Here is a 121,971-nt window from a genome sequence, read left to right on the forward strand (position 1 = left end):
GTTCAACACTTTGTGAAGGGTGACAATATCCTCTGTGGACAGGTTTGCTCTGTAAGCAAAATGGTAGGGGTCGAGAGAGGGATGTAAGCAGTCTCTGATGTGCTGTGATACCATCTGTTTAAAACACTTCAGGATTACAGACGTGAGGCCTATGGGTATGTAGTCATTGAGGCTGTCTATATCAGTCTTTTTGAGGATGGGGATGATGGTGGAGACCTTCAGACAGTTGGGAACGGTGGCATTAGTCAGGCAGAGGTTGAAAGACCTGGTGAGGATCCCTGACAGTTGATGTGCGCAGGGTTGACCACAGACCCTTGGACCCAAACCAAGCAAAGGTGTTGAGCGCTTCTCCTAGCTTGTAACAGTATCAATAGCTCATCAGACACAGGTGGGTGACAATTCTCAGGACTCGGAATGAGTGCCACCCATGACATGAACACAGAGTGAGCAAGTGAGGGACCCTGGCAGCACTCAGGGAAGGCTGGGGGACAGTTTGTGTCTTTGTGTCTGTCTGCTTCCCATTTTATTTCGGTGGTCTCTCGTCTTGTGTGCTTGTGCTTGTGCACTTGTGTCTGGGTCAACTTTGCTAGCAAGAGATAGAGAAGCGTTGAAAGGCTGCTCCAACAGAACAGCGGAGAAAAACACGAACACAGTGTACAGTCGAGTCTTATTTCTTCACGTCATTAGGCCACAAATAGAGGTGACATGAGCCACATGATTGAGACACAGGCATTAGAGCCTCTTATTGCGTGTTTCGTTTGGGTTTCCAGCGATGCGTGGAATTACCAAAGATAGAGTGGGCATTGCCTAACATATGAAACAGCAAAAGACCGCTGTGTAATCCATTTATTGCAAGAAAGTAACCATATTCTGAATACCACCTTTTTTTAAATAGTAACTGTAACGGAATACAGTTACTCATGTTTTGTATTTTAAATATGTAACACCGTTACATGTATTCTGTCACTCCCCAACACTGGTTACCTCACCCTTCAGTACTCCTGTTTCCAAGAGTTATTTCTCCAGTTTCAGTTTCAGTTATGATTTTTTTCATCTGTTATCTTCTGCATTTTGAGTGAGTTGGGAATAAGGCAACCATCCATCAGAGCCGTGCCAGGGACCAAGTGGCTCCTCCATAGTTAGAAAGGCTCATGTCCTGGGCACTTCAAACCCGCCAGTTATTGATCCTGAAGAAACAGAGGGTCACAGACCGATTCCACTTCAAGCTAGGGAAACAGATTACATCTGTTTTAGAAAAAAAAAAAAAAAAAAAAAAAAAAAAAAGAGCTTTAGTAAGGTCTTCAGATGCAGTTTAAAGGACAGATTTTATCACGGCAACCAGCATCAAACTCAAGGGGTGGATGAAGGTGATAGACAGGTCTGGTCTCCCTGGGCAGTTCAAGCCATGGGTTTAGCAGCAGATTCTCTCATGAATTATCTGGCCCTCGCTCGTATATGAGGTGCCCATGACTATAGTCCCATTTCTTGCTTGCTTGGACAGCAAGACTGGGAGGAGTTGGAAGGAAGAAGAGGCAGTGCTGGGATTGGGAGCATTCCTTCAGTCCTGGTCAACAAGAAGGAAAGACGTTAACTAGTTCTTGAGGAGGAAGGACACTTATTCTGATAAAGTGGGAGCAGGCAATGAAGCAAAATGTCAGCTGGCAAGATATCTGCTCATGTAACCCCCAGAGGATTAAATTCTTCATCCAGGAAGTTTGACTTGCTTCCCAAATGTTCTCATGGTACAAGGTTGAGTAGCCAGCCTGTCACCTTTGTTCAGGGACAGGGACCCTCGAGCACATCTTGAACACTTGCTGTATTGGACCGAGCTAAGGACTAGATCCTAGAGTCTATTGCAGAGGCAATCAGCAAGAGGAGTAAAGATAACAGGTGCAGCACTGTCGTAACCAGAACCATCAGGATAGTCACTGCTGGATAGCAACCAGAGAATCAACCCAAAAGCTCAAAGGGGGGCTTGATTGCAACCGCACAAGACTGGCAGTTCAACAGGTATATTTTAATTTGGCCTTTTTAGGTCCCACAGTAACTCTATCCTCCTGCCTTCTGAAGGGAAATATTCTGAGCTGTGGCTGCTTGACTGACACCTATATATCTACTTATATGACTGCATTATTTCAAAGAATTCTACTGTGCATATTCATCTCTGTCTCAACAAATGAAAGAAATGTGGTCACTGGTAAAATAAGGATACCAGCCAAACTATCTATTTCACAACTTGGAGTCATGGAGACCGACAGAAGCCCACATGCTGAACACTGGAAGGAATTCAAAAGGTTTATTTACAGGTTTGTTTGAGGAAAAAAATAATGTAATCAGTGAGGCATTTTAAGGTCCCTAAGTGGCAGCGAAGGTATTATGGGTTTCCAAGGCACACACACACACACTCTGAAGTATAAAGCTCACAGGCCTCATGCAAACATGGAAAGGTCTCCACAGAGACACAGAAAGAGTTATGTACCCACCTGACGCAAAGATCTGGCAATGACTGAGTGTCTGCTCCAACATTAAGTAGCCGGCCTGATTGTTCAACTAGCTGCAGGTGATTCAGATCAACTGAGCAACCACTGAGGAAAGGTAAACACTATACACACAAAACACATGCACAGACTGACAGGGGAGAAAGAAAGAGAGAGAAAAAGAGTGACGGAAAGCCAGCATGATGCCGAGAACCCACTGCTAAGTAACACACAACAGGAAGTTAAAGGCAACGGTTATGTGTGTATATAAGTAACACTTCTGATTACATTTTTGTGTGTATGTCATATTGTTATTCAAAAAGGTTTATGCTCAATTTCTTCTTTGCTGATGTGATTCTTGCTCATGGGAACTGTTTTCCTGATTGAATGTGAAATGTTCTGTTACAAAAATATATTCCAGCATCAGGTTGTTTGCATTGTTGTTTAATCTCTGGAGCTATGGAAGTGTATGTTTTTGTTAAATACATTTGCACAAATTTGTTTCTAATGCTCTGAATTCAAAAAAGTTCTTTAATTGCTATAGGGTCAAATATTTAGCAGGTATTATCTAACAAGAATAAAGATAAAACTCTCAAATGTGAAGGAAGCTATAACCAGAAGTGGCTGTTAGCAGGGCTAAATTATTTTTAAAAAAATATAAGCTCTCATTGCTTCCAGCTGAGGGCATGGAAATATTTGCTCAATAATAATAATAAAAAATAGTGGCATCCCACACGCTCTGCTTACATCTTCAGCATATCCTGTTTTCCACCTCTATCACTGTAAAGTGGACGTGGTGTAGATAAGATGAGAGTTGGATCTCAATATATTATTTAATAATATTTGGGTATTGTTATAAGATATGTAAGATATTTAGCAGATGCTATGTAGATCACCATCTAATATCTCTGAAATATCTCTTAATGCTTTATGTTTTGTTGAGAAATCAGTTTTACCCCGGTTCTTTTTATTCCTCGAGCATCCAGAGATGGCACCGGACTCAGTAGTCATTTTCACAAAATCTTTTATTCATCTGTATTCATCTTCATTCTTCTTCATTTAAGCATGCACTTCTAGAAGGGAAGATGAGGCCGGTGTCCCTCTGCAAAAATCTTCACCCCTTTGTTAGTTACAGCCAGCTTTATAGAAGTGACCCCATCATAAAAAAAACCCCTACGGTGTGCTGCAAACTCTGTCTGTGTCTATGTGCACGAGCACGTGAATGCCTGCATGTGCACGTTCCCACGTGTCTATGTGAGTGCTCGTGTGTGACTGTGTACGCATACCTGTGTGTATGTGTGAGTGCACATGAGTGAGTGTGTGTGTGGATGTGTGTGCGTCAGTTAAAACACTGTGGGTGAAGATATCTTTCTACAGGTCATAAAACCCCCACAGTTATAAATGTTAACACCCCCACCTTAAAACATCCTCTGGGGAATTTCCACTCAGGAGAAGCCTTCTAAAATCTACTCCTAAATTCACAACACTATAAGGCCTTTATTACTTTACAAACAGTGTCTCTACAATAATTCTACATTCTATGATAACATATTTCTAAACTCTAAAATAAGCTAAACATTCCTACAGTTTCTACTCTAGAAACATGAGTTTTTGTTTCACAGAAAACTGTTGTGTAGAAAATGTGTTTTCTGATGGCAACAAATGATGTTAGTATTTGAAATGTTTGAGATTTGTTTGAAATTGGTAGACAATTAATTAGTTCTACTTAGGGTTGGGCGATATGTAAAAATTTATGTATGTATGATGTAAAAACAATCGTAAGCCCAATAATCGACGATGGGCAATATATTGGCACATATGCAGACTTTTAAAGGGCGGAGCAATGTAATCATGCAAAGACTGATTTGCGCGTTTACCAAACAGAACATGGACGAACTAAATGCCAAAAAATATAAAGTCGCCAATTTGGGATTTCTTTGGCTTTAAACCGGATGAACGAGGTAAATCTAAGGATGTAACCAAAGCGGTGTGCCACTTCCGCGAGAATTTGCTCGCGGATGAAAGACAGTGCTGTTAAAACATCGCAAATATTATTTTTTCTTTTGACTACTTCTATTAGCTCCATCATTATGAGCAGATTTACACATGGACAAATAAATAAATCAATCGCCCTTGTAAAAACGATAGTCCATATATTTGTCCAATCGCCCAGCCCTAGTTCTGTTGTAATTTTGGAATATTTGACTACAGGTTTTCCTTATTATTGATACAGTCCAGTCACTTGGCAGTGTTCATTCTCATAAAGAAACCTAAAACTGCCATAAAAATGAATGTAGTACATTTAACCAAAAGAAACAATAGGCAACCAAAACAGCAAGTGAAAATGAAGCAAGCTCCTTAACTTCGGGATCTACTGTTTTGTTATCAATTTTGACATGTACATACAAGCGTCTTAATGTTTCTGTGAAACTGGAAAAGGAAGTTGTGGTGGAGGGTTGCAGCATTGGTGTGTCGCTAACAGTAACCTCCTACACTGATTCAGAAAGCCATTGAACCAGAGAAGAATAAATTCAGCTGAGAGTAAAAGATTTCCTTCAGCAACACCACATACTTCTCTTAGGTTGAAATACAGCCAGCGATAAGTGTACAGTCATTTTCGTAACTGGCCATTACTGTTTCAAGTATAAAACGCATGAAGAGCATGAATCAGACTGAAAGTCAATATAGACTCTTACAAACAGAACTACATTTCCTGAATTACAGTAACTGTATCTCTTTTTTTTCTATTGCTGATGCACTGGACTTTTAACCCCTACAGGGTGTGCATTGAAACATTTTTTAAACTACTGACATGAGGACATTTGTTTTGAGTGGTAAATGGACTGGTTCTTTTATATCACCTTTTTACTCTACCTAAGAACTTAAAGCGCTTTATACAACATGCCCCATTGCCCCATCCACACACACATTCATACTCCAGTGGATGCCACAAAGAGCAACTTGGAGTTTGAGTCTAGCCCAGGGATATTTGTCATGCAGACTAGAGATGCCGGGGACAAAAGCACCAACTTTGCAATTAATAGATGGCCTGCTCTCCCTTCCACGCTATGGCCAGCCCTTTACATTGTAGGTTCCACACAGTTGTTCCCATTTCAGTTGCATATACTGCTGAAGTTATTCTACTTAAGCATGAGCACCGATACATTTTTAAAAATTAGCATAGATTGCAAAAGGACCAGTGATATTTTTAAGATACTTGACACCATAGTTATTTCCTGTTGCAAGAGATGTCAATTTTGGGAAAAGGAAGTCATTGACAAACTGTTCCTAAGCAACAGATAACAGAACTATAGAGGTTAAAGCCTACATGTTATTTTCCCCTGCGCTGCTGGAATCACAAATATCTTAAAACACTATGAATTAATTGTGTACTTGGGGAAAAAAATGTATGTATAAAATGATTATTTCTTCCCTGAGTTTTGTTGTAGGTGTAACTATATCATTTTTAATTCTAATTATAAGTTCATAAATGATTACAGGAGAGTAAAACATAGGAAGAGGTCCTTTATTAACCCATCTAAGACAAACTGTTTACATGCTGCAGTTTTCCATCGTAGTTAATATTAACTACTGGTATTAGTCATACTGAAGTCACATGTGACTTCAGCGTGACTGTTTCCGGCTTCTAACATTTTATATCAGTTCATCTTTGAACTCACGAGTTACAACCTGAAAGTCTTTGATGAAAGTTGCAGAATGGAATTTTAGTTGTTGTTAAGTCTGGAAACTTTCTTCTGCTTGGTGAGTAAATACATTTACCTTATCACACCAAATACAGAAGATTCTACAGTTGGTGAAGTTCTACGGCTGATGCAGAAAGTCGACTGCCTCATTTCTTTGACACTGATCAGTGATCAAAGTGAATAAAAGACATTTTATTCACCACAATGTAAAATGCAAATATCAAAAGTATCAACTGAGCAATATTTAAGGTGCTTATTTTACTTCTTTATTTATGCATTTAACTATTTCCATAGACAGGTTGGACATAAAACTGTTCAGTATTGTTCAATACTGTTCAATGTGATTGATCAGTGAACGTTTGAACAGGCAGCTGTCTTTTACTCTGTGTTTAAATTGTCAGAAAAAAGCTAAATATTTTATTATTATGGGGTATATTTTTTCTAAACTGTGATTGGTTTGTGTTCTTTTTTCTTTTTCTTTTTTTGGTTTAGGTCCATAATGGAATCTACCGTGAACAGTGGAGTGATTCTTTCAGTTTACATCATTTCATTCCTGATTGGCTTCCCCTGTAATCTCTTGGCTCTCTATGCATTTAGTACTAAGATTCACTCCAAGCCACTTCCAACAGACATCCTGCTGCTCAACCTGACTGTCTCTGACCTGATGTTTTTGATCATTCTGCCTCTCAAGATGCACGAGGCAGCATCTGATATGGAATGGAATCTGCCCAACTTCATGTGCTCCATCACCTCCTTCACATTTTTCTCCACAATCTACACCAGCTCCTTGCTGCTGATGGCAGTCAGCGTGGTTCGCTACATAGGAGCAGCATTTCCTATCACCTATCAGAAGCTGCACAAACCCATGTATGCAATTGTTATTAGTGCTGTTATTTGGCTGATCTCGACAGCACACTGCAGCATTGTTTTCGTCATCCAGCATCACCCATCTTTGGCCAGCAATAATTCCAGTACTTGGTGCTATGAGCGTTTTACAGACGAGCAGAAGCAGATCCTCCTCCCAGTACGTCTGGAGTTTTTCTTTGTACTCTGCCTCATACCTCTTCTTATTTGTGTTTACTGCTACTTGCGCTGCATCTTGATTCTGTACAGCCGGCCTAGGATATCCCAGATGCAGAAACAGAAGGCCATTGGCATGGCCTCAGGGACTCTTGCTGTGTTCCTCATTTGTGTTCTGCCATACAATTTATCTCATTTAGTGGGTTACATCCAGGGACAAAGCCCAGAGTGGAGGTACTACAGCTTGCTGCTTAGTTGTTTCAACACCTGTATTGATCCAATCATTTTCTACTTTTCCTCCTCCATCTTCCGCTTGTCAAGTGAAAAGTTCATTTTCAGGAATTGTATGCTCAGTCCTTCACGGTTCCAAGGACATGTCAACAGCTCTAGCTAGACTAACATTTCCTTTCATTAGTAATTGTTCATATTTAGTTTGATTATATTTGTTTGAGTGCACATTACAGAGATAAAAATAATATGCAGTATGTAATCTCTCACAAGTTTTCTGCTCCCCACTCACACAAACTATTTTTGGTGATTAAAAAGACAAAAAAAAAAACATTGTTGCGTAACACTGGTGCCGCACAGTGGAAAAGTGAGGTCATTTTGATATAAACTGATGCATCATTACCTGATCTAGTCACTTTGCATGTGTTTAGAAAATGTGTTTACTGATAGCGAGACATAAGATTTTTTTTTTTTTTTTTTGAAATAGCTGTACAGGGTTTATCTGAACTTCCTCATAACTGTTCAATGACTCAAAATAAAATGTTAATGAAAATAGAAGTGTTTATAAAACTGAAATGTATTTTTGATTTTATTTTTTTAAAGCAAAGATGGCATTTTTCTTATTCTGTAATGCTATCTATTGATTTGTTTTACTATTAGCAGAATACCTTAATATTACATATCTTGAAAACACTCATTTACATTAACAATCCTGCGCAGAAGGTCATAAACAGGGCCAATCAGCCTCAAACGCTTGCCTGGAAACTTGCCTGTCACAGCACTGTAAATGGCCACTGCACGCAGTTCAAAGAGAATTGGTCTGGTATGCAGAGAGGTGCACATAATATAATTTATCATTCTATAGGTAGTGCTCAATTCAGTTGCTGTGAACTTTTTGAGAACTTTATTTTTGCATCATATGGAAATTCACTAGATTAATTATTAATTTGGTTTGTGTAGCCATGACTCGCTGAAAACAAAGAACATGGACACAAAAACAAACAAAAACAATAATAATAATAATAATAATGTTAATGATGATGATAATAATGATAATGATAATAATAATAATAATAATAAAGGACAGAAGAACATCATATTAAGTCAAACCGACAGTCTTCTTCTATAATTTACTTCTTATTGAAGATACTTGAAAGGTGAAATTAGTAATAAGCAGATGTTCAATAGTTTTGATTAAATTTGGTCTATTCAGATCCCCCAGTTATCCTTTCCCAGTCTACCTGTCTCTTGAAACAAGATGTTCCGAGAGCTGTCAGCCAAGTAGACACAATACGTTTGACACCCATTCATCCATTCTCTTCCAATTCAGGGCCCCAGCTGTCAGAGGACAAGAGGTAGGGTACACCGTGGACAGTGTTGGGAAGGTTACTTTTGAAATGTATTCCATTACAGAATACAGAATACATGCCCTAAAATGTATTCTGTACCGTATTCCGTTATGTTACTCAATGAGAGTAACGTATTCTGAATACTTTGGATTACTTAACTTAAATTATCATGCATTTTACAACTACGTGAATGTACTATTGCTGTGTGATTTATTACTATTACTGAAGGTCCGCGGCTCCGAACCGTAGTAAAGGGACCTCTGGCTAATACGGGTTCCTTGTCGGGCTTGTAGCCGAAAAATGGCTTTACTTTGTTGTCTGGGTCAACTCTGCTTGCGAGAGACAGAGAGAAGCTTGAAAGGCTGCTCCAACAGAACTTATTGTTTCGGAGGAAAACACAAACACAGCGTCCAGTCGAGTCTTAATAGCTTACTTACAACTGGGCTTGGCTGCAGTGGTTATTATTATATTTACATGCTTCCAGCTCCCGTTTTTGCTCGATGACAACTCGTACTTTTCGACTCTCCTTTTTCTTCCACCTCGCGCTCACAGACACATAACGAGTATGGCAGTCCATTCTCCCTGCAGCACGGACTATACTGCCCATGAGGCTACATTCTTTAGGGCTATGCCTGTAGTATTCTGCCTATTAGCTTAGCACAACAACAACAACAAAAAGGCGCTCTCTCACCCAGGAAACACGCAGAGCGTCCCCCTGTAACCATGGCAACCGCAACGCTGCCGCCTGGAACTACAGAACATAGCTGTCAAACAAAACCGAAACACTCCTGACCTGCGACAATATGAAACAGGAAAGTACCGCAGTGTAATCCATTTATTTCAACAAAGTAACTGTATTCTGAATACCACCTTTTTAAACGGTAACTGTAACGGAATACTCATATTTTGTATTTTAAATGCGTAACATGTATTCCGTTACTCACCAACACTGACCGTGGACAGGTCGCAAGTCTCTCAAGGGCTAACACAAAGACATAGACAGACAACCATTCACACTCACATTCACACCTATGGGCAATTTAGAATCACCAGTTAACCTAACCCCACTAACTGCATGTCTTTGGTTTGCGGGAGGAAGCCAGAGTACCCAGAGAGAACCCACAGAAAAATGGAGAGACCACGCAAACTCCACACAGAGAGACCCTGGCCTGACGGTGGAATTGAACTCAGGACCTTCGTGCTGTGTGACAACATGATACCTCTATATTATTTCAAGTGATTCTTTAGTGCTCATTCAACTCTGTCTCGACAAATGAATACAAAAATTTGGTCTCTGGTAAAATAAGGATCCCAGCTAAACTATGAACAGTGCAACCTGGATAACACTCAGAAATAACACCAGACAGCTGTCTGAAGGCAATGTGTGTATGTCAGTAATATTTCTGATTAAAAGTTATTGACTGTGTGTCATATTGTTACTCAAAAAGCTTTATTCTCGGTGGCCTCTTTGCTAATGTGGTCGTGCTTGGACCGCATTAGTATTAAAAGTTGGAACTGTTATCCTGATTGACTGTGAAATGTTCTATAATAAAAATATATTCCACCATCAGATTGTTTTGTATTGTTTAATCTTTGAAACTATAAAACTGGATATTTTGTTGAATAATTTACACAAATGTATTTCTAATGGTCTAAATTTAAAAGAGACCTTTAATTGCTTGGTTAAGGTCACATATTATTCTTGACTAACAAGAATAAAGATACAAGTCTGAAAGGTAAAGAAAGTCAGCAGATGTACTTTGGCTTTGAGCAAAGGGTTAAACTGGGCAAGAAGAATCTGGTAAGGCATTCAGTATTTTCAGTAAATGAGAAATTAAATCTGAGGTGCTGATTAATGCATAATATCGAGTGCATGGTGATATTTACTCAAAAACTAAGAAAAAATCACTTCCCACAGTCCTCCTTGCATCCTTAACACATCCTGTTGTCCTGCTCATCACTGTGATGTGGGCACAGTGCAGATAAGATAAATTTACAGCCTGTACATAACAAAAAATCTAGTAGAGCTAGCAGTAGAAACTACAGTAACTTGTTTTTAAATTACTTGTTTTCCACACATTAAACCACTATGTTATGTATCTTTTTCTCGTCTGTCAAACCCCACTTTAACCCCTGGTGGTCAGTGTTAGTGTTTTGATATAACAAGGAGTATATGGGATAAACTCAGGATATAGAGCAGACCGTCAATCTTCAGCTCTTTCAGTCTATGTGCTGTAAAGTCCTTAGGCATGACATAAACCACAAATCGCCCCTGATGCATCCAGTGACTTGAAAACTGTTTTTATACTGAAGGCTACATGTATAGGTAATCTCCACAGTGCTCCTAAAATCACAAATTTCTCATGGAGCAATGGAAAATATCTTGAATTCTAATAAATGCAGGCTTCTGGACTTACGAAATCCAAATCAGAATCAATCAGAATCAGAATAATTTATTAATCCCGAAGGAAATTACTATGATAATAATTTATTTTGGTGACAGGAGGTCCTTTGTTAACATATCTAAGATGAAAGTCAACATGAGCTGCGGTTATTTATTTTAGTTAATATTAACCTACTGGTGTCTGCTGTTAGTCATTGTAGTGTGCCCCAGTGTGTCGCATGGAGTTTTAAGCTTCTAACACTTTATATCAACTCATCTTTAAACCTGGATTAGAAACTGGAGGTCTTTGATGAAAAGAACAGAACGGAGTGTTAATTGTGAAGTTTTGACATCGGAGATATATTATACCACTTGGTAAGTAAAAATATACCAAGATCCTATTTGCTACTGAAAATCATCTACTGATGACAGCTGACTGCCTCGTTTGTTTTAGCACCTTTAAGTGATTGAAGTAATGAAACACATTTTCCTAAATAACTGTATCTATACTAACGGAAAATGTTAATTGTTTAGCAAGCAACACTGATGCTTTAGTATTATCTATTGAACATAACTGCAAGACATTGATTTTCCTTTATTGTTTAACTAGAGACATTCACTTTCTGAAGTTTGAAAATTCCTACATTACTTGCCAATTAACATCTATAAATTTATTGTATTCATTACTGTTTGGTTTGATATATTAGATTTAATAATACTGTATATCAGAGGTGTGGACTCGAGTCACATGACTTGGACTCGAGTCAGACTCGAGTCATTAATTTTATGACTTTAGACTTGACTTGAAAAAATGTTCTAAGACTTGTGACTTGACTTGGACTTTTACACCAATGACTTGGGACTTGAATTGGACTTGAACCGGTTTACTTGAAAAGACTTGATATTTTACCCCAAATATAAAATTTAACATGCATATTATATAGAGATTGAAAATGTGACGTCATTCACGGGTAGAACCGCAAATGATTCTGGGAACTCGTGGCAAGCGGTACTAGCGCACGCAGGCTTTCAATTAAAATCAGTTATACAGCGATAAAAAGAAACACAAAAATGTCAAGAAGCTGTTGTATTATTAACTGCAATAGCCGGTCGCACGACAGCCACGGGAAGCCGACGGGTAAAGAGATCGGTTGTTATCGGATTACGTCGTTGAAGAGAAATTGTTCATGTTTCCGAAGTAACAAAGATGCGACGGATGGCCTGGATTGCAGCCATTCAAAGATCAAATATAACGTCCCAGAACACTCCAGCTCACAGGTTAGTCTGCTCCAAGCATTTACACAAAGGTCAGTGTTTTTTAGTAGTTAATACGTCATTTTCATAACATAATTGGTGATATAGGTTACAAGCAAGAACAGAAATTGTCGCGCTATGCTCCTTTATTTATTGTGCATAAATAGTGAATTGTCCTGACACAATATTGCGTTTCGCTTCTGTTATTATGGTACATTGACAAAAACATATACTTTTATTCACAGGATAAAACAGTTTTTTTGTATCACTAATTGCCCAGTACGATTACAGCATACAATATTGTTGTCACTGCTACATTTCTGTGATGGGTACCAGAAATTATTTCCACTACTAATTAATTACCGTTGAGCTCAAAGGTCCTATTAATAAACGGTTAAGGAATGTGTATTTATGACGACAATTTGTGAGACTGGTAAACTTATGATACTGTAACGTTCACAAGAACCAGACGGTTGGGGTCTCAGTTTGTCCATTTATTCGGCACATAAGCCAGCGGGTTGTTAACTCAGGGGGAAGCGCTCTCGAACTACACCTCTCTTCAGCCTGGCACACACACAGAACAACCAGGTCCCCCCACCCCTTCCTGTACACCACCCTCACTACTTCCTGCAGCCCAACCAAACATGAATCTTAAAGGAACAACAACAGTGTGCAGAGAAAACCAACATGTCACTGTCCAGTAACACTTAACCATCGTTACACTGCCCCCCCAGCAATAAGTTCCTCGTCCCCGAGGGAACGACACAGTCTCTGAGGCGGGGCGGTAGCCTACGTTCCCTCCTTGACCTCCTGAGCCCCTGAGGAGGACGCGGAGCTTCGGGGCTTTGGGGTGAAGAGTCCGAGGGGGGGGAACGCAGCCCCGGTCGGGGGCCCCTCTGAGCAGGGTCATGGAAAGGAGGGGAGGGACTGTCCTCTGTAGGGGGCCATCCGGTCTCTGTGCAGCGCTACTATCCTCCCCCTAGGAGGCAACTGCACCCTGTAAACAACCTCCCCCACTCGCTCTAGGACGCTGCAAGGCCCCACCCAGCTGCTATCCAGTTTAGGACACCGTCCCTTCTTCCTCTTTGGGCTGTAGACCCACACCAGCTCCCCAGCACGGAAGTGCCTCCCTTTAGTGGTGATGTCGTAATTCCTCTTTTGGCGCAGGCCTGCCTTCGCCAGCTGCTCTCGGGCGTAGGAATGTGCAGAATCCAGCCGGTCCTGCAGCTTCCTTGCGTAGTCCCGGCCCGGTGGTGCCTCTGGCGCGTCCGGGGGTTTCCCAAAAGCCAACTCTGCAGGAGTTCTCAGCTCTCTCCCTAACATGAGCAGGGCAGGCGTACATTGGGTGGAGTCCTGCACTGCCGACCTGTAGGCCATGAGGGTAAGGGGAAGATGGTAATCCCAGTCCCGTTGGTGTTCTGAGGTAAGGATGGCTAGCTGCTGGGCCAGCGTCCTGTTAAACCTTTCCACCAGCCCATCGCTTTGGGGGTGAAGTGGGGTGGTGCGGGTTTTCTTAGTCCCAAGGCGTTCACACATGGCAGCAAATACCTTGGACTCAAAGTTACGCCCCTGGTCACTGTGGAGGGTCTCTGCTGTTCCAAAGCGGCTGAACATCCCCTCCACTAATACATCAGCGACCGTCTCAGCCTCCTGATCTGGGATGGCGTATGCTTCCGGCCACTTGGTAAAATAGTCCATGGCCACAAGAACATAGCGGTTTCCTCTGTCTGTGCGAGGAAATGGGCCCATGACGTCCACAGCTACTCGCTCCATTGGGGCTCCTGCTGGTTGCTGCTGAAGCTGAGCCCGGGACTGGTCTTGTGGCCCTTTGTGTGAGGAACATGCATCACAGCTGCGGCAAAAGTCCTCCACATCCCTCCGCTGTTGACCCCAGTAATAGCCCTGGCGGAGGCGGCGAAGAGTCTTGGAGACCCCAAAGTGGCCAGAGCCAGTGCTCCCATGGCAGGCTCCCAGCACAGCTGACCACAACCTGCCACCTCTCCTCCCCCGTGGCAGGATCCTTCCAGGCACGCTCCAACACCCCCTCCTTCAGCCTGAGAGCTGCAAACTTGGCCCACAGCCCCCTGGTACAGATGGAAAACCCAGTGACCTCATCCCAAAGGGGTTGCTCCCCCTTCTCCAGCCACTTGTGATATTATTCTGTTATTATATGTTACCTTATATATGTAATCAAAGTAGTTGAATTAGAATACTGCTGTAGATCATATTATACCCTTTAATATAGAGTGTGTGAGCTGTATGTAGTTTAGTTCTCATTATACTTTTGAGTTAACAGAACATATTCACATATTAGTTCATTAGATAAATGTGCATCACTCTGTATCCTTGATCTGCTGGGAATGTGTTACACTGTTTTCTTGACATGCTTAATTGTTGAATCATGAAGAGAAGGTTGTAAGCAGGAGACTCTGTGTCTAAAGACAGGGGAGATAGACAGACCACATTCCACACCCCCACCTTACAGAAAGCAGAGAAACAACTGCCGAGGTCATAACTTAGGCGCTGTAACAGAGAAAAAATGTGATGTTTTGGCTTTTACGACTAGCTGGGGGCCACTAGAGACTATAAAAAGCTGAGCAACCCGTCACCATTTTGAGACATGTGCCTGACCCTCTGGTAGCATCTCTCCCGTCCGGACGTTGTAATGCTCTAACTGTTGAATTGTCTGGAAATAAATGATTGTTGATTGAGCATTGATACACCGAGTATTGTCCTTCCTTCAGCCCAAAGATTCAAAGAACTGCGTGTTTTCAACAACTTGGTGCCGTGACCCGGATCTTTGGTGTGCTGAGGAGGTGCAGATTTGACCTTTGGTGAGATCGTGAGGCGAGGTGAACAGAGGACCGGTCCAAAAATAAAAAGGTAAGCACAGCCTGTTGTATTATAAATACCAAATGTGCATATTGGGCTTTCCAAATTAATCTGTTCGCTGAGTCACATGTATTTTCACAGTAAATTTGTCGGTGTCTGGTTTTTGGCGCAAGATACTAACAACATAAGTTGAGGCTGAATTCCAGTGTGTTAAATAAACTGCTTCTACCGAGATACTAATAACATACTACGTTGGTCTAGTCGCAGTAATCTGCTTCTACCGAGATACTAATAACATACTACGTTGGACTAGTTGCAGCCACTTTACCTTCCACATTTAATTTTGTCTAATACTGGCTTCTGTAGCAATAATACATTAGAATTTATTCTGAAGACGCGGCCATTAGTTCAGTACATTGAAGTCGAGGTTTGAAGTTTGTTTATGGTGTCGGTTACGTCCTGGCTCTTGCCGGCTATGAAATAGAAGTTGATTTAAGGAAAAGCAGATGCTGGCTTCACGGTGCGGTTGAACACTGGCAACGCGAGAGCGAAACACGTCCGTAGGTTTGGTTTATGATACGGCCGTGTTCCGGTGGTGCGGCCGTGAAGTGCAGTAGTGGTTGGTGCTAATTTTAGTACATTGAACAGAGGTTTGACGGTGGTTTGTGGTGTCAGTCGAGTTTTTTTTTTAAGGGCTGCGGTCATAAAACAAAGTAAAATTTTACTTGCCAAGAAGTACATAGAGCAAAACCTGGTTTATGATGTCTGGTATAACTTCGGGGATGCAAGCATCACTTTTATGATGCGACTTTGCTCCGTTGTGGCGGTCATAATCGCAGAGAAAGGGGTATTTTGGTCTATGGTGCAGTGTGCTTTCAGAAGATCTAATAGTTGAGCTCAGAGGTTTCTGTGTAAAATTCCCGCTGAGGAAAAGTGTTGTGTGTGTGTGAGTGTGAAAGCGCGCTCTGGGTGAGAGAGTGTGTGTGAAGCTGCGAGGCGCGCTCTGGGTGCTGTCTTGTGGGTAAAGCGCGCACTGAGTGAGAGTGTGAGTGAAGCGCGCTCTGAGTGTGTTTTTGTGTGGAGTGTGAAGCGTGAACACAGTGACAGTGACGGTTGATGTGTTTGATTAGGAGGACATTAGAGCAAATACACATTTTAGGATCAAAGGTTGATGCCTAGTGTACCTGTGGAACATTTGCCTATGGAGTAGCGACCCTCCTGTCCGTGGACGCGTGGCCAGGACCGGCGTTGTCCGGGTGCTGAGGTGGTGACTTGGGGAGGTGAGGGCCCCCGCATAGCCACGGAAATAACACTGGAACGGCCGTGTAATCACGGGTTCACATTTATTCCGGACTAGAACAAGACACATTTTGCGAACAAACGTTGAGTCTAGATTAGTAAAGAAATATAAAAAGGTTGAATTCCTCGTTTCAGTGGTTGAAATTGTTGTGTGCCTGTCCCCTGACGAGTGTGAAATTAAAATAAAGAGGGAATTTGGAGCCACATAGAGATAGACGGGCATAATTGGGTGTATTACTCTGTGGTGTAATAAAAATAAAAAGGAGAGATAGTAAGAGGTGTGCAGTGGAGAATTATGGAGGAGTAGAGAGAGGAATGTGTTGGGAGACTGGCGTACAGTTTACGCTGTCAAGGTAGGCGTGTTGCCTGCTTATCTGTTTAACATGTGATGAAAATGAAATTAAATAAATCTCTTAGTGTGTTAATACAGGAAGCTGCGGACCTGGACCAACTGCCCCCACAAGCACAGCGGCCGAAGCAAAATTATAGGTAATGGGAACCACACCCAGCACGAATCAGCAGCTGTGAAAAAGACAGCAGCGAGGAGAGAATTAGAGGAGAAATTAAGAGAAGTTTTAACACATAAAATTGGGGCCAACGGACTTGTGGAGGTTGGGAAGGCGTCCGGAGCATCACAACAGAAAGGTGAAACAAAAACACACACAAGCAGAGAAATCTGAGAGAAAGGCTCCTTTTAAGGTAACGCCTAGTTTGAGAAAAGATAAAATTAACCTGCTTTTATACAAATGCACATACACGCAATGAAGAAACAGCTTACACTCATGAACACGTGAAGATTTTCCAGCAAGGTTAAAGAAAAATTAACATACTTAAATGATGAAGTCTATACATTACTGACAAAGAAACCCTCTGGGTTGCAGGACAACAATTTAACTAAAAAAAAAAAAAAAAGGAACACTGGTCTAACCAACCAGGCAAGACACAACAAATTTAGTGGTTAAAAGATTCAAATTGTGACATGTTTTCTGTTGATTGATTAATAAAAGTGATTACTGAATGAAAGAAAGTTCCTTTTTGGGCTTTTAAACATGATCTTAAGAATTTTAACATATACCGGTGTTGTCCTGTCAACTTGGTGGGTTAGGAGTTGATTATATCGGGAGAGAAAAAACAAAAAAAGGGGGAGAGAAGGCTGACACAGGGCCTGGCCCCATTGTCTCCCCTCTGAATAACACAGCCAACCCAACAACATTTTCCTGTTCGTTTGTTTTTGTTTTTAGTTTGTTTTTGTTTTGTTTTGTTTTTGTTTTTTCTATACATATTTAATTACAGGCTGCTTTGCCGGCCCTGAAAGCCGAGGCTGACTGGACTCCTGCTCTCCCCCATACGTGACACTGACCAAATGCTGCAACAGCTGGACCCACAACAACGACCTGAGAATGTCAACAGACCTGCAGGAATGTGATCTCAGGCAGCCGAGACGGAGAGCACTAAACCTAAGGCCCGTTTCACTACACGGGGGAAAATTCCCAGACTGCGTCAGCTGACAGAGCTGTGACGAGACGCCCGCCAAGCCCGAATGAAAAGTAAGGCCGAGCGAAAGAATGCTGACCTTGATAACTTTGCATTCACACTGTGCAGGACAGTGATGGACCAACACGGATGATCGGGTGGCGAAAAAGGGCGTGACCGAGACAAGAGGAGTAACTGAGGACAGAAGGCACCTCAGAATGGACAAAAACACAGAAGAAGATGCAGGTTTCACCTGCGGTGAACATCGACACTGGAGAAAGGACTGCCCCAATTGGGGTCAGAACCAGGATGGACTGAATTTTGAGCAGCAGCAGCAGCAATGGTCGCAAACAAACTGAAAAAGGAGGGGGGCAGGACCCCAGGGCATGCTTCAGGCCGTGGTTTACCCAGAACACCAGAACAGGAAAGTGATGAACACACACACACACACACGTCTCCAAACACACAGATTCAGAATGAAGTGAAATACACACATGAACACGCGCACTCGTTGAGTGAGTGAGAAATGACACACACACACATATACACACACACACACACACACACACACACACACACACACACACACGCTGATGCAATGAAGAATGCTTTGCTTATGCTGATATGCAAAATGCTGCACACAAACATCCCAATGCATAATTTTTATGAGGAGCCATTGATTACTTAGAATGTGTTATATGTCACCCAGAGGGCATTTATGTAGATTTTAGGAATAAGGTCTAAAAAGTTTGGTTATGAAAACAATGTCTGTGCGTGATGTCTGTTTATGGCTCAAGGCCTTGACTGAGTTCTTTGCTGTGCTTCACACAGCCCTGATGAGGAACAGTGGCACAGAGTGAAATTGATGAATTAATAGTGTAAGTTTAGGTTGGAGTACGGCATTTTCTGTGATTGAGTTTTAATTCAAGGAGGAACAAAAGGTGTTACGGCACCTGAGGTTCTCATTCCCACACAATATTGTCCCGGCAGGAAGCAAAATGTTCCTGTGAATTTCTGGTTGATTGTTTGGTTTTGTTTAGCGCTAGCTTGATTTTATCAGTGAGCTTTGGCTTGTGTTCTTTCTCGTAAGCGAGAGAGGGATAGTTTTATGCTTGGACATGTCTGCAACGGGCCCTAGTTTGTGTTATTTTAGTAGTATTTTGTTGGTTATGTCTGTTTTCGTTTTTGTTACAGTGCACTGGAGAAAAAACATCTGAGAGGTGTGATCCACCAGTGGTGATATGTTGATATTTTGTGAGTTCATGATTTAACAATCAGCTCTTTAAACAAGGCCTGAAAGATTGAAATTTAAAGCGCTATAAAATATTATTACTGTAAACAGTTGCAAAGTGTGCTTCTCCATGATTGTAATTGGCTGGGGAGAAATTCACTTATAGGGAACACTGATCTAAAAGGATTGCACCGAGTCAATCCGGCCCAAAAAACAACAAGGAATTGTTTTCCTTTAAAATGATGACGTCATCTTGCTGGTGATGGAGGCTCGAATAGGTTGCGCGGGAGACTCCATTATCAGCAACATCTGGTATGAATGTGTATGGAGGTATGCATGTGAATGGACTGTGATGGACTGACGACTAAAAGTTTTGACTGACTTGATACTGAGACAATGACTGCACCAACTTTAGGATTAGTAAATGCCAATAAACAATTCATAAACAATTCACCCAGCCGACAAGAGAAGGGTGGATGCTTCGCTTTGTTTTGTTTTGTTTTTTCAGGAGCAGGAGGATAAGAGAGACTGGAGGAGGAGACTCTAGCTTCACATAAGTATGAACTGCAGACTTAACACTTTGGTTGCTGATTTTGAGTTACCGATGTTTGCATTAAGAAAACTGTGCTATATTAGCTGTGTTTTGAGTAAGGTATCATGTTATATTATTGGGAATGCCAAATGCTACAGTGGAGAAGACTTTTGATGCCACTCATGACTGGAACATGTTATTATTAACCATAGCAGGCCACTGTAAAAAGTCAATTAAATTTTATAGAGGAAAATCGCCAAAATTGAACAATACCTATGAATGACTGGCCACATTCAGAATAGAGATATGCAAGAATAAACATTGGTCCACATGATTTAGGTTCTCACTTGAAATAGTAAGTTATTAAATGTAGAATATAATCGACAGGGACATTTGATAGGGTGTGGTACTGAAAAAGAACAAGAGCAAAGTAAATAAAGAAAATATTGTGTTTAGTTTGGATAAATTCAAATTAAAATGTACCATTACACTCAGAGGATCAATATGGAATAAAACATATGCAAAATTTGTAGGAAGTACATGACTGATAACTGTTCTGTCCTGAGCGTTTGTTTCCAGAGCACCCACTTGACCACACCAACAGTTTCTCGCCACCGAGGAGGGGTACTTGCAAAAAGAATAAAATAAAAATCTGAGTTTAACAAAACATTTTAAATGTAAATATCAAGCTTACCTTTCTTTTTCCATGACATGTGCTTGTGGGCACGCCAGCCATTTTGAAAAGGTGGGCAAAACAATTGGCAAGGCCACACCCCCACACGTGTGATATAATTTTAAAGGTACTGTTGCCCTCTCTAAGAAACATCAGGACTTAGAGGAGTGGCAAGTAGAGTATGCGAGCTACAAGCAAAAACTAAAATGTGTACTACAGTGTGCAAAAATGAAATACTGGGTCATCAGGGGGTCATGAGGGACATTTATAAAACTAAAAGTCCCACTAACCTTAAAGTGCACTTGAAAAGCTCACACAAGAAGGTTAACCTAGCTTACCTAGAAGACCTCATCAGGGGGAGCACACTCCCCCTCCTTGAAGAGCTCACCCACTCAACCCGCATCCCTAGAAAACAGCTAACCCCAGATAAGGCGGCGTGATGTATCCCGAGATAACAGGACTGGGACATCTAAATAAAGGTGTGAAACAATCGCCTTCAAAAGGTTATCAATTCACTTGAACCAAAATTAGGACCACTCGGTGCGGCAAGAGTTAATAGTTATTAGTCTCAACACCCAAGGATAACCAGAAGAGCATGACTGATATGATGGAACTGGGATTTTGTTACACTTAATTTTTGCAAAACACAAATAAAACTAAATTGAAACTAAGGATTTTCAGAAAATAAAAACTAAACTAAACTAGCAAACAATTGGTAAAAACTGATTAAAACTGATGAAAATTGCAAAACTATTACAACCCTGGTCCAGACTAAGATGGTGTTGGACATCTTCAGGGCAGAAAGGGGTTGGTGTGACCAAGGTGTGGTTTGGCTTGTTGTATGTACATTTCAAAATGTTACAGCTCTGGATGGACCAGTTACCAGGGCATGGAAGGATGACAGACTTTATTACATGAGGAGAAGGGACATTTTCGGGATCGAAGATCCTCAGGGATGACAAGGCTGGAGCAACGGTACTCGAGAGAAGAATTTCTGATACTTTCTGAGATATGATGTCACTGACCTTCTCTTTTAATTGTCTAGCTCCAATGAATTGACACATGGGAGTGTGTCAAAAAGGGGGAGTTGAGTCCGAACATCAAACAATGGTTTTATGAACATCTTATGACGTTATTTCTGTGTTTAATAATTTAGCTATGGTAAAACTTAAGCTTATAATGTGTTAGACTTAGAAAGGGTTCACTAATTTTTGATTTCTTTTACACACACATAGATTATGATTAGAATAGGTCCTGAACATAATATTTTAAACCAAATTTGAATCATTAGAACAACAATGGATAACAATATTAGATTATCAAGGCTAGGGAGAGAGGTGTTTTGGTTTTCTGTCTCTTGCAGAGAAAGGAACAGACACCAGACGGGGACACGGAGATGTGAGGACCCTTCACAGCAGAGACAGATGTAGGGACAGCCGAGACAGCAACTGGGGTCAAGTGTCATGACGTTTGGGCTCCTGGAGAAGATGGATCCCACAGACACAGCAATAACCATGAAGGGGTTGGCGAAAACCAGGAACACCAGACCAACGAGGTTCGAGAGGCGCTTGGCAAAAAGGGGGACACGCCGGTGAACCCAAAACACACAGATCTTTGTTTGAAATCGGGGCAGAATAATCCCCAGAACTGTGCAATGACTAAAGGGTGGTCTAACCCCGGAGGTCGAAGAAAGAAGCTGAGAATCACCCAAACTGGAAGACACTGGTAGCTGCAGCAATAAAAATAAAGGTTAAAAGCTCCTTAGACAGAGGTTCTAGTCTAAGTACATTTGAAAGGTATAAGGGGGCATTAAAATGGGGGTGGAAAACTGGAGCACCAAAATAAAGCTGTGGGAAAATGGGGAGTGATGGGAGTGTCATCTGTAACTGCTGTTATGGTTGTAAAGCTAACTTTGCTTGCATCTGAACTGCGTGAACACAGAGGTCATCCCCCATATGGTCCACCCGTTAAAGGGGGACAGAGGGCCTCAGGATCAAGAAAACCTGGACCTTGCAACGCTGAAGTGCTTGTTATTAGTGATCTCTTTAATGAGAGATCAAAATAGGGTATTGTGATATTATTCTGTTATTATATGTTACCTTATATATGTAATCAAAGTAGTTGAATTAGAATACTGCTGTAGATCATATTATACCCTTTAAAATAGAGTGTGTGATCTGTATGTAGTTTAGTTCTCATTATACTTTTGAGTTAACAGAACATATTCACATATTAGTTCATCAGATAAATGTGCATCACTCTGTATCCTTGATCTGCTGGGAATGTGTTACACTGTTTTCTTGACATGCTTAATTGTTGAATCATGAAGAGAAGGTTGTAAGCAGGAGACTCTGTGTCTAAAGACAGGGGAGATAGACAGACCACATTCCACACCCCCACCTTACAGAAAGCAGAGAAACAACTGCCGAGGTCATAACTTAGGCGCTGTAACAGAGAAAAAATGTGATGTTTTGGCTTTTACGACTAGCTGGGGGCCACTAGAGACTATAAAAAGCTGAGCAACCTGTCACCATTTTGAGACATGTGCCTGACCCTCTGGTAGCATCTCTCCCGTCCGGACGTTGTAATGCTCTAACTGTTGAATTGTATGGAAATAAATGATTGTTGATTGAGCATTGATACACCGAGTATTGTCCTTCCTTCAGCCCAAAGATTCAAAGAACTGCGTGTTTTCAACACACTGCAGGACCGGCAGCAGGTCTGTGTCTTGTTCCTGCCGTGCCCTCCACTCCGCTGCATCCACCACCAGAAGAACCCTGCAGGCGAGCTGTGCTGCTCCGTCTATTGTCGTGAGTTCCCGCTCTATTTCCTCTCGCTTCTCACAGTAACGGCAGCCAGCTGCAGCACATGGGCGGCGAGAGAGGGCATCTGCGTTAGAATGGTGCGTCCCTGCTCTGTGCTCCACGGTGAAATTGAAGGCTTGGAGCTCCTCCAGCCAGCGAGCCACCTGTCCCTCTGGCTCCCTGAAAGACATCAGCCACTGAAGGGCAGCATGATCAGTTCGGACAACAAATGCTGTGCCGCACAGGTAGTATTTAAAGTGTCTCACCCCCGCCACCACAGCCAACAGCTCTCGTCGTGTGACACAGTAGCGCCGCTCGCTCCTGTTCAGGACCCGGCTGAAGTACGCCACCACCTTCTCCCCTTCCGGTCCAACCTGCGACAACACCGCTCCCAGCCCCACATTACTTGCGTCAGTGTCCAGGACAAAAGGCAGGGCGGGGTCAGGGGGGGCAAGGACTGGGGACTCTGTCAGCGATCTGCGGAGGGTGTCGAACGCCTGCTGACAGTCCTGGGTCCAGATGAAGTCACGGTCCTTCTGCAGCAGGTGGAAGAGTGGTGCGGCTATGGAGGAAAAGCCCTTCACAAACCTCCTGTAATAAGACGCCAGTCCTAGGAAGCTTTTGAGCTGTTTCTGGTCTGCTGGTGTGGGCCACTCGGTAATGGTGTGAATTTTTTCCTCCAAAGTGCTGATGCCCTCACGACCCAGCTTGTGGCCCAGAAACTCCACCTCCCTCCTCATGAAGTGGCACTTGTCGGGATGCAGCTTCAGGCCTGCAGCCGCCACCCTCTCCAACACTTGTCTCAGGGCATCCAGGGCAGCATCAAAGGAGCTCCCGTGCACTAGAAGATCATCCAGGTAAACCAGACACCGTTGCCGTGGGACGCCAGCCAGCACACTGTCCATGAGCCTCTCGAGGGTCGCAGGAGCGTTGCAAAGGCCAAAACTCAGGACTTTGAACTGCCATAGTCCCCTGTTAGTGCAGAAGGCTGTCTTCGGTCTGGATTCCGGGGACAGTGGCACCTGCCAGTAGCCACTCCGCAGGTCCAGGGTGGAAAACCAGGAGGACCCGGCTACTAAGTCGAGGGACTCATCAATCCTGGGAAGGGGGTAAGAGTCTTTCTTCGTCACTTTGTTGAGTGGTCTGTAGTCCACACAGAAACGCATCCTAGGACTTTTTTTCTTAGGCACCATCACCACCGCGGAGGCCCACGGGCTATCAGATGGTTCTATGATGCCCGCCTTCATCATTTCACACAGCTCCCTGTCTGCAGCCTCCTGATGAGCCAGGGGCAGGCGGCGGGGGCGCACTTTAATAGGCTGGGCATCCCCGGTCTCAATGACGTGCTCTACCAAGTGTGTCAAGCCAACATCACTTTCTTTCAGGGCAAAAATGTCACTAAACTCTTTTAGTACCTGCCATAGACTCTCTTGCTGCTGTGGAGTCAGCCCCTCACAGTTCTTTGACCAGATACTCCTCACTGCTGAGAGCCTCTCCTCCTCCTCCTCCTCCGCTCGCTGTTCTGCTGGCGGGTCTGCAGGGGTCTCTGCGGTGGAGGTGGACGCCGCGGCAGATGCTGTGCAGACCGGGGGAGGAATAAGCGGCACCTTCTTCCCATCAGGGAGTACGAGGAGGCCTTTGCCTAAGTCCAGTACACCACCAATGGCTCGTAAAAAATCCAGCCCAAGGATGCAGGCGTCCTGCACGTCAGCCACCCAGGCAGCATAAGACACACCGAGGTCCCCCACCTTGAACTGGAACACTCCCTTCCCTCTCATTGGGGCCAGATCACCGGTCACAGTCTTAAGTTGCACGTTAGTCGGTTGTACAGCAGCTCCGGTTGGGACAATATCGGGTCGGACCAGCGTTGCATTGGATCCCGTGTCCAGCAGGGCCGTACAGGACACCCCCGCAATCATCACTGGAACATGGCAAAAGCCGCCAACCTGGGTCCAGCCCACAGTGATGGCCGCACCGGGTGGAGGTGGCGGTGGTGTGGGGATGTCGTTCTCCCAGGCCCGTGTACTCCCGCCTACACGGGCCCGTGGGCGTTTCCCTGAACCGCTGCAAGCTTGGGGCACTGCCTGATGAGGTGTCCGACTTGTCCACATCCCCAGCAGCTCTGAGGTCGGCGGTGTGGGCCAGCCCGAGGGGAAGGCGACTGCAGCGAAGCTGTCTGCACCAAACTGCACAGGCCCGCTGGCGTCTCCATCTGTTCCACAGGTGCTGACACAGCCCTCACCACGTGTGCGTCGTCAGCGCCCCCAGAGGATCCTGCAAGCATCTCCCTCTCCAACGCTAGCTCCAGGGCTGCACTGAGTGTGGCCGGCCGAGCAAGCTGAGTTTGCATGCGGAGCTCTTTAGGGCTCAGGGCCTGCAGGAACTGGTCCCGAGCTAACTCCGCCTGCACTGATGGTAGCATGCTGTCATACGCCCTCCGGCAAAGGCACTCGACTTCATGGGCGAAAATGCGGAGGGGCTCACCTGGCAATCTGCGTCTGTTGTGGAACTCCGACCTCAGCAGCACTGGTTGGTTATACTGCCCGAAGCGCCTCTGAAGTGCTCCGACCAGAGCATTATAATCTCCCCTCTGCTCCTCGGTCAGCAGCAGCAGGCATGCAGCTGCATCCTCACACAGACACAAAGCCAGTTGGAGAGCTTTATGTTCCTCAGACCAGCCAGCTGCAACAGCTAACAGCTCGAACTGTGCGATAAACACTTCCCATGGCGTCTTGCCGCTGAACTTAGGCGTTTTTATATTCGCTGCAGCTTGCTGGGCGCCGCCATGTTTGTTTACATCACGTGACGGCGCGCCAAGCGAGGTCGACTCCTTCCCGCCGGAATCGCGGCCGCTGTGCAAACAGTTCCCGAGCCTAGTCAAACCTGGAGAAAATCCAGCCTCGGCAGACAGCCGCAGCGCCGTTTCCCTCACTCCATGGGCGGGCGAGCGCGGACGAACCTCCCTCTCCTCCGTCTCCTTCTTAATCCTGCCCGGCAACATCCTCGTCTCGTAACGGCAAGCGTCGCCGGCAACAGGGTCTCGGGCGTTCTGGGGTTCTTTTTTCTTTCTTCACTTCTGACACCAATGTAACGTTCACAAGAACCAGACGGTTGGGGTCTCAGTTTGTCCGTTTATTCGGCACATAAGCCAGCGGGTTGTTAACTCAGGGGGAAGCGCTCTCGAACTACACCTCTCTTCAGCCTGGCACACACACAGAACAACCAGGTCCCCCCACCCCTTCCTGTACACCATCCTCACTACTTCCTGCAGCCCAACCAAACATGAATCTTAAAGGAACAACAACAGTGTGCAGAGAAAACCAACATGTCACTGTCCAGTAACACTTAACCATCGTTACAATACGTACGATGGTCTTTCGTTCTACACGGTGCATTTCATGGTCCCTGTACCCATCCGTCGGTAAACTGTACCTGGGCTTGTTGCAGTGACCTGAAGTTACTAAACTTCATGAGTGTATGCACTCACTCCAAGAACCGTATGATTATAAATATGCATATAAATATGCTAAGATGAGATAGCTGACTTCATCTAACTAGCAAATGTTGTCCAGGCTACGTTGGTGATACAGTTTTTTTTTAATGTGTATGATATTTTTGTCATGCGATTTTAAAGCTGGTCCTACAACCGCATCCAAGAATAACATGCAGCTTATCTCAGAACTGTCGGTGAAAATTATTCTTGGAGCTAGGTTTAATTGAGCTGCATTTTAAAGAGGTGCAATTTCACAATTTGTGTATATTTTCTAAGTTCACTATTTTGTCATGTGTTGAGAAAAACACAGATTTAAAAATTACATGGTCTAATATTTACATTTAGCATAACTGCAACATTATTTTTTCGTTTGTTTTTTTTAAAGACTCGAAAGGACTTGAAATTCAAAGTTTCAGACTTGTGACTTGACTCGGACTTTTACACCAGTGACTTGAGACTCGACTCTGACTTGCCTGACATTACTTGAGACTTGACTTGAGACTTGAGGATAAAGACTTGAGACTTACTTGAGACTTGCAAAACAATGACTTGGTCCCACCTCTGCTGTATATGTATAAGATGTATGAGAAGCATAGAAGAAGAAGTTAATCTGTGTTGTTTATTTTGGTTTAGGTCCATAATGGAGTCCACTGTGAGCAGTGAGATCATTCTCTTCATTTACATCATTTCATTCCTGATTGGCTTCCCCTGCAATCTCTTGGCTCTCTATGCGTTTAGTGTCAAGATCCACTCCAAGCCACTTCCAACAGACATCCTGCTACTCAACCTGACTGTCTCTGACCTGCTGTTTTTGATCATTCTGCCTCTCAAGATGCACGAGGCAGCATCTGGTATGAAATGGAATTTATCTCATTTCATGTGCTCCATCACTACCTTCACCTTTTTCTCCACAATCTACACCAGCTCCTTGCTGCTGATGGCAGTCAGCGTGGTCCGCTACATAGGAGCAGCATTTCCTATCACTTATCATAAACTGCACAAACCCGTGTATGCAGTTGCTATTAGTGCTGTTATTTGGCTGATCTCGACAGCACACTGCAGTATCGCTTTCATCATCCAGCATCACCCATCTCTGTCTAGCAATAACTCCAGTGTGTGCTATGAACACATCACAAAAAAGCAGCTGGAGATCCTCCTCCCAGTACGTCTGGAGTTTTTCTTTGTACTCTGCCTCATACCTCTTCTTATTTGTGTTTACTGCTACTTGCGCTGCATCTCGATTCTGTACAGCCGGTCCAGAATATCCCAGATGCAGAAACAGAAGGCCATTGGCATGGCCTCAGGGACTCTTGCTGTGTTCCTCATTTGTGTTCTGCCATACAATTTATCTCATTTAGTGGGTTACATCCAGGGACAAAGCCCAGAGTGGAGGTACTACACCTTTCTGCTTAGCTGTTTCAACACTTTCATTGATCCCATTATCTTCTACTTTTCCTCCTCCAACTTCTACTTCTTTAGAGAAAAGATTATTTTTAGGAAGTGTAGGTGCACTGATTCAAGGCTGCAAGCGTAGACCAACAACTCTAGCTAAGATTGAAAATGTAAAAATTACATCATATTTGATATCACATGTACATTTTCATTTTATTATATTAATTTACTATGAATTACAGAAATTATATCAGAATTTGAGCCTTATATTTAACAATTCATACATACAGACCTGTATCTGAAATCTTTTAAAATATTCAAGCTTAAATTTGGATATCTTACTATTGCTTATGATCCTAAGCTGTTTAATGGGATTGTGTTATCCTTGACCATTTTCTTAAAAATAAAAAAATAAAAAAATACACATTTGGTACATATGCAGTTTTCCAAATTTTATTGTTTTCCACCACGGTGCCAATCTTTAAATGTAAACTAATGTCTTCCGCAGCCCTGACACACTTTTTCCTCTTTCCATTAACGTGGGCCAGCCACTCTTCTGCACTCATGCATTCTGTAGGCACACATGTAGAATATACCTGCAAAACATCAACAAAAGTCATCTTTAAAGAGACATAGAGACAATTTCTATAATATAACATGCCAAACAGACTTTGATTTCTGATAGTAAGACATATTTCGTGTATGGAGTAGAAGATTTAGAAAATGTATACATGGCCTGTATTTGGCCTGTATTTGTATAGTGCTTTACTAGTCCCTAAGGACCCCAAAGTGCTTTACACATCCAGTCATCCACCCATTCACACACATATTCACACACTGGTGATAGCAAGCTACATTGTAGCCACAGCCACCCTGGGGCGCACTGACAGAGGCGAGGCTATGATGGATAGTTTGACAAGTAAAGACTGTACTAACTCAGAAATCCAGCAGCTCTAACATATATAAGTATGGATAACATTTTCAGAAAATGAAAGTGTTCATAAAACTCAAATGTATTTGTGTTATTATAATTAAGAAATTAATAAATGAGACCTGCTGTAATTTTGGTTTATTCAATGCTTTTCTGCATTTCCAAAAACTGTTAAATATCACTGTATTGATACTAAGATTCATCTAGATAAACAAACCTGCAAAGAAGGTCATTAGCAGGGCCACCCAGCCTAGTATGTAGGACCAAGAGAAGCGCCAGTCACCAAAGCGCTTGCCCAGGAAGTTCACAGTCACCCCAGTGTAAATGGCCATTGCAAGCAGAACAAAGAGAGCTGGTATAGTGGACACACAGTTAGACATAATATGATACTAATATGATAAAAATAATGATACTATCAGTTTCCAAATAATCACTTTAATAAATGTTAAAATGTTAATTGTTTTCTGCATCAATAACTTACTTGAAACAAAGAACATGATTCCAGCGGCAAATGATCGGTTGAACCGCTCAAAGGCAGAAAAGTGGGCAAAGGAGAGGATTCCTGCGATGATGCCAGCAAAGCATGACATGGCCGACAGGATCATAAAAGCACGAGTGGCATTCCAGTATGCTGAGGAGGAGTAAAACAAGAAAATACTATGAAGATGTATGCTAGAAGAACTACAACATACTAGCACTACCCAGGAAATTACAGATGTATTTATTCTATATTTTAGATGTTAAAAAAAGATAAATTTGAGTTCAGAATAAGATTCTCTCCAAATATAACTCATAAACTTGTAACTTTCTCTATTGTAATGCATAATATAAATAAATAAAAAACAAAAGACAACTTTAATCAACTTGAACTTGCATTGGAATATATTAATAATTTAATATATTTACTAAAAATATTTGAGATCTATTTTGGTGTACTGACTCTTTGATTCCTTGTGCGGTGTATGGTTGTAATTGCAATTAATACAATTTATTCCAATTTCATTTATGACATCAGCAGCAGCTGTTAGGGTAGCCAAACATTAGTATGATGTGATGCTGAAACCAAGGGGCATCATGGGTTATTGCCACCAATACAGGGATCCAAAGTTATTCTTTTTGTTCTCAGAGTGACATAGATTAGTTGGATGAGGCGGAAAGTTCAAGTAGTGGATATAATGATCATTTTAAACTATTATATATTTGAAAAACTGATTTTTCATTGTCTGCAGTTGTCATGTCCAAAACTGCCCACTCTCATTGGTTATCAGACTGTCACCAGATAACCAATGAGAATGGGCCTCAGCAGTCCTTTGTATTATAAACATCGATGGGCCAATTTTAGCATGCAAATAAGTTTATTAAGAATAAAAGGTAAACCATTATATGTGCTAAGCATCAGCAGTGTAACTGTGATCATACTGGCATGCTAACATTAGAGCAAATACCACAGAGGTTGGCTATAAACTTGGTCTTGGACTTTCATTCTAATAGTATAAACGTAATGTCTAATGAAAGTCAAAAAATTCCTGTTGATGCACCTTAAAAGTAAGAAAAGTTGGCTTCTGACCAGATAAACAACTGTCTCCGGGGAGGATCACTGTTCCTTACAAAGTTTTAAATGTAATGAATTTGGGTAGAGGACAATTCCCTACTTACCAATGCTGTCAGTTTGCATGTAGCACTTTCCAGACATGCAGTATCTCCACAAGCCCTGATGGGCGAAGCTGCCAGACAGACGGTACTGCATCCAGTAGTCTGTGGCTGTGGAGACCACCAACAGGATGTTCCCCACAATGGCACAAAAAAGGCCCCCTCCCATGAAGCTGTACATCATGAGTGATCCTATGACTGTGGTTAAGGCTTTATGCACTGTCAAAAGAAAAAAGAAGATAGGAATCAGTGGTGCAAGAGTAAAGCTGCAGGAAAGAAAATAGTAGTTTTCTTTACAGCTTGGTGCTATAATGTTAATGTTTATTAAGTAGGGAATGGTTTTAAGAGACAGTAACACCCTGAAGAAGTAGATGGAAAGAGTAAAAACAAAAACTGCCCACATCTAGTTGCCACCACATGTCTGTCACTATGGCGTTGCATTCATTCAAACTTCATTTATATTAAATCAGAAAGGCTAAATGCATTCTTCTAAAACCACTTCACTTCCAGGAATTAGTGAATATATACCATTGCACTCCCTGAATCCTACCGTGACACATAGTCAGTTTGTGAGTCAATCCAAAACAAAGCTTGCATTATTAATAAAGATATTTTTATCATGTTTTATAAAACATGAAGTTTTATGTGGGTCTTATAGTTAATTGATCTAAATTTATTCATATAATATGTTTTATCGACGCAGTTATCTCTCACAACAAAGCAAAGGACAGCTGCAGACCTGGATAAGCAAATCATGCCACCTGCAATGCAATCAGCTCATAGCAACACGTACTCTCTCGCTCACTCTTTGAATGTGTTTTATGTGCTTACAACTGCAGCAAATAAACTGCCACAAAAAAACAAATAAGGAAATAGACTGTCAATATAATCAGCAAATAACTTCCAATGATGTGAAAGGCAGTGACAGCTGACACAAATAAAATGTAAGGTCATTTTAGGGTAAGGGTATAGTTGCATAAGTAATCAGCACCCATGGATCAGACCAAACCCATCATCATACTCATCCTTTACTTTAATTTCAGCAAAACATTTGTGGAGTTTCACGACTATATCTTGTGTTAACAAACTCTGTCCACGTACAGACAGATATAAACACTCAAAACAGCCTTTGTGGAAATTCCATTTTGCTATTATGGCACACAGACATACACATTGAAAACAGTATCAGCTACAATACCAACTATACACTTGCACTATCAGCCTTGGTAAATATTGAACAACTTTAAAAACATATCAAGCATCTGTTTCAAGACATGTGGGTTCAGTTTTTCTCTGAGCTGTAAGAGCAAAATTCAGACGGCATACATCTGCAACACTGGTGTGTAACATCTGAATGTCATATTCCTGTCAGGATATATAAAACAAACAGACAAATCTATCATCTCAAATCTCAATCTTTATGGGATGAAATCTTTAGAATCATTAGAAATGCTTGATGTATTATTTAAAACTATCTATGAATATACTGAAAATAAAGACCCTGAAACATGAAATATACATACATTATTACGAAATAGTCACAGTGCATGAAAACTGGTTAGCAGCCAGTGTTATCCATTCTAGTTTATAAATTCTACTGCAATTTAACAAATCACCATCACCATCATCTCACCTGAATTCCTCAGGATAGATCAACCCTCTTAAGTATCAGGCTTTCCTTAGGGAAAGAGTGAGAGAGAGTGCAAGCCAGGAGTGAGCGAATGTCAAAGAGGATGGCCTAGGCTGAATTCCAAAAGGTTAACCCCCCACTTTTCTGTTGATGGAGGCAAAATCCTTTAAAACAATCAGCACAGTACAAATGGATATGAGTTGGTGTGCAAAAAGCCATGTGACACGTTCCTGCTGAACTACATGGGAGCATTGGGGGGGGGGGGGGGGTGTCAGGGGATGCTATTGGGGTAAGGGGGAGGGTCTGTGATGCGAGGCCGCTGCAGCACAGTCCTTGTCTGTTGTTCTGTTTGGTGTTCTGGAACTGTGGATGTGCAAAGGCTTGCAGTACTGCTGTGGTCAATGGAACGTGCTGAAGTGCACACTTTCTTTCAGTGTAACTGGGGCGTGGTCATGGGGACACGTTGATGCTTAAAACAGATACGTAAACGTACACCGTTCATGTAGAGTGTGCTCTGCATGTTCACAGTGAATATGTGATGATGTTGACAAGGCAGTTGCCTAACAGTTATAACAGTTAAAGGTTGCCGTTTATTGCATAGTTAAAGAAATATCAGCTAAACCTACCCTACTGGATTTATTCTACTAACACTAGCACACGTAATCTCAACGGCCTTGTCGTTTACACCGTCACTGTTCTATTGCAATCCATTACAACAATTATGATAAATTGTCAGGGGCTGATGTGGTTGGTGTTTGTTGGATAGAAATGGTTTAAATTGAACTGTGTTACACTGAGGAGTTTGTTTGACAGCATCATTTCATAATCTTTTCTGGAAAAATTACAGTGTATAAACAATCTAATATTTGCCAAATATTAGGCAACAGTAACCAGTCACAGATGATATATGATACATCTATATCTCTAAAACTCGTTTCCTGAAATTTGTTCTTGCCCTATGACAGTAAGGGGAGACCACCCACTCATTGTTACCCTGAATGAATTTATCATTAGTAGGAAAAAGATTTCAGCATCTTACTTGCACACTGCACAACACAACACACCCCTCAGTGAAACCTTGTCTCCTAGTTCCTCATTTCTGCAATCATTTTAATGAATGTTACGCCATGGCTGTACTTGGCTGTACTTGGCTAGTTGTAGTCTAGTCTGTAAGCTGTCTATCTGTATCCTCACATATAACTGTAGAGTTTTTTCTTATTTACTAAGCAGAAATTAATAGTATTTCACGATGCCACTTTTTTCAGTTTGTATTTCTAAGTACGTGCTGGTTTGCAGATAATGCTGCTGGCCACACGTCATATAACCTCATTTACTCCTGAACATGTCAACAGACAGAGATAAAGAGATAATAGGATTAATAAATGCAAAAATCCCCAAAAGGGGGAATAACATAATGTGTTGTGACCTTTACTGATCTCTTGTCACAGTGTGTTTTTATGTTTTTATTCACTGTTTATGCATTTAACACATTTTTACTATGAATGCACTGAGGGTCAAGAAGCCAAATAACCCACAAATTCTCTGTAATTTTCACAAGAAGAACTCTGATGATGCAATTGTAGTTCTTCTTCATTTTGATCATGAATGCTGTCAGTCAAACAGATTAGAAAGAAGTTTTAAGTCAGACCCACAGCTGCTGTGGTGTCATGTTTGCTTAAAGACGGTGTTGACAGGTTTGTTCATTTAACCACCATATAAATCTTTCACAAGATCAACTGCACATTTGCAAAACATATGATCAATATGATTGAAAGAAATAGACTGTTGTTAGTTAGGACTGAAGTGATATTAAACTGACTAAATTATAACTATTTTGTTTAGTATTTAAGACTGAGATAAGCAATAAGCACTAAATAAACATCTTTAGGGAGTAATCGCACGCTGTACTAATGGTCCTCACTCTGTGAAAATTAGAAGCTTTTGCCAAGTTTTTCCCCAAAAGTCAATATTGCACCATGTGGCTGAAAACTGTGAGAAATCATGAGAAAGAAGAAGAAAGAAGATAAAATGAAACACCAGACCAGAAAATACAAAAACAGAGGATTGTCAAGTTAAAGCAAAACAACGTTGACCAAACACTAATGAAGCAATTTCAACACAAGTGTGACTGTCGTAATTTTTTGCCACTTATGTTCTCTACTTGGGAAAGCTAAAACCTCAAGAGCACTTCCTCAAAGTGTATAATCGTGTTGAATACTAGCAGCTTAATTTGAAAATCTGCATTATAAGATTTTCAAATGACCAGATTAGTGTGCATCGTTCATTATTTTCATGGATGATGCACATAAAGATTTAAAAAAAATTTTTTTCATTTTTCACTATTGTTATAGGGTTAATTAAATCCTTTTACTAAAATATTTAATATAGCAATGAATAAGAGTGGCAATGAGTTTGTGATCTTATTGCAGATTGGCTTACTTTGACTGTAGTAAACTACAAACTTTTAGGGGACAGAGGAAGCCAAATATTATAAATACAGACTTGTCAAACCATGTTTAACCATATTCTTTCCTCTACTTTCTTCTTTCAAGTTCATGTTACGGCACTAGAGCACCATCTACTGCACAGTTGTATAATATCAGCTCACCACAATGAAAAAAGCATTGCTGAGAGAAGCTGGCACTAACCACCACCCTCACCACTAGCCATGGAAAGTTATTTTTTCTCACAGCGTACCTAATGTGCATGCAATTTACATAGGCATTTAAATTTAATGTTACTCCTTGAGATTTTACTTATCTCACCTTGAGGTGTGTTATTGGTACTTTTACTTAAGTAAAATGTTTTCTTCTTCTACCACACTTCACCACTTCCACATTTATGTGCCTCCCAAAGACAAGATCACTGTTACAACCCGGCTCAAAAGCCGCAACATAAAAAAAAGGAGATGAATAACAGAGTGTGGGTGAGAAGAGGTTTCATCCTAAAATGGAAAACCAGGTTGGCTAAAATGGCTGGTGCCACCAAGGCAAAGACTAGTGCACTGCCGGAAAGCTTGCCTCAGGTATGCTTTTATCCACACCTGACTAGGTGTGGCCAATTAGCACCAGCTGAAAACACTGAGACGATTAGAAGCTGCAGAGGGACGTAACAATCACCTTATTCCGAAGTAAAATCTGCTACATAATTATGTACCACAAAAGAAATTGACTGTCATAAGGGATGTTGAAGGGTCTATAAATGAGCCCCACATGATTTCAAGTAGAAATAAGAATTGATTTTTATACCTTTAAATTTAGTTGCTTATGTTAATCCTTGTCCATTTGTGTTCATCAATTCTTTCCATTATGCTGCAGCGTCTTGTGTGGATGATGCTCAAGATCTTACATTAATGTTTATCGAAACATTAGCACTTCTAGCATTGGGCTAGAAAAGGATAGTTCCCACTAGGTCAATTGACCTTTTGAACAAAAACACTGAGTTGCATCATGAGATTTTTGCATTTAGATGATTTTAAAACAGGGGCTGATCCAAAAGGACCATGTCAAGTCATATTCTTGTCTCAACAGGGGAACTCTCGACTCCGCCACAATGAAAAAATAAAAAGTTAATCGGTCCATAAATATTATGGTGACGATGGGATCTAATGGTGAAACATATGGCTTGAGGATTAGTATATGCAAAACAGCATTTGCTGGGGAAATCAGCTCTTCCAAGGAAGTGATACTTCCTTCTTCACTCTTTTTCTAACTGTAGTGTAATTACTTTAAACATTTATAGAGGTGGTCACACTTGCTGACGATCAGTTAATAGTGCTCTCTTAATTTCTATGAGAGCAGTAAGGGTATAGTTGGCTTTTCACTGGACTGCTTCTGCATTTTGGCCTAATTTTTCCTAAATAAATAACTATACAGTGTAATATGCCATGTTTGTAGTTCATCTCTAACATAATTTTAAGAACTGCTATGAATCTTAAAAGAAAGTTATTTTTCATGACATTAGATTCCCCAGAAAATGTAGGAAACAAACAGTCAAGAAAAACATGAACAAAATCAAGATTTTATTCAAAATTTTAAATTAAAATAATGTTATGCCAATATTTTTAAAACAACAGAAAAACCTGGGCAAAAGCCCATGATGCTGGCCTACGAAAGTGCACTACTACACAGGATATTAACTTGTCCTGTATTTTAAAAATTATCCTTTAATTTTTAAAACAGCTACCTAAAAGAGAGAAATCCCCCTGAATTTAAAAGAGTCAGGTGGAAAGGTCAGGAATAGTGGTCAAACTGCTAACCAAACTAATAAAAACATTAAGAATATATATATATGTGTGTGAATACAGGAGTGCAGAATTATTAGGCAAATGAGTATTTTGTCCACATCATCCTCTTCATGCATGTTGTCTTACTCCAAGCTGTATAGGCTCGAAAGCCTCCTACCAATTAAGCATATTAGGTGATGTGCATCTCTGTAATGAGAAGGGGTGTGGTCTAATGACATCAACACCCTATAGGGCTTTGGAGTTGACGTCACGCCGCAATGCATTGTGGGAGCGCGGCGCCATTTTCGGGGTCTACGATCCAAACAAACTCACTGTTGGAACGGCGACGACGACAAGAAACATGTTTAAAAGCAACTCAAAAGAAAACGGACGGTATAGAGACCGATTGCGTCCAGAGGCGAAGCAGCGGTATTTGAAAAAAAATAGAGTGCATCGCAAATCTGGACCCATACGACATACGGCAGTGGAGTAAAGACCCAGACGACTTACCGCCACTGTCCTACCCCGATATCTTCACCTATCTTGTTTGTGGAGTAAGCGCTTACACTGCGAACCAGTTTCGTAATTACAAGTCACTGGAGGCGCACATCCAATTTACAAATGGCTGGGTGCAAGATTTGGCTATTTTCAAGCCGCCAAACTCTTGAGTACGTCGTCAAAGTAAGTCAGCTGGAGTGCATCGAGTGAAATAGCCATTTTCCACCCCCCACCATAATTAATGTTATACATTTATCAGTAAACTGCTAAAATATCGTTATCATATTATGTGCCCATAATTGTAAAGTAGATGCAAATTAACACATTGATAATCGGGCAAATTATTAACGCCAATTTGTGTCCTCCCTGTCCTCCTGCGAATCTTTACATAGCACACATGTCTGCAAAGTCACTCCATTTGATGTTTGATCGCAATTTCTATAACTTCCGAGACCACCAACGATAATATTATTCAGCTATAAAGTGTGATGTGAACATATTTAGAACTTACCGGAATGAAAATGTCTTGAGCACACCAGCTGATATCTGGAGACGTAACAGAACTTGATATCAGCTCGTCTCACGGCTGCTATCCAGGCTAGACGCCTTCGTTTGGTAATATCCAATACATGAGCTACTTCATGTTGCTTCCACGTTGGGAAAGCATAAAAAGACAATCCAAACTTATTCCCGTGCCGGTCGGAAGATCGAACATTGCAGCCGAGCACACAGCAAGTACGAACCATGGCTATGCTTTCGCTCCTTACTTAGACCCCCAAAATGGCGGATCGGGCCAAAATCCTTTCCACGCCCACCCCCGTGACATCACGCTCCAAAGCCCTATATCAGGTGTGCATAATTATTAGGCAACGTCCTTTCCTTTGGCAAAATGGGTCAAAAGAAGGACTTGACAGGCTCAGAAAAGTCAAAAATAGTGAGATATCTTGCAGAGGGATGCAGCAGTCTCAAAATTGCAAAGCTTCTGAAGCGTGATCATCGAACAATCAAGCGTTTCATTCAAAATAGTCAACAGCGTCGCAAGAAGCGTGTGGAAAAACCAAGGCGCAAAATACCTGCCCATGAACTGAGAAAAGTCAAGCGTGCAGCTGCCAAGATGCCACTTGCCACCAGTTTGGCCATATTTCAGAGCTGCAACATGACTGGAGTGCCCAAAAGCACAAGGTGTGCAATACTCAGAGACATGGCCAAGGTAAGAAAGGCTGAAAGACGACCACCACTGAACAAGACACACAAGCTGAAACGTCAAGACTGGGCCAAGAAATATCTCAAGACTGATTTTTCTAAGGTTTTATGGACTGATGAAATGAGAGTGAGTCTTGATGGGCCAGATGGATGGGCCCGTGGCTGGATTGGTAAAGGGCAGAGAGCTCCAGTCCGACTCAGACGCCAGCAAGGTGGAGATGGAGTACTGGTTTGGGCTGTTATCATCAAAGATGAGCTTGTGGGGCCTTTTCGGGTTGAGGATGGAGTCAAGCTCAACTCCCAGTCCTACTGCCAGTTTCTGGAAGACACCTTCTTCAAGCAGTGGTACAGGAAGAAGTCTGCATCCTTCAGAAAAACATGAATTTCATGCAGGACAATGCTCCATCACACGCGTCCAAGTACTCCACAGCGTGGCTGGCAAGAAAGGGTATAAAAGAAGAAAAACTAATGACATGGCCTCCTTGTTCACCTGATCTGAACCCCATTGAGAACCTGTGGTCCATCATCAAATGTGAGATTTACAAGGAGGGAAAACAGTACACCTCTCTGAACAGTGTCTGGGAGGCTGTGGTTGCTGCTGCACGCAATGTTGATGGTGAACAGATCAAAACACTGACAGAATCCATGGATGGCAGGCTTTTGAGTGTCCTTGCAAAGAAAGGTGGCTATATTGGTCGCTGATTTGTTTTTGTTTTGTTTTTGAATGTCAGAAATGTATATTTGTGAATGTGGAGATGTTATATTGGTTTCACTGGTAAAAATAAATAATTGAAATGGGTATATATTTGTTTTTTGTTAAGTTGCCTAATAATTATGCACAGTAATAGTCACCTGCACACACAGATATCCCCCTAAAATAGCTAAAACTAAAAACAAACTAAAAACTACTTCCAAAAACATTCAGCTTTGATATTAATGAGTTTTTTGGGTTCATTGAGAACATGGTTGTTGTTCAATAATAAAATTATTCCTCAAAAATTCAACTTGCCTAATAATTCTGCACTCCCTGTATATATGTATATATATATATGTGTGTGTGTGTGTGTGTGTGTGTACACATGTACACACACACACACACACATCCATCTACAAGTGGAAATCTCAGTTCTCACATATAACAGACACACAGAATGACAGAAGAATAGAGATCCTTATTTTAGATATACAATATACAAAATAAATATACAAAAAGAGTTACCATCCACATCAATACACATGTTTTGGTTTTTTTTAAACTTAGACGGTTGTAGCAACTCTGGTAGGTGGAGGAGGGATAAATGCGGGCAGAGACACTGATTTTTCAGAGAGAGTCTAAAAGAAAAAAGAGAAAACCCTTATTTTCTGTGATAAATGGAAACAGTTACCCACTACATCTATTTATTTGTTATAGTAAGACTACCTTCTGTAACCTGTTGTAGTCAGGGGGGGACCTCAGCACTCCTTTCAGCATGTTATTCGCAGTGATATTTGGTTGGCTGTTTTTTACCTGTGGAGGACATGACATGCACAAAATGTAATCATCAAATATAACAACGATTCATTGTGCAATGTGAATTTTTTTTTTTAATAAACCAGGCTTCAACACAAATGCAATATGAGTACAGTGGGATAAATGTAAGTAGTTAAATGTAACTAGCAGTAAAACTATCCAGATAAATTCCTGCACATTAATTATGCTGTCTAGTGTATTTCAAACCTTATCAACTGCTCTGGGAACTGGATATCTTGGCTGATGACCTATGAAAAGCAAACATAAAAGTCCAAAGAAAAGCATCACAGTAAGTAAAGTAAATAAGTCAGTGTAAATGTGATTTATATTTAGTATTTAAATTCACATTTAAATTCACCTACTTTTGTTCCTGATGCAGTAGACACCAAGGTAGATGAGGCCAGTCAGCAAAAGAAGGAACAGAAGGCTGCAGGGGATGCCTGCTGCAATGCCAGCAATAGCAGGACCACTCAGTCCTTCACCTGCCATCAACACGACAGACTGTAACCAAAAATGTTACTACTGTAGGCTCATCACTAACAATGAGATAAGAGCTGTTTCACACAGACAGCTGTGCTATACCTGGACCAATTCGTTGGCTCTTAGATGGCTCTCCATTGGTCATACGAGCTTTGGGGATGACTTGAAACCAGTAGGTCAGCTTGGGATCAAGGAAAAAGATATCCGTACTCCTGGCAGAACCAGGTTTCTGCTGGATTGTGCGATATACATTTGAGCTGCTTTTAGTCAGAGGGGCATTGCGATTTTTGCTCAGAAGGTCTGGTCCTTTCATTTGGATGTCGAACCCTTAACAAAATCACACACAATTCTGTTTTGTAGCATCACAATTCACAGAGGAAACCAGTTAATTCTAGCAGATCTCTCAAGATTTCAGTGATCAATGTTAGAGCTTACTGAAACGGATAATTGTATATACATAAACTAGCCGATACTAGCCATAACCAAAACTGGCATTTGATTTTCCTAGTAGTTTCATCTTTAAAGTATTTTGCCCAAAACACAGCTCCATGTAGATGGTAGTTTCACAGACAACACATTATTTACACCCCTATCTTCTATTTTGAGTTTCTGTTTTCACACTAGCAGTATTCATTCACATGGGTTATGGAATATCAAAACAAGAAGGGTGTCTCTGTGTTTTTTCTTTAGAGATAATCTTGTGAAGATAAGTCAAACTAGCACATTTAAGACCTTCCCTTAATTTTAGTACCTGTAACAACAGACATAGATGGGACCTCCCAGGTCAACGTGACGATGGTTCCGTTTCGGTTAGGGAACAAACTGGAATCTGAGATGGATGGTCCTGGAAAGAGAGAGGGATTGTGAGAGTAGGGGAGATCAAGGAAGGGCAGAAGAAGGGGGGAGGCGAGGGTACACCAAAACTGAAGAGCTTTGTCTGAAAGGAAATTGCATTCTCAGGTATTACTTAGCTCTGTTTCTGAGGGCCCATTGTGCCTTTGTTTCAAGCAATGCGAGCAGTACTCCAAAGCAGCAGAATCCTTACATTTTAATGGCAAATATTTAACTTTAGAGTCGACACAAAAATGTCAAAATATGTTTAAATATTTTATTTTTAAGTGGATCTGCAAATAACAATTATTTTGATACCACTTTCTCAACTTTGATTTGAAAGCTCAAACTGCTTTCTAAACATTACTGCCTCAGAACTGAGAAAACAAGAAACTGTTGGTTATTTTTGTTAGTTATTTTAATTATAAAACCAGCTGAAGATTTATGTCCTTACAATTTCACTCATCTGACTAATGTTTCCTTTACTGTTTTACATAGGTTTTTCTGAATACAATTTTATACTTTTATCTACCTAGTAGATGTGAATGTCGACTATTACTTTTAATTGCCAGTGTTATTACATAGTCAGACAGGTACATTTAAAGATCTGAGTAATCAACCCTTTTTTTAACAATTTATTTTAACTAGTAACTTCCATCACCTGTTAAACATGGTACTGTAAAAAATATATTTCTCTATAAAATTAAATTGAACAAGTGAGTTATACCTTGTAGCTGAATTTCTCTTTTCTTGCTGCCCAGAGGGTTCCTGCATGTGCAGGTGTAGTTTTGGAGAAGAAAGTTGCTGACATTGTAATGACGAATCATAAGCTGTGAGGTGTTGCTGCTGATCTGGTATGTGGACCCGTTGGTGACAGTCTCATTGCTACTGAACCATGACACAACAGCTTTAGGCGATGCCTCACTGAAACAGCGGACTGTCACCACTATTTTGCCCCCAGAGTCAACTGTGGTTCTCATAATTGGAAGGAATGCTACAGGACCACCTGGAGAACACAAGGTGCCTGTTTAGACTCGACTGCCAAAGTCAATAAAACACATTATGCATACATTATGTGGATTTGTTATGAGTTAAAAATTTAAAACTTGCTTGCAGTGATATTGCACTTATTATGTTCAACCGGGTGTTCTGCCATGCACTGGATTGTTTTCCCATTTAGATTATCTGATGCATTGACGGTTAAGCTGAAGTTCCCTGCTCCACAGCTGGAGTTGCTTAGCTCTGGAAAAGACAGCTGGGCCTGTGGGGTTCCCCCTACCCATTCACAGTGATACTGCAGGTTGATGGCATTCACTGACTGCACCGAGCACTCAGGATTGCCCACTGGCCGCTCTGTCCCAAGATAAAATGAATCTGTTATTAATGTCTGGAAAAATTTCTAAATAAATTCTAAATATAAACAGCATTAGATGAGCACTATGTTCTATGTGCAGCAAACCATGACAAACTAAACTATAATTTTCAATCCAAATTGAGAACAATTTCACAAAAACATGACCTAAAAGATAAAATGTCTACTTTTCCACATACCATAAACAGTTAAGGTCATGTTCTTTTGGCGGCTTTCTTTTGTATCTTCATTGACCAGCCTGCATGTGTAAACACCTCCTTGACTGGTTTGTACATTTGTTAGATTCAGGACTCCTTTTAGGGAAATGATATTCCCACCAAAGACCCACTCAGAGATTGGCTGTGGGAATCCATTAGCCTGACAGGAGAGGTTCAAAGAGTCTCCTGCTAAATAAAAAGTCTGAAGTGGATGGGCCTCAAGTGTAGGCTCATCAGGTCCATCTATAACACACCATAGAGAGTTATGAGAAAACAGGGATATAAATAAAGAAACTTATACGTATATAAATAAAGAAGACTTTAAAACTGTAAAACTTTTAAACTGTTAAACTTACACTGCACAGAGACATTTTGAGATGCCGTTGCATTTCTGAAGGGGTTTGTCAGTAACACAGCGTACTCTCCTGTGTCATTTCGGTTTGGCCTGAGGATCACAAGACTATTTGCCTGTGTCTTCACTAAATAGTGTGAGCTGTTTTTTATTTCAATGCCATTGAAGAACCACATTTGTTGCTCAAACACTCCTTGGAGCATGCTATGCTGCAGGGTGAAGTTCTCAGTTCCCTCTTTGATAAGACCCGGCTGTGAGCTCAGAGTCAAGCTCTGGATGTATTCTGTAAATAAAAACATGAAAGGAAAGAAGAACCACTAGATGAATATATCTACTCTAGTGTACTGCCTTTCCTTTCTAATGCATCAGCCTTATTAAGACGGCAGGTACATATAAAAGATAAACTGCATAACTTCTCAAATGTCAGATTTCATTTTTTAATTTTCATTTATGGTTTGTCTCAAATATTTAAACAGTTGTTTAATATTTAAAGAGTTATATTTAACATTTTATCTAAGCCATCAACAACAGCACGTCTTCCAGCCAGATATGCCCACTCACCAAATATTTTAAGAGTGAAAGTAGTTGAGGCTTTACTCATTCCAGATTTAACCATTTCGATGGTGTAGTCACTGGTGTAGTTAAGTGGAACATTAAAAAAGGTGAGATTTGCACTTTGTTTGTCTATCCTGATTACACTACTGAAAGTTGCAGCTACAGGTGGATCAGCACTGGAGTTTATAGTCCATGTAGCAATATTTAAAACCCCCTTAAACCAACTAACAACTGGGTCAGGGGCACCACTGAAGGACACAGCCAGAGTCACGTTTTCGCCAGCTAAAGCATTCACCAGACTGGGACCAGCAGGAGAAACCAGCAGTTCACAGCGGGCACCTGTGAGGATGTAGCCAAGTAACTGAATTAGAAAGGAAATTGCAAGGTCACGCAATAAGTCTGCTAACATCAAAATAATGCCAATTAAACAGAATTACTGTCGTTTAATCTTACAATCAGGAACAATGCTGTCGTTACAGAAACGCACAACAAAGCCCTCTTTTTCTAACCCTAAAAATGACACAAAAATTTCTAATACTAACAAACAAAATCACACAGATAAGTGTCATAAGGCGTAACTACGCTTTATTCTCACCTTGGAAAGTAAAAAATGATAAAATGGCCAGAAACAACGAGCTTAATCTCTTGAATTCCTTTACACAAGGCATTTTTTTGTAAAACTTTAAGCACGCTTGTTATTAGAAGCAACCGTTTGCATTTCCAGTGTAAAAGCAGAGACGAAAAACAAAAACGTCTTGTAAAGTCCTAAAGCGCTAACTTCTGTATCAGCGGAAGCTCCAGCGGACAACCAGGCGCGTGAGTATCCCACCTGTACCAACTCGGATTGTGCATGTGAGGCCACGCCCCTTACGTAATTACACACAACAGCCCCTTTATTTGTATCTGCTTGCTGATAAAATAACATATCAACATTTCCTTAATACAACTGGTATAAATATACCATGTATATTAACTAAAGAAGAGGTGGAGAGAACGTTTAAGTAACAACTTTACCTGCGTCACCATAGTTCCGGTACCCTCATCTTAGCAGTCAATGACGTATGCTAATATGGGAAAGTCAAGAGGCCTGCCTGTCCATGCCCGTGTTCATACAGTACCCAGTTTTCAATCACATACCTATGTGCTAAAAAAAACACCAGGCTTTTTGTATGGAGACCAAAACATAAAAAAGGTGACATTTGTAGTTTGGAATAAATCAATCAATTGAGTATATCAAAACAATAAATCTGTAATAAAGTACTACAATAACTAGGTTATATTTTGAAATTGTGCTGTAAAGTGTAAAAAAACCAAAAGAAAACACATTTTCAAGGTTTATTTGCAGGTTACTTTTACAATTTCTCAGTTTATTCTTATTTTTGTAAAGGAGGAGGCAGTTTTTGCTGTTTTATTCTAAGCAAACAATGTTGGAACGTCTTCTGAAACCTGGATTCCATTTTTCTTTTCACAGGTGCTCTAATAATACATTACAGATTAAAGACACATGACCTAAGAATCACGCTTTTACTAGTCTTAAAAACACAAAAAAAAAAAAAAAAAAACAAGCATTAGGACCACACTTAAGATTAAACTCGAAACACTAGTTTGAGATTAAACCTGTTGTTTTAAGTCAAAAACCTACACAGGTACTATACCACTATACCCTTTACAAAATGCCTTTTGTAGACAGGTTAGAGGAGAAAAATAAATAAATAAAAATTAAAAAAAAAAAAAAAAAAAAAGAAGAAAAAAAAAATCATACTTAGGAATCAGTTTTGGTAACTTGGAAATTATTTGTCTTTTACCACATAAATACAATATGGTGGTAAATAAGGCACGATAAGAGATCTGAGCAACACATTTTGGACTATAACTAGTAAAACAGTATTTAGCATTAATATTTAGCATTTCAAGTTTAATCTCAAAATTTCAAAACAAACAATATTTTTTGTGTCACTAATACTCTGCGTACAAAATGAACATCAGAATTAAAAATTAAAAAAAAAAACTGCTGCCATTTCACAGGTTTTAAAAAATGCCTTGCAGACTAAATTTAAAGGATAAGATGAAACTACTGTAAACTCAAAGGAAACGCCAAGAGACCAGACACAGCTGTAGATATGAAAAAGACTGGCTGCTTTATTGTTATTGTGATGTCCTGTACAATCAAAAGAGAACTTAGGCGCTTACGGTAAAATTCCAATTTAGGATCACGTTCCCCTGCTCATACTGAGAGACACCGTCTAGTCAATCCTTGAACTCAGTCACAGTAGTCAAGATATTAATGCTAGCAGACATCTTCAAATCAACATGTTGGGTGGTTCTGTATTTACATACGTCATTTACAAAAATTGCACCTCTTAACATGTCTGACTACAGATATAAAAGAATTAACAGATGAGGATGAAGCAGCTGAAATGCATCAAACTGGTGAAGTTTGGGTACAGTTCAATACAAACAGCAACATGAGTGATGGAAAGATTCTGGGTTTAAATTACTGCATAAACACCGCTTTTTATAGCATTGTGATATAATGAAACAAATGAACTACTCTGCAAGTTCAAATGCATACACAAGACAAGATTATTCTTTTGGGCTTGTCTGACTGCAGGACAGTGTGTCTCAATATTTTTCCACTTCTATCAGTACCTCCCTGCATATCCTCAGGAGCCACAGTTTCAAACAGAGGGATTAGACCAACACATAAGCTTGTCCTGTGGTTGGGCTTATGTAGTTCAGTCTCGTTATTCATTAGAGAGTCCTGCAAGGAGAGAAAATAACATAGATAAGTAATTCAAGACAAGAGTAGCAATTAGCATCTTTAATTACTTTTTCTTTAATAGCCACAAGACACACAATATCATTTGCTATAACAAAATAAATGTGACTTTTTTCCCCCTCAAAATGAGATGAGATTGTTATAAAAAAGGATAATAATGGTCTACACAAACAATTTTATCATTCATCACAAGAGTTAATTTTACTGCACTCTTAAAAAGTTGTAATCAAGAGGTAGATATAGGTCTATTGTGGATAATTAATTTGTGGTATGCAATTTTCTTTTACCAATTCATTAATGATGCATTGTTCCTTTTCCCAGAATACCTTAAAATTAAAAATACTCTATTAATCTCTTTTTGTAAAAAAGGCCTGTTATAATTACTTGATATAATAAAAAATTAATACCTTTTTTCAAACAAATATAGTTTAGAGTTTGCACAGAAATATAATTGTGGGATTTTTAAGATATAGATACAGGTGGAAAGGTCATAAATGCATGAAACCTATTAATACTAATACATGGGATCACCAGCCGAGAAGATCTAGCATACGTTGCTGAGGCACACTGGCAAGGGGAAAGAAAATGAAAATAGCAGGTGAGCTAGAAGGTGCTTAGTCATGCCAGAGAAAATGACCCTGATGTCTTTAAAAATGTAACTTTTTGCTCAACTTTCTGATGAAAACTATTAATTCACTGATACTCACCTCTGTTAGGTTCTGCACTCCCAGCTTATATGCTTAAGCCTCTATACCCTCCCTGCCTCTTTCAGTTTGACCACTAGGTCTTCCACTGTCTCCACCTTCATCCCTGCCTGCCTCTGTGGAGGCTCCTCCACTTTCAACACCTCCAACCGTGAAGTCACGTCCACCCCCAAGTCTGCAGGCTTCACAGTAACAATCTTCTTCTTCTTGGCTTTCTGAAACAAGTTATGCACAAAGGGTGAATAAAATAATTACTCTTCTTTTTAACTACTTTATAGCAGGTTAGGTCTTAAAGGTAAACCCAGCAATTACAGTCAGAACCCGTCTCTAATCTTGTCCCAGAAATCAGCAACATGATCTTAATGACTTTTTAGCATCTTTCGTTTCTGAACATCATTTCAGCTGCTTACCATGATATTAGGCAGTGTGGCATATCTGGGGGTGTTGAGTCGAAGGTCTGCAGTGATCACTGCTGGTGTGTTGATCTTAATATGTTCCAGACCACCATCGATTTCTCTGACCAAATTAATCTTGTCTCCTTCCAAGGACACCTCTGATGCAAAGGTACCCTGCAATGTGAAGATACGTATAATTTCACAAAATAAATACATTAAAAAAAAAATCACAGTAGGATCTCCCCTGGGAACTGTTCCTCTATTTTCATCTGCTACCCATTATATGGGACTCAGTTAATACCATCTGCTGGTTTGCTAGTGTAACTACAACTACAAATAATCTTGACTACAGGAGTAATGTATGTAACCCAAATTTATAAACAATTTTTGACATTTACATTACAATGTCTGTCTATCCAAGTGCCCAACCTGGACACTGTAAATAAGATTAAAATGCTCCGTTTTAACCAGCCAAAGGAGAACTTCACTCCATCTATCCAGGCAGCCTTTGACTTTGGATTTGTTGATATGTGCAGGACTACTGTGGATCTTACTGACGCAAACTAGTGTTTACCAACTTTGATAAGGTTAGTGAAGGCTATTGGGAACAGGAACATATCCTCTTATCATTACTGCTATACAACACCCACGAAGAAACAGAAAATCTACAAAAAAAGAAAAGAAAGAAAATAAACTGATACCTACATAATTATGGGGTCAAATATCTCAGTGCTACTATTTAAGGTAGTCTTACCTGAGGCCAGTCCAGTAAAGCTGCTGTCATCTGGCCAGTCTGATTGCAATCATCATCGATGGCCTATGAAATAAACACAAGTCCTTAATTACTTAACAGCAGTGCAAGTATTCTTTAGAGTACGCAAACTAAGAACGCAATTTGAGAGAGTGTGAGGAAAATAAACTGAAATCTTTAACCTGTTTGCCAAGGAGAATAAGCTGAGCATCCTCCTGTTTGGCAAGAGCTGCCAGGATCTTAGAGACCTGAAGGGGTCCCAGGTTTTCATAGTCTTTCCCACTCACATCTACATGAATGCCACGGTCAGCCCCCATGGCAAGGGCAGTACGGATGGTCTCCTGAGTTAGAAAAAACACATGTAAGAGAACTTTTCTTTGGCTTGATGTTTGATGACAACCCTGAAATTATAATCGTTGATAACCTTAAACATATTAAAAGTACATTTATGTTAACATCATAATAATCACTTTCTGCTTACTGTGAGTCTGACAGGTTATATGCATGGGATTTCAAAAGTTCTTTTACATGTAAAATAATACACCTGAAAAAAAAAAGTAGATAGATATCTATCTATCTATTAGGGGTGCAACGATATTCGTATCGATATTGAACCGTTCGATACAGTGCTTTCGGTTCGGTACGCATATGTGTCGAACAATACAAAATTTGTAATTTATTTTATCAACTTTCCTTCTGACGATGCTGTCTGTGTTGAGCGCTCAGTGAATCTGCGTTCGACTGCTCCGCCTAGGGTCGACAGTGCAGCCTAGGCGGAGTAGTCGAACGCAGATTCACTGAGCGCTCAACACAGACAGCATCGTCAGAAGGAAGAGCGCAGGGCAAGCTAGCGAGACAGAAGTTAAGCTCCCCTTACAACATGGACCTCCCCCATGGACCACCCTCATTCAGATCTGGCCTTTGGAATTATTTTGGTTTTCATGTGACGTATGACCCTGAAGGTAAGCGAGTCATGGACTAAAGTAAAACAGTATGTTGGATGTGCCATGCAATGCTCAATTACATGGGTGGGAACTAGTGTGTTAGCGCAGTTAGCTCGTTAACGTGTTGGCCGTCTAGCCCCATGCACGGGGCGATCGGCGGTAGCTCGTTAACGGAGATTTGCCGTGCTGTGGCGTTAAGGTCATTTCAACGAGATTAACCTGAAAGCACTAGTGGGAACACAACGAATATGACTGCACATTTACGCCGACATCATCCTAGTGCAAAGACAAGTGGAAGCAGAAAAAAAACAAGCAAGCATGCTACTAACTTTAGCCGAGTCATTTAGACAGCTGTTTAATATGCTGCTGAGAATATAGCCCAGAAGAAGCGGATAGTATAGCTTTTATTTTGGAAAGAGACATTTCTCTGTAATAAACTCTCTTTTTCAAAGATGAGTGATTCCTCAATCAGATACAGGGCTTGCAATATCGCTAGCCCGACGTACCGGAGCTAGCGATTTTTTTCAGTCGGGCTACCAAAATCTATCTCTTCCCTGCCCGTCGGGCTTTTGTAGGAAGGAAAAATATATGTCAATGCTTCTGCATTCTTTCAGAAATGTAGCTGGGTAATTATGTCATTGGCATCGGTGAGCCACTGTCAATATGTGACGTATTGAAATTGCGTTTGAATTTGCGCTCGTTTTTTTGCTTTCACTTTGCAATCGTGCGAACTGTGTATAGAGAGCGACAGCACTGATCTGTGAGTGATGATAATTTGTGCACCAATTCCTCTGACATCATCTTATTAATTGTTAGCTTACTATGCAAACATGACAAGTGAAATCTCCCGCAGCTTAAACATGTGAGAGGTTGATCGCGCAGAGAATCGCTGAGCTTATGTGAGTGCGTGTGTAAAAGCAGCAGGATATATATTTGACTACGATGACCTGGATGACTGAGAACCTTCACAGACAGATATATATTTTAGTTCTGCTGAGCCAAATAAGACAGGTCAGGGTGAAGAAGTGACAGCCAAAGAAAAGCTTACCACAAAAAGGAGAAGTTATGACAAATCAGACTATAAGGCAAAAAGAAAGTGCAGCTTTATGGTTTCATGGACAAAAGAATTTCTGTGGCTGCAATATGACGAGCTAAATAACCAGGGCTGCACATAAGTGGTCCGCAGGTGCGCATTCGCTGTCAAAATAAAAAACACGCACAAGGGTTAGGGTTAAATTTAAAAACTGTACTTTTGAGTTAAAATATATATTTATAATTTTAATAAATGACAAATTAAAAAGGCATGAACATTTTTTGTATCGAAAAAATATCGAACCGTACCGAACCGTGAATTTTGTGTATCGTTGCACCCCTACTATCTATCTCAACTTGCAGCAGCTCCAAAAAACTCCAAAAAGCAGTTAACTTGCTAAATTACTGTCTCGCCCCAGCTCATTCACCTGCGACTGCTGTGGCCCACAGCTGACAGCCACAACCTCCTTAATAAGCTTCTTCTCCTTCAGCTTGACCGCCTCCTCTACAGCAATCTCACAGAAGGGGTTCATTGAGTGCTTAACGCCATCTGTCACCACGCCAGTGTTGTCTGGCTTCACACGGATCTGTGGAGAAACAAAACAATAACACGGGGTCACTACAGAGGAGCTAAATTAAAGAAACCTGTCAAACACAATGACAGAAGCTTAGAAATGAACCGAACCAATACAAGGTGTTAAAAAGGTAAATACATCTAGTGATGGATATTTAAACAGATTTAATCTAACTGGCAGAAAACCTTTAACTAATCTTATCTTTTTTAAAAATTGGTCTGAAATAACCAATTCTGACACCACTGGCATTGATGTGCTACTATAATCACTTCTACTCTTTTGGAAAGTCACAAAGGTAGCACTGTTGCTGGCACTGGGCAATAAGGCCTTGCTTTGGAGCTGCTGCGACTTCCATGCCAAATTGAGAAAAAGTATATACATCTCAAGGGACTGGGCAGGGTGTTGAGGAAAAGGTCTTCCACAATTGTGGCCAGGATATTTGCAGTATATTAATGATTTTTTATTGTCATTGTATGACAATAAAAAACATTAAATTAAATTAAAATTAAAATAAAAACATTAATAAAAAAATAAGAAAAACCTAGTGGCTTTAACATTTCTGTGAATGGACCCTGCCATAAAGTCAATATAATGCAACTTCACTTATACAGAACACTTACCAGTTAAAAATTCAATTCTTGCAGTAATCAGTCAGTCATATAAAACACGAGTGATAAAATATAAAATAACATCAGAACACTTACACTGACATTGTGGAGGACTATAAATACCTTGGAGTACACATTGACAATAAACTGGACTGGGCTAAAAACACCACAGCACTTTACAGGAAGGGCCAGAGTCGTCTCTATTTTTTGAGGCGACTGAGGTCCTTCAACATCTGCCAGAAAATGCTGAGGATTTTCTATGAGTCTGTGGTGGCCAGTGCGATCCTCTATGCTGTTGCATGCTGGGGGAGCAGGCTGAGGGTCGCAGATGCCAACAGACTTAATAAACTGATCCGTAAGGCCAGCAATGTTGTGGGGATGGAGCTGGACTCCCTCAAGGTGGTGTCGGAGAGGCGGATGCTGTCCAAGATAAAGACAATGTTGGATAACACCTCCCACCCACTCCATGACATGCTGGTCAGTCACAGGAGCACGTTCAGTGAGAGACTGAGATTACCGAAAAGCACCACTGAACGACATAGGAAATCATTCCTGCCTGTGGCCATCTCCCTGTACAACGCATCCACTTAACACACTGTTTGCTGCTACAACTACACATGTTTCTTTTCCAACTATTTATTTATGAGTGACTTATGTATGTATGTATGTATGTATGTATGTATGTATGTATGTATATATATGTATATATTGTACTATTCTTAGTTAGTGTATTGTCTGTCTTGTCTTAATGTTGGTTTAAAATGGAGCACTGTAACAAAAAATAATTTCCCCCAGGGATCAATAAAGTATTCTGATTCTGATTCTGATTAATCTGACATTGCAAGCACGCGTGGGCATTTCCCTAAACTGCACACAATTTAAAATGGGAAAAAAATAAATAAAGCCAATGCTCTGAAAGTACTGACCTCTTCCTATCAGACCGCTGAAGATATAGTAATCATAGTCGCTTTAACACTGTGCGGATCCTGCTGAGAGCAGCTCAGGCAGGACTGTTCTTGCTGCAACATACACCAGCTAGTATTGCTTATTGATTATGGTGCTGTACCTCAACTGAAGGGTAATGTTAAACAGTCAAAAATATTCCCATTTGAATAACTGTTCCTGCAACATACACGCCTGGCTTACAAACTACTTTAAAATTTGGGAAAGTCACTGCCCAGTTTGCATGGAAGTTATGCCAGAGGTTCAAACAGACATGTTATACAACTTGCAAGAAGTCGTTTGCTGCCCTGCTAAACACAAACTCAGCTTCTCAGTATTGTGCATTAAATAAATGAATACATGAATTTGGCTAGAGACAAACAACTTATCTGTCAAAATAATATGACCGGTCAGTGGTGTGGTGTTGCTCTTGTTTCCACAACCAACTGACGATTTTAGGCTAACATTAACTAGCAGAGCACAGAATGTCAAATAAGTGAGCAAAGAAAAATACCTTTAAAATCGCGAAAGAAAATAGGTAATTTGACCTAAGATATTACCTTAACTGCATAGTCAATGACACGCTTAACTCCGACGAGAACACGGCCAGACATTGTAGCTGAAACGTTTAAATATAACAGACAGCTAGCGTTACACAGTCACCGCAATGAACCTTCACTGAAGAAGCAGTCGGAATTATTTCAGGGTGAAACCAGAGGAGAGACTAAAGTGACCGCCCCCCACTCTAGCCAATGAAATGTTGGCATTATCCAGCGTTGTAGGTTACGATTGGCTGTCGTGTGTAAATTGGTTGCTAAACTCAACAAAAAGTCGCCGGTCGCCGCAATTTCGTTGATTGAATAACAGTTCGAACTTACTGCGATTGTTGCTGAATGACACTTATATCACTTCCATTACTATCGTAATGAATATCTTATTGATCAACTTGGTTAAAATGAGTGAATTACGATGAACCACATACTAATCACACGGTGCCCCACATATCTATGTAATAAACAAAACCCAGAGAAGAAGAGTTCCGCTTATATGGGGCAAAGGTCACGAATAACAGAGTGACATAATGACAATCATATTGAGTGTCAAAAAACGTTTTAACTCCACCTGATAGACGATAAGTCAGTGTACTCCTAGTGCCAGTCCCTGGCTAAATGGGTTGGGTTAGATCAAAAAGGTCATTCAACATAAAGTTTTACCAAATCAAGCATGCGGACCATTAAGAATGCTATTTACATGCAGGTTGCCATCAAGGTGCCAATAGAAACTGTGCTACTAGTGGCCGGAGACAAAGAAACAGGAGAGGGGAAGGCATGTTCAGAGCCAACAAGAGAGAAAGATAGGCGGGAATGAGTGCGTGATTGTGAAAGCGAAAGAGCTGGCTGATAATAATGAAGCGAAGGAAGGTAGATATATTGCGTTTAGAGGAGACCAGGTGGAAGGGAACGATGGCCAGACAGATGAGGTCAAGCAAGAGTCTCAGTGGACTATAACATTATAGTCTTAATGATAAAATTGTGAGAGAGTAAGGAGCAGGTGGAAGAGAGCCTGGAGAGGTGAAGGTCTGTTCTCGAGAGAAGAGGAGTGAACGTTTATAGAACTGAGATATAATATGTGTGTGAATAGGAGGAAAACAGGCATAACAGTGAAGTTGGTTGAGTTTAAATACCTAGGGTAAACCCAGTATTGGCATTATGGATAAGCCTTGTGGGTCCAGGCCTGCCCACTAAAGCCACTATGCCACCTCAGTTAAATTCTGCTAATAAACTTGAATTTATACAATTTGGTAATGAAAAACATAAAGACCAGTAACATCAGTAAATTATTGCATTGCAAACTCAATTTAATTATTCAGTTCACGGCAGTTTAGTAATTCTACGGCAATCATGTTAACCAGGAGGACACTGAGTGGATAGGCCTATGCAGGTCAGACTTTGGGAGGTACTTCTCATGTCTGTCTGACACCAAGAAAGATCATTCATCAGCTTGTGCATTTGGTTTTAAAGCATGACCCTACAAGAAAGCTGCAAAACAAATGGAAATGTGTTGAGGATATGTGCTCATCTGTCCTAGTGGATGGTGAGTTCACTGATCCCCCTTTGCATTTAGAGAAAATCTAGCTCCTGCTTTGTCTCTTATAAATGGCTACATTTCTCTGCATGTGTATTATGTGTGTACAGCTGTACACACATAATACAATGTATAACATGTATAACAATGTATGTATAACATGTATAACGTATGTATAACGTATAAATAACATAATGGTGATTAGTGACAGAAGGATAGTAGCAAGAGTGAAAATTTACAAGTAAAATGTATAGTTTGGAGATGGTAGCACTGGCAAAAAGACAGGAGGCAGAGCTTAAGATGCAAATATTTACATTGGGAGTGACCAAAATGAACAGGATTAGAAATGTGTACATCAGAGGGACAGCTCAGGTTTTAGACACAAGGTTAGAGAGACATGGCTGAGATGGTTTGGACATGTGAAGAGGAGGGATAGTCCATGCATTGCACTAGGATGCTGAAGATAGAGCTGCCAGGCTGTTGGAAAAGAGGAAGACTACAGAGGAGGTTAATGGAGTTAAGGAGGATATGCATAGGGTAGTGTGGAAGAAGAGGAGGCTACAGATAGGGTGAGAAGTAGGCAGATAGTCTGCTGTGGGGACCTCTAAAGGGAGCAGAAGAAGGAAGAAATATGTGTGTCAGTTGTAAGTTTATCGTGTATCTGTCATGGCTCGCTGTGTGGCAGGCAGGATGAGGACCCAATCGCAAAAACTCACGGACTCAAGGGATAAACTCAAAATGCAGCTTTATTGCTGAACAGAAGATGATAGGCGATACAAAACTAGACTGGGGAAAAACTAACATAAAGCTCACCAAGGAACACAGGGAAATCCACGCAGCATGAGGGAGAACGCGACACAGAACTGAGGGAGACGCAGACATAAATACACAGAGGGTTAAGGAGGGAAGTGGGAGCACACGGGGAACACAGGTGACACTGATAATCATAACAAGACACGGCAGGAGTGAACACAACACTAACGGGAGACGGGCAAAGTAAAACAGGAAGTACAGAGGTTCAGACAGGAGGAGAGAGAGCACGGGGAGAACACAGACATAACGGGCTGGGGAAAACATAGAATAAAACACAAAGAGAGACGAGGGCTCATAAATACACAGAGGGGCACACAGGGGGTAAGAGTCACGAAGGGAAAACACTTAGGGAACAACACAACAGGGCAACTCAGGAAACATGGCCTAAGGAACGAAATACAAAAATACAAGGAACTAAGAATACTGGGCCCACATGGCCCAGGACCATGACAGTATCAGGTTGAGTTAAAAAGTAAAAAAAAAAACACACACATACACAGACAAAATATTCAACTGTTTTAGCCTCCTACATATGGACATCACATTTTTGGGTTGTCTACCAAAATACAAAATTTGGCTCTTCAAGGGCCTGATATCCACTTACAAGGACATTATACTTGCCACTGTTCTATCGAAATTTAAAACGAATGTCCTCATATGTGGATCTTATTTTTCTCAGAAACAAAAATCAGGTATAAAAAAAAATCACGTAATTCTTTGTTTTTACATTCATCAGATCCCAATCAGCCCAAATAGCAAAGATAAAGTAAAAATGCATGCCATAAAAGATTTCGTTTCTTAGGGGGTTAATATGTATAATATAATATGTCCAGTGTTCACTGAAAATGTGTTATTAGCACACTTGTTTTGCTTTACTTTCTTTCTTTCGACTTCAGTTTGTTTTGTTTTTCTTCTTTTGGCCCGCAATAATTAGTAAAATCGTGGAGGCAAAAATAAAAGAATAGTTTGAAATAATCTTCTAAGTTTATTTTGTTTTTTGTTATTAGAATACACTTAAATGCCACTTTGTACGCAAGTCTTGGTGTTAACGAAGACTAATGCGCTCATAAATAATAACAATGTGGCATTAATACCTTGCTGGTTCAGATCTGAGCCAGAACATCGTGCCACTCTCTCGCGCATTAATAATAATTTTTTAAAAAAAAGCTACGTGCATAAGTTACTTGTGGAGCCTGTTCGTTACTCCCAGGTCACCGACAGAGAAGCTTTTTGTTTGCATTTTAATTGGTTTGCAACACTCAGTGTCTTCCCCACGCTCTAGCTGATGTTAATTCGCACTTTTATGGTCACCGGTTTGGGTGAGAAACCGTAGCGAAACGTTATCGACCGTGGTCCCCGGCAAGCAGCAAATCCCTCCGGCGCGACAGCTGATCGAGAGGAGTTACCTCGGATCACCCAGCGACATCAGCAGCGGCCTCCATTTTAACTTCGACACCGAGCCGTACCTCACGTGTCCTGGGCTGTCTCTCTCACATGACCCGAGTGTTTGTTCCCGTGATCAGCACTTCCATCTCCGTCTGTGACACCGAATATCACTTTTTATTTCAACACTGATGGATATGCTTGAACAGAGTCTGGACACCGCAAGGTAACTCGGTCAAAATGGCTAACTGAAAGAAGCTAGCCGCAACATGCTATTTCACACAGCTAGTTTACGACGCTAACCAAGGCCTTACTTATAAAGTGTTGTCAAAACGAATTTAATGTGTAGACTACAGCTAAGTTAGCAACACAGGTGGACAACTCTTTAAGCGGTATAACTTGGTTATATCCAAGAATAGTAGTGTTCATAGTTAACAGCTAAGAGAGCTTAAGCTAGCTTTTAAAACAAATAACTATTCTCAGCCACTCTTGGTAAACCAAGGGCAGTTGCTGTGCTGTGTTTTTCATTATAATTGTCCTGCTGGCTGACTGACTTCCCAGACATCACTTGCCACCCCTTACGGTGAAGTGGAGGGTCAGTTATTACTTTCATTTAATACATTGATATATAATTTTCACAAACATTAGCTGGTTGCGTAGCTTCTAACAACTGAGGTATTTCTGTATCCGCTTTGCAGCCAAGAAAAACAAGAAGAGGAGGTTGTCCAGGGATCTGAAGGTAAGGATTTATTTACTAAGCGGTCTTTGATCACACTGTAGTTTTGTGTGCGTACACAATACTTTATAAAAAAAAAAAGCCACAAGCTCTTTCCTCAGTACACTTGCTTTTCTTTATGTGCTGCAACATTGAGCTTCGTTATTTGCAGCTACACTCGGGGCTTGTTAGCTGTTTAGTTACTTTTTCCATTCTAACTCCTGTTTCTTTATCCCCCTTTTCCCTTGAAGACGGAACAGGAGAAGAGCAGACAGCTGTTACAATAGCCAGTGTACCTCAGGCTGCAACATTTGGTGACCATAACATACAATATCAGTTCCGCACCGAGGGTGGGCAGGTAAGTAGTTAATGGATGGAAGTGTGGACACTACTGATTGTTGCTGTTTAATACCCATTTCAGAAAGCGTCTAAGTGTTCCTAATTGCATAAGGGCCTAGACATTTAGAATAAATTGCCTCTGTTTAGCACTTATGAGAGTACACAAACAGCACAGAGTGGATAAATGTCCATGGGGTGTTTGTGCAGCACGATAATTACCAACTGAGAACTCTCAGCTGCATATTGATGGAGGTGGTTGAAAAGATGCTTGGACATATGGCAAACAACAGTGAGTGATTATATATGTTGAAGAACCATACTCCCGACGACAGTCCTTAATGTTTAGGCTTACATTTTCTTTTTATCTGATTGTTTTTCTTTTTCTGTGTGCTTTGACACCCTCCTCTATTACAAAGTCAGGAGGAAAGCACTCAGTAAATTCCCTGAAGGTATCAATGTTTATAGTCTTTTTTTTATAGCCTCAAAATTGACTGTTGACCTTTGTACAAAAGTGTCTCCTTTCCTGTTCACTATGTGGTTTTCACACCACTGTTGGTCAGTGGTAAACAATGGGTCAGTAATGCCAGCATATACACTAAAAAAAGGTATTGTGACATTCATGTTGGTTTACCCTTACTGGGTGGTTTGCGCTGGAGGAAATTGAGTCAGTGATCCATGTGGTTCAGGCATAAACAAGACTAGTGTGAGCAATCATGTGATTTCAGTCTGGTCTGGGATTGGCATGAGACTGCTGTCACATGTCAGTCAGGAGGAAAGTCACATGATAGAGGGATACAAATACTGATTCTTCGAACAAACAAGCTCATTTTCCTTGCTATTTAAAATTAAATCAGGCGCATTCTGAAGCGTAAGCATATTGTGGGATGGTGAGATCAATGCACAAGTGAGGTTAGTACTGTAGTGTCAGGATACTAGGCTGAGCAGTACGGAAGCAACAGATATGATAAACAAATCAACAAGTCAGGTAAGGTGCTGTTTTATACACGGTATGATTGAATAATGCAAAAAAAAAATACATAGAGTAAGGATATAAATGGAGAAGCAACTAGTTGCTCTCTTTGTTTTCTTCTTATTCTCTCTTTTTACCCAAATTTGTTTTTCGTCTGTGCAGGTGACGTATCGTGTTGTCCAGGTGACTGACCAACACCTTGATGGAAGAGATGATGCAGGAGGAGCAGTGAGCGTTGTCTCAACAGCTGCATTCACCGGGGCTCCTCAAGCTGTGGCACAGGTATCAAAATTTTACACTTTTGACTGGACCAAAGGGAAACCACTAGTAGTTTAAACCGTTTTTTAAAGCTTGCTTTCTTTATTTACGTGTTAAAGGATAAGGTGGAAGTTAATTTCTGCGTATTTTCATTTGCAACAGTCTCACTGAAAACAACTAAAACCAGTGTTATTCTAATTTCTTTTGTTTCTTTGTACACGCTTGTCATGTTTTAAAACATCAAGTTTACAAATACTGTTAAAGACATGAAATATATCATGGATCAGTATATACATCTATTGGCTGAAAAGTAGGTATATGAAGTTATTACTGTCTCAGTAATATTATTTTAGCTATAAATTATGTCTGACAGTGCAGAGTGTGGCTGTAAGTAAGGCACACAGCCATGCTCTTGTGTTGGGTCATGTTTTTTTTTTTTTACCCCCGCTTTATGTAATGTTTTATGCAGACCAACACTAACAAAGATTGCTGTCTATGAGTGAAACAAGATGGTGTAACCAGTTTTTGGTTTCAAGCTGGTAAAATAGTATCAACTTGCAGAAAGGTGTGTTGTTTTGGTTACTCCTAAAAACAATTATGCTTATTAGCAAATTGTGAACTGTTGTGAGTACTTTTGAGTACACAGATAAAGCTTTTTGCTTTATCTGTATATATAATTCAAAAACGTAAAGTTAAAAAAAAAAAACGGTGTTGTATATCTATTATTATCAGTTATTCTCACCAGTTTTCCATATCACATCATCTCTACTTCACTGATTCACTGAAATTGCAGCAGCGGGTGTAATTTCTCTAAGCTTGCCAAGATGGAAAAATAGTCTAAAGAGTGAATTGTGTGCCCGAATATAATATCTAGTCAACACAAAGTGAGTCACATAGGTGTATAGTTTCAATGTGTGTAGTGCCAATAGTTGTTGCACAAGAACTGCAGTAACAGTCGGAGCACAGTTTGAGCTAAAAATATGCAATTTTTCTAGCAAGAACAGACCAAATTTGTTTTCATTAGTGCTATACTGATGGCTTTACTGACCTTGCTATTATCCCTGCTAACAAGATCACTGCTGCTTCTTTGCCTCCCTTTATCCTAGCTGTCAAATGGAACTGTGTCTTGCTTGGGGGGGTTTAGCAGGGATACCAGTATTGAGTCTGACAGAGGATGAGGTGTGCGTTTACCTGCTGTGACTGCTCCATTGCTGCTTGTTCATGGCTCTCCTCTGTCTCTCTCTTATCTGTCACAGGCTGTGATCCAGAACCCTTTCAGTAATGGAGGAAGCCCAGCAGGAGAGGCAGTGGGAGGGGAGACCCGCTTCGCTTACTTCCCCGCAACTGCGGTGAGCGACGGGACTGTGTCTGTGCAGGCCGCCACGGACCCCACACTCACACAGGCAGGGGGTGAGTCAGTTCTCACACCTAATTTGGGCTGGGGCTTATCACAGTGCTGCAGAGCTAATTAAGCTATTATTTTCAGTGACAAACAGAAGTGTGTTTTGAAGTACCTTAAGGAGAGAATAGCTGTCCTTTTTTTTTTTTATTAGTGAAACACGATCCTGACAGTTTGAGCTGATAACAAAGAAATCAGGGCCATTTACAGCAGATACAAAGAATAAGCAATATATCTAATCCCTCCCTGTTGAGATAAATTATCTATGCTGAGCCTCTAAATATCAATATTTTCATTCTCTATGTAGCTTTTATAAATAGATTTCCTCACCAGCTTGGGTGACTAACCCACGAATCCCATTGGTGGTGCTTTATATGACAAAATTGGGTGAAGTAATACATGTTCAATTCATATTTACATATGTTCACTAACATATATTTGGTGAGGAAGAAGCAAAGCAATCCAAAGATGATAATGACAATTGCACTTGCTTTTATATATATATATATATATATATATATATATATATATATATATATATATTTTTTTTTTTTTTTTTTACACATGATAAACCTAAATATGTGTTGCAGAATCAATTTGCTCTGTGATTCCTTCCCCCCCATTTGGATATTTTTGATCAGTAAGTTATTTTAAAATATAATTTATGATGCTGGAGAATGCAGTTTTCTCCAACTGTGAATCAGCAATTTTCAAGGGTCATTAGATCTTTATTAAAGTTGTAATAATTATGAGAAATATTTTAAATTGCACATACCCAGCAGCTCATTTTAATCTGTTTCAGATTCCTAACTTGGTAATGTGATGGAAACATTTTTTGCCATGACTAGAGTTTGCCTCCTCCAAGTCAAATATTATCAGACGCCAAAATTAAATTTGCCATGCTTACCATGTTTACTTGTTTACTTCATGTCACATGTCTTCCTATTCTGCTTCTCTTCCTCTTTCCTACCATATGCCATCATCTGGCTGTACTACCCGTCCTTGTGGTTTTATGCTGGTTGTCCAGGTCAGGCTATCATTGGCTGAAGCTGTGTTCGCTGAGCGCTGTAAGTGCTCAGTTGACCTAGAGAACAAGATCTAGGCTTTAATGCCTTTTTTTTTTTTAAACTAAAAAATAAACAAAACAAAAAACTGCCATCTACCTATTATGGATTATTCCGCTAGAACTAGCAAGAACACTGTTACTGCTGGCTGGCAGTTGACTGTTGGATGGTCATTATTTGTCTTCAGGATTGTTATGAAAGAGTCGAACATTGTGGGTCTCTAAGGATTTTATGTAGGAGAATGTACAGCCTGGACAGGAGTTATTGTAGGAACTTGTAATTCATCACCCAGTGTTCCTGCTGCTGGCGGTGCTTCTTGCTGTCATTTTGGCCCAGACTTGGGGTCTAAAAATGCTTGAAACTGGGATTCAACGTATCTCCAACATAAATCTATAGACCCAAGGCTGAAAGAGACAGTTCAAGTGCCACATTTAAGATTTTAGCCCTATACCTCATACGATATCATATTGTCCACAATAATTTTGGTATAACTATTTGCGATACATAAAAGTGTCTCGTCTTGATAAATATAGCATTTATGTTTGCTAGGGTACACAACAAGTCCAAGCATGTCTTAGACTGAGAACTACATGTTAGCCTCCAGTGATGATTTAGTGACCAATGCTTTGCAAAATTTACAAGAAAACAGTTCACCCTAAAAGTAGAAACAGCAAATTTGTTTCACCACTTGAAGCAAAGGGCATACAACCAGGCTATGAAGAAGATGCTAGCTGACACAAAAATAAACAAATGCAGCTATTACTCTAGTTGCATTTGGTATGACTGGAAAAGCAAGCATTGCATGAAAATTACTCATGTGTTACATGGTAGAAAAGTAGGGCACTAAGCAGTTGTTTAAAAAGCTCCAAGCAAAATCCAAAATTCTGGATAAAAAATATTGTTAAATTTCAATTTTATTATGTGCTCTTAACTAAAAATGTAAATCTGTTTTTGTGCGTTGGAAGAAAAATACCACAAAAACAATTAAATGTAACTCTCGCTCATTGTCTCACTTACCACTAATACGTATAATAAATTACAGCTTTGTAATTTAATAAACTGGAATTACACAGTTCCACAAAAACAATTAAGTGTAACAGTGCAGGCTGCTAAAGTGTGGCTGGTTTAAGTTGCTTTTTTGTTAAACTAAAATGTTAGACAGTTATATTTTATTTTACCTAAAAGAAAAAAAGCGTGGAGAATTCCCTTCATTTTGTTTGCACTAATAAATGCTGCTGCCTGCAAGCTGCAATCACCAATAAAATGTTCAATATTTTTCTTCTGTGTCATCAAAAATAACATTTCCTTGAACTACTGTGATATAATTTTGAGACTACATCACCCACCCCTAATATCCAATGTGACCTTACATTATGCATTGTTTGTGTCTTCTTGAGAGAGATGGATACTTTGGACACATAGAAATAAGACAATATTTTGCTGACTATAACATACATGTGGATGTATGTAGTAGTTTGTGGCAGCAAAACTACACAAACAAGTAGCAGGCACATGGCACTGAAACTTTCATAGTAAAAGAACAAAAAATGATTTACTTTTTTCTGTTATTTTGTAATCCAACTCATAAACATGATTAAAAAACACAAAAATGAAATGAGTTTAAAACCCCACCTGAGCTCAGTCACGCTCCAGTAAAACACCTATGTAGAGGCACATCTGGGGTCACACAAGGTCATTGCATTGATTCCTTAAATCATTAGGTTTCTTTGATGTAGCTCATCCATTGCTAATTACAGACATAGCTTGTCAAGCTCATGCAGCACATCCACACACACACTGCTTTTCTCTCTCGTTGAGCATTGTGTGTCTACTTCCATCACATGACTTAAACCCACAGAAGTCAGATACCCTTAAGGCCATATCAGTTGATGCACCTCAGCTGTAACTTGTATAATAGGCTCGGCTAGGTGCAGCTTTAAGAGTGAGATTGGAGCCAAAGTGTTAATGCAGTTTGATATAAAAAGCAAAGCACTTAATGTGCATTGAGCATCTTAAAACATTAAGACGTGGCCTCATTCAGAGGGAGCATCTGCAGTCTGCTTTAGCAGCAGATTGGAAAGCCAGAGTGCCTGGTTAAAAGACTGAATGTACCTTGCTGTTTTCATCTGAGAAATACTGATTTTCTTGTGTGTTTTCTGTTAGTGACTGATTCTGCGTTTTAGTCCTTGATCACATTCTTTGAAATAGAAATAACTACAGGCTGAATGTCTGTGTCAAGACCTGTTATTTGGGAAGGTTTTCTGTGAGAGGACCTTCATTTTTTGTGGATAGTTTTTGTTTTGTTTTTTTGTGGCAGAAAATTGTGTTGCTCATTTTGTTTGTCAGGCCAGGTCTGCCATCTTGCTGACCCAGATGACAAGATTAGGTGGCTTAAGATAAAATAAGTGGATTTATTTCTTGATGATGTTTTGGCTCTTGAATGAATATGGTATGGATGAGTAGTGTTAGTAGAATATTCTTCTGTCTACATCTTGATTGTACATGAGAGTTGAGCCTGTTTCTACACAGTTGGCACAGTTGCATCCTTACAAGAAATTTCGGGGTTCCACTTTGCTAGTTGGCTTAAGGATTTCTGTGTTATTTTATCGTTGTGCCAGATGTGGCTTTTCTCTACTTTCCTCCCACAGTTTAATGACATGCACGTTAGGTCAGTCGGTGATTCTGAATCAGTCGTAGGTGTGCATGTGAGTTTAAATGGTTGCCTGGCTCTTTGTGTTAGCCCTGTGTTGAGCTGGCAACTTGTCCCTGCCTGTTGTCCAATTTCAGCTGGGACAAGCTCCAGCCACCTTCCCCTGGATCCTCGTTGGATAAGCACTTAAAAAATTTAATGAATCAAGTCAGTCTTCTGTGAAATGTTGAGCTGTCTTACTCTTCATTGTTGACTGATTACACCTGTGCCTTCCACAGGTCAGTTTTATGTGATGATGACCCCTCCTGATGTCATTCAGACAGGCACACCACGAACCATTGCCCCACGAACACAGCCATACCCTGCGTAAGTATCATCTCTGTCATCTGCTGTTTATGTGATGGAAACAATATTGCCAGTGCAGCTTGAGACACATAAAACTAGGCATGTTTTAATTTCAGTGGAGTTTAAAAGTAGATTTAATGACAAAAGCTGTTAAATACATCTAATATCATAATAATAAAGTTACTATGATAGGTTTCAGTTAATTTTGATAAGGGCTTTACGCATTTATTGCAGCAATAAAGGATTTGTGTTTAGCAGTGTGGCTCTGCTCTCTTAATGCTTCAGAGTGCATCTCTACAAAACACATCCTTTCAAGAAATGGTATCCATCAGAGTCTGAATTAGTACTGTCATAACAACGAGGGCATAGATTATCATTAAAAGATAAATATAACAGCAATATAAAAAAAATTGTTGCACTTTTTCAAAAAGCCTCTAAGATTGTGATGCATTGAAAAGGCAATAAAGTCTTATTTAACATAGCAAGATGTTCATTTTGTGAATTATCATTCCTGTTTTAAGGTATACAGTAAAGCAGTGTATGTTTCAACCGTGTGACTAAAAAGGGTTGCTACTGTGTTGGTTTTGGAGTCAGATCTACCCCTTTCTCATACATCTAGTTTCAAAAAGCCAAGATATTGATCCGCAAAATGCTCGAATCGAGGTGGCAGAACAGAAGCTAAAAAATGAAAGGGTGAATATGTCGTAATAAGCCGTTTAAAATAGTTTCCTAAATTCAGAGTTTAAATGAGATGTATTTTCAAAATCAGTATTTAGCACGCTATAACTGTAACTGCTAATGCAAGAGGGGAGTGTAGAAGTAGAGGGGGTTAAACTGCAATGCAGCAGATTGGAATGATGTATTAGTAGTAATCTATCTGAGCAAAAGAGAATTGTCTCATATGAATGAATGCTCTATTCAAACATGACTGAAAGACTACTGTGACGTCCATTTGAACAACTGCAAGGCTCAAATTTCTCAGCCTTGCTGCCACTGCTGTTTTCTTTTACTCAAGGCTGTTTTTCTGCCCAGGTAATCTCTCTTGTGTTCACCCCGAGTTCATGGTTATGATTGATTTTTAAGGATTTCTTTTTTTCTTTTTTTAGCACATGGTAGCCACACATCTTTTTTTTTTTTCTTTTTTTTTTAACCTTTCGAACTCTCATACTGTTTATCGCTAAAATTCACAACGTGCATTATTCTAATCATGCATCAAAGGGATCCATCTCAGACTCTCCAACTGTTAGCCACATGCTGGTGATTGCTGTTATTAAGATCATCAGCAGGCTCACCTGAGCAAAGGGTTTTAATTTTAATTGCATGCGAACCAAGCTGGTTTTGGCCTACTACTGATTTTTATTCAGAAAAGGGGATTTAAACAAGCTTTATTTATTTATTTATTTCATGGTTCATTTGAGTGCCAAAACACACCGGCACAAGAGCCATAGCCCTGTGAGATTCAAGGCTCATGAATGTCGGCTAGGTTTTGTTTTTTTGTTTTGTTTTGTTTTTTTTGTACCCTGTTTGGTACGAGCCAGTTTTTTGCCTGGTTGGTCACTTAAAAATTAACACATGACCCAATTTCAAATTGAGTTAGCTCCGAACCTAAGTGAATATTCCTCTGATTTCATCCAGGCCTATACTTAACCTTTAACTCGTGAAAGTGATGGGATTGTGGTCAATCAGATAACACTGCTATAAGGAGAATAGCAACCAGGATACAGCACTTTATCTTCTATTTATCTTCTATCTAAGCTGTTTTTTTACATTTCATTTCTCATTTATTTATTTATGTGTTTATTTATTTATTTTTCCAAGAACTAGAGATTATTTTTTTGTTCTTCTGTTCAGGACACATTTAAGGGGAGTTGTGACTTATTTGTACATGAATAATTTATGATTTTCAGTGACTTCAAATAGAATTATATTTACATGTAAAGTGATGAACCGTGACGTTTTCGTTGGCATGTGAGCAAAGTGAATGAAAACTACCCAACCTATCTGCCATTCACAGAGATGAAAACGAGCTGCTGCAACATGAAGTTTTAAACTGGTGAGGACAGTTTCCACATTTCTCCCCACTTACAGCAAATGAACTAATCAAATTAGATCACAAGAAGCAAAGAAGCACACAAACCTCTGCCCTTCACTTTTCTCCACCCCTCCCTTCCTCCCTGGTGATTCTCCCTGCTCTTGATGTGTGAGACACAGATGTAGCAATTTTTCAGTGCTGACCCTGATCCATTATTGTTAGTACTGCTTGTGGCAAATGTATTTTTCCATTAGGACCTAGAAATCAGGTCATTGTTCTCCATCTGGAAACAAATGGCTCACTCCACACTTTTATTTTAGTATAATTTTCAAAGTGTCCTTTGTTGTAGCCATTTGAGTTTGGTTCTCTTTCAGCCTAGTTTTAAAGTTGGTCATAAAACTATATGGACAGCATTTGCTCTTTAAGTGCATTTTGTTGATATGACAGGGCTATTGAGATAAATTGAGCCAATGTGCTTTCACTTGGAACATCTACTTTCAAAATAAGTAGTTATTTGTGACTAACTAGCTAATAATCACAAATTTTTGTGCTCATTTTTTTGAGACAATGACAGTAATATACACAGGATCTTTTTTTTTTTTTTTTTTTTTTTTAATGTAATTATTATTATTTTATTTTTTTTAGAATTATTTTTCTGAACTCATCCATCGAGGTGATCTGAATCTCAGCCTGCAGTCTCTTGTTTTTCACTGTGTAATTTAATGAAATATTGTCAAGGCCATGGCTTGGTGACATAAAAGCAAAACTTTGGAAGAGGGTGGAGAGTGGAGGTGCATTGGTAAATGATTACATTTGTCATTTTAAAGATCAATAAAAAATTGTGCAGACGTTTTTTGTTTTATACATGCTGTATTCAACATATGGAAAGTCTTCTACCAGAGGAAACGTACTCATAATTTTTGGGGTTTCTCTGGCAGCCTTTACTCTCGGGGGCACTTAAAAGAGGTGTGCAGGGAAAAAACATTCCTCTAGGCATGTACATTTAGTTATTCAAACCGCCATCCACATATTTTAACACTTTGCCTAAGAGTACTGTTTGGCTGCTGAATCCATTATACAGCTGAAATCCCATTAAGATGTGTTGAGATACATGTGAGAGAGCCGTTTGGCTTAGCTGACTATCTCAAACGAAGCTATCAGCAGTCAAGTTGTGTTGATTGGACACAAATTCTCTGCAGTAGACTAGAAAAGATTTGTTTTAAGGCAGACAATGAAGACAAACAACCTCATAGGTCATTTATTACGTCACACAAATTGCAGGCAAAATTGCAGTGGCAATAAGGAGTAGTTTAATTTATTCTCAGAATTTTGTAGTCCCCGGTGTTCAATTAGTGAAACCAACACTTGGTTGTACAGCTATCAACCACAGCTTTAAACCTAGTTGAAAGGAATAACATTGATTACCTTTTTATAATGTAATGCTCTGTCAGGACATCCCGGGTCCTGCCTTTTATGTGGCAGGTGCCCTCAGTGTACACTAGACCACATTTGATTATGTGTGAGTGTGTTATTGGTCTCTTCATGCCATGGTGGGTGGTATGATAAGTCTCCTTGTCACGTCTCTGAGACTTAATTAACTGAATCCTGGGAGAGGTTGCAAAGACAAGAGACAGTTGTGTCATTAGGTGTACACCCCAACTTCAGTAAGCAGCATCTGGTTTTCTACAGTGTTGTAATTTTACAGCATAATAAAGCATTGCACTTCCTCCAGGCCACACCTGGGAAGAGGACAGCCAGCTAAAGTAAGGAGGCTAGCTGATTCTCAGTATTCCAGACAAGGCAGCTTGGCTCAAGGCTGCAGGCGTCAGGACTGCATATGTGACCTCATAGGGCTGTGCATCATTTAATATTTCTACCAAAGGCACTAACCATCTTCGGAGGCTCATTTTAAATGGCAATAACAATGGGCTTGAATTTAAAGATAACAGTGAAGAATGGTTTTTAATAGGCAAAGGATTTGGAGGATTGGATTGGATTTGTGTCCGATTGTATGGAGCGCAGAGATGGGAGATATTGTAGTGCATGAAAAGTGTTTTATTTCCTGTCTATCTGCAGGAAAATGGATGGACCCCGAACACCAAGAGATGAAAGGAGAAGAGCACAACATAATGAAGGTGGGTAATTAGTCATGATTGTGGCTTTTGATTTCATCAGACAGTCTTAACACAATGCCGTGTGGTGCCTAAATGGAACATTTTTTGATGAAAGAAAATCACTAAGCCCTCACAAAATATTCTGTTAAGAGTAAAAAAAAAAAAAACAGCATATAATTTTGACCAGCCACTAGAGGTTGCTGTTGAGCTGTCAAAATCAGTCAGGAATGTCGGTACTGACGAGATCCGGCAGATGAAAACCTTGTTTTGTAAATCAGAATGACCTGTGATCTTTTACTGTAGCTTAAATTAGAAATCTGGAAATGTGGCTTGTATGCATATACTCCTTTTAAAAACAGTTCTTCTTTCATCTCTGTTCATCAGTCGAAAGACGGCGAAGAGACAAGATCAACAACTGGATTGTCACACTTTCCAAGATTATCCCAGACTGCAGTATGGATAGCACCAAAACCGGAGCAGTAAGCAGTTTGTTTGTCTTTTAAATTTGCGCTTGACTCATTAATACTCTATAAAAATTATATTTATCACAATAATTATATTTCTTTTTTTTTTTAAAAAAACTGTGACAATGCCTCTGTATTTATAGAGCAAAGGAGGCATCCTGTCTAAAGCTTGTGACTATATTCGTGAGCTGAGGCAAAGCAACCAGAGGCTGCAAGAGAGTTTGAAGGAAGTGGAGAGGATACAAATGGACAATGAGTTGTGCAGACAGCAGGTATGAATATCAGTCTTTGCTCTAGGCTGCAAATGGGGCATCAAGCGAAGTTTCCGTGACTTTGGTAATGTGTAAAGAAGGGCTATGAATGATAATTCAGAGTCCTCCTTTGAGGTGGTTGGGTGTAGCAGATAAATAAACTTGCGCATAATAAGGCCGGCATAGTGGGCTTCATATGTGGCTGTGAAGATTGCCACTGCATTGAATAGATTAGTTTGCTTTATAATTCAATGCAACATTCTTTCACTTAAGTCTCAGAAGCATGAAATCCACCTAGCCCCATATGCATCTTCATTTCTCTGAAACAAACGACCCTGAGACTTCAGGCTGCATAGCTGATCATCACAGCCTGACAAAGTGGATCAAAGAATTTGCACTCAGATAATGAGAAGTGTTACCTGAAATCAGTGCTTTGAGAGACTGGGAATAATATACACAGGGGTTGTGTGAGAACTAAGTGCATGCTAATGCACTCAAAAGTATTGTGAAATCTTGCAGCTCTGAGTCTCTTGCTTGAATCTTGGGTCTGCAAGCAATTCAGTGATATATTCTTATTCAGATGCTCAAAGCTGAATATCCTTCCTCAGTCCCTCAGTGGGGAGGCAATGAATTCAGGATTCGCCCAGGGGAAATGTAGCAGAGATGACATACCTCAAGATTTGATAATCCAGTTGGTTGTGGGCATCAGTGTTTTACAGAGTCTACACACGCTGCTCAGGGATTGCATAGTCCTGTGTATACATTAGTCAGCTCTTAGTTTTCAAAGGAAAAAGTTTGGTCAGTAAAGTTAAGGCTGTATTTTGCTGTGGAGAATGTTGTGGATGATGCATTTTTTTCTTCTTTGGTTTAAGATTGAAGAGCTGAAAAATGAAAACGCATTGCTCCGAGCGCAACTCCAGCAGCACGGCATCGAAATGGTTGGAGAAACGCCACCACAGTGAATGAAACCAAAAGAGCAGCGCAGGGCACACCCACTCAGACATATAACTGACACAGTGGGAAACAACGCAAGAAAAAAAAAAACGAGAGACTTTATGGAGAATCACTTTCTTTTTAGTGAATGCATCCTCCCCTGGGTTCCCAGGTTGTGAACCCTTCACTAGCCGATTTTGGCTGCACTTGACTTTTCCAATCGTATTGAGATAACCACCCGCTGCAGCTGAGTAGAAATGTGCTCCAAGAAAAGATGCCCACTCACCTTTATCAGGGTGCTTTACTGTAGGACTAGCTATGAAAGAGACCCTCTGCTGCCCTTCTTTATTTGTATTTATGTAGCTTCATTCATGGACTACGATGTTTGGCAATTATTTCTTTCCTTCCCAAACCCTTTTCCTCGTTATTAATTTTGACTTACTTCATGCTTTTATTCTGTTTGTGTTTTTGAGTTCTGTATTAATATTTTGTTTTTAGCCCCTTTAATTTATTAGTCTGTTTGCTGACAGAAGCCTTGATGGAGACCCGTTACGATGAAATTTATGCATCCAGTGAAGCCGACATCAAAGTATGAAAAACATGATTCTACAGACAGAAATAATGTGACACACATAGCTTACCTAGACCCAAAGACAAACAAGAATCTGTGCTTGCTGATGATTCTGGGCTGATTTATGTAAATATGGCCTCTCATGTTTTAATACAGATGTTACAGAATGTTAAAGCAGATTATCTCTGGGAGTAAACAATCAATAACTCATTAGTTCCATGCTGGCAATTGTCAAAACAATTACAACAAAGTGTGTGCAATCTATGAAGTTCAGTTTGCTGAGGCTAAAATGTGGTTTACTTGAAGTGTTGGGCATTTGCTGGTGAAGTGGTATTTAAATACAAAGTGAAATGTTAGAATGTGGAACATGCAGACACGTCAAACTTCATGTTGTGGAGAGGTGAGCGGGGCAAATCCCAACTTTTGCCACATATTTAGGTACTGTGGGTTTTGTTTTCATCCTTTGTCGTGTGACTTACCTGTGTCCCAGTACATGCAAGAATAATCCCCATGTTTCATTTCAAGCTGTTTGCTCTATTTTGGTATTGCAACACTTCAAATGGAGCTCAACGCACAAGGGGGTGGGGGGCACCCTGGAGAGCAGTGCTCAAAGACTTTGCTCACTATAGAAAATGAGTACACGGAAATTCTGTGTTGCAGTTCTTAGTTGAGCATGACTCATTCTCTACGAAAAGACTAAATAGTTTGCATGCGGGTAACTTGGAAACGATCTTACATATTTCTCCACCCACGCAGGCAAACAATAAGTAAACTGTAATTGGTTGTACAAACAGCAAAAGGCAACATTAATGTTGCTGAAGGTTTTGTGAATGAGTATAAATGATGTGTTTTGGGTTTTTTTTTTGTTTGTTTGTTTGTTTGTTTTTTTCCCACTTGGGAAAATGTGAGTGGAAGAAAGATGTCAAACTTCACTTAATAGAGCACGATTGCTTCTCCTTGTATCAACAGCTCAGGATCCAGCAAAGAAAAACCAACACTCAGACCCCTGGCAACATTGGCTATCACATTTTAATATCTCAGACTTGCTTGTGCTTTTAAAAGTGCTGTTCTGCTGCAACAACTGGATTCAAACCTGGGCGATATAGTGCAAGTGTCTGGTCTATCAAATGAGGCTCCTAGCCAAAGTCGAATGATAGATGTTTTGCAGTAGATTTTTTTTTTTCTTTACACCTCAGTGAGGAGAGACGTGAATGTGAAGAAATGAGTACTGCTTAAAAGATGGTTGAATCAGAAATCAAAGGTCATTCGTGGCTAACTTTTTTTTTTTTTCTTGCATTTCTTTTTTTGAAATGGCAAAAGGAAGAAAAAATCCTCTTTTCCTCTGTGTAGCAGCCTCACTGTTCTCAGGTTAGAGACATGTTTTCTAAGCAAAATGGTGGAAAATAAAACTTTCACAATCTAAACATCTTTGTCTGTGGATCATCGTTTACCAGATCTTGGGAAAAGCTGAATATATATTTTTATTTCCATCCGCCCAGTAGCATTGCATATTATTATATACATTATAAGATTCATTGTAATTTAAGACACTGATTTCCCTTTACCTTTTATTCTTAAATACATTTGCTCTAATTAAACCTAATCATCCCATTGATGTGTTAAAATTCAATGAAAACTAACCTGATTATGACTGTAAAATAAGTTCAATCCTTCTTTTTTTTTTTTTTTTTCTTTTTTTTTTTTTTAAATTAATTATCTAGAATTACTTGTCCCTAACATAGACATAGTAGGCTATCATTTTTGGCTATCAAATCAATAAGTCAACACAGTTTACATAAAAGAGTGGGTGTGACCTGTAGGAAACAGCCGGGTCTACACGCAGCCGAGTGGGATATTTAATATTTTAATGAAGTAAAATGAAAACAGCTTCAAACTAAAGTCAGCACGACTGCTACGGGAAAAGCAGCTGTATAGGTTTTAAAATGTGGTACACTATGTTTGGACAAAAAAAATTGCTGTGGTTTGTTTAGCTTTGACAGCGCTATATTTATAAAGTCTATGTTGAGCCAGGAAGAAAAGCCAGCAAAAATACTGACTGTGCAAATGAAGCGGCCTATCACTATCACAGGAGGACCACAACCATGTATTTAGTTAAATTAGTGTGCAACTTGAATAAAAGGTATTTGTGTGAGATGTAAGACAATTTTAGCTGGTTTGTTTTAGATGCAACCCTGATGGTGTTAAACAGCTGGAGAGCTGCTGATTCATAGTACACACCCCAAGCCTGTTTAGTGTGCTTTCTTCCAAATGATTAATATACAATGTGCATGTCTCACCATGCATGCAGCCTGTTGCTCCTATTATTTTTTTCTTTAATCTCTACTCTTTGAACTTTTTAAATTTTGCACTTTCTCAACAGTTTCCCCCTAAGATTAAAGTATTCTGATCTGATAACAACAAATATCCCACTGGTTTCATAAAGATTTAAGTAATGTTAAGTCCCCATTTATAGAGAGATGGATAGATATTAAGTCTTTTAAATAAATCTTAATACTTAGACAAGTAGAATTTTTTCTTTAATGTGCGATCTCAAACTGCTGCAATACCTTTTTAAAAAAGAAGCTTTCAACATAGCATAAAATAGTGTCATTGATTTGCATTAAAATTTTCCAAAAGGCACAAACAATAAAAACATGCTCCAGACATCCAGTTCCATCACTTGAAAAGCTGAGGCGACACCTAGCAGATAGCTGCTGGTTACAGCTGCCTCCTTTAGCCTGACCATGGCTCTTAACTTTAAACCTTAACTCGTCCATTTTAGGTTTATTAATTCCATGAACGGTTCGCAGCCAAGTGTGAAGCGGTGGGAATGAGAATCAGCACCTCCAAATCTGAGGCCATGGTTCTCAGCCGGAAAAGGATGGAGTGCCTTCCTGCCTTCCTGCCCCAAGTGGAGGAGTTCAAGTATCTCGGAGTAGTGACCGAAAGAACGAGATCGCAAATACAAGCGGCGGAAATGGGCTTCCTCCGAAGGGTGGCTGGCCTCTCCCTTAGAGATAGGGTGAGAAGTTCGGCCCTTCGGAAGGGGCTCAGAGTAGAGCTGCTGCTCCTCCACATCGAAAGGAGCCAGTTGAGGTGGTTCGGGCATCTGACAAGGATGCCTCCTGGGCGAGGTTTTCCGGGCATGTCCCACTAGGAGGAGGCCCCGAGGCAGACTCAGGACACACTGGAGAGATTATATCTCTCGGCTGGCCTGGGAACACCTTGTTGTTCCCCTGGACAAGCTGGTGGAGGTGGCTGGGGAGAGGGAGGTCTGGGCTTCTCTGCTTGGGCTGCTGCCCCCGCGACCCGGCCCCGAATTAGCGGAAGAAAATAAATGGATGGATGGATAACTCCATAAAACCTTTTTTTTTTTTTTTGACCAGGCTGTAAAAAGACTATGCTATGAAGTTGGTCGCTTTAACATGGGAGTCTTTAAAGGTTTCATTGCTTTTGGTGCAGTATGGCGGAGCGGCTGTTCGCAATGTGGTTCTAAAGGTTGCTGATGGCTCTAATCTGAGTAATTTTTAAAAGTCGATGTGGTTTTTGCTATATGTGGCTCAACAGTGGAACACTACGTTTCATTTGCCACCAGTTGCCTTTCACTTAGATGTGCATGTGGCAGGGATCTGGTCCAGCTCCTGGGCATGTTAGTTAGTAATTTGGGACAATACGTCTTTATTGTTGTGAACAGTTGGCAGGTTGAACTAACACAAAAATGTCTATATTCTCAACAAAACGTGCAGGGTATAGGGTTATATTGTCTTGTCAGTGTGGAACAGAGATACAGTTTTAAATATATTTTCGAATTTTCTCTTACAAGGATAGAGTTACTATGGGTTACGTGTCCCATGTGTACTCAAATCCACACAATCAACACACTGGTAAGTATTTAGAAGATATAGAGGGCACCTTGGGGGAGAAAGATCAATGATGGATGAAAGCTATATCCAAGCCCTTAGTGAGATTGCGTTGGGCAGGGCTACATTCTGCTGCTCTTAAAAGAGAAGCTGCTATTTTATATAGATAGATAGATAGATAGAGATATATGTAGACTGCTGTTTGCACAGACACAGTAACACATGCACTGAGTATTCACTTGACTGAGAGTATGTGCTAAATTTGATTTGGTTTTGTTTTCAGGCTTGTCAGCTGCCATTTAAACATGCATAGACAACCAAGCAGGCAGGCAGGCGTCTGTGTGTCCCCGTTTCTGTTTGAAGTGGATGATCTCTGATCCCACGTACCTCTCTGATTGGGACATGCGTAGTCTCTCTCCGTCTGTCTGTTTTCCTTCTTCACCCCGAAAGCGTTCTGAATCGAGTCAGGCAAAGCTGCAATAATACTGATTTGGAAAGGAAAATGAAATGACATAAAGACATGTTTCTTTAATAAATGTTATAGGAAGCATGTACCAGGGAGTTCAACCTTCACCTCTAAGACCAGATAAATCACTTAGAATTAATTGATGTATTAATTGGAAGAGGAAAGTCTCTCCGCTTTGAGCAATGGATTGTTATTGCCGAAATTGTATTTAATGGATTTGAATCAGTGGTTTAGGTCTGGTCAGTACTCAGTGAATGTCTGCTGCACATTTGCCTGGAGGAAGGGAGTGAAAAAGCCACTTCTATAAAATCCTTTATGTGATTTGGATAAGTCCTTTTTTAATTTTTTCGGTGTGTGTGTGTGTGTGTGTGTGTGTACACATCTACCAAAGGACACGGTTGAGTGATTTTCATTGAACTCATGCTGGCCAAAACATTCTCCTGGAAAGCCACAGTTTCATGGCCTGCAGGCTTGTCTTACCTTTGTGCTTTTTTAGCTACAGGAGCACACTGTCAGGAGCATGTATTGTCCACTGCCCGAGCTTGTTACACATTCCCCCTCTCTCTGAGGTTATTTGTTGAAAAAGCCTGACAGAAAGAGTCTTATTCCACCTGACATACAATGTGCCTCACACCACACTTACCATCTTTCTTGGTTGTACATTAATAATGACATAGCACCTGTCACACTCATAAGAGAAGTATCAGCACAAAGGTTTGTATTCTGCTGCTGTCATAAATGGAGCATAGTTTTTTTGTTTGTTTGTTTTTTTGTTTCGCCTTTTTGTGCATCCAGAGTGTCATATTCAACAGTATTTCCAGCACTGATCAAACTGACGCATCAAACTGGTGCACGTGTTGAAAGACACGTGTCTCTGTCTTAAAGCTGTGGGTCATGTAGTTTGGATTGCACCAAACGTATTGTTTGAAGTACCATCACTGGGGATAAACACTGAATATCTCCCTGTCTGGCATCGCCATTTTATCATGGATCTGGTGTTTCTGAGAAACCAAAAATCTCAGTTCAGGAAAAATAAATGTATATGTAGAGCTCACTGAGTGGATTATACCCTGTGCAAAAGCCAGTTTAACCAAACAAAGATTTAACATCTTTTTAAGCTATAAAATATCATGTATAGATGCTACATTTAAATGAAACACGGTTGACTGGAAAATTATGAGTAAAGCCTTTCACTTTGGCAGACAACCCCAGGTGTGCTTTTACACTGACATGGCAAAAGATGCTTTCCATTATGAGGGAAATGGGGGAAAGGAGTCATCTTCCCACTCTGAAATATCACCATGGTGTAGTTGCTCATGAGATACTAGATGCTGAAAAGCTAATTCATACTTTTTTTCCAAGCAGACTGCAATTATTGTGTTCTTTAGACTTCTATCCAAGACTAAAAGAAATCTCACCTCGGTGTTAAGCTGGTTTCCCCCCATGTGTTGTATCTGAAGGTACCTCTGAGAGACTAAATCTGTTTGACAAATTAAAACATTTCATAGCTTAAAGTACTTTTTTTTTCTTTGTAATGTTTAGCTTTTTTAGCCCTCTTTTTTGGGGCACATTATGATTTTATAATAGATTTTGAAAATAGATGAAAGGAGACCAGGCAGTAGAGCTGCACAATGACATGCAGCAAGGGTGTACTGAGTGTACAGTTTATAATTTAAATTTTTTCATTCATTGTTTAGTTGAAGTTGCTATGGTAGCATGAATAAGTGCTCTCTTGCCCGTTATTTTTATCTATTAGGACTGGTCTGTCTTACTGAAATTTTGGAAGTTCCAGTAGCATATTGTAACCTGCCTCTCACTCCACGCTGACAGGGAAAGTCCCTGCATTGACCAGCAACCCATTAACCTGTACTCCATACTCCTCCCCCCTGAGTGATGTCCCAACACTGGTTCACTCGTGACCCAGTTTTGAGAGAAGACGTATTTAGGGAAATGGTTGACTGCATCGAGGGGCACTGTTTTTGTGTGATGGCTTTGGCAGCTGGCAGATATAATGTATGGATTGTCTTACAGCAGCCTATAAAGCATGTAGGAGCAAGGGGGAGGAGGGGTGACAAATGGATGGGGACAGCAGTAGGGTATGATGATGAAACAGAGACAGACGGGGGCAATGTCCTCGACCGGGGGCAAAGAAACTGGTAGAGTGGCGCCTGCTGAGGTGAATCTGTCCGCCATGCTGGTGCCGGCATTTGTTTGGCAAGTAGATTCCTACTGATAGCCACAGGGACTGCTAACAGACAGGGGCGCCCAGGAAAACAGGACAAAATGTGCACTTGGAAAACTCTGCTATGAATTCTTAAAAAAAACAACTTCAACGTCAGATCTTTAATTTTTCTTTTCTTTTTTTTACACTCTGGGGAAACTGGATATATTACTTTTGTCTTTGTACTGTTAACAAGCGTCAGATCTCGCATCTCACGAGTCATGCTTAGTGAAGCACATCAAATAAAATGACATGTTCATTATTTGAAGACATAACGTGGACTAGATATAGGATTAGAGCCTCTTCTCCTCACACGTGAGCATAAAAGACAAAAATCAAATGCATAGTAAGTAATGAAAATGTGATGATCTTGTAAAAATGATAAAACTATGGATGTGTTCCAACAAATGCGGAGCCATTCGTGGCTGTATTTGTTGACACTGATGTTGTGGTCACCCAAAGCAAGCATGTGGGCCAGCGGGGTTATCAGTAAACGAGACAGACTGACGCAGAGGTCCTGTGACATGTTGTTCCTTAATTGAGTCAGGACGGGCGATTGGAAAGACTTTGAAGGTATAATGAGAATTCAAATGGCCTCTGATTTTTATCACCCTCCACAGCGCGATCATTTATCAGTTTGTTCCTTTATTTAGCCGTTTTCTTATTTCATTTCCACCATTATTGATTTTTGTGTTTATTCACAGCCTGATGTTCCTGTGGAATAGTTTTCTTCCACTGACTGGTTAATTAATCTGTAGGTGTTTCTCATGGCTTCAGTAGCAAAGGAAGGAATGAGAAATCCGGTTTTCCAACAAAACTGTGAGCAGTCTGCTGTTGTTATTATTATGCCATTAAATAAACATGGTTTTTAATTGTGCACAGTTTGAAATTTATTCAGAAACTATGAGATTGCCAGGAAATGAGAAATGTTTTGAGGAAACAAAAGCAGCTGTTATTTTGTATGTTGGTTCTTAATTATCTGCTCTAAGAATGATGCATGAAAGAATAAAAACTATGACATAGAACAGATGCAGATTAAAATACCAGAAACAATGCAATTCTTTGTTGTCAACACATAATAAACCCCACTACATTATTTTATATTCATCTTTAACTCTTGCATATTGAAACACCTTGACTCTCAAATGGAGCTTTTTAATCCTGGCTACTACTCTCCAGCTCTCAAAGGGATTTAATTTGGTTCAACTGCAGGTTCCTGTGTATTATGCAAAAACTGAACGTGTTGAAAATGAGGGGCTAATTATTCCATTTGAGAGGTTGTAATTACATCCTTTAGACTGAGCAATGGATATTCCAAAGTGGCTCCTTCTCCTTAGTGAAGGATTTCCTGGGTCGAAACAAGTGTGACTCAGTCAGCCATGCAATAGATTGACCTATGCTGTCTAGGCCTTTTGCTGGAGAAAGTACTGTGCTCTTACCAGGGTTCCTCCAGAACAAAAGTCCAATTTACATAATACATATTGCTCTCAGAGATTGTAAAAATAATGGTCTCCAGCAGCGTGTTCATGTGTGGAATTATGTTCTCACAGTGGAAAGTTATTCCCTTAAAAAGTCTGTAGATGATTTCATATCTTTCTCAGACACTGGGACCCCACAATCAAAAATAGATCAGTGAATTTCCCCTAGTATTGCAGAACTACAGTAAGGAGAAATGAAGAGGTCAAAAACTTCCCCATTGGAATTGGGTAACTGTTGCCAGGAAAGGGCTGGGCCTCCAGCAGCGATGAGGCAATACTGAGCCCAACTGTGTATAAAAACCAACACAGTCAGCATACCATCAAACAGGAGAAGGACACGAGCTGACAAGGGTCAGTGAAATATCTAAAGAAATCCACTTGCCCAGGCAATCACCATCCATCACTGGACCTGAAGAATAAATTGAAGGTATTGTGGTGTTCTTCGCTGCACCGGCACCCATGAGAGGGAAGACCCATCAACTCTAATCTTCAAAGGGTAAAACAACTTAACCATTTAAACCCCGACAAAAATGAAGGCATTCAGCATTGCAGTTGCAGTGACACTCGTGCTAGCCTTTATTTGCATTCTGGAGAGCTCTGCCATCCCATTTGCTGGGGTAAGAATTCGTCTTAAACTCACTTCATTTGCTTATTAGATATAAATGTTTTGCCAGGACGCTGAGATGCGCCTCCTCAATGTGCATAATTCATTAACAGGTGCAAGAGCCGGAGGAGGCAGGGAGCAATGACACTCCAGTTGTGGCACATCAAGAGATGTCAGCGGAGTCATCAATGGTATGTTCAATCGACTGAATGAATTAAACCAATTACCAAGAGCAAATTAAAATTTAAGTGGATGCATTTTCCCTGCAGAGTACCTTGGTATATAGAGCGGATGGAGTTGAACACCTTGCTCACGTCTTTTGTCTTTCCCACAGATGCCAAATCACATCAGGCAAAAGCGTCAGAGCCATCTTTCCCTGTGCCGCTGGTGCTGCAATTGCTGCCGAAGCAACAAGGGCTGCGGCTTCTGCTGCAAGTTCTGAGGATTCCCGCAACAGCCACAAAATATTAATTTATTATGCTTATTGACTCTTTCTTAAAGACTTTCTCCGTAGCATTTACTGTGCTATACACATTTTACATAATTTTGAGGAGATGTGAATTATGAAACAGCACCGAAATAGGAGAGCTTCTCTACTGTATTTATTTTATACATTTCAACCATTTTGTGAATTTCTTTTAAAGAGAAAGTCAGATGTGGACATTTCTTTCATTGGAAAAAGTTGATATTTGGCACTGAATAAAGAATACAAATTAAAAGCAGCTGCAAAAATGTTTTCTGTCATTTTTATGGAAATGTTCATCTACAACAGTTAGCAAGAGATTAGGTCTCAGGTTTATGTTATTATTAATCAATATCCTATCCCAATTTTACCTTTTGAGCTTCTACTTTGTTACATTAAATCATTATATCACTAGAAACAGCTGGCATGTTGCATATGCAATGTTTAATACTCACTAGACACAACGCACAACTCATACACAATTAACATCAAAATTTGTTCTGCTCTCCATCGCTGACAAATCGTTTACACACTAGTAACTGAACTGACAGTTTATGGTCACATTTATTGTTAATTACTATACATGGTGTTCTATTAGACTCTTAAAATAACGCACAATGAGTTTTTCTTCTTGAGACAAATTACATAGTAAAAAAAAAACAAAAAACGTTCTTGCATGTTACCTGAGGTTTATCTGGGGAACAATAAGCAGAAGGTGAGAGCAGAAGCAATATAAACATGAATTAGCCTTCTCAGCTGGGGCTATATTACAGATCATTATCATAATTTCTTATCCGCTGAAATGCATATTGTGATCAGCTCAAATTGATTATCTTTTAAAATGATCTCTAGAGTAAAGGGAAATAATGGAAAGCAAATAAAAGAAATCAGTGCTTATGTGGAAGAAGAGTCTCCTTCTCTGTCTTGTAAAGCATGTTAGGTAAGGATGTAAGAGTGTGCCGGGACCTTCAGGTTACCGTCGTGCTTAGCTAGTAGTATTAGAGTTACTACTGGTAAGAAAAAAGTTTGTGAAGTCGACTCAAACTCAAACATGTGGCTTTCACTAGTTGACCTTGATGAGGATGGTGAAAAAATGGTAACAAAATGTATTGTTTACTGATAATAATACATCAAGTTATGGGGAGTAATGAGTGATGGGGGGTGTTTATGGTTTATAATAAAAGTTTAACTGATCAGGTTTCAGGTAGAATGATAAATTATTGTATAATTAGAACTACATTGTGTATTGTTGCGTAAATTATTATATAAACAATATTTGCACAGAAAGAGCAGTTCTGTCATCCTTTTATGGATTTCTTTTCTATCACTTAGTATCGTGCATATTATGTATGCTATATTACACCAGACCTTAGAATAGGTGAGCTAAATATAAAAGCTCGTACTACTAAATTACTTTGGGGAAATGCAGTGCAATGCCACAGCAGGAATAAACTCACAGCAACAGCATCACAAATGCTGCCAGAATAAACAAGCTCATAATTTGTGATAAGCTGTGACCAGCTAGGGGAGCTTGCTAACATAGCAAAGTCGGTTCAGGCTTCTACGCATATGTTTAATGATTTCCCCAGAGCAGACAACAGACACAGGCGAAGGTGCATGCATAAAAGCAGCACACACAAATAAATTCACTGGAATTAGTCAATTTGAACAAAGAATTTGTTTTATAGCAATAAATGTAAAATGGTGGGAAAGCATTGTAAAAGCACTCTCCTGCACATTGTGCATATTTTTGCATCACCACAACTGTCATGCACACTCTAGAGGAAAATTCCAACTGACACCCTTCAACATTTATTATAATCTAACAGCAGCGACTTTAAGTGTGGCTGTTACGCTTTTCATTGGTGCATGCATGAGGAATCAAAACATATTCCTTGTGTTTTGGGCAGATTAGCAGATGAACATACACAGGAGCAGGAATAAATAGGAGCTGAAATGTTCCAGTAGGCAACAAAAATTGAACAAAAAAACAAAGATCTTAAATGTAGAAAAAAATAAATAAATATATATATATATATATATATATATATATATATATATATATTACTAGACCCTTTTCTTTCAGAAAAGCTCTACCTCGAAAGATTCAAAATCTTTTTTGAATCATTTTTACATTCAGCAGTGTCTTTTCAAAATAAATTGAGTAAACAACATGCTTTTAAACTGCACTTTCATTTAAGTGCCTGGGAAAATGAAAGAAAGAAAAGAAATTGCCTACTCAATGGCCAAGAAATCTTATTAATGGCGCTATACACTATACATCCAAGCTTTTAAAGCAGAATTTCGCTTTCTTCATAAATCTGAGCTGCTATGTTTATTTCCAGTTAATTTGTGGACTGATCATTACAAATATTAATTATTTAAGTTATTATAGGCCCCAATACAGTAGATGGTGTATCCACCAAAGCAAATGTTTTACCTCTTGTGCCTTTAACACCATGCAACTTTTAAACTAACTTTCTAATTCTAATTAGAAATTAATTCCTTCAGCCATAAGCTGCATAAAAATGTGCATACACCCCTGTTGAAAGGTGTACCTGAGGGAAATGCACTGAAATACCAAATTAAGAAAATTCTGATGTCAGGAAGTAGCAAAGGTAACGAAGCACAGCTTTCAATAGTTAGCAGAATGATTAATAGCAGCTATGAGACAATTGGGTCTGAATATCAATACACATTTTAGTGGTATCATGTATACTTATCTGGTTTTGATTCCTCAACACTGCTTCATCTTTTAACTTTAGCTGCCTGAACATCCAGCATTATATTGGACTGGATTAATAAAAGACTTCTCTGGGAAGTAGTGTGAAGAACAAAAAAATGTAACAAAGCATGGTGCAAAACAAAAAGAAAACAAAATAAAAAAGTCCAGTGCTAAGTATCAACTGTTATCATTTTCTTTTTAGAAAAGGCAATCAAATTGAACTTTCATTTACATATTTTTCCATAAACGTCTAAAATCCATAGATTACTTAATATTGGGTGGTTCTGTCCTTTTCACATGCAGAGCTCTGTGTTTCTTCAACACCATGCACGCAAGAGTAAGAAAACAAAACAAAGCAACATATAATGGAAATCGAGCATTTAGAACAGTCTGATACTTGGGCTTGCACAGAGGTTACTTGTGCACATACTGACCATGTTTAATATGAGCATCTATTACTGTACCAGTATTTGACAGAAAATAAGGAAAATCCAAATAGGTCAGCTCTGAGAATAATTTAGAACCAAAAACAGAATTATCCTAGAAATCAAGTGGCCTGCATTTGCTTACTGCTTACAAATCTTAGGCTACCTCTGAGTAGAAGATTTTCAGAGAACCGAATGAACCTGAGTGAAGTGTTGAATCCAAGCACGACTTCATGCAATAAACTCAGACCTACTTAATAAAGCCAGGCTTTGGCCTTTATTATGTCCGGGCCACTCAAATGCTAAGAGGAGAAAAGAATCATCAAAAGAAAATCAACATCATTGAGGGCAAATAGAACTTCAATAAGCATTTTTAATGACACAACAAGAATGAATGCCAAAGGCATAACAAGCACAATGATCCCTGCGTTGTCTTGTCTTTGATAGTTTAGCATTTCCACCCCAGGCAAGTTTGTTTATTGGATTTTATTCAAATTAAAGTAGCCTCGTTGAGTGTAATAGTGCGTGTGCGGAAATTTATGTGTAGGAGGGAAAGTGACGAAGAGTCCATAAAAGTTGAAGGCTTCACAGGCAGTATATTGTCAGTAAGATCAGGCTGACACCTGGCAACAAGCCGCCAGATGGACGAGGCAAACAAACAGGTAGACTTTGAAGCTCAAACTACACATAACATAACATAAGTCTAGCAAGTTGAAAAACTCCCTTTACTGTGCAGTGGGGACTTAAAGAGTAAATGAGAAACATCTGTTCAGGCAGGTATCAAGTAAAACATACTGAGGGCATCTAGTGGACAGGTATGACATTACAAGAACAAAAAAAGAAACTTATCAATGTAGCAAGTAATGGCCCCACCTTACATTCGCTCCTCCACATGGCTGATATTGCAAATTTTCTGTGTGTCATCAAAATGACACAAAGGCTACAATGCTGAGATCAATGAAAATTAATGGAGAAGTGCAGCATGGGCTGTAGAATCTGTTCATCTGTTGTGTGTTTGTGCATCACTTTCTTTGAACATTGAAAACATGTTCAAAAAACATGTTGAAGCTGTAGCTCCAAAGGGAAGCAGTGGACTGGGAAGGAACCAACCCCCTTATAGGAAAAAAAAACTATAAAATCAGGGAAGCCTGGAAACATGTTAGCAGGTTAACTGAGGTGCAGAATAGCATCCAGAGAGACAGGAAGATGTCCATAACTGAGGCTCACAACCAGAGATATACCAGAGAATAGGAGAATAAATGGGCTGCTCTCCAAAGATCAATCCAGGGTGTACTCTCAATGATAAGAATAATAGCATAATAGCAAAAAGGGCAGACTCACCCTGATAGAAGAAAGAGGGAGAAAGAGGCATTACCATTACCATCACACTACTGCCAATTGGCTAATGGATCTATCTATCTATCTATCTATCTCGGACCCCTATCAAGGCTTGGACCCCAATTAATATTTGGTTAAATGCCCCTTAGGAAGCTGTACCCCCACCACATGCTTTGGTAGCCTGTCTAAACTGTTTTAACTTGCAGCATTTATCAGGGTTTGATACCTGCCAACAGTATTGAAATTTCATATTGAATTAAATGACCAAAATCTTCTTCGAAGTACCTTTATACTCAAATCGATTTTCTAGAATTAAATTCGAACATATTTTACAGTTGTGATAGTGCCTGCGGTATCAAGAAGGTAACTATTTGTCATATTACATATAGATCTAGGCAGTACACCCTTTGGGTAGAGGAGCACTCCACAATGCATTTATGTGTGTGTGTGTGTGTGTGTGTGTGTGTGTGTGTGTGTGTGTGTTAGAGGAATGCCAAGATGGCCTAAGGACGCTTGAGACCCAGTGTGATTTAAAAGGACAGGGATGGGAATAGACAGTTGCTCTCTCACTCTCTTCCCCGTCTTTCATTGATCACCAGATACCTCAGAGGCTGAAGAGTGAACATGTTAATCGACTCCTTAGCTGCCGAGAAACAACCTTCCCCATCCCAAAGCTTTTGGAGAACATTAAGAAGAGTGGTATTGCTATTGACCTGCAGCCATCATTGAGATTCCAACTCTTTTGCCTGAAGAAAGGATCTTCCTCCTGCTGCCCATATCACTTCTCTATACACCTTGTATAATGCATCACACCATACCATTTGCATTTAGATCACCTTTTTTTTTTCTAACATTGCACATTGTGTGTTGGGATCCGAGTCGATACTGCGGTGGGCTCCTAAGGAGAATGGATGGAGGTGGTAATGAAGGCGAACCACCAACACAAACAAGCCACCCGGCCGTTCCTCTGCCTAGCACCATGCAGCACCTGGAGTCGTTAGTTTTAATTAAGGGAGGGGAGTGATAGGAGCTCCTCACCCCCTCCTCTCCCACCTATCCACCCACCTATCCCCTCTGGTAAAGAGCAGCTGAGTACTGCTGTTCTCTCACACTTAGACTCATTGCGCATATTTTCTTTCCTTTCATTAATAGTGCTTAATTGCTAAAACAAAAGGAGAAAATAAACGGTGCTTCTACGATCTTCTAGGTCAATATATTGGTGAGAACAGTCAGGACTAGCCAATTAAAGCCTTTTTTCCTGTTTAGTTGTCCATCCCAGTTTTTCTCTTAACATATGCTGAACTGACAAATGTACAGACATTATTTGTTTAAGTATAAGTGCAGATGCCAGTGGATTAGGGTTAAAGAATTAAATACTGATTGAATTTCTTTACTCAATTAGAAGTGAAAGAGTACAGTCTCTGAAATGTACTCAGAGTTAAAAAGTATGTCTTTGAAGGATGTTTCTACCAGCTATTTCTGTGCAAAGTTAACTAAACCTCATGCTAAATTATTGCAATAATAATAAATAACATCAATAGCTGGAAAGACAAAGTTTTCTTGCTTTGCTTTCCATACCTGAACACAAAAATTAATACAGTGAGGGGTTAAAATAGAATTTACCCGTAGATCAGCTGCAGAAGTACAACTCTCAGTAATTTCTATTGAGAGTTCAAGTAGATTTTCTTTGGGTACAAGCTGTAATTGGCTGACCTCTGCTGCTGCCTCACTTTGTTGATTTACACAACGGAATTCAACAAGACATAAGCAGATGCTCCACAAGCGATCTTGGCTGATTTCCATCCCCTACACTGAAAGTATGCTATTTATACTGCCTTTATACTAGGCAGTATACAGCTGTTATAACAGTTGAACTCAGTGAATGAACCTGATGTAACCTAACACTGACCATGAACATCAAAAGCCACTGTGCGCCGGTCCGACACAATGCTTTGCTGTAAATTTGCACAGCACATCAAAGCAACCCAATTTATCCTGCACTAAACTGCTGAGTGTTTTCATGCAACCTTTTGACAATACAAAGTTAGAATGCCTAGGTTTGTTTTGCAGGACGTTTGGCAACATAAAAAATGTAAAAGAACTTCGCATCATTTGCAGATTCAAAATCTGATTTAAAAAATGAGGACACTGCAGGTTTAAGATTTCAGTTTATCGAAGGTCTAGCTAGCAGGTACACTGCAACGAAATGCACACAGTCTCTATATTTGTCATTATTTGTTGAGTTGATAGAGACTTTACATTTGAAATTACCTGCCACTTAAAAAACATTACCCACTTTATGCTCCTCTTTAGCGTTAGTGCCACTTTAACCATTGAATATAGTGCTATAGAGTCTAATAATCCATACATATATATTGCCTCTTTCATCTCATGGTGCTTGTGCGTGTACCATCTTTTATATGTTATTGTTCTTTCCATTCAGGCTCAGTAATATCTCACCTCAAAGCATTAAACCTAAAATAATGAGACTAAGGTACGTGTGTAGAAATGTAGGGAGTACAACAAAAAAATGTTAGATAAATAACTATGAAATTGTGAAAATTCTACCTAAGTAGAAACCGTGAACACGTGGCTGCGAGAATCTTTAGAATCTGTGCTGGCAAAAAAGTCACTTGAGAGTGAGAGTGAGTGATATATAGTTTGTCAAGTGAACAGCACTCAATAGCTATTTCATGAAATTAACCTCCTGACAGTTGCAGAAACTTGAACAGTAGATTCCAGCATCCTTAAACATCGCTTCCCCTTTGTGACCCTGCTCTCAACACTGATAAGACCATAGTCACCTACACTGCCCTGACATTCCACCCACACACTACACAGATGCCTTGTTAGCTCAAGAAGAGGAAAAAGCAAAGCCACCGTCCTCTAAATTCAGGAAAAAGCATGAGATTAGCCAGTAGGCACTGATAATGTCTTCTGATATTTTAGAGAACAGGATTGCAAATCTCCTGTTTGTCTAATATTACGGTCCCTATGATGGCTCCTCCAAGCTTTATCTATTTCATTCTTATTCAAAGCTGCATTTGGAGGATTTGGTTCGTGATAGAATCGCTCTGCTCTAACCCCCTCCCTCCTCTCCACTGAGGCGTATTCCATGATTTACATTACCTATCAAATCTTCCAGTCTCTTGCTGTCAAATCCTTTACACAGACTTCCAGCCTATACTGCAAAAGCTTAGGCCCTACCTCATCCTCACAGTGCATATATGCCAAACTGATGGGATTGGAGGGTGCAGCATTTTTTGCAGACTTGTTTCTGAAAAATAAGTCCAGTGTTTTGGAAACCTGTAACACTCGGGTAATCACATTGGTATGTAAAGTCCTGTTCAGACTTGGTTCAGACATGTGGAACTTTTTTCTCATTTTCCAAAGCTTCTCCAGTCCCAGCCACACAGTAAAAATGTATACAGTGTAAAACTATTGTATGCTCCAAGTCCACGCTTGCACTGGGAAATGAGGCAACTTGTGTGGGAGAGGAAATGCCTCTGAGGTGAAGCAGAACTCCGAATCGTCCTCTCTTACAGTTCGTTTCAGCAAAGCTGAAAATGCACTTATGGAATGGTCTTTCTTGGATTGTGAATATACACACATCCACATGAGAATTTCCACACTGTGTGCTCATATAGTGACCTTTAAATATTTCACTGTTTGTCAAAACCTGCACAAAAAAAAGAAAAAAAATGCTACTCTTATATAAAATATTGCACATAGCCATGTGGTGAAATCTGCATAAATCATGTCAGTGTTACTCAGACTTATATTACCCTTGGGAGGGCTATGTGTTTGAGTGCTGCGCAGTACCCCCTGGTCCATGTTGATTATATCAAACAATATGCAGCACGACTGGAATACATAAGGAGACTGGGCACACTCCCCCCGTGGCTAAAACTCTGCAAGAAGAAGCTTTATCTCAGGGCTCAGTTTAATACTCCAGACTTCGGAGAAGCCACCCTGGGGTGGATAGATAGGCCTTGTCATTGTTTTACTGGCTCACACTCCACAATGCAGCTGTATATGCTCCCCTGTGTGCCTCTAGTCAATGTAACGGTGCTACAAAATCGTAGTGCATGGATTTGTCATTCCAGATTTCACGTGTGTTTCATCTCCTAGCAGCCGAAGTGTAGTGAGTCACAAAAATGGATGTCATTTCATAAATGCCTCTGCATAAATGTAACTGTTTCATATCAGAATGAAAGAAAAAAAACATAATGAGTTTCTTTTTTGTGCCCTACTTCAAAGAGACACTTTGTCATTTGGTGCATGTTAATATGTTATTGTACGAACTTGTATGGATTCATACCTGTAGCAAAGGAACAGACTGTGAAAGCGTATCTAGAGATAAGTAGCTAAATTAGTCGCAGATTTATATAACAAACTAATACAAGACATATACATTGCTCGGTGATCATGCATCGGTGCATTTCCATGTAATACTGTAATGCCTTAGAAGACTTATTTAATCTGTTTTCACACTCTAAAGGTCTTTCTCTTTCTCTGTCCGTCAATCACATCCATCACGGTGAATGGCCGGTGGCCTGAAACAAGCTTTCCGCCATATAATGGATGGTTCCGATTAGCCGCTTCTGCGTATATGCTCAACGGAGGCATGGTGTGTTGAGCACTGTGAGGCTGGTGATTTGTTAGGCCACGTGTGGCGGTACAGTGGGGATGGATATTAGCGAGCCGTTTGGAGTCCCAGGAGAGCTGACTCCATCAGATCTGCAGGGAAATGTGCATCTATGTTTACTGATGCTCAGTTACCATACCCATGGCTCTTGCGCAAATAGCTTCCTCCCATACTTAAAAATGAGCTTTAGTTGCATCATGCATTGATCTGGAATTCCTTTTCCATCTCCCTTCCCCCAGTGTTTGTAAGGTTCTTTGTCAAGGCATCCCACTTCTCATGCTTCAGCTTGCTTCCCTGCTACATAGTTACACAAACTGCTCTTTTCTTTTGGTGAAAATTCAATTCAACTTCATTTCAATTCAGATTGTGCCAAGAAAGTCTGGATGAGTATTAAAGAAAGAAAAAAAATATGATGGGGACTTTCTGGAAAAAAGTAAAAACAGCTAAAAAGGGGGGAAAGTACATTCTTTTATCTGAAAGTGGGTCAGTAAACAAGAAGATGACACATTAATATATTTTGGTGAATAGCGCATGTTCAGATTTCTGGACAGCTGAGTATCTGTGTAACTCATCTCTAGTGGTGCAGACAATCCAAGGATGCCCCAGACCAAAGCATTATGGGAAAGGAAGAAAATGCATTTGAAGCTAGTACTGGAGGAAAATCATCCCTAATTAAGAAAACCCTTGTGTGGTTTGTTTAGTGTGCTGCGCTGTGCTCTTACATGCATACGCCCCCCAAATTCCTTGCATCCTCTTATGTAATTCTGAACTGATTCCCTAAGAGAGAGCCTTAAAGGGATTTCCTAAGCACCTCTTGAAAGGAACATGTTAACGATAACAACACAGCATTAATTGTTCTTCATGTCACCTCAAGGGGCTTTCAAGAAGGGTCTTTCTGTTTGTTCCTTGGGAAACTAGCTACAGCTTCCTTCCAAGCTTTGCTGAATAATCCTGTGTGGATAAGAGTGAACGTTTGTGAAAACTCAGCTGTTTCGTTCTGATTGAAATGATCAATAAACTTGTTCAAATAGTTGTTATGTCAGCCTATGTCATAATGGTCCTCATTAAAAAATTATCATATATACACTACATGGGGGGGGGGGCAAAGACTTTCCAAAGGGGCCTCTTTACTCCTTCGGGTAAAGACACTAACTCGAAGAGGAGTTATTTATTAGAGAGACATGCAGCATCTTTCCATCCTGCTGACTCAGCTCTCTAGTGGCACTCCAGAGCATAAATCAGCAAACCCGGGCCTCATTCCCTAAACATTCATCTATATATCCCTGCCCCTGGCCCTGTGAAGTGCTGCAGTATGTGTCTATCATCTGTTGAAACCAAATCTCCATCCAAACTAACGTTTTCCAGTGTGATTACATTCTGGGAGTCAAATGGCTACTGTACAGCATAGCCTGGAGGGGTCCCCCTGGTGCTCAACTGTGACTCTCCTCAAAACACATCCCATCTGTGCTTGCTGCTGCATGACAAGCTAAATGGTGAGGAACAGAGTTTTGGGAAGGGGAGCAAAGATGCACCCAGCTGTTCTCCCCCATCAGATGAGCTGTGCCTGTCCTGGCTTCAGTTAGGGAATCGTGTTAATCCAGTACAATCCCACCTATCCTCTGAATGCTAATTCACATTCTGGAAGACTTGTTTTCCAGCAAAAGATCAAGGATGAAAAGAACCAAAGTGTTGGCTGGTTGAGTGGGAACTTAGGAAGGGAGCATTGGCCATTAGCATTGTGGATGGATTACTAAACATCGTACTAGCACAGGCCAATAGCCCCTTGGATCAGATTCAAATTAAATTCTTGCATTCAGTAAAATGAAATTTTTGCAGCCAACTTGGAACACCTCTGGGCAATTACACAAACTGGACACTTCATTAGGTACACCTTACTTACTGCTAGGTTTGACCCTTTTTCTGCTTTCTTTTTTTTTTTTTTTTTTTTTTTTTTTTTGCCTGTCCCGTTTGGCTCTTTTGCCATCAGAATTGTTGTCTAAAGGCAAAGAAAGATGCCCAACGGATTTACTTTACCAAACTGACCATCCCAGCCTTGCCGTAATGGTCCATTTGATTCACCTTTTATTGTTTATTTTATTTTCACTTACTGAATACGGGACAGACTTGACTGGGGGAAAGAAGGGGAGAAAGAAAGAGGGAAAGAGAAACAGCTGAGAAGAGGGACGGGGGAGAAGGGCAAAAGACAAAAACCAACAGAACGGGCAGAGAAAAAAAAATGCATATATCAATCACCTGGATCACCTGCTGAGAAAGAAAAAAGAAAGCAAGCAGAAGAGAACAAGAGTAATAGAATAAACAACATCACAATGATATATGGGAATATGACAGTAAATACTAAATATTAAACCTTATTGTGCAGCACATAAGATCAACAGAACACAGTGTGCTTTGAGGTAGGAGCCATAAAGGGTGTAGTTTGTGGGTGTGATCACCTGTGTGTACACCTGTGAGCATGGACGCGCTTGTTTTTTGTTTTTTAAAAGGTTCCTTCATGTAATAATCTGCTAGAGGGTGTGGGGGGGCCACAGCCCCGTCCTCCAGGGCGTGAAGCAGGTGTGGAGGAGATCAAAACTCCAGACATCCAGAGGCCCCCAGAACACAAGAGACCAAGGAAGACCAACAGAGGGGCAGCTGCGCCACTGTCCCGGAAAGAGCTGAGGAGAGTCCCAGATGAGGGCTCACTCAGCAGCCGCGGAGCAGAAGCCAGGGGGAGTTGCAGTGACGCGCCCGTGAGCTCCGCCGGCAGCCAGCTGCGCCTGAGTGACCGAGCCCCAGGCCGAGAGGCCGGGGGCACCCCACCTCCGAAGTGGCCCGAGCGAGCCCCAGGCTCCAGGCCCCGATAAGCGGCCGCCAAGGAGTGAGCCGGTGTGTACCTGGACGCCCATCCCGGAACACAAAGAACCACCAACGCACCGATGTCTGAGGGGGTCCGCCACTGGCAGGGGAAGTGGTGGTGGGGGGAGATAGGCCTCCAAACCTTGGAGGGCCTGAGATGTCCCCAGAGAGGTGGCGCCTGACACCCAACCTGACATATAGACACAGACATACAGGCACACACAGATACAAACATCCATTCCCACCCTCATGCTCTCATATGCACTTACTCCACACTCAACCAACGTGGAGACAGACATAAAGAGACGTTGTACACACGATCACACTCCCCAAGCGTACTCTACAAACCGGGTCTAGGTACCCCCGCCCCTGGAGGGGGGAACTGCACCCAGACCCAGGTGGTGTTTCCCTTTTCCCTGCGGTGGGGGGAGGCAGACCACCCCGACTCCGCAGCAGCAGGAAGGCTCCACACTCCAGACCTTTTTTTGCTTTCAAAATTGCCTCAGGTCTTCACGGCACAGACACAACAAGGTGCTTGAAACACTCCTCAGACAATTTGGTCCACAGCGAAAAAAATAGGATCACACTGTTTATGCAAGGAAAGATGGATCAATACTTTAATGTAGTTTGTGCAAAAAGGTGACTGTAGCATCCAGATGCTGTAGCAGAAATTGGGACGAATCAAACCAGGAAACAGTTCTCCAGTCTTCTAATGTCCAGTTCTGTTGAGCATGTGCAAACTGTAGCCCCAGCTTCCTGTTCTCTGTTGACAGAAGATGCACCTGGTCTGGTCTTACACTTCTGTGGTGTATCTACATCAAGGTTCAATAAGTTGTATGTCCAGAGAGGCTCATTTGTATACTTTAGCATTAATTGAGTTATTTGATTTACTGCTGCCATTGCAAAACTGGCCGTTCTCCTCTGACCTCTGGCATAAAAAAGCAGTTTTCACCCAGAGAGCTGCCACTCATTGGATAGTTTCTCTTTTTGGACCATTCTCTGTAAACCTGAGAGGGGAATCTGATCTGCCAGCAAAATCCCAGTAGATCAGCAGTTTCTGAAATACAGAGATCAGCCTGTCTGGCACAAACAACCATATCATGTTCAAAGCCCCTTAAATCACCTTTCCTTCTTGTTCTGATGCTGTGTCTCAGCAGATCATCTTGACCATGTCTGAATGCTCAAATTCACTGAGTTGCTGTGATGTGGCTGGCTGAATTAATAAGCATTTAAATAGGTGTAACTAACAGAGCGGCAGATGAGTATATTACCTTAATGAAATTGCATTTCAGATATAAATGGAACATGAAAATAACATGTACACAATAGTGAGTCAAATTTACATGACCGTTTAAAAGCAACAGATGGCCGACCAAATTGCAGCAGAAATATAAAAAGTACTATAAGAACAATAAATAAATAACAATTTGATTAAACGGGGTTTAAAAAGTCTGCTGATTTTGACCTGAAATAGAATTTTAAAGAGCTGTTGCTGTTTTGCCATATATTTCAATTCAGTCTCATATCTCCTCATCATACAATCTTTATACTAATCTTTTACTACCAGCAATGTTGGGAAGGTTACTTTTAAAATGTATTCCACTACAGATTACAGAATATATGGCCCAAAATGTACGTATTAAGTTCAGTTACTTAATCTGAGTAACGTATTCTGAATACTTTGGATTACTTGATATATTGTTATGAATGTACTATTGCTGTGTGATTTATTCTCATTACTGAAGGCTACTCCACCTAGCTGACATTGTTAGCTGGCGTTAGTTCATAGACCACAGACTGTAGAGTTGATGGATAGCATTAACAACCTGCTAGCTGAAATAATCATGTGCAGTTCTGAAAGCAATACCAACTAGATTTTTAAATCTTAATATAAAATGAGTAACAGTAGGGTGGACATTAGGTAAGGCTTCACTTTTTGCAGTGATCTTGTATCGAAAACTATTTCTGTGTCAATAACATGTTTTCTTTCTGTTTGCTTTGAGAACTGCAGATGATCATTTGCAGCTAGCAGGTTGTAATGCAGCCTTCAGCAATAATAATAGATCACACAGCAAAACATACTGCCAGATGTTTCTTTAGGTTGGAGATGGAGTCTTTTGACACTGAAAGCAGCTCGGTTGCTGGCAAACAGTTTGCATTGCACGGTCAGATATCTGGTCAGAACCTCTTATTGGATGTTCTGTTTGGCAATCCGTGGAATTACAAAAATTTGAGAGGAGATAAAGAGGGGATAGTCTAACATATGACACAGGAAAAGACCGCCGTGTAATCCATTTATTTCAACAAAGTAACTGTATTCTAATTATCACTTATTTAAGCAGTAACTGTAACAGAATACAGTTACTCATATTTAGTATTTTAAATACGTAACGCTGGTACATGTATCCCCAACACTGATTACCAGTAGTGCAGGACTTGCTGCACTTCGTTCAACACAAATTGATTTAGGAGTGTCCATGGCTGCAGGGTATTTGAATTCACATAGCTGATACTTGAAGTCGTTACTTAAGTAATACTTAAGGTTATATGTGATTCATTGTTGCATTAAATGCATACATATAAATGTAAATGTTAGACTGAGTAAGCGATGAAGCAAAGAACCAAGTGTTTCAATGTGCGCCTTAACATATTTTTTATTCAGTTTACAAATGCCTCCACTACCAATACAAAAGTACAGAGGATGTACTGCAGCTGTCAAGGCCAAACCTGACTAACTCTACAAGAAAAAAAATGTTATGCTCAGAAAGGCTTTTCATTTTCTCATCTTCTCTAAAAATAGTTTGTGTTAAGATAAGGTCCCTGGGGGAACTTGTATAAAAACCCACTCCTTGCTCTTCCTTTTTTATGTTCTCCATTATTCTAGCAAAGCTGATAAAGTATTGACTTTTGAGCTTGTAAACCATTATGACCTTTAGTTGTTTTTCTGTGGAACAATCGTGGAAAGACAAAACAAAGGCACCAAAAATTTACCAGTGACTGTTTACTCTGGCTGAAAGCTGGAAGGGAATTATAAAATATGCAAAAGTGACACCAAATGAATACTAAGAATAACAGTTACTGATTAAACTTTAATTTGAGCTTTTTATTCATATAAAAGTTTTGAAACTTGAGGATTGTCAGCAAGCTTTAGACAGCTATAAACTGATTCCTAACCATTCAAAATTTCTTGAAATATAATTTGTCAATAAATCATAACGAATAGCATTATGAATTTGAGCCTCTTTTTATTCGGTTGCATCCTAAGTGCTTTGGGTATTTTTTTATAGAGCACTTTACTTCTCAAATGTAATATCTCTTTCTTCTCCGCCTTCTGAGCCTCCCCTAAAACATAAATCCACTCTAGACTAGCGTGCTCCGTAGTCCGCAACGATTCCACCGTCTCGCAGATTAAGGCAGAGTGATCCAAACAACTTGGCAACACTCTTCCTGACACTGCACTGATTTGCAAACTGATTACCATGTAAGAGGGGAAAAAACACAGCAGTGGATCTGTAGGGGTGTCATTTTTTTTCTAAAAAGGAAGCAAATGACACAGAAAGTGTAAAAAAGGCAGAAGATGGCAGAGCAGGGAGGAGGGAATAGAGTGAGGGAACAGGAAAAAGGGGGAAAGGAAAGCTACAATACTACTGATTGGGATGATCTATCTGACAAGATGGGAAGGAAACAGAGAGTCACAAAAGAAGATGGGCTACCTGCTTTTAGAAAAGAATAAGTGGGGATGGGAGGGGGAGTGATGATGATAAATTTGCAACTCCTTGCAAAAAGTAAAAAAAAAAAGATGTATTTCAGTCAGCTTTTAAAGTACCTATAGTGTAGCTACTTTAAAATAAGACAAGGTCAAAAATAAAAACAGCATGCACAACAGACATGCAACACTTTGCCAGAAATAAATGTCATGGAAAAGATGGTGTTGCCATGTGGCTGTGGGGAGTCCTAATGTCTGCTTTTGTGTATTTGTGTGCAAAGCCATAAGCTTGCAGCCAACCTCCCAACATGGAGACGGGCCACAGTCCAGAGAGCTTAGGTAATTTGACAGATCGTGCCACTCAGGCTGGTGATGCTTGCAGCTCTCCCTTGCTATGGATTGTTTCCCCAAGCTTGTTTGGCCAGGCTGGCATGCCGACATAAGATGAATAGCGGCTCCTTCGCCCGGCCTGTCTGTCTCTGATCTGTCCTCGCTGCTCCAAGGTCAGCCAGCCGCAGAGTTGTGGAGAATAGGAATGTGGGCCTGGGTGGGCTGTTTGGCTGGCAGGCTGAGTGGAGAGAGAGGGATGGGGGCAGAAGCACCAGCAGAGGTGAGAGGAAGATATGTGTGTGTGTATTAAAGGGAGAAGATAGATTTCAGGGATTCTACAAGGAAGGTACATGACTTGGGTGTGAGCAGGTCTGCAAGTGCCCTGTCTTTGTTCTGTGTGTGCTTTCTATTTTTGTGTGTGCAAAGAAAGAAAAGCGGTGAGAAATACATCAAACACCATCAGCATGCTGCTGTGATGGAGCCTGCATTCAGTTTGCTTGGCCACCTGCAGTTAAGTGCATTGGTCTCGCTTTGGTTTCCGCAGCCTCTTGGAATGGAAATCACCACAACGTCTTCTGTTTACCCAATGCTGCTGTTAGATGAGAAATCATCAGCCCTAATAGATAATCTGCAGGAAGAGATACAGGCTGTATTTCAGTCAGAAACACTTACCTACAAAAAAAATGAAATGGTTATGTAATTTTGTTGTTGGAAACCAGCTCAAGGTTTTGAGGATGCTCTTGATGAATATGAGCAAAAAAGATTAATCAAGACGAGAGCCGATCAGCTAATAAAAACATTCACTAACATATTATCAAACAAACAAAATGCAATTTATGAAACAGTTTTCAGCCGTTGAGTTTTATGTTAGGTGACTAAAACTGATTAAAGGGTTAAAGGAAAGCTAACCCAACACATGCTGGTCTTGGATATCCGGATCTTGAAAGTACGTGATGCATGTCTAATCACCAAAGTGACATCTTTTTTTAAATTTTTTTATCTGGTCCTCACTGAAGCAAGGGAAAGAAAAGAAATGCAGGCTTGTGATGGATTGGATGTAAAGGAAAGCTTGAAATTTGGGAGACATGTAACTTATAGGTGTTTGAGCACAGGCCTCTTCTGAGCCATAAAACGTATCATTTTCAAACCAGATGCTCAAATAAACCAGAACACAATGCAGTGCTGTGGTATGGAGGTCATTTTTGGATGTGTGATTTGTTTTCCTGTGCTACCTGAGATCAAATTCTTTTTTTTTCCCAGATTGTGACAAATTTGCTTTTGGCTGTTGTTGTTACTCTTTACACCCACTTGTTCAGATGTGGGTTTTATGTACAGTGTGTATCTCTGGCTCTAGTACCTTTCTGTTTGCATACCTGAGGGGTGTGTGTATGTGTGTGCGTGCATGTGTGTACATGTGTGTCTGAGTGAGTATGTGAGCCTCATGAGTGTACTGTATAAATGTCACTAGATCATCTCTTTGTGGATGCGGCTGAGTAAGTATAGCTCAGAAAAATCAATTTTGTGGCCCATAGGGGAAACATAAAACCACATTTTTTCATCATTTCAAGGCATGTTAGATAAGCTTTAGTCTTAAAGCGTGGCCCCTAAATCATGTGGCCATTTTTTTTAGAATAACGCTGCTGATATAAAAATAAAAATCCATGTACACTGCATTTTTTAGATTTTGAGCAGGTGACTGCTAAGTTAATTTAGGAAATTTGACAGATGGTACCACTCCTGTCGCTCCTCCCAGCTACTTTAATCAACTTTCCTTTTACATGTCATATGATTTGTATTGGGATGCTGTATTTATAGCAAACAATCTCTTGCTTGGGGACATGTGTTTCGAGTGGCCTCTTGAGCCTTCCAACTTCCAGTAATGATGTTTTTCTGATGTGCAACATAGAGCCTCCTTATTTCATCAGCCCACACTTCACCCCTGTGCCTTTCACTTTTGCTCTTAACTTATTTCCCTCTCCTCTCTCTTCCACCATGCCCGCACCCCCTTGTTCAATCTCTGCACTGTCAGTTTGTGGCTCTCGCCTCTCCTTCAGTCATTGATCATGGTGGCAATAGTGTAGTGTTTGCTGGTCTGGAAATGTGTGGCTCAGCAGGGAAGGAAAGGAGATCAAACACTTTAATTACAGCAGACTTGTAGGTGGTGCCAGCTACAGGCAGCAGTCATGTAACAAGGACAGGTAGAAGAGAAACGCCTGGGAAAACACGGCAGCATCAGAGCAAATATCTCCTTAATCCAGATGCACTCACTCTCGCACCTGCACACATACCTTGACAAACATCATAAATACCTTGCCATTCTTGTGCTCATATATCGTGCTGACATTGATGTGCCCTGAATATGTATCAAATATGAATGTTAGTGAAAGCTCTGCTGAACATATTTATAGGAGAGGGGATCAGTCACTCATGTGTGCAAACACCGCAAGTGCATTAGCATACATCAAGAGTCAAAAACCAGCATGTGCATAGCGTACAATGCATAAACATTCATGCAGTTCATCCATAGCTCACTTACTAATCAAACTAACAAGCTTCATTAGCCAGTCTTCCACTAAAGATTCATCATCCTGTAAGACCTAAAAACCTTTCGTCATCCAGCTTTTATCGCACCGCTGATTCATTTGTATGACCTGCGTTGATTCTGCAGAGAACTACATAGAACGGAGAGAAAGCCTGACACACACTGGCACTGTGATTGATGTCCTGTCTCGCTCATCCCAATGCTGATTCAGAGCTCCAGGCACTGTGGGAACCAACTCTCTACTTGACTGGTTTTTATTCCTACCAGGTAGTGCCTCGTTGTCACTCAGGACCCAGTCATGACTGCACACGGTGTCAACCAGCTGATCGGGCGGGTTGAGAAACCAGGACCTACAGTACTTTGAAGACAGGCTCAAATGGTTGAATGAGGTCGAGAGATCGGGCTATGTGACCTAAAGGTTAAGAAATCAATATGGAATTGTAATCAGCTTTGGCAATGTGGTAGAGAGGAATAAGTGAGAGACTGATGAAATATAACAGATAGGATCAAGGAATAGGTAAATCATGAAAAGTCAACGGAGAAAGAGCGAGATAAAGAATGGGCACTCTAATTAAGATAGCTACACAAAGCCTTTTGCTGTTAGGATTAGGTTATAATTGTTTGGGCTGCTTTGTGGGTGTCTGCCTTAGAAAGCAAATTAACTCAATACTGATTTTAGTTCAGCCTGAGCAAAGTGTTTTCACTTTTCCTTGTGAAAAAACAGAAGTGGAATAAAACAAGTTGGCACAATGTAATCAAGGAGCCCAATCCTGCGTTATTGTTTGTGAACATAATTGATATTTTAATTCAGATTCTCTGCATATGTATTGCCCCTGACAAAGACATTGAGGACAAATTTAGAAAGATGTGTGAAATAATACATGACAACTGACGGTTGTATTAATTTTGGTGTTTCATCATTTCACATTCTGCAATATTACTTTTTATCTGCTTAAATGTAGTGTTTCAACCATTCCCACAGAGACTGCCGAACACATATCAGCTTTATGGTTGTTTGGTCTGGCTTGCACCACAGAAATTGATTATTTTTTTTCATAAAGAAGCGAGGTCTTTGATATGGAGCATCAATTTTTCAGAAGTGTTTTTCTTTGATAAACAAGGGCCTTTTCCTCACCGGCTGAACACAGGCGCAGATTTGGACCTAACCCAGTGCAGGCTGGAACGAGAGCAGTCAAAGAAATTATGGAGAAAATAGAGAGAGTGAGACAGAAAGATGGAGAAAGGGGGGTCTTGGAGGGGAACAGCTGAAGATGGAGGCAGCAGCGATGAAGAGTAGAGAATAAATATTTATTTCCTGTAATGTTTTTGCATGACAGATTCTATATTATATTTCAATGTGGTGCTGCACCTCAACCATGAGAAATGTGCTGGCAATGAATAGTACACGCCAATAAAGCACATTGGGGGATTTGGAAAGAAAGAGGAAGGGTAAACAGATAGTAGAGCTGTGCAAGAGGGAGAAAGCTGTAAAAGATAAGTGAGAGAGGAAGCGAAGGAATAGGAAAGAAAGAAGAAAATAACTGATATGAAAGGAGGAGCCGAGGGAGGAGATACAAACAAAGCGCCGACATCAGAAATTGACATCACGGGCACGGTAAATGGGACAACGTACATCAAGCAGATCACGATAGTGTACACAGGGAAAGATGGCAAAAGAATGAAAGAGAGATTTGTGGCCTGCGGAGTGAAGGGCATGAAATGAATTGATCCAGGGACCCACTGGAGTGTGCCCTGGAGGATATGTGCGGTTGGGTCATGGAGAGGAGTGGGCTGTGGGAGCAGGGATGGTTTGGGGCTCTATAGAGCCAGCTAAAAGAAAGAAGAAGGAACAGACAAGGCCCATTAACTCAGGAATAGTAAGATCACCCAGGGAGGGGTGGCAATTTATATCTGCACTGACATGGGAGGGGAATGAGGATGTTTTAAATGGGAATCTGTAAAATCTTCTGTTTTCTGTATTTATGCCGTATCGCTTTTGGTGAGCTGCACAGTTTTGCACCATACTTACACCAACTTACACAATCTAAAGTTTCTTCTTAATATATGTAATTATAATAATATTTACTTTACACTTTGAGCCATGCTTAACAACTAAACTACAGAAATATATATAAAGAAAGAGAGGGCAGAAAGATTTTTAACAGTATCTCATCATGTGAAACTAAGGATTGTTGGAATATTTTGCCATTGTTGGGAATTGTGTTCATTCATTTATGGTTTAATGACATTATTTAGCATCGTAATGTTGGTCTGCTGGCGAAAAAAACATGGAAAACCGGAAATAAATGTATGGAAACTACATGTGCAAATTTCAGGAAGAGTATGCAAATACTCATATAGAACTGTAGTGGCCATGATTTTCACACCAGCAAAGTTTAACAGCATAGCCAAACATGTACAGTTTAACAAACTTATGTGCTTTATCAACAATTAAAAGAAATTATCATATACAATCTTTAAAACCTACATTACAGTAAAGACATAAAACCAGCCATGTGGGGCCACAAACCAGAGTATTCCTGTGGTAGGTACTTCAAAAACTGGGAGGAACATAGGGTTACGTAAAAGAGTGGATGACAATGTACACTGCTGGATTTATCCTCTAGAAAAGTTGCCATCTGAAGGAGAGAAGAGAGTGCAAGGTGGTGTCAGGGGAGAGTATAGCAAGGCAGTATCGAACGCTAGTCTGTAGGATGACTTTGGAAATCAAGAAGGAAGAGGGTGAAGGCAGAGGCAAGGATTTAGTGGTGAAAGTTGAAGAAGAAGAAGAATGTTGTGCTGAATTCAGAGAAGAGTTGAGAAAGACTGTGTGATGGGGAAGAGTTACCAGACAACTGCGAAGGTACAGCTGTACTGCTGAGGGTAACTACCAAGAAGGCGTTTGGTGCCTTTGGAAAAAGACAAGAAGAGTCAGTGGTGAAATGAGGAAATACAGGAAAGTATTCAAAGGAAGAGGTTAACAGGAAGCCCCGGGGCAGACTCAGGACACGCTAGAGAGATTATATCTCTCTGCTGGCCTGGGAACGCCTTCCCACAGACAAGTGGAGGAGGGGAGAGGGAGGTCTGGTTTTGTCTTCTTAGGCTGCTTTTTTTTTGTTGATTTTTGTTTAAATATCTGTAAATCAGTTTGTAAAAACATACATTTAGACACACAGTGTGTTTTTTTTGTTTTTTTTTGTTTTACATGGACATCATATATTTTATCTGTCTGTATTTTACATATAGCTGGGACCTTACACCAGATTGTGTTCACTCATCAACAATTAATAGAACATAACATTTGTGTGCAGTTATCAGTTGGTAATAGGTTCTCTAGTGTGTGAGATAAACTGTGAGTAATAACACATACATTTGTATTTTTACATAATTATATTAACATAATATTGCCAGAGTTTAGCGATTTAAGACTTTGGCTGGTTCCTAGCTTCAGACTTTTAATGCAGACAGAAAATATGTGGATGGTACACCACAAGGAGCACATGTTTCAAACTGAGTTACAAATGTGATAATGAATGAATAATAAGAAATAATGAAATATATAACAAAGACAGACTGGAATAGGGGAAAAATCCAATTCACAAAAGATTAATTTAACTGGGGTGTATCAAGTGGTTTGTAATAATTGCAGTGCTCGATTTTAGTTTAATCTGCAGGGAATCTGTCACGTCTACTCTTTCAATATTCCTTGTGCCAGGAAAAGTGGTGGCAAATGGTGGTGAAATCAATGAAGGCATTTGTGTTTTGCTGAATCAGACAGATGTGAACCTGCAGAAACCTGCATTCAGACTTACAGTTAAAGAGAAGGAGTTATAACTGTGGCGTTATCGCCAATATACGATAACTACAGTTTTCGATTCCTTTTAGCCACTTCTACATACTGTTTTAGTTTGCTGTTCTATATTGTTAAGTCACTTCTGACTCACCAACTCCATGTTTAACTGTGGGCAGCCACATTCATGCACACACAATCTGATTGTAGGCTTCCTGCCCAGTGTGAAATGATGGCAAGCCAAATTATTTGAGTGGCTAGTGAACACATCCGAACACCCAGGAAGCCAGAGGGAGGCAGCTGTTTTACTGAGGAGTTGGCTGACTAAAGTGTGGCAAAAGTGCCAGTGAATATTGGACTTCATTCAACAGGTGGTGAGAAAGAGACTTCCAACTGAACGCTTATGTTGTTCTGTTTCTTCTGTATGTGTAAGCAATGCTTGCTAAATGTTTTCTAACACATTAACACTTTGATAAATGAACTCTTTATGAGAAATGTTGCTCTGAGTTTGATTTAGAGTCTGATTTCTGTGTACTACCCATCAAACTAATTCGCACACCATTCATTTTGCCATCCAAGTTGAAGGTGTCTAACAAAATGCACTGATTAGAACGTAATAGTAATGACAAGGACAAACTCAGTCCAAAGCCTTTGCAGTTTGTTCACATTGCAGCCTTGCACTATATATGCACACGAGTTTGCCCATGCACTTAAATGCCATACAACACTGAGAAGAAGCACTGATGTGTGACAGACTTGCCTGATGGCTGGCAATGTGCTTTGCAGGCCATATCAATGGAAGTGTCTTCCTTGCTTCCCCTAAATGCACTCAGACAGTGACAAAGACAGAGGCTGCAGTCTGAATCACTGAAATGGGCAGCCTTAGGACGCTGAGTGAAAGTCAGACAGTTTAGTGGAAAGTAGTTAGAGACTGAAGCCTAGTCTCCCGGATCCTGGTGAAACAGGTGAGTGTTGCAGTGGTGCAGAAGCTGACATATGCCAAGGTGGAGGGATAAGACCTCCTGGCTTCAATGTCATCTGTTGCCATTAGAAAATATGTGCCCATGTGGTCAAAAGAAAGAAAAATTATAGAGAAAGGGCAGAAAACCTAGGGAAGAAGGAAATGCAGCTCTGTATTCAGAAAGATAGGCTGGTATATTTCATAATCCAGAGCTGACAATCTAAACTATCAGTAGTACTCAACATAAAAGTGAAAACTTACTTAAACTTACTTAAAACTTACCAGCTTGACATTTAAAATTGTCTTTATAGTTGTGGATGTTGGATCTTTTTATCAGAAAAACTAAAGAGACTCAATGTTATTTAATTTCAAAGTCTTAAAAGGTCTCAACCACTGTGCAGTGTCAAGGTACATTATTGTGAGGTCAAGCTGGCACTTAATTGATATATATATATTTGATAGAAATGCTGCCTATTCCTTCCCTAGATTAAAAAGAAGCCATGCATTAAAGAAGCTTGATTCATTAGACATTTGTACTAACAAAGACAGATATTTTACCAGACTGCAGTTATATTCAATATACCCAATTCTCTATGTCCCTTCAACTTTGCTCTTTTGGTACACTCTCACTGCTGTGATATAAATTTCAGATGGTGCACTCACCTGCAGTCTAAAAACAACTGGCCCTTATCTGCCCACTATCAAATGTCCAGCAAACACGATTAGAAACTGGCAGGTGAACATAGCGGTGCATTCAGCAGCTAAGTGGCTAGGTATTTCCCTCAGCACCTGGTGGCAACCAAAACCAGGAGTAAATGAGAACTATTACTTCATGCTCATGAGACCTCTGTATCAAATTATAAATATTGTTGTGTTCAAAGGTTGTTTTCCTGTCCCCAAATGTCCCGAGAATCAGTTCAATAAGGACAGATCATTCGAAAGAATTGGACATGATTTATAGAAGAACAGAGTTTGAGTAAAAAGTTGTTTGGTGATTACGCCAAGTTACACAGCAGAGTGGAGTCCAAAGTGGTAGAAGTAGGTCAGGACCCCCCGGAATCTCGACACTGGTTGTAGCGGAAGAAATGTGGCAGGTGGAGACTTGGATGAGGATCTCTAACTGGCCAGAATGAGCTGGAGGCAGGAAGGATGCAGGTTGCACGAATGAGACCTGACAGGTGGAATGACACTGCCTCTGAGTTGTGGAAAATGCAATTAGAAAGACAGTAACGATAGCTGGTAACTTGGTGGGAATTGCATTACCAAGCTTAGAAAACATTTATAGGGACCAGGCAAATAACATTGTGAGTGATTTGAGACACCCACTTGCCTCCTCCTTTGAATTTCTACCATCTGCACAGTGCTGTTGCTCACCCATTGTTCACCAAAAACAGGTCCAAATGGTCTTTTATTCCTCAAGCCATCAAACTTCTGAACACGAGCAACACATAGGCTGCCAAGCTGGCCAAAATCGTCCTTAAAATACAAGGAGAGTGAAAGCCTCATCATGTGCTTTATGGTTTTTGTTGATTCATTTTTTTCTTTTCTTTTTTGTCCTGTCCTGTCCATGTAGCAACCAGAATTCTAGCATGAAGGCCAAAAAAATTCCCAACAGATTAACTTTTCCAAGTGGACCATTATGGCATTTGCTATAATGGTCCTCTTAATAGTTATTAGATCTTTATTAGGAGTTTTTTTATTTTGAGTTTTTACAATTACAGCGGACAAGACTGGGAGATGGAAAAGAAAAGAATAATGAAAGAGAAGTTGGAGAGAAAGTTATCAGAAGGGGAGGGAGAGGGAAAATGGAGAAGAAGATGGATAGAGAGAGAAGACAACAACAACACAGCTGACAAACCACAGCAACAACCGACACATGCATTAATTATAGTAAATAATAAATATTAAATGTTCCTGAACAGAATACTTGTTTTACTCATTTAGTGAGTAAATGAGCCTCAGTCATTTGACATCGTAACAGATGAGGTTCCTCTTGCTAACACCTTGGCCAGCATACACTATGAAAAAGTCAGTTTCTTCTATAGTAGATTAACAAGGAATGGCGTAACCATGATGGAGAGGAGACAGCAGCTCTGACCATATTCGGTCTAAGTTGAGCAGGTGCAGGCTCACCAGCACTTTCAGGTTAGCATTTATAAGAATGTCTGAATCTAGCAAATGTTGACAGTTAACCATGTCACCCAATGCTCAAGCCTTTTTAATTCAGTTCGTTTTTTGCTATTGTTACATTTTAATATACTTTTTAAAAAAAAATTTCATTTGTAGATCAGTGTTTCTGAGCTCATGAGCAACAATTTTTTTTTCAGGACAGCTGCTATAAACGTATGATTTATAGGATATGATGCTGGACATTAAACAGAATATAAAGCACTTATAATGAGATTAATCTTAAACATATACTGAAGCAGTAATGCTAATCCATTTAACACCGATTTAAGTCTTCAGCCAGGATGGAGTGCAGAAAGGTGAAGACGTCCTGGTGGGGTACTGACAGGCAGCACAACGGAGGTCATTTCTGCTTGCCTTTGTGTAAAAGTCACTGCACGCCACTGACATGGTGTATACAAATGTGTAATGATTTCTGCTGTAATCAAATTTCTTGACGGGAACAAATAAATTGATCTAGCTATCATTAGAAACACATGAAACAGAGACTGACTGGTTCAAAGAATGCGGGCCAGAAAATGATTGGGCCAGAGTGATGACGACAGAATTACGTTGTTATTATTAATGTAGATAAGGGTAAAGAGTTAGACTTCTGCTAATTAAATCAAAATGTATTTCAACATTTGGTAGATTAAAAATATTCCACAGATTACAGAGCAAGCTTAGCTTCAACTTTACAGATGCAATAAGTAAACTTTTTTTGTCTGTTTTCCCATCCTTTGGGGGCCTATGCAACGTTCTTCAGTGGCTTACAAAAGTCATTTTCACTAAATCTAAAATATTCTGTCATCACCAAAGACTTCCCTTGCAGAGCCTGAAATAAAGCTGGATGAGAAAAAGTTCATTCAGCAGAGCCAAACTTCAAGAATTCACACACACTTGAGCATATAGGCACTATACTTTATCATTCAAGTAATGCAAGCAATTTCTCATTTTATTTGTACTCCCCCCCAACCCCCTTTTGATGACAAGCTGCAAAGCCAGGCCCTTACATGACACACTTTCTTTTTGAGCCTATAACACCTTATAACCCCTCTTGAGTTCCAATTTATTATCAGGCAGCTGAATGAATAGTAGTTGAGGGACTTACAACCTATGATGTTCCCTTTCTTCCTTTTGTAGTCAAGGTAAAAAGGACACAGCTCAGCAATAAAGCCGTAAAGCTAATCACAGCTCAATGTGTGCCCAGCATGCATTTAATACTTTAATACATTTACTGCGCAATCTACATTGTGCCTCTACCCATCCATGCACTTTTATAGGTGGACTTAATAATTAAAACAAATTTGAGGACGTTGTTCTTTAGTATAACACAATTTAATTTACTGACTAGAATTTCCAATTAACTTCACCCACATCAAAACAAAACGTTTAATTGTTTGTGAATTAAATAACATATTTGGTCCTCTTTTCTTTTATACCACAATATGTATCTGTTTGGAGAGTTTGGCCTGTCAAAAATGCTACTTAATCCGCCTCCCTCTCGATTTAGTAAAGACCTCGCTTCACCTCCATCACTGCACTGTGAAACATTTTGTTCTGAATACAGAGCCTTCTGCTTCTGCCCAGTGTCTGCCTATTTTTCTTTTTTCATTTACTTCTTTTCTTCTCTTTTGCCGCAGGGCACAGCATGTCATTGTGCATAGCCGGTATTGCTGACAGAGTGTGACGTTTAGGTGAGAATGCACAATGGCCTTGCAGGTCACTTTTATTCATTATCAAACTTAGATCACAGTGAAATATTCAGCACAGCTCTTAATACGCGTCACCTGCATTGTCACTGTCGAGGTTGAGTCAAATCTCCCGAGTGTAATATCTGCCAATAGCCAGATGAGCTGATCACTTATTCTGAAATTACTTTCCACCTTCCCCAGAGCTCTCCTGTTGTGCTTTGAAATTATCTCTCTGGGTTCTAATATGCTGCTTTCAGAGGTAATCTAACAACATTACAATGTTAAATTGCTTTTGCTTAAGACTTGTGGAAGTGGTCACTATAATAAATCATTTTCTTTATGCAATGAAGTCAAATGGATGCTTTTGTTGTTAGCGCAGTTACTTTACAATCACTGCTGAGGAGGTGCAGGTGTTTGCTTTGACTTATTTATTCCTTATGAATATATGAAATGTAATCACTCAAAATAAATATTCTGTTTGTTGACAGCCACTGCGTCTCCTACATTAATATTCTTAAATGTGACCAAATGTAGATCCAAATAGTGTGTGTGTGTGTGTGTGTGTGTGTGTGTGTGTGTGTGTGTGTGTGTGTGTATATATATATATTGTTTTCATTTACAGAATTTGATCCATTCAGTTCATTAGGACTAGAAGACTGTTTTCTCCCATTGATGTGTGTGCAGTGCAGCAAATGAAGGATACTAATGCGTATGCTCTACAGGCCTTAAATTGAAGAGTCCAGCATCCGGTATTCATTTCTGCATAATACATTAATAATGAGTCCTTGCAGGCAGTGAGGGTGATGGTGTTAGCTTTTGGTTAGACCAATCTGTAATGTAGGTACGCCTTTTATTATTCTGATTTGATCTGAATCACTAGGTGTGTGAGCGTTGAGAATGACTCAGTAGGTTTTGAAATAACAAAAATGAATAGGCCTAATAATGTTATACATGAGATGATTAAGTTTAGATGTTATTAAATACAAACTGTAATTTAGGCTGATGATAAGCATTTGAGTTTATTTTAAATCCATGTTTTTAAGAATCTATTCTGTACACATGTACTTTTGAATATAAGAATATGAAGGATGGATGTGACCACCATGACATTTGTGATCTTTAAAACTTTTCAGTTGAGCCTTATGGCATTGACAGACCATATTTAAATGAGAGGGTGGAATGCTAAGTTATCAACTATTACTATCAAGTTAGCAAGCTGCAGCTATTAAGTGTATTATGAGTACAACGCAGACTATTAAAATTTCATTTTCACACACCAAAACATGACCACAGACTTCTTTGTGAGAGTATACTTCACAGCAAGTTGCATTACTTCCATTAAAAAGCCATCAGCGCCACAAACACAGTGGAGAGGTCCAGCTCAATTACTTAAATTAGAGGACTTAGAGCTCAGCAGACAGCTGTTGGCTACATTTACTCGTGTCGGCACACCTGACATTTTAACACACCTAACTATAAACCTTGAAAAATTCCAAATATAGGGATTTACACAAAAAAAATAACTCACCCACTGTACATTTGTTGTGAAGGGCCAAACCAGCTATAGATGAAGTTCTTCCCTGGAGTTGGACTTTTTAGAGGCAGTATCAAATCGTCATTTAATGTTGAATTGCTGCTTTTGGGACTTCTGCACTGGCTTCGTATTCATTCATCCAGCCACCCATTACTGTCTGCCACTGGTCTATCTGTGTTTTGATCTTTTGTCTTGGAAGTGCAGAAGCTCTCCACCCCTTTAGGGTGGAATTGGAGCCTTTTCCACTCCCTGGCTGGACCACCTGTGCCTCATCAGTTTAATCAGCTGCAGTGCAAAGGGACCAGCTCAGCCACTCAGACCTTGTCAGATTATCACTTAACTCAGTGTGCTAAACAGGCCAGTCTCTTTGCTGATCCTTTTGTAATAATTTCCTTTGAGAACAAACAATGTGTTCATTATCTCTAGTGTCTGCCTCTGCCGGTGGTTTAGCCATCATACTCACCTTTCTCCACAGAACGTTGGTTATCTCTCTTTCCTTAACCAATCGGACACTCAACTGCTTCCTTCACTGATCGTCCTCCTCAAACTAACACCTGCCTGCTCACTCTCTGATGGCTCCTTCTTTCTCACCGATGACAGTACTCCTCGCTGGCGCACTGGCGATGCACTTTGCCCGGTGCAGTGGAAACCGTTATTGCGTGCCGCAAGCAATCGACCCTTATCCCCTCTCCACCATAAGACTCATGTTTGTGTGTTTGTGTGTGTGAACCACAAGGACCACACTGCTGTCCTTGTGCAGTTCTTGCGCTTGAGTCCATTAGCCTCCGGTTTAGCCGGTCATGACACCATCCATCCATCTTCTTCCGCTTATCTATGACCTACCCCAGCTGTCATAGAGCGTGAGATAAGGTAGACTCTGGACAGGTCGACAGTCTATTGCAGGGCTAACACAGGGAGATAGACAACCACTCATACTCATAGCCAACTAAATGCCTTCTTACTGTACCAGAGAGAAGCCACACAGACACAAGGACAACATTGACCCCTTATTGCTAATATGAGGAATTTGGAGATACAGTGGGGCAAAAAAGTATTTAGTCAGCCACCGATTGTGCAAGTTCCCCCACTTAAAATGATGACAGAGGTCAGTAATTTGCACCAGAGGTACACTTCAACTGTGAGAGACAGAATGTGAAAAAAAAAAAATCCATGAATCCACATGGTAAGATTTGTAAAGAATTTATTCGTAAATCAGGGTGGAAAATAAGTATTTGGTCAATAACAAAAATACAACTCAATACTTTGTAACATAACCTTTGTTGGCAATAACAGAGGTCAAACGTTTACTATATGTTAGGATGCCTGGGTCGTTGACCCAGGATATTTGAGTTTATTATATTATTTAGACTTTTTAGTCTTTGGTTTCTTTGAGTTCTGTCTTATGGTTTATGTCTCTGTCTTCTTTAGTTGCTCTGTCTCCCCTATCACCTGTATCCCCTTGTCTAGTTCGCGTCTCTTAGTTCCTATATCCCCGTGTTCAGTCAGTGTTTGTGTCTGCCCTGGTCCCACGTCTCTGTTCCCTCTGTAGTGCCTGCATGTGAGTCTGTGTTATGTGTTTCCTGTTTTACTTTGAAGGTCTCTGTCTTATCTCAGTGTGTTCAGTTTACGCTTCCTTTTGTCTCGTCAGTTCTGATTTGCCCCAGCTGTTTTTCCCTCCTGTTACTCATTCCCTGATTGCTCCCTCTGTGTATTTAAGCCCTGTGTTTCTCTGTGTCCATGTCGCGATCTACCGTTTATTTGCTGTGTGTTTTTGCCAGTCCACCGGTGTTAGTTTATTTGAGTTTTTTGCAGTTATGTTATGTTTGCGTTCAGCATTAAAGCTGTTTTGGTTTAAGTTTGGCTTTGGAGTCTGCATCTTGGGTCCTATCCCTGTCCGCACACAGCCGTCACCTAACACTATAGGTCTTTACCAGGTTTGCACACACAGTAGCTGGTATTTTGGCCCATTCCTCCATGCAGATCTTCCCGAGAGCAGTGATGTTTTGGGGCTGTCGCCGAGCAACACGGACTTTCAACTCCCGCCACAGATTTTCTATGGGGTTGAGGTCTGGAGACTGGCTAGGCCACTCCAGGACTTTCAAATGCTTCTTACGGAGCCACTCCTTTGTTGCCCGGGCGGTGTGTTTTGGATCATTGTCATGTTGGAAGACCCAGCCTCGTTTCATCTTCAAAGTTCTCACTGATGGAAGGAGGTTTTGGCTCAAAATCTCACGATACATGGCCCCATTCATTCTGTCCTTAACACGGATCAGTCGTCCTGTCCCCTTGGCAGAAAAACAGCCCCATAGCATGATGTTTCCACCCCCATGCTTCACAGTAGGTATGGTGTTCTTGGGATGCAACTCAGTATTCTTCTTCCTCCAAACACGACGAGTTGAGTTTATACCAAAAAGTTCTACTTTGGTTTCATCTGACCACATGACATTCTCCCAATCCTCTGCTGTATCATCCATGTGCTCTCTGGCAAACTTCAGACGGGCCTGGACATGCACTGGCTTCAGCAGCGGAACACGTCTGGCACTGCGGGATTTGATTCCCTGCCGTTGTAGTGTGTTACTGATGGTGACCTTTGTTACTTTGGTCCCAGCTCTCTGCAGGTCATTCACCAGGTCCCCCCGTGTGGTTCTGGGATCTTTGCTCACCGTTCTCATGATCATTTTGACCCCACGGGATGAGATCTTGCGTGGAGCCCCAGATCGAGGGAGATTATCAGTGGTCTTGTATGTCTTCCATTTTCTGATGATTGCTCCCACAGTTGATTTTTTCACACCAAGCTGCTTGCCTATTGTAGATTCACTCTTCCCAGTCTGGTGCAGGTCTACAATACTTTTCCTGGTGTCCTTCGAAAGCTCTTTGGTCTTGGCCATGGCGGAGTTTGGAGTCTGACTGTTTGAGGCTGTGGACAGGTGTCTTTTATACAGATGATGAGTTCAAACAGGTGCCATTCATACAGGTAACGAGTGGGGGACAGAAAAGCTTCTTACAGAAGACGTTACAGGTCTGTGAGAGCCAGAGATTTTCCTTGTTTGAGGTGACCAAATACTTATTTTCCACCCTAATTTACGAATAAATTCTTTACAAATCCTACCATGTGGATTCATGGATTTTTTTTCACATTCTGTCTCTCACAGTTGAAGTGTACCTCTGGTGCAAATTACTGACCTCTGTCATCATTTTAAGTGGGGGAACTTGCACAATCGGTGGCTGACTAAATACTTTTTTGCCCCACTGTATAATAACTACATTTGTTTAATTCAGTTTGATTTATTTTACAGTTGCATTAAGACAACTGAAAAGAGCCACATTTTGTGAACAGCCTTTGACCTCTGATGGGTGAGTATGTCTGATGAATGAATAATAAGCACACCCTAACTGGTCAGATGTCTTTTTGAGTTTGCCTTTGAACTCATTTGTGTAACAATAGCTAGAATATATGTTCCTGCTTCATGACTTCTGTATTTCAAACCTATAATTACTTGATATCTTTTTCTCTTGTGTATGAAAACGTTGCCTGTGATTCTATAGTTTGTGGTTCAAGTCAGACCTTAACTTGTATCAGATCTCTTGTGACCTCATATTAATTTGAACTCCTTCCTAAAGTTACTTACAGCTAGTTAAAAATACTTATTATAAAAAAAGAAACTAAAATATTTATTCAGCTGACAGTTAGACTGTGTAACTGGACACCATAGTCAAGCTAATTTTGCCATATGGATGTTAATGAGTTAAACATATTTTTCTCTGGCAGTAAATTATAAGGGTTCAAGATTGTGTGACTCACAAACCATTTGGAGCAAACTGAAGCCACACTCTTAGTCAAAAATATGAGGGAACTGAGTTCAACAGGGAAATGCATCCTACTTGGATGGAAGACCAGCAGTGCATCTTGAAGCTAAGCTTTTGGAAGCAGCCACCCAGAAGTGGTGCCTGAAGCTAGAATTATACTGCTCCACTCTCAGAGTCAATCTTTGCTGTGGGGAAATTGGCACTTTTGGCCTCCTTAAGCAGGCTCAGCATCCAACACCTGCTGCAGTCTTGGGTTACAGGTGCATTTCTGTCCCTTTAGGGCACTAGTTAGCAGCTCAGCCCATCATCCCAAGACAGGAATGATGCAAACTCATGTCAAATGTTATCTGAAAGACAACAGAATCCATAGCATGAGATTAGTGATTATTTGAAAATGCATTTGACATGTACAAGCATGCAAGCTCTTGGGAATATTTTGCATATAAAATACTTTTTGTCACCCACATTTCATTTAGTGTATCCTGGGAGTATATCCCCATTTGAATTTTGTGATTTTTATCACAACACAATCAGCAGAGCAATGTGCTTATGCAACTGCCTTAAAAAAAACAAACATGTCTTTCTGGAAAACCTTGAGAGAAATGTTTTTCTCAAGGCAGTTTTTTCATTGTCTTCACAGTGAGAAACCTTTCACAGCAAGCCTTAAATGCTTGGGCCTGAACATGAGGGCCATCACTCACTGACGCCTTCTGCCAAAGCCACTTTCTACCGATGAAGCTTGGCACATCTTCTTTTTAAAAAAAGTCAAATTCTAAGCAGTGTTTTTAGAGTGTCAAGACCTTGTGTCATGTCGGTTCAAAGACAAAGGACCAGAGGAGTCCCAGAGAATCAGATTCTCCACTTTTATTCTGTCAATCACAGCGTCGCAAGCATTTCTGCTGTGGAAGGATTTTTTGAAGGCACTGGAGGGAAAAAAAGGGGACACAGAACGAGATCAGTGAACACTTCTCCACTTTCCCAGGGAGGACTTCTCCAAAGGTCACAGTGCCCATTCACACACCAATTTACATTGAGTAGCACTCTCCACAGTTCTTCTGCGCCAAGAGTTTTGCCCAGAAAGCCCGCCATAAATCAGTCATGGACTGAATCCAGCATCAAGTAAAATCTAAAATCTCTTCTTCCATATAGACAGTAGCTGCAAAGGAAGCTTTTTTTTCTTGAGATATTTCTTTGTGATGTTAGATATCGCTTGGTTTTGCTTCTCTAAGTTTAGTTTGCAATTGATGTCGATCAAAGCACAGAACATTTCACAAAGAATCAGACTGTGAATCCCAGCGGTCACTTGAAAGCACTGACAAAATCAGTAAATAAAGAGTGATGATAAATTCTCCTGACATTTATTCAGTTCATCTGTGTTTGAACATTGTTGAGCTGTTTGTATGATTAATATATCACTGCACGCTTGTCTTAATTGAGGTAAAGTGAACAATTATTATGATGATCAAGTCAGAGTTAACCCTCTATTTTGCTGTGTCTTCTTTTTGTTGCTCTGCACCTTCAGTTGTTTTCCCAGGACACCAGATATTAGACTTGCATGTGCATCTCAGCCAGCTGAATATATGCATACTACAACACATGCAAGATCATGAATATGAAAACTGAGCACACCAGGTGGTGAGAACCTAACAGCAATGTATGATTTTTCTTAGTATATATGTAACAAATGTGTAGTCATGTGGAACTCGGCACCAGAGCAACTGCTTCAGCATCACCACATAGACAAGCAGCATACAGAAAAGCCATTATCGTCTGTCATCACTCTCATAGTTATTGTTTAGACATTTTTGTTGCCAATACAGAAGGTGTGTTATCTTGCTGTGATAAACAGAAAACAACAAGTATGTAGTACACTTCAACCTTTTCAAGTGAATAAGTCAGTGAAGAGTTTCTGTGAAGTTATTAAATGCTATCCTTGAAAATGTTTGTAGAATGAAGTTGATATTGTGAAAAGTTGATGTTTTTCCAACTCCAATCAAGTCATTGTTAGTACTTATTAATTACCTTAGTACTTATTTAGTGCCTTATTAAGTAGTTTTGTTCTCCAAACCTAACCAAAAGACTGACATTGTGAAACATTAATTTTAAAATCAGGTGTCAAAGTCATGTCACTGTCATTATACTGATTAGTTGTGGTAGAGGTTTTCGTCTAACTAGAGCTATAGAAGTAATATCAACTGATAATAGCTATTAATTTCAGGTATTATTCAAAATATGACACAAAAAGCTATAGGCGGATACAGTTAGCAATTTATGAGATTATTTAATAGGAAAAGAACAAATACATGTGTTATCACAAGTTCAAATACTTTTATGTATGTAGATAGAGAGTAGCAACATACTTACCTTATGTCACTTCTAATGTAAAAATCACAGACAAGCTATAAATGCCCATATAACATGTCTTTCTTGTCCTGCTCTCTCCCTCTTCCCTTTCCACCTCATCCTCTTCCTCCTCTTCTCAAGCCTCACTTCCTGAGCTGAAGTCGGGGCTCTGACACATGAAAACGTGTATAAACATTTTTATTTATTCTTGATATTATTGCAGTTACTTACAGGGCTTTGGAGCGTGATGTCACGGGGGTGGGCGTGGAAAGGATTTTGGCCTGATGTGCCATTTTCGGGGTCAAAACATCTTATAGCCAACAATATGGCTGTATCTTGGTCATATTACCCAGCAAAACCCAGTATGCAGGTTCATCTGTAACAGTCCTTGTGCCACGATCAACACTGTTGCTTCTACATTAAACAGAAGAGCAGCGACATGGGTGCAGGTCTCCGCGACTCCGGCCATACAGGTGCAGTGGGCGGCTTCAACCTTTCCTGTGATGCTCACAATGACCCATGGCTGCAATGCTGGTTCATTCAGTCTTTGAGAGTGCAGTACCTGAAACACACACAGACAAAGTTCATTTAAAGACAAGAACTATGAGCCAAGGCCAACACAAATGTGTTTCATCTACTTTATCATAAATGTAACAAAGTGTAATTTTTCATTTTTTTATGTATTCATCTATAGAACGCTGCATGTTATATTCTAACATGCGGCGGGTTCTCTGTCAGAAACCCACCTGCAGAAAATGAACCTAAAGTATCTAATGCAAGGATGTAATCACTTTAGAGATGGAGAAAGCATAAAGTGACAATTATGAATCCCTTAATATGATAAGGAGATTCTGCAGGTCATTAATCAATGTATAAAATTAAAATAAAATGTATTTTTTAGTGACACAGGATACAAACATGGAAGCAATATGTATTATTAGAATTATTTATAATAAATATAAATAAATCATTGGAATTTCTTTAACCATAAAGAATAACTAAATCCTTCAGGACAATGTCACATCAATGCACTGAACTCACTATGTTATCCCTCTAACAGAGCCTCCACATGTTCTCACTGTAATTTCCCCCTTATGAATGAATTTATGCTGCACTAATCTGAATGTTTGGAGGGAAATCAAACGCATTTCACACGTAGTACCTGAGCTGACTTACCTTTGTTTGAATGACGACTTGTAAGCGCTGACTCCACAGACAAGGTACGAAAATATGTCAGGCTACATCAATAGCGGTTGGTCTTCAGGGTTTCTACTCCACGGCCGTATTTCATACGGGTCCACATTTCCAATGCACGCTATTTTCTGCGAGTACCGCCGCTTCGCCTCTGAACGCAATCGGTCTCCATACAGTCCATTCTCTTTTGAGCTGCTTTTAAGCATCTTTCTTGTAGTCGTCGTTCCAACACAGTGTGTTTGTTTTGATTTGTAGACCCCGAAAATGGCGCCACGCTCCCACAATGCATTGCGGCGTGACGTCAACTCCAAAGCCCTACTGTCAGCAGATTAGACACACGACTCTCCCACCTCCATTCAGCAAGCTAGCTACAGAACAACAGTTGATTATAAGCTAAGTCATGCCGAGCAATGTAAGGCTTGAGTATCCTATAAAATCACATTTTTCCTCTAATAAACAGTTCAATTACATTCTCACATCATATGAGTTTATTTGCTAACCATCCAAGTCCAGCAATTTTAGATCTACAATGAAGAAACTTTGACTAATGCTGACTAACAGCAGCTAACAGCGGCAAAAACAACAGCACTTACTGACAGACAGCCGCCTCCAGAGTTAATGGACATCGACACCAGACATATTGCTAAGGTAAATGGCAGGCTGACAGTCTACACTCACTACAGATGAATGGTCTCCATAACTAGGATAATACACTTGATTTAGGAAGGGTAAAGTCGGCTGGTTTCGGTCATTATGCAAATGTACTGTTTATAAGATTGGGGAAACCTGCAGTCAGCTGAGACTGAAGAAGTCACTTGGATGAGTCACGAAACGTTTCTCCCACTGAAAACGCTACGTCCAGATTAGCACAATCAACTTTTGGAGATTTACTTACCTGCATGATTGAGCATGCATCAAGACATAATCCAGTAGATTGAAGTATGCAATGTATTGATATCTAGTATTGACATTTTACACACCATACCTTTCATAAATCATCTGATACATCCTAATTCTGATTAATATGATGAACTGACAAAAAATACATAACTAAACTAAACTAAAGACAAACTGTGAGAGCAGGAACACAAAGCAGAGAACCAGGAGAACATAGGAGGTAGACTCAGGAAGGCGAGCAGACAATCTGACAAAGACAGAGTGAAAGACAAAACTAAAGGCTTTTCTCATATCTCTAATTTGTGCCTTATTGTCTCCTCTGTCCTCTGTCCTGTGATCCAGAAATCAATCTCAGTGTGCCATGCTGAAGAGTGTCTCAGTGATATTGCAATTCCTAAAATGCATCTGGAGGACAGACGAGATTTGAGACAGCAGGCTTGCTAGTTGTAATCGAGGATGCACAGGTGTGTCCTTTGCAGAAATGTTCTTACCTTTGATGACAGCATGACACACAGCTGCAATAAACACAACACAGTGGGAGGAGGAGTCTTCTGAAAATCAGTCCTTTGTATTTATAGCTCGTTTCAGTTAGTTGATCAACTGCATGACTGAAATGACTGAACTGCATTTCACTGTACGTCTGTGTGGGTGATTAAAATTGGCCTCATATCGTATCATATTATACCGCCTTGGGAACTTAATCAGAAGTAGTCCCATATATAAAAAATGTCATGAATGCTCTGAGATCATAAAATACAGCAATAGTTTATTGATTTGTTGAGCTAGAACAATTTATGATGCAGCTGAGCCTACGGTCATATTTAATTGACATGGCTTTAAAATGACAGCTCAGAAGCAAAGATGTCTCATTCAGTTAAACAACGCTGTTGCCACAGCTTCTCTCTCCTCGTGTATATTCCTCATCTCCCCCTCTTGCATCTTTGGTGAGAGACACTAAGGATGTGCTCACAAATTTCCCTCAGAAAGTTCTTAACTGAGTGAAGTAACCCAGAAGTTTCTGCTTAGCCGACTATTTGGAAAGGTGCTTCAGTGCTTTCTTATTTTAGCACAGGATATACTGGCACATCCTTTATGAAAGGAAAAGCGATAAGGCCATCCCATAATTCATAGCAACACATCATCAAAGAAACCAACTTGTGGCAGTAATGGCATGTGAGTGTTCATTTTTATTTGATGCCATAAGCTGCTGATGTGTTTTTGCCTTGTGGTGTTTTCAGTCGAGGTCAAGGAAAAGCGATTAGGAAATGGAGGCAGGGAGTGAATTTTATTTTATTTTTTTGAAAGAAACAAGGAGATAAATCTAGGATGTATAACTGAGAAAGAGGTTAAATATCCACAGAGGGTTGATTGAGATAGAGGTGGGAACAAATCACATGTGAAAGCACTTAAGGTGGGGCAGATGGTCAGTAAACGAGGGAAAGGAACAACGGCACAAAGTAAACACCACAACAAGAAACAAGGAAACCTTGTAGCACAAAAACAAGCAAAAGTATTAAAGGGACATGTCAAAACCATCATATAATAACATTTGAAGCAGGTGAATAAGACCTTGATTTCCCCCACTTATTCTATAGTTCATTATAGTCATGAAAATAACAAAACTGATGTCTTAGAGCCAAAGCCTTTAGCATCTTTATCTGCCATTGTCCTGCATTTCCAAAGCGCTATGAACACATGTAAGTAAGCCACACCTTGGGCTGCGATTCTTATTGTCATAAGTAAAAGTATCAAGATGGTATATCCGATATGTTAACATGTAACACGATTATATGTTACTTGTCTAGGTATGCTCTGCTTTTATGTGTATATATATATATATATATATATATATATATATATGTATATATATATATATATATATATATGTATATATATATATATATATATATATGTATGTGTGTGTGTGTGTGTGTGTGTGTGTGTGTGTGTGTGTGTGTGTGTGTGTATTGCAGGCCTTTTATGACTACTGCACTAAACACTCTGTCTCCCTCCTATAGCACAAATGCATTCTTTTTAATGTGCAATTCAAAATTGGCTGTAGGTGTTAATGCGTGGGTTGATAATTGTCTATTTTCAGTGTTATCCCAGCTCTCACCTTATAGCTCCATCTGCTACACAAACCTAAGCTGGATAAATGGTTCAATAGGTGGATGGATGCATGGATGGATGGAATACTTTGATTGTGGCTGCTGTTTGTAAATTGTTCCTTAGAAGTCCCATTCTAACTATTTGTTTAACTTTCCTAGAGTGTGCGACTAGTATGGGTGCTGTGTTGGTGTGGCTTAAAAAAAACACTTCAGTATACTGTAATGAGCCGTACACCGGCATTTTACGCTACACATCATATTTGCACCAAAATGTCTCCTTCAGATGCCTCAGGACATTTCAGTAGAACCTGAGGAATTCTACTTGAACTGGCTATTAGTGCGCAAAAAAAGATGACCAAGCAAATGTTTGTGCTCCTGCTGCCTGATGCCTCACCTCGTAGTTATATTCTGCAGCGTCATCCAATGAAAACTGCTGTTTGGTCTCTGGGAAACAGCCTGAAGCCCCCTGGTGATGATCCTTGACAAGAACACTCAGACAGTTTTACACAGAAGTTGATGTTTGCTTTCTCTGCAAGTCTGAGGTCCATTGTGAAATGTCATACATGGAGGTGACCAAAATAGGACATCAAGGGGCCTAAAAATAGTAACTGGTCTGGGAAGAGGTCAACATGACATGACCTGAAGAAGATCAAGAAGAAATCTGTTTGTTATAAATCAGGTATGTTTATGATTTTTCATGACCTGCCTTGTAACATCTTTACAGTATATAGCACACTTATGTTTACGCATTAACACAAAGCGTGGACATGTAATTATTCTGGTATTTGGCCATAAACAAGTGTGGACTATGGAAAAACAAGATAACGTTATAATTTAATGTAACAGTTCAGTTTCAGTTTCTCAGTTTCAGTCTGAGTCAATGTGGTTGACAAACCAGCCAATATTCCCATCCTAAGAATCACACAAGTCATTAGCATGGCTGCAGAGCAAAGTGCCCATCTATTTTAGAAAATTGAATTATATATTTGGATGCATTTTTAAAGATTTGTACTTGGAGTTGAGTGGCAGACACAATATTGCTTTTGGACTTAATAAGACAAATGTAATGGTAACACCTCCATTATCCTTTTATTCAATAATTTTATCTCATAAAAAATGATTTTCAGAGTTGGTGGCCTCCTAACAGGTGGCATGCTGCCACGGTCTCAATGCCAAAATAGATTATCCTAAAGGTGATGCTATTTTGCAAATGCATGATAATGAGATTCTCACTGAGTTGCAAATCTGTTAGCGTCAGAAATTTCACTGAACGGCATTATAGCAACATCTGCCGTCCTGTCATGACAACTCTATCAAACAAGACAAAGCATTCGGTCTCAGTGTCTCACTCAGGTCCTGTGTCAGCAGAGAAGATCATCGGGGTCTCTCTACCCTCTATTGAGGACATCTACACCACACGCTGCATTCGCAAAGCCACCAGCATTGTGGCTGATCGGACACACCCCTCTCACACACTCTTTACACTCCTGCCATCTGGAAAAAGGTACCGAAGCATTCGGGCACGCACATCCAGACTGTGCAACAGCTTTTTTCCACAAGCCATCCGTCTCCTCAGCAAAAAGGGACTGACTGATAAACACGCACACACACACATACACTAACATTATCACTCAGCTTAACTCAAATACCTCAAAACATTGAGACTGGACTGACTAACCAACACAAAGCGCAAACACACTGACCTACACCACCAAACCATCGCACACACCAACCTGTAAATGCTCTTTTGCACAATATTATTACTAGATATATTATATATTATTATTTTTTTTTTGCACTAACTTGTCTTGTAGCACCTTGGTTCCTGGAGGAACGTTGTTTCGCCTCACTGTGTATTTTTAAACTGTATATGGTTGAAGTGACAATAAAGTTGAACTTGAACTTGAACAGTGTTCATTTCCACCCCAAATTGTCCTGTATCATTTCGCTAAGAACATTACAGTTCAAAAATAACACCCAAAACTTGGACACGACATCTGGTTAAACTTGATCAATGTGAATCCAGAAAAGAGATTTTGAGGGAGGTCAAAAGCGATGGAAGAAAAAGCTGCAGGGGCTGAGAGATAGATGGATATCAGCTGGGTGATTGAAATGCAGAGCAACACGGACGGACAAGTTGAGAAGCCGGTGATGCATCATTGATTGGCACCGTCTCAGAGTCAGGACAGATACTGCATCACCGCTGAGGTGTTCGATTCAAATTGACAAATGTTCAATCATGTTTTGGAAGGGTAGAATGTGTTTAATTATTGGGTGAAATGAGGGGTATATGTGACCAGTAAGCAGGGCAGAGGGGAAGGGCAAAACTGTAACTCCTATACACAAATTGCAGAGAAGCTTGGCGCTGTCAACAATCAATACATTAATTACGGTAGTGTGTGATAATCAAGGAGCGATGCTGATGACAGTCCTACTTTGATTAATGATTTCACTGGGAATCGGTCCAAGCTCAAAGCAAATGTGCCAGAACCGTGACATTAACAGTATAGCATATCTGGTATACGACTGTTTAAATGTCTCTTGATAGACCACGGTAAATGGGTTAAGGCACAGCCAAGAAATGAATGGCAGCACCATAAACAATCAAACATTTAATGGCACATTCCATTCCACTTAGTGTATTCAGTTCTGTGCAGTAATTGATTTTAAAAGCCAACTAGTTTGGTATCAAGAGTGCTGAATCTGTGTCTGGATAGAATTGAATGCACTGTAAGCATATTAAAGTCATGTTGAAACCTTTAATACTTCAGCTCACACAGTGCTTTATCTTCCTTCATCTCACAATTCGAGCCCTTGTGTTTTTTTTCCTCTCTTCCTCTAAATCTTTTTTCTTTGCAAGCATTACAAACACAGCAGAAACCTTCTGAGAAAATACAGTGTGGCACAGATTGATTATAGGTCTCTGTTAATACATTGGAGACCATCACAGTGTTGGGATGCTGCCGAGTTTTGAGGGGAAATGAATAAATCTAGCAGTAAATGCTTGTCTGATTGAACTGCACAAACAGCTGACTTTAGCTTCTTTTAGAATTTCGGTAAGTCTACAAACTGATGAGAAGTTTATAGCAATGATGAGTGTAAATACTTTTGTATACATTTC

General features: G+C 40.3%; 7 protein-coding genes across 10 annotated transcripts; 4 read left to right on the forward strand and 3 right to left on the reverse strand.

Annotated features, from left to right (window-relative positions):
* Positions 1-6,154: 6,154 nt before the first annotated feature.
* LOC146563976 (free fatty acid receptor 2-like) lies at positions 6,155-7,951 on the forward strand. The gene is made up of 2 exons (XM_085290338.1): positions 6,155-6,239; positions 6,674-7,951. Exon 2 carries the CDS (start codon positions 6,681-6,683, stop codon positions 7,593-7,595), a length of 915 nt encoding a protein of 304 aa, XP_085146464.1. The 5' UTR covers positions 6,155-6,239; positions 6,674-6,680; the 3' UTR covers positions 7,596-7,951.
* A 3,517-nt stretch (positions 7,952-11,468) lies between these two features.
* On the forward strand, positions 11,469-28,286 carry LOC146563977 (free fatty acid receptor 2-like). Its single transcript, XM_085290203.1, has 2 exons — positions 11,469-11,536; positions 27,386-28,286. The coding sequence occupies exons 1-2, from the start codon at positions 11,472-11,474 to the stop codon at positions 28,284-28,286; spliced, it is 966 nt and encodes a 321-aa protein (XP_085146329.1). The 5' UTR covers positions 11,469-11,471.
* Positions 28,287-28,497: 211 nt separating this feature from the next.
* lim2.5 (lens intrinsic membrane protein 2.5) lies at positions 28,498-32,528 on the reverse strand. 2 transcript variants are annotated; one of them, XM_085290340.1, is made up of 5 exons: positions 32,249-32,337; positions 30,732-30,944; positions 29,557-29,706; positions 29,293-29,427; positions 28,498-28,740 (listed from the first exon to the last, which is right to left on the reverse strand). In XM_085290340.1, the coding sequence occupies exons 2-5, from the start codon at positions 30,907-30,909 to the stop codon at positions 28,679-28,681; spliced, it is 525 nt and encodes a 174-aa protein (XP_085146466.1). In that variant the 5' UTR covers positions 30,910-30,944; positions 32,249-32,337; the 3' UTR covers positions 28,498-28,678. The 2 variants fall into 2 exon arrangements, with proteins under 2 accessions (XP_085146466.1, XP_085146465.1); XM_085290339.1 differs by lacking the exon at positions 32,249-32,337 and adding an exon at positions 32,359-32,528 and having other exon boundaries at positions 28,500-28,740.
* A 6,973-nt stretch (positions 32,529-39,501) lies between these two features.
* Positions 39,502-44,316, reverse strand: vsig10l (V-set and immunoglobulin domain containing 10 like). Its single transcript, XM_085290341.1, has 12 exons — positions 44,174-44,316; positions 43,585-43,917; positions 43,028-43,306; positions 42,654-42,914; positions 42,213-42,455; positions 41,830-42,108; positions 41,023-41,115; positions 40,374-40,598; positions 40,154-40,273; positions 39,999-40,039; positions 39,702-39,788; positions 39,502-39,613 (listed from the first exon to the last, which is right to left on the reverse strand). The coding sequence occupies exons 1-12, from the start codon at positions 44,244-44,246 to the stop codon at positions 39,539-39,541; spliced, it is 2,109 nt and encodes a 702-aa protein (XP_085146467.1). The 5' UTR covers positions 44,247-44,316; the 3' UTR covers positions 39,502-39,538.
* Positions 44,317-45,693: 1,377 nt separating this feature from the next.
* Positions 45,694-53,044, reverse strand: etfb (electron transfer flavoprotein subunit beta). The gene is made up of 7 exons (XM_085291394.1): positions 52,869-53,044; positions 50,612-50,770; positions 48,390-48,548; positions 48,211-48,273; positions 47,472-47,630; positions 47,065-47,276; positions 45,694-46,339 (listed from the first exon to the last, which is right to left on the reverse strand). The coding sequence occupies exons 1-6, from the start codon at positions 52,920-52,922 to the stop codon at positions 47,106-47,108; spliced, it is 765 nt and encodes a 254-aa protein (XP_085147520.1). The 5' UTR covers positions 52,923-53,044; the 3' UTR covers positions 45,694-46,339; positions 47,065-47,105.
* A 3,049-nt stretch (positions 53,045-56,093) lies between these two features.
* On the forward strand, positions 56,094-72,118 carry usf2l (upstream transcription factor 2, c-fos interacting-like). 3 transcript variants are annotated; one of them, XM_085291391.1, is made up of 11 exons: positions 56,094-56,815; positions 57,288-57,328; positions 57,556-57,662; positions 58,776-58,895; positions 60,128-60,281; positions 64,263-64,350; positions 66,344-66,382; positions 68,438-68,496; positions 68,860-68,954; positions 69,083-69,211; positions 70,063-72,118. In XM_085291391.1, exons 1-11 carry the CDS (start codon positions 56,781-56,783, stop codon positions 70,150-70,152), a joined length of 957 nt encoding a protein of 318 aa, XP_085147517.1. In that variant the 5' UTR covers positions 56,094-56,780; the 3' UTR covers positions 70,153-72,118. The 3 variants fall into 3 exon arrangements, with proteins under 3 accessions (XP_085147517.1, XP_085147518.1, XP_085147519.1); XM_085291392.1 differs by lacking the exon at positions 66,344-66,382 and having other exon boundaries at positions 56,095-56,815; XM_085291393.1 differs by lacking the exons at positions 56,094-56,815; positions 57,288-57,328; positions 57,556-57,662 and adding an exon at positions 58,393-58,628.
* A 6,904-nt stretch (positions 72,119-79,022) lies between these two features.
* Positions 79,023-80,045, forward strand: hamp (hepcidin antimicrobial peptide). Its single transcript, XM_085291395.1, has 3 exons — positions 79,023-79,336; positions 79,437-79,514; positions 79,658-80,045. Exons 1-3 carry the CDS (start codon positions 79,250-79,252, stop codon positions 79,763-79,765), a joined length of 273 nt encoding a protein of 90 aa, XP_085147521.1. The 5' UTR covers positions 79,023-79,249; the 3' UTR covers positions 79,766-80,045.
* Positions 80,046-121,971: the final 41,926 nt, after the last annotated feature.

This window comes from Mchenga conophoros, linkage group LG11 (assembly GCF_057382185.1).
Source record: "Mchenga conophoros isolate Kocher_MC1m ecotype Shallow Benthic linkage group LG11, M_conophoros_male_GT1.1, whole genome shotgun sequence".
In the NCBI taxonomy this organism is placed as follows: Eukaryota; Metazoa; Chordata; class Actinopteri; order Cichliformes; family Cichlidae; genus Mchenga; species Mchenga conophoros.

What these genes read in the sequence shown, in the direction of transcription:
- LOC146563977 (XM_085290203.1), top strand. Translation starts at nt 11,472, where the DNA reads ATGAAAAGAACAGAACGGAGTGTTAATTGTGAAGTTTTGACATCGGAG. An exon ending in GAGATATATTATACCACTTG is followed by an intron (nt 11,537 to 27,385) that starts GTAAGTAAAAAT and finishes ATTTTGGTTTAG; the next exon opens with GTCCATAATGGAGTCCACTG.
- usf2l (XM_085291391.1), top strand. Translation starts at nt 56,781, where the DNA reads ATGGATATGCTTGAACAGAGTCTGGACACCGCAAG. An exon ending in CAGAGTCTGGACACCGCAAG is followed by an intron (nt 56,816 to 57,287) that starts GTAACTCGGTCA and finishes TCCGCTTTGCAG; the next exon opens with CCAAGAAAAACAAGAAGAGG. An exon ending in GGTTGTCCAGGGATCTGAAG is followed by an intron (nt 57,329 to 57,555) that starts GTAAGGATTTAT and finishes TTTCCCTTGAAG; the next exon opens with ACGGAACAGGAGAAGAGCAG.
- hamp (XM_085291395.1), top strand. Translation starts at nt 79,250, where the DNA reads ATGAAGGCATTCAGCATTGCAGTTGCAGTGACACTCGTGCTAGCCTTT. An exon ending in CTGCCATCCCATTTGCTGGG is followed by an intron (nt 79,337 to 79,436) that starts GTAAGAATTCGT and finishes ATTCATTAACAG; the next exon opens with GTGCAAGAGCCGGAGGAGGC. An exon ending in TGTCAGCGGAGTCATCAATG is followed by an intron (nt 79,515 to 79,657) that starts GTATGTTCAATC and finishes TCTTTCCCACAG; the next exon opens with ATGCCAAATCACATCAGGCA.
- LOC146563976 (XM_085290338.1), top strand. Translation starts at nt 6,681, where the DNA reads ATGGAATCTACCGTGAACAGTGGAGTGATTCTTTCAGTTTACATCATT.
- vsig10l (XM_085290341.1), bottom strand. Translation starts at nt 44,246, where the DNA reads ATGCCTTGTGTAAAGGAATTCAAGAGATTAAGCTCGTTGTTTCTGGCC. An exon ending in TTTCACTCTTAAAATATTTG is followed by an intron (nt 43,307 to 43,584) that starts GTGAGTGGGCAT and finishes TTTTATTTACAG; the next exon opens with AATACATCCAGAGCTTGACT. An exon ending in CTACTGCATCAGGAACAAAA is followed by an intron (nt 40,040 to 40,153) that starts GTAGGTGAATTT and finishes TGCTTTTCATAG; the next exon opens with GTCATCAGCCAAGATATCCA.
- lim2.5 (XM_085290340.1), bottom strand. Translation starts at nt 30,909, where the DNA reads ATGATGTACAGCTTCATGGGAGGGGGCCTTTTTTGTGCCATTGTGGGG. An exon ending in AATCATGTTCTTTGTTTCAA is followed by an intron (nt 29,428 to 29,556) that starts GTAAGTTATTGA and finishes CCACTATACCAG; the next exon opens with CTCTCTTTGTTCTGCTTGCA. An exon ending in GCTAATGACCTTCTTTGCAG is followed by an intron (nt 28,741 to 29,292) that starts GTTTGTTTATCT and finishes GATGTTTTGCAG; the next exon opens with GTATATTCTACATGTGTGCC.
- etfb (XM_085291394.1), bottom strand. Translation starts at nt 52,922, where the DNA reads ATGTCTGGCCGTGTTCTCGTCGGAGTTAAGCGTGTCATTGACTATGCA. An exon ending in TCATTGACTATGCAGTTAAG is followed by an intron (nt 50,771 to 52,868) that starts GTAATATCTTAG and finishes GTTTCTCCACAG; the next exon opens with ATCCGTGTGAAGCCAGACAA. An exon ending in CCACACTGCCTAATATCATG is followed by an intron (nt 47,277 to 47,471) that starts GTAAGCAGCTGA and finishes AACTTGTTTCAG; the next exon opens with AAAGCCAAGAAGAAGAAGAT.